Genomic DNA, 139465 nt, shown 5'->3' on the forward strand with positions numbered 1-139465 from the left:
TAACTCTTCATGAGGTAACTTTATGATTTTCCAGGATAAAAGCACCCACAAAATTAAATAGAAACATAGTTATAATAAAGGGAACCAATAGACCGTGTTCCTCTCTAATTTGGATTTTGCTTATATCTTGAATAAACTCAATGATATATTCAAAGAGATTCTAATAGTCAGTAGGGATGATTTATGGATTCCGAATAATTACAATAATTGGATCTAATAAGATACCAATTACAACATAAGAAGTAATAAGTATTCAACCTAAATATTTTTCTTACGCTTAATTATTTTTTTTCTCCTACGTACCGCGACGTATTCAGCTTAAAAGTGTTGGAATGGTTATAACGTGAACCTAGCTAGTGAAGGGCTAATTTTTGGACTGGACGACCTAAGAAGCACTTGGATAACTGGTTTTATCAGCTGGCTATGTTACTTCTACCTCTTTCGGTGAAGATGGGCCCTTGATGTGTGGATGGTCTGCACATCCTAGCTCGTATTGTACTTGTATGGGGCTGCTATAGAGCTATGGATTCTAGCTTATCTATTCTGAAATTTTTACAAGGGAAAATTAATAAATTCAGGGTCATGAGATATATCGTCTTCTAACTTTGCAACTGATATGAAACGAATGAGGACACTGGACATGCCTTTTGTTTTTGGGTGGTGGGCTACCTTAGTTAGTTGTCCTGGTGAGGTTTCAGGTGTTAAAATTGTCTTTGGAAATATAGTTGAGTTTTTTTTTAAAGTGTTTTTAATTTGAAAATATATTAAAATAATTTTTTTTATATTTTAAAAATTATTTTTGATATTAGTGCATTAAAATAATTTAAATTTAAATTTTTTAAAAAATATTTTTAAAATGTAAAAATAAAACTTTAATATTTAGATTTATTTCACATTAGGAAGGATATGAATCTAGAAAAGTGGATGGCTAGCTATCTCTATTCAAGATCAAATAAACCTCCTAGAGAAATAAAATCTTCACAGGACTAATGCACACACATCTATTCTACACCTTCTTGCTCTCTGACCCAGCTAACGTTAAGTTTATTGTTTTTTTTTTATTAATACGAGGTAATTAATTGCTCAAATTCGTGACTGAAACATAGCTTAATTATTAAAAACCAGGCTTCCTGGAAGCTCAAAGCTCAAGAATTTCCTCCTTCGAGAAACTACCAGGGAAAGAAGAGAAAAGGTGTCTCAATTAATGAAAATTTAATAATTGGATATTTGTATGCGTACGGCGTTTTGCAATTTTGAGCCATCACCTCCTGCCAAAAAAATAAATAACATCGATCATTAGAGGTCAAAGCTATATGTTTGAACTAGAGGAGTGGTTGATGTTCTAGTCGATCTAAGAATTCACGAGCAGGTAGCGTTTATGAAAAGAGAATTAGTTCCCATATATTTCCGTGACAAAGCTCTTTTAATCATTCTCTCCAAGGTTTTTGCGTGGACAAACCAAGCATCGAAAAATTATAGGCATACATATTGAGTGACCACAATATTTAAATCATCATCAGAACAACCAAAAACCTTAAATATTATTCATAAGGGAAGAAAATTCTATATATCCAAGAAACAAAGATAAATTCATGTTTTCACACAGTCAATCAATATCTATGCACAAGTGAACAATACTTGTCCTTGACCCAACGTATCCCATTCCTGAAAGAGGTCTTCATTTTCCCTTCAACAGCATAGGCCTTATACTTCATAACTCTCTTTTGTCTCTTGGCTTCAGCCGAGTCGTTGAAACTCCGTTTTGATTTATATATGCTATGATCGCTATGAACATTCCATGAAGATAGTGTACGTCCTGGTGGCATTGGTGAGGATGATAGCATGCAAGATTGAGGTGTGTGTCTCCACCTTTTTTCTAACTTCGAATCACCAACGTTGCCATATATTTGATTTTTAACATTAGATGCCCGAAAGTGATTTTCCATTTCTCTTACACTTTTCCACCAGGAGTACTAGCTAGCTAGAAGGCAAGGAGAGAAAGAGAAACATCGGAATGTTACGCCTCAGGCTGTGAAGGTTCTGGTGCCAAATTATTGGTATTCTTTATATATACGAGGGAGAGGAAGAGGTTTGTTCATCACTAGCTGGATTACGTAACAGGGTACAGCTAGAGAAAATACTGCGGCAATGAATAATTAGACTGTTAGAGAAAAATAATGGGATAATTCAGAGTTCTATTTTGATGTATTTGTGTTTTGTTGTGCGGTGGCAGTATGAGCTTTTTCTCATTTTGAAACTCTAAAAAGAGATAATGAAAGAGTAGGGAAGTGTGGATGGCATTGAACTTCTCCGGTTTGGTGGGCGAAATAGTGGCTTCTTTGACTGCTTTATTTGGACCCCTGCCATTGGGATGAGAATTTTACAATGCAACAGCTTACACGTCCTCAGGAACTGTTTGGTATATTTTCGTTTTTTTATATAGTTTTTAATTTTTTTTCTTAAGCTTATCCCTAGGCTGCTAGACTTGCCTTCCTTGGCCGAGCATAAGTGGGTATTTAATAATACAGTGTATAGTATTTTTATAAAAATATTTTTTTATTTTTTATATTAACACATTAAAATTATCAAAAAATACTTTTACACGCGCCTGTTACTACAGATATTTAACATTTCTATTTTAAATATGTTGTGTGGTTACTAAAAGTTAACTGATGCTCTTAAAACACCTTTTAAACATTATCAAAATATATTTATTACACTTTATTAATTTATATTTAAATTGTGATAAAAAAAAAGAAGAAAGAAAAATCAAATATTTAAATGAAAATAAAAGATATATATTGATTATTGAAGATAAATAAGTGTCATTTTACATATGATAATATCTGAACTGAAAAGAAAAGTGGAGATTGAGTGGAGCATTAAATGACTTTTAATAAAAACTCTAAAAACATCTATTAGTCGAACCCTTCTTAATTAATCAATTCCAAATTGTTTTCTGCACATAATCTTAAGCATCCTCGCAGTACTAAATGCCATCTAGATTCATAGGCGAAGCTTCACCTAACAGTAATATATAGTAATGCTGCCTAAATCACGAAAGCTAATTAGTAATTTAATTTACAGCCATGATCAGTACTTGGAATTAAGAAAAAAAAATAGCAGGAAGACTGCGAGAGAAATGACTATCTTCATCATATATTTGTAGGCGTACTGCGTACTGCATGCTTCTTAACTAAAACAAAAGGCGCTACAATTTATGATCATTTTGCATATGAAAAATGATTTGGAAAGTTCTATTTTCAGTGCAAGAGCTAGGAGATCATATATATACACGTCCTGATGTTGATGACTATTTATCATGATAAAAATCACGCATATGATCAAGGAAAGAATTCTCAACGTCCTCGTAATAATTATCCAAATCATTTTGCTTGCAAACTCCTCAATAATAATAACAACAACAACCTGTCATCATGGCATACATCAAACTAAGATGGGTTTATGATATTCGTGTCCCTCCTCGTCTTCTCTTCTAACAAAGTAAAAGGGACAGATGTGTCAGAAGGATCAACCAATATTTACCCAACAAAAGGCTAAGGATGTATGGGTGCTAGTCGCAAGTGAAGATCAACCCCAGCTCCTTCATCTTCTGCAATCAAAGAAGTTGCTGATATAGCCCCCGCACCTATTGGGCCCACAAGTGGACGAGGATCTATATGATCAAACATTAACAACGATGGTGATTGTGCTGGACACTCAAACCTAGCTACCCCAGCTGCTGCTTTAATACTTCTAGACCCACTCGCGCAAATCAACGGCCCGGATCTAGCTGCATGTGCATTGATAATGGGACCTGCTGGTTTGATCCGTTGATGTTGATGATCTTTGAAGAAGTACAGGGCTCGCTTTGCACGTTGACGTTCTCTCTTGTGTGCATTTTGATGGCCACCTAAAGCTTGAGAATTAGCAAAACCTCGGTGACAGTATTGGCATTCAAATTTTTTGACATATTCAAAATTGAATGGTGTTGTAGCTGGCAATTCCTCTTGATAGCGCTTCATTGAAACACCAAGTAGCTTTAAAGTTGATGATGGTGGTTTCTTTTGGGGATCACCAAGGTTTGTGTTTTTTGATGCACTCATGCTAATTTACCCTAGAAATTAATTTTGCCCTACTTCTGAGTAGGACTGCAGGAGACATGGTGTTATATATATATATATATATGTTAGATTGTACTAACATGCTGTTTAGAATCTTTCAAGAGTTAAATCATTTCATTCATGTATCCATGTGTTTAGAATTTTTGAGCGTGTTGGTTTGAATTTTAAATAAAATTTAAATTATAAAGAGTAGATAAAAACAAATTAGAGGGGTTATCTAATTTGCAAAACAATTTCTCTTAAAATTAACATTAAAAATATTATTTTAAAAATACCCTCTTTAATTTTGAAATTTGATATTTTATTTCAGACATAAAAATTATAATAAATCATTAATTAAATTCAAATCATAAATAAAATTTAATTTAATTTCAAACATGCTTTAAATATGTGTTCAAGTGATATTATACATGTAAAAAGATTATGTTACATTGCCACGTCCCAACTTTGTAATTTTTTTATTTCTTGAAAATTACGTGTGTGATAATATCCGAAACCCAATTATTTAAACCTATTAAAAATTCAAACTTTTTGACATAACAATAATTATATTTTAATATATTTCAAGTAAGTATATAAAAAATATGAACAATATCGATCATAAAATCTTACCTAACAATTTATCATTCTAATGTTTTTAACAAGGAGTAATTTCAAAGTTTGAATCTTCTATATGGCAGCATATATAATCTAATTATTAAATTAAATTTCAGCAATAATAGATTTGTGGAAGTTTTAACTCTAATAATAAGTTTCAAACCAAAAACTTTGTTATATATGGAAGTGATTATACGATACTATTAAATCATGTCCCAACAATTTAAAATTTAAATTGTCTGATTATAATTAAAAAAAATTGCATCTCCACCATGATGTTCTCCCATGCACCCATGTCCAAAAGATGACATCTGCTATGGAAAACGACACAGATACCCTCGAAGGACGCTTACCTAAGCTTATCTGATCCTACAGGAAGTAGAGTTTTGCCTTCTACTGTTATTGACTCGTTGTCTTTTTACCTGCCTTTAATGTCAAGTCATGTGTTCATGCCAAACCTAGACGCAACTTTCTCCGGAGTTGCAGTCCTCTTCCTCTCTTTCTATTAAGTTCTTTCCATAAATCATTGAACTTCCCATGAAAAATATGTTAGTTAAGTGTTACCAAATCGATTTTTATTTTTTATTTTTTCTTGTATTAGTAAACATAGTATAAATTAGTTGATTATAGTCCAGTCCTAATAACTCATATTAATTTATTTGATCAATGTTATTATATAATGGAAGTTAATAATTCAGTTCAAGGCTGAACGAGGCTTTAAATAAATAACAAAAAAATAATTCTTTTTTGCATTATTAAAACTTGTTGATTATACAATATTATAAGATATTGTGTTGACCCTGATAGATCACAGGGAGCGTCTTTATATATTCTGTGAAATCAAGTAATGTTGTTTTTAGAGAATATTGTGATGAAATCTCAAGTTATTAATCAACGATGATGAGTAAATGTTGGTTAATTCTACCATATCACATATATATACAACACTACTTGTCTACATGAATTTAGTCAGTACTGTAATATTTTTCCTCCAATTTATATTTGCAAGTGCAGTACCTCTGATCAAAAAGTATTTGCATCAATGTCAAATCAAAATTTAGGGTTCCTAATAAGTTTATAACTTCTTTAATTATGAAATAGAGGATGTGTCGATCTTATGTGACGATGATCATCAATGATTCCAAGTGAATGTCTGCCACTAAAACTCACAGAGGAATGGTGCTGCATGTCTTCTACACGTACGGGGATGACGACTGTGTCCCCCACAATTTCGATCTTGCTTGTGTCCACATGCTTATGGCTAATTCCATGAGCTAGGTACACCATTGAAGGTGTTCTAGGCATAATTAAATTAGCTTTGTCAACATTTCCCATCAAACTGTAGAATATCACGCTAGATAGTTAATGTCATATATATATATAGTCTTCGTGCTTGCCAGAGTTTCTCAGTAGACAATAATCTGAAGCCAGCATTTTGAGCACTTGTTAATTGTTTCACATGTTTAGACATTTGGATAAGCTTTCATCAATAAGACAAGTGCTACATTCAATTCTCTTTCATTCAAGATAAAGCTAAAACATCTAGAAAAAATATTGTATATATGTATCTATTTACTATGAATTGTAATAGTAAATTGATGGTTTTGTTCTTGAAAACACTCTCAATAAACGATTTTTTTAGGGATAAGACGGTCTTTTTTAGTTAATTTGTTATTTTTCAATTGTTTAGGGGCGTTTAAGTCGTTTATTATTGTTTTACATAATAAAAAGACTTCATTACCCTTAAAAGCAAATAATCATTTAACTACGGTTTAGGGTTTTTTTGGACATTTTATATTTTTTGCTACAATATAATTACTCTAATACCATTGGATTCTAATTTCTGAAAGCTTGACTCGAGTGGCTAATTCATAATCTTAAAATGGTTTTTTTTAATAATGTTTGGGTCTTGAGAGTAGAGTAGTATTTTTCACAAATAAAAAAAAGCAAAAAGCCTGTTGACGCTACATGACTTCAGTGGTCAAAAAAGTTATTCCACCGTGTCATTCAATTTGTCTTGGCCTTCCTTTCCTCCCTCTGCAGCTCGTGTAGTCGTTTGACCTCTGATACATAACTGACATCCTTTTTTTTCTTTCTTGTCTCTTTTCTTCTAGATATTCATGACTAGCCCTCCACATTTTCATATTATCCTTCAAGTTATTTTCCTTTTGATTTTATCCCTGATTTTTTTATTTCTCTTTGTTTTATTTTAATACATTTCTCAAATTTTGTTTTGTTTTCAATTACACCATTCTTTAATTTTTTTTATTTATCATATTTGGTCCTCATTCTTTTAATTTTTTTTCTTTAAGATAGTTTTTTTTCTTTTTCTTTTTCAATTTCACCCCTTCATCTTCTTCTCCTTTCATATTTGATGCTTATTCTTTCCTTCTTTTATTATATTTTTTTTGCTTTGGTTAGTTTTAAATTCAGGATTTGTTTTTTAATTTTAACATTTAGCATTAGATTGATTGACGATTAAAATTTTTAATTGGACCCGGGTTTTTAATTTCATGGGTTGTGAATTTAAAATATTAACCTAGGTTTAGAATATTTGTCCGGATCAATTATTATAAGTTGAAACAATAAATTTACTGGTTTTTCCTACAATGACTTTTATACTTGCCCTCCTTCAGTTATTGTGGATTAGTTTTTTTTTAATTGATTAAAGTTATTGCTATCTTTTTTATTTTATTTTATTTTATTGCAAAGTTAAGTTATTGTAATGCCTATAAATGCAAAGCAACACTTAACTTGGGTCTAAGATTGTTATTTTTTTTAAATCACTTTTAAAACTTGAATTTAGGGGCTTAATCTTCATTTTAAAGGCAATTTGTTGCTTTACTTGATGTTGATAATAATTAAAAAATATTTTTTTCCTAATTTCATCCATCGATGTTAAATTAGTTGAGAAATGGACTTCATGAATACCTTTTCTTTTCTCATTTTTTTAGGGTTATAACGGTCTTGAACGAATATCTATTTTAGGATTGATGCTCGAAATTACGAGCATTTGATTTTATCATATAATTAAGTAAAAATTGATTTAGATAAAGAGTTATTAAACCTGAAAAGGTTTATGAACCGAGTTATGCATGATTGAGGTGATTCAATATGTCATTATCTCAACATTTTAAAAAAAAAATCTTTTTGTCATCTAGATTTCTTTTAAATTTATTAAATCAATCAATTCACATTAGGCAAGAGACGTGAGCTATTAAAAGTTATTAATTTTTTTATACTTTTTTCAAATAAAACACATTTTTAAAACATATAGGATGCAAGATTGAATGAATTATTCATGTCCTTATGAAAAGCAACTCTCTTTGTTTCATTCTTTTATGTGTGTGTGTCATTTTCTTTTTATAATAGTGAGTGTCTAAGTCAGCTTACACATACTTTAACTAAGGTTCTGAAATTCTGAAGTTAACAACTAGATAAGTCTCTAATGATCCAGAAGTTTATGACACTCGAACTAGTAAAATCTTTGGAACAAATCCAAAACTTGACAAGTTAAAAAACACATTCTTTATATTTTTTTTTATTTTGTAAAATGAATCATGTAATATATGTAGACAACATATTAACATCTCCCTTTCGTGCTTGAGCATGATAAAACACCAAAATTCCATTATTGAGGATTGGTGGTCATCAATGTGCTCCTCCGATCGAATATGAGAAGAAAAGACATTCTTGAGACTATTGATTTGCATTTTGTCGACAAAGTCAGACCATTCAATTTTGGTGCCACGTTAAATCAAGTTCGTCTTTTGGCTTTCAAATTCTATCCAAATTTTTTTTTATTTTTTAAGGTGGAAATTTGTCACCTAAACCTGCTGACTTACTGTTTCCCCACGCTTGGTGATCGTGGACCATATATATATATATATATTCCTTTGGAAGGTTGCAATTCTAAATGTCTGTATCACCATCAGATGTCAAGGGTCATTGTCATTGACCCTTCGATTAGATAAATCTCTTCCTTTTCCTCTTTTATTCCTCCCGAGGGAGTGTTGTTTGACTATTGAGGCATTTTTTTAATATCATTTCATACATCAAAACCATGGGGCTGCTTGGAACTCTATTATAAATGGTGTGTTTTTTTTTTAATTTTGATTTTTTAAAATTATTTTTTTATATATTTTTGGATTATTTTGATTTATTGATATTAAAAATATTTTTTAAAAAATAAAAAAATTAATTTTAATATATTTTTAAATAAAAATACTTTAAAAAACAATAATTATCTCATTTCCAAACACACTTTAAATTCATTTATAGTTTTACACCAAGGATTTATTAGAAACTTCTTCTTTTGAGAAGATTCAAATAAATGCTATTTTATAGATTGTAATTGTTTAGTTTAAATTTAATTTGTTAAACTAAGTATTAATTAAAAATATGATAATTAAATTAGATACCATGCATGCTTTTAAATTAAAGTAAAATACTTAAAAATGCTATTGAATTAAGATAATATTTTAACATGCATATTAATATATATTAAAATATTTAAAGTTGTAACTGAATCAAATAATATTGTAATATGTATGTATACTAACATATACAAAATAAAATATTATATTTAAAATGTAAAGTATTAAACTAAAACCAGTATTATATTGTTAATATAATAGACAAAGAACAAAAAAATATTGTGGTTAAGAATTAAATCATTTATTCTAAACTAACCCATTATCTATTTGCTAGGCCATTAAACCATTATTATACGGGCGGCCTGTGGATAGAATTGACTTCAACGTTAGATGCAACTGGGCTCCCAGGGAATTAAAGCCCAAACACTTCCAATTATAGTACAGTCTAACGTACGCCACCTAGGCTAGAGAACCAATCAAAATACAGAGCTGACGTGCAATCCGTTGATTGCTTGACTTCCTGTGCAAATTCTCTTCAGAAGTGGGCCCCGCCGATTGAAAACCCAACTGATCAACGGCCAGAAATTGTGCTGTGGCGTTGGATAATAACATGTATCAGCACGGCGCACAATGGCTCAGCTCCCCCAATGAATAGTTATCGTTCTCCATGGATGCGCTCTGCTCCCCTTCTGTTAAATCACCGCCAGTTTCATTCATGTACTTTTGTCTTTCTTTTAAACTTGAACTTCGTTAGTGACCGTTATATTTATACTATCAAGATCCAAACCCCCCTGGTATGTACATCTACTTTTAATTTATTTGTGTACATTACAATAATTCCGATTCATTAATCACTGAAATTCACCTTGACGTCTGATTATTTATTGTTTTTTTGTAACTAATGAAGGTGGATTGATTGGGATTTTATTAAGGATTTTGGAGATACAATTTGTTGGGATTGAATATGAATTAGTTAATGCTACGAGGTTCATAATCTTGATCTGTAAAATGGGTTTGTTCGTTGATTTAACGGTGTTCTTCTCCATTTTGTCCTCAAGGAATAGCAAAGTCGCATGAAAACTATGTGCCCACATTTGTATTACTGGATGCCAAAAAATTCACTAACATGGATGTATAAACAGCTAAATTTGATGAATGATAGAATGTTAGCTGTCTACCATTACGAATTCTGGTTGGTTAAAATGTAAAATTGGTTGAAATTCCGAGTCTGGGGGGCACAGCATATTATGCTTCATTTTAAGTTCAAAACAGTGCCTTGCGCGCAGGTGTGATCTTTGAAGTCAGAGGGAGCAGATATGGTGATGAAGGTTTCTGAGAATGGAACAGATATATGTCAAGATGACATGGGCTCCATGGAAGAAACACCTGAAGACACGATATTGGTGCGACAGAATTCAGTAAACCTTGTTCCATTTATTGGCCAAAGGTTTATATCTCAAGATTCTTCTTATGAATTTTATTGCAGTTTTGCAAAGCAATGTGGGTTTTCAATTAGATGTCACCGTATTCATGGAAAGGATGGAGTTTGTCTAGGAGTCACGAGAAGATATTTCACCTGCCATCGCGGTGGTTATCCACAGATGAAACTGTCTGAAGATGGAAAGATGAAAAGGAATCGCTATTCATCACGTTGCGGCTGTTAATCGTCCATGCGCATATTGTGAAGCGGGCGGATTTTGATGTCCCTGAATGGCATGTTACAGGCTTTAGCAACATCCACAACCATGAAATGTTAAAATCGAATGAAGTGCACCTCCTTCCTGCCTATTGCACTATTTTTTCAGATGACGAGAGTCGCAATTGCATTTTTGCAAAAGCTGGAATGTCGGTGCGACAGTTGTTACGATTGATGGAGCTAGAGAAAGATGTGAAGCTAGGATGCTTGCCTTCTACAGAAATAGATGCAAGAAACTAACTGCTGTCTTTCAGAATTGTTAATCAAGACAATGATGCGATTGATCTTATTGCGATGTTCAAGAAACTGAAAGATGAAGATCACAGCTTTAAATATAACTTCAAAATTGGTCGCCACAACAGGTTAGAGGATATCGTGTGGTCCTATGCTTCATCTGTTCATTTATACGAGGCATGTAGCGATGCAGTGGTTTTTGACACAACCCACCATCTGGATGCCTGTGATATGCGGTTAGGTATTTGGGTTGGAGTAGATAATCATGGGATGACCTGTTTTTTCAGTTGCGTACTTCTACGTGAAGAAGATACATAATATTTTTCTTGGGCTTTGAAGGTACGTATCTGGTGATTTGAGGATGACCTTTCTTTTTTTGTAGCCCTGTTACTAGCTTGTCATATGAAAGCCAAGTGGATATCTCAAAATAAAGGGACTGAGATGCCAAATAAAGGTTTTTTGAGTGCACAGTCTCAACTAGATTGCTTTGTAGAGGAAGTGCGTACATTATCTTCTGTTTGCTTTCGTTTTATTAATTTCGATAGCCTAACTTGTCTATTTATCCTCTTTGTAGCTGGCTGATATTGTTGATTACAAGTCAGAGATGCCACAAAAGCTGAATAGTGTTTTCCTGAAACAGTTTCACCCATTGAATCACATGCAGCATCTGTTCTTACTCCATATGCCTTTGGCAAACTCCAAGAATAGCTCGTGTTAGCTCCACAGTATGCATCTTTCCCAATAGACGAATATTGTTTCCAAGTCAGACACCATACTCAGATAAATGGGGCTTGCAAAGTCATCTGGGATTCATATCAAGGGCACATCAGCTGTGGCTGCAATTGGTTTGAATTTCCAGGCATCCTCTGTAGACATGTTCTCCTTGTTCTGTCAACCAATTAACTGTTTTCAAATTCCCGATGGCGTGAAGTTAGTTCAATTACCAGTTCAAGGATGCAGTCCGAGAAAATTCAGTTACTAGAATGCATAGCTTGTACAATTATGGCAGAATCGGTTGAAACAGAGGAATGCCTTGATGTTGCTTGTGAGCAAATTTCCATGGTATTATCGCATATTAGAGGCCTTCCTAGACAGATACACGGTGAAAATGCCTTTAACTGCCCGTCAGACTCGATGATTTTACCAGAGGTAGAAGATTCTGGTGGAACAGTCACTCTAGGAAAGCTAAAAGAGCGACGGCCCAGAGGTGGAGTTGATATTTCTAGAAAAAGAAGGCACTACTTGAGTCCTTGCTGTGGGCGTTTTGGACATGATGCATCAGATTGTCCAATGATGAGAAGCGAACATTTGAATGGCTCTGAGCTAGTATACTGGTAGAGTAGGATAGTGGAGATGGTAGTTTTTATCAAAAGAAATCAGATCACAGTTGTTAGTGTCCATTTCTACAAACAGTTCATCGTTTATCCTTCCAAATGTTACTACGCAAGTATTTGAGTGCTCTCAGCCAAAAACACCTGCTCATTTATCAAGGGCTTTTACTTTCATTGAAGCGATAACATGTCCACAGTCACGTCTCATTATAGCCAAGCCTGCAAAAGAATTCCATTCGTTTGTTTTAAAATCACGGCGTTTTTAAGCAAGGTGAGTATGTGCCACAGTGCATTCCTACGAGATTGCAAGATTACAAAATATTCGAATCTCCCCCTTTCTAAAGTTCACCCTATGAAAGAAGGCTCCTATTCTTATCCTCTTTGATTTTTTTTTAGATATCTTTCGATCATTGCTTTCTTCTTTTGCCTTACAACCAAATGAAACTTTATTTGCTGCAAATTAGGAAGTCAAGATGTCTTTGGGTAGATATCTCAATCCATTTAAACTGTTAAGTAAAGTTTTATTTTATAGTATTTGCTTTTTGGATTTGAAACTTATACAGACTCATACTATATTATATTTAATTTTTATCAAATAAATGAAAGTTGTAAGATTCGAACTCGTGACCGTTTTGTTATCAAGGTTTTGACATATTAAAAAATCATTTTAATTTAATAATTTAAGTTATTAGATAAAATTTTAAAATATAATTTATGTTATTCTTTAACATAAAATATTTTAGCACATGAATGCATCAACCACCTCGAACGTTTGAACAGGAGAAACTTGATGTCTCATTTTGCTGAGAATATTTTTCATCGAGAAGAAGCGTTCCTTCAAGCCCATTACCTAATTATTTCCATCCCTGTTTATTGTTCTAATCATTGCAGATACCTTACATGCTGCTTTTATTCTCCTTTTTGATGATTAAATTTCCTGCTTGATTATTGCTATTATTTTCGTTGACAGTGTTAACACCATAAATATGACCTTTTTCCCCTATTTCCTTTGTCGCTCATGCTGGCCAAGTCTTTTGCACACTTCAAGCCATGCTGGGATAATGCACCTGCCGTACAGCTCTTCTTATGGTAAGCCCAAGTTAGATTCTTTCCGAAGTCCTTAAAATTTCATGTAGCATTAGAGTAATTTGATAATGTTCTGTGGGAAAATTTCAGTCTAGTTATTGCTATTGTTATTTATTTTTATTTTTAATGTACACCACATCTTCTTTACACGTGTTTCAGATCTTTAAATCGTTGATTTGTATTGTGCTACTAGTTAAATTATTTTTTTAACATAAAAAAATCCTAATATATTTTTTAATAAAATAATATAATTATCGACTAAAAAATAATACATAATATGGAGAAATATTAGATAATATTTTTTAAAAATATTAAAACGATAACATATTAGATCGACCCGAATTAACCTGTTAAATTTATAACTTGGATCAAGATATCATAATAACTCTATAAAAAAATAAAATGAATTTAATATTAAAAAAATAAAAAATATATATATTAAATCAAAAAAGAAAAAAAAAACATATATACGCTGTTTTGTGAGTGTGGTAATTAATTAATAATATATACGCTGTCCTTTTCTTTTTAACACATCACCATACAATCTAATGCTTCTACATTTCTTTCGACGCTATAATAGACATTTTTACATTCTAAACAGTTCAAGAAATTTACAGATATACCTTAGTCGGATGAATCGTCAGCCAAAGAAACCTTGCTTGGCCTACTTGGCAGCAATCTAGCACCATTGTTCTTGATTTTTCTGCCCTTCGAGCTATGATTCCGTGACCCAAAAAGTGCTCTCTGTGCAAGTGCTTTCTCAAGATTAGAGTTGCTTGCGCTTTTCGTGCTGGGCATTTTTTCTGGAAGAATAGCTTGTTTGCTGCTGGTGGAAGCATTAAGATCACCAACATCGGCATTCTCAGAAGCCATCTCTTCCAGAATGCAGGCATGAAATGGAGGAGGACTATGTGACTGATAAGCTGGTAATCAAGATTGGTGAGTGTTTAAGGTTTTATATATGACTGATAATATAAAAAGTTAAAAACCCATGGGAAACTGCTATAAGGAATATGTTGGAAACAAGTGGGGTGATAGGGAGAAGACATGTTTGTGGGACGCAGAAAGAATCTCCATTTAAAAATTCCTACTCATGGAATAAATCTCCTATTTCTTCCGTGTTAAGCAAATGTAGATGCACCAAGGCAATTATCTAGCCGTTGTTTCTTGGGTCTAAAAGTTCTCCGAGAAGATTGATGAGGAGTCATCATGAGGTGCTCCTTTAACATGCATTCCATAGTTGATTGATTGAAAAGATAATTTGGTGAAGGGCAATTCAATTTCGGCCGTTTGTGAACCAATGAAAACAGCATAAAAGGAAAACACAATGGGAAGTGTATGAGTTGACAAAGTTGAATATGATGAAGCAGCATCTTTTTATGAAATTCTTTTTGATCAGAAGAACCCATGCAGATGCCATTTTAGGTCAACCGTGCCATCTTTTCTGCTCACCGTTTCAGGTGATTTCAGAACCACTATACTCTTCCCCGTTATACTGGCCCATGTGTCTGACCAAATTATAAGGCCAGACCCAGCCATCCAGAATCCTCTAAATATCGATTTCTGTCATTTTGTTCCTTCCTCTTGTTTCACTTTTCCGGATTTTGCCACCCCAGCAAGATACTGTTGATACTTTGGTGTTCATAATAATATACCTTGCGATGTCAACACTCAACAGTTGATCAGGGCTTAATAAAGTGATAATCTACCAAGAATATATACATATTGGCCATCCTTTTCACTTTTCTTTGCTGCGCATAACCGTCCATTCTTAGTTCACATCGCATACTAAAAATCATGCATCCTTTGTTGGACTGAGATTGATCAACAGGTGTGTCTTTAATAATATTAATTAATAAAGTTCTGAGATTAATGAACTTGATGAGACGCCTATCGTTATAGCACTCGTGAACTGTGCAATATGCAAGTACGATTATGAATCTGACATGTCCATTAAGGACTGCTAGTGCTGATTCGAACTATGATAAAAAGCTCACCTGTTCATTTCTATCATTGGATTGCAGTGTGTCGGAAACCTTTTGGTGCTGGAAGGTGTTCACACTGACTCTGGATGAGCTGTAAAAATAACTTAAATGTACACTAAAATTTACTTTGAGATAAAGGTCTAGAAAAGAAGAAAGGACAAAATGCACTTGGAGCTAAGGAAGACTCAGAGAGAATTAGCAAATGCCCTTATTTGATTATCTTCATTGAGCAGAATATTATAATTTTAAATTTCCTGAGAACCGACTATACTTGTGTGAATACTTGACACTAAAGGCCAGAACCTGAGAATCTTTAGCCTTTAAGCAACCTTTTCACCAAGCTATTCTGCAAATTTCTGTCCTTTTTATGAAATGGGTTTTTAAAAAGCAGTCCGTATTAATTTTCTTCTTCATCCTCTTGAACCTGCATGAATTGCAATCATCTTGAAATCAACCATGGGAAAAACAAGAGCAGTCACACACGCAGATCTTGCACCAAGTCATGGAAGTACGGGTTTGGGTAGTAAAACAGCTGCCTTCCTCATGGTCTTGACCATTGTTTGTGGCCTATTTTGTTTCGTTCTTTGCCTTATAGCTGAAGCAGCTCGTTCCCAGGTAACCCTTAAACAAAAACATTTGAATTACACCTTCCACGACAGCCATATGTGACATATAACTTTGTGGGGGTATGATCTTGTAGGTGACACGGGTGAACTCTGATAGTAAAGAAAATGACGAGGATTCCCAATGTATATATACTGGCAGTGGCAAGATACCATTGTTATGCGCTGCTATTGCATTTGTAGGTCTAGCAGTTGCCATGGTTGTGGAGCATATGTACATGTTGATAGCAGTGAGCAAAGCAACGCCTCCGGCTCTAGTTGTTTGGGACCCCAATTCTGCTTATTCCAAGACCTTCACATGGAAGGCAGGATTTTTCTTTGTTACAACTTGGTATGATCATCAATTTTTGCTTCAGGTTTTGCAATTATCAGTCATCTCAACTCTTGCCAATTATCTCAACCATTAATGTATATGATTTTTAACAGGATATGCTTTGCTGTTGGGGAAATCTTGTTGTTAATTGGGGTGAGTGTGGAATCAGGGCATTTGAAGAATTGGTCTAGACCAAGGCCGAATTGCCTCATCGTTAGAGAAGGCTTGTTCTCTGCTGCAGGAATCTTTGCATTGTTAACAGTCTTCTTTGCCGCTGGATTATACTTGACAGTATTATGTGCACAAAGAATGATCCAAGAGCACGAAAACACACGGCGAGAGATACTTGAGGCCTCTGCCCTCTACGCGTCTCCGCCAAGGTCACCTCAACATCAAATGATCACAACTTCCATTGCGAGAGAGAATCCAGTTGTTAGAGAGGATCAGATTGAGCAATCATCATTCACATATCCACCAGCTTTCGCCAAGCAGTTACATTTGGTACTGTAAAGCACGAAAAGGATATTTATGCTGGTGCCCTTAGCTGCTTAGCAAAGCCAGAGGCAGAAGCAAGAGATCTAGGGCAAGTAATCATGTGGAGGGAATTTGTATATTTACATGAAATTCTGATTGGTATAACTTTTCTTAATATTTTCTTCTAAGAATATTAACCTGGTGAGAGTTGTAGGTTGTTTTACGGCAAAAAAAAAATTGAAAAGAAAATTACGGCCATGTATCTATTATAGAATATACTAGATAGGAACTCCATTACGCTGCTAGGCTCTAGATTGTTTTCAATATTAAAAAAAAAATGCTAAAATAACACAGTTTTTTAAAAATAAACTAAATTTTTTTTTGAAATACAAGTTATTGATTCGATTAGATTTAATAAAGATAACTAATTTAAATAATACAAATAAAAAAATATAACAACAATAAACAAACTAGAAAAATAACAGTAAAAAAAATAAAAACAAACTCCATATAAGTCCATCATAGTTAGTAAGTCAAATTTGCAACTTGGTTTTGATACAGGGGTAATTCTATTGAAATCAAATTAAATAATAGTATGAAACTCAGTTATCAAACAACTCAATATTAAAAGGCGAAACTAATAAGAAAAATAATTTAAAAAAAAAATTAAATCAATTAAGGTTAACTCGCTAGCCTCACAAACATGGACACGAGATTGAGATAACTTCATAAAAAAGAAAGTGAAAAGTAAAGCATAAAGTCTAATTCTCAATAAATCAAATGTTGTAGTGTGAAACTGAAAAAAAAAATTAAAAAAAAATTCAAAGTTAACTTGTGTTAACCTTCAAAACTCATGACCTTAATCATGAGACTAAGACTAACCCTATAGAAAGAAAACCCAAAAAAATAATAAAGCAAAATTCTAAGTCAACAAAATACTGAGGGAAAAAATGAAAAAAAAATGCAATAAGAAAAAAAGATCCATAACAAAAGAAATAATAGTAAAAAGAATGATGATTAAATTTAATATAAAATAATTTAAAATCAAATGCTGAAAGATAAATTGAAAATAAGATTCAATTAGAAAAATGATAAAAAATAAATAAACAGTAATCAAAATAATAAAAATCATATTTGATATAAAAATTAAATGAAAACAAATGATGAATGAGAAAATTAAAAAAAATAAATCAAAATGGATAAAAATAAAAAAAATAGCAATTTAATGAATAAGAATCAAATTAGATAAAAAAACAAATGAAAGGACATATTTATATTTTGACAAGGAGAAGAGAGAAAAAATAAAGAGAATAAAAAAATCTATCGAAACTCAACTACTATGCTACAATGTATAAACACCACACCACCAAGAAGATCATGGTTGAACGCTTTTAACGTTGTCACTGAAGAGTGCATACATCATCCATTCGTTAGCGCGTGTAATTTTTGTTTTTAAAATAATATTTATATTTATTAAAAGACTAAATAACCTCTTAGTTAATTTGATAATTACTAAAAAAAACTAAGTTGAAAATACAAAACATTCTTGGGTGTTAGTTAAAAAATTTTTGCTTGTAAAGATAATTTATTATTATATTGTGCTTTTAAAATATAAAAAGATTGAACTGTCCATGAGTCTTATAATAACCAGTGGACTTCGAGACTTATTATCTTTAATAATAAGTTCGTCGACTTTTTGTTGATCTATAAAACAGTAATATGTATATGGAAACACAATAAATCTTCAATGCAAGTCGAATTTTTTTTACTATATCAAACAATATTATACCGAAAAAAAAATAAACAGGCACAAAAAAAAATGATTTTTATTAATTAATTCAAGCAAGTCATCTGATAATATATTAACATATAAAATATATTTTTACAAATTATGTTCAAGACCCGATTGGATAGAAATATTTAGTTTTGACGTGCGAGGATTAGCTTGAAGATTTCTTTACAAATAAAATAAAATAAAAAAGTTATTAGTCGTATAAAAAGCAAAAGGTCAAATAAAGCAATAAAACTACATAAAATATTACACACACACACACATATACACCAAAAAACAAAATATAAATTTAATTTAGAGAGATACAAGAATTTTGGGTTTATGTTTTCATATGCTATATATATACGAATGGAAATATCTCCAGTTCATGAATACTTACTCATACGTGCTCTATCTATTTAAATTAAGATATATATAAATTGACAATCACATTAAATATGATATTGTTTAAGTGATTTAGTGAAATGAGATTAACATATTAAAATGAAATTAAGGAAATGATTGATATTGCGTTTGTACCTGCGTTTCGTCAAAATTTAAATTTTTTTTTTTTTGCTAAAATTGAGTGCGGTTTATACTTTTTGGATCGTTTTGATGTGCTGATGTCAAAAATGATTTTTAAAAAATAAAAAAACATCATTGGCATGCATTTCAGCACGAAAAGCTATTTGAAAAGCACCCGTAACCACACTGCCAAACACGCTCTAAATAAGTGATCATCAATCAGTGCATGGAAATCAATTTAAGTGGATAGAATGGATGGTACTCCCTGTAGTTATTTTTCGATTTAAGAGTAACAAGCAATCACAAGAGATAAGAAGGGGAAAAAAGAAATGAATCAGATTGAGAGTAATTAAGGAGGGAAAAAAGAGAAAAAAAAACTAGGATGGAAGATGGAAATCAGTGGTGAGGCGTTTTCTTCAGCCAAGTTTGTCGTTGTAGAACAATAATCAACCATCCAATTAATTGGTGTATAAAATTACTGTAATAAAATAGTAATTCAAGACTTTATACGGCAATAAAATTCAAAACTTCAATGGAACCAACAGTGCAAGAATCAAATCCATAAAACACTTTACAGGGAAATAAAATTCATAAAAAAAATGAGTCACTAACTCGCCTCTTTACGAACAAATTTAACAAAATAAAATAATGAAATGAACGTCTAGAGTGGGCCTGCCAAGGAAAACCTTCTTATATCCAATGCTCATCTTCAATATCTGGAAGCTTTACTGCGAATTCAACTTGTTTCATCAAATATCATCACCTGTAAGATATACCGTAAGAATATGTATCGGCACGCGTTAAACCAGCCAAAAACAGGGTAAAAAGGGTCCACGTTACCTTGCTACAAACAGGACAGGTTTGGCTTCTCTCCATCCACTCGTATATACAACTAAGGTGGTAATGGTGGTTACATTGCGTGATTATCCTTGGATTTTCAACACTGTACTCTGCCAACAGATATTTCAAATGAGAAAATCAACAGACTCCACCCAAATGATAAGAAAGTTAGATGAAAACGGGACCGATTGATCACCTTCGAGGCACGTGGGACAAACATCCTCCTCGTCTATGGATGCATGAAGGTAACGATGTCCAGGTTCTGCCTTTTCTTTTGAGACGCTAATTGGGGCCTTTGGATTGTTTTCATTTGATTTACCTTCTTCGGGCACAAATTCTAGGGCAATACAGTCTTTACCTTGCACTGCTCGTTCTGTATCTTGGTGTGTTTGGCCTGCGGTATTGGAGGGTCCGGGATTGGCTTCGAATGGCAAGATTCCTGGAGGAATCATGCTAGTTTCGGATTGTGTAATATTAAAAACTGCTGCATTGGATTCCACTGAAGGGGTTGGTGGCCCTCTGTTGTGTGCAGGGAGGGCAGGAGTTTCCTCGTTGCTGAATACTGCTGCGTACTGTGAGAAAAGGACGGTGTAAGATGCATCATGGGAAATGATATAGAAGGAAAGTGCACGTTTTCAATTAGTAGTAACAACAAATTCATTTGAAAATAGCTGCGAATCAGCTCATGAATAGGACAGTTTGGTGTGTGAAATTGGAGCGATAATTCTGGCTTGATTTCTTAAAAATTAGCATGATTACTAATCATATGAGAATATAGCAAGCCAAGCTGTACAGTTTGATTAACTAGAAGATATACCTTGTTGAATAATGTGTACATGAAGCCCCTGTGGGAACTGTTGACATTCCCCCCTGGGTCATCATTATGAAAGCAACAACAAAGAGAAACCATTATCCAGCTCCGAATTTCCTCTGCAGTTAAATAATGCAATTGCTCTCTTTAAATTTAGGCTCTGAATCAATATATGTAACCTAGAATTTGATCAGTCCGGAAAGAAAAGAATACTTAGCTACTTTGCCAATCTGTTAATCGAATCAAAAGAGTAACCCACGAATGTATGGTAATTATATGCTATAAGAAATTAAGAATGACTTGAACCAAAACCAAAGTTCGACATAAAGAATATTATAACCTTCCACATCATAGCAAAGGTATCAAACAATAATAATGGAAATAGCAGAAATCGCTTACTTCTGTTGTGGTTATATAGTTGAAGGGTAGTGATCTGATAATTATTAATCATATGGAGAAGGGGAAAAAAAAGAAGCTTTTGTTCTAAATACAGTTAAAGGTAATGCAGTACTGGCTAGATATCAACAGCATCAACTATATAGAGAGAAGGGGGGGATCGTTAAAATTGTTCATGAAGATGTTTATGGAGGATGATGATGACATACAGTTATTATTATGATCATCGGAAACAGATTGATCACCAAGACTTGTGAAACATGATGTGATTGTGGATTAATTAAGAGAAGACAGACACATACCTAGTGATCAAAACACAGAGAGATCGAAGAAAGAAGAGTGCCGCTGATCAACTAGCTAGGAATTGACACTATTCGTTGACACCGAAAACATCATTAAAAAAAGGAAAAGATTTAGGGAGGAAGAAACCAAAAAGAGAAGGATAAAAAAAAGACTGGGAAAAGACATCCGAGTTGGACTGGGACTAGTACTATCAAGATTCGCAAGTCGAGACGTTTGTGCTGGAAGACGACCCGTAGCGACGGATGATTCTTCGCCGACAAAAACGAGAGAAACGAAAAGGATTTTGTGGGTCCTTCTTGCTACCTTCTTACTACAGGCCATTGTCTCGCTGTCTCTTGTCGACCCAAACTCTTGGACCAGAAGCAGCCCAGAACTTATTTGTCTCGATTATCTGCGAGCAGTGCCTGACCCAGACAAAATGGCCCAACCGAAATATACACAACAATCGAATTATACGACGCCATAATGCAGAAACATCATTTGTAATTTCAAGGGGATGGCCCGGGGTTTAAAGAGGATTGCTTAATACTAGTTCTCAGGTATATGGACTCTATGAGTTTTGTTAAATATTATTATTTCAGTAGCTCTATATTCATGAATTATAGTTAAAATATTAAAAAAATATAACATTCACAGCTTAAAAAAATAGAACATTCATTTCTAATAGTTGATAAAAAAAATGATAGAGGCTTTTTTTTAATTATAAAGGGATTTGCAAGCATTCCTGTAGTCATGTTTTTATTTTTTATTGAATCAAATATAAAAATTGAAAGCCATGATCTATAAATTATGTGAATGAGGGGGGGAAAAGTGTTTTTCATGCTATTTTTATTTTTATGTAAACTTAAAATCAAAGGTTCTTCTATGATGGTGTTAAAAAAAAAGTATATGGTGCTGTAATTAAAAAGAAAGGAAAAACATCAAATATACCACTAAACTATTAGTGTATTATCATTTTTACATTCAAATTATTTTTTATATTAATTTTATCACTAAACTAGCGTGGTTTCTCAAAAAAAAATTATTAAAATACTTAACGGAATGTTAATATTCAATAAAATGATACTGTTTTTTATCCCAAAAAAAAGTACAATTTGAATAAAAATATGGATGGAACGCTTAAAAATAAATAAAAGTCTTTAATTAAAATCTTTTAAGAAATTATGTAAGATTGATATAAAGAATCATTTAGTGGCAATATCGAGATTCGAGACTATCTACATAGTTAGACGGTATTTTTTTAGGTTTACCTAAAAAGAAAAGCTCTAATGGTCTAAAAAGACAAAAAAGTGTATTGAATATTCTATCTAGAAAATACGAAATTAGATATTGAATCGATAAATGAAAAAATATATATATATGAAACATGGAAAATGAAAAAAATATAGGAAACTTATATTAGAAAAAGGCTAGCTAAAGAATTAAATAGAGAACACGTATTTAAGAAATTATATTGGAAATATATATAGAAGATCTACTTGTATTATATATAAGTATATATTAATAGTCATTTAAACAATTTAAGGGTATTATATTATCTCAAAAGAATAAATTTCACCTACTTTCTTGACTATCAGGAGTCCGGGACTAGCACTTTTGCGTTCCACTTTGAAGCAACATATAAATCTTCACTGCCGATTTCACTCTTGAATTTCTACCAATACGTTAGTGTGTGTGTGTGTGTTAATTAATAAATTCTACATTAGCTGATGCATGTGTTTCTGCTGAAAACTAAGCCAATAAAATCACAATTCACATAAATTAAACGGATTTTCTGAAATTAGTTTCAGATATATTCCATTACTTGGATGAACAGCTAGCACCATGATAATTGCAAAGATCGAGTGAAAGGTGGTGAGTGTAACCTAGGATCTGGTATCCAAGAAAACTTTGCTGGGGCTGCTGGCTCTAGCCAGTAAATATATATATCGATCGTGATTAAGGCTCGATCGGAGCATAAATAGAAGGGAAAGTCAGGACCACCAAATTAATCCAATATATATCCATCCATGGAAGAATCTTCATGTTGCTGGATTGCCCCGCGGCGGCCACGACCTAATTCAGAAACTATGCAAGTCCAGAAATCATCTTTACATGCACACACATGCAATGCAATGAAAGGGCTGAAAGGACCTCTTACCCGTTAATTAAATCTACAAAGTTAGTGAGGGTAGTTGAAGCTTACTTTAAAAAATAATGCAAGACTTTTGCCAATTTTGCAAAGGAAAGTCTATGCATGTCCCAGAGCTCCCTTTAATTTATGCTCTGATATTCGATCTAAGCTCAACAGTGTTTTACTTTGCAAGACTACATCATCATGAGCATGGCTCTTTCCAAAAGTATACACAAAATTAATTCAAGAGCTTAGTTTATGAGTTCATAATGTATTAATGTTCTGTGAAATGATGAAGCTCTAGCTAGCGTTTGAAGCAAGTTTGGTATATTGCATAGAACAAAACTTTATATCAGTGTCCCCTACCTAAATACTAATCTTTTATTGATCATTAATTGCCTATGGTTGGTGACGACTGTAAACAGGATTTCTCTGATATCCTTGGCAGAATAATTACCGTGATCTCACCTAATGAATCTCTTGAATTACATATCTCACCTAATCGAATAGATGCTCCGGTGAATTTTTGCTTTTTTTCTTTTTCCAGTGGTAGTATTTATTAATATATTAATTTGCTACTTTAATAATTTTATGATGATCGTATAATTAATGAGTCCCAAGGCTACATATATAAATACTAATTAAACACAAAAATAATCCATCCATTGCAAATTTAGTACTTTTAATTGATTTCTTTCCTCGATTCAATGGAAAGCACCAGAAATAGCAAGGCATGGTGGGTGACATTTTTTTTATCTAGAGGGTGTTTGAGATTTTTTATCTTTAAAAAATTATTTTTAATGTTATTAAATTAAAATAATTTAAAAATATAAAAAATTATTTCTTTATAAAATATCATTCGAACCGTTTCTAAACTTCAAGCTAGTTTTACTATCAGACAACTTTGTCCAATCTTTATCTTTTTCAACGAGCTAGGTTATAATTACATACATTAATTCTCAATTGAATTATGGACAAGTACTCATGTTTTAACCCGTGTAATTAACATTGATTTTTTTTCTCAAATCTCTTGCGGGGTAATTAAGGAACTAATCCGTTGCTATTAGAACATAACTGATCGAGTTTGGAGATAGACTCGGAACAGAGAATGGTGAATAGCTCGACTCATGTACCGTTCAAGAGCCATTCTGCAAGAAGACCGCATTAATCCAACAGCCACCAAGCCAAACCGTGCTGGCCAAAAATGATCATCACTACCAGCTGTTCCATGCTCCCTGTACATATCAGAAAATTCTTTCACTAGATTTGATCAAGACAGTCTATATGATCATGTATGCCTGACAACTAGGTATGAAATTAAGAAATATTAGAGTCGGAAACAAGAGTGGAAAGCACACAACTAGCAAAAACATTCGATTGCCTGCTTTAACAATATACATATGCCACGTATATTGTCAGGTATATAGCTAGCTGGTCAAATTTTAGAGTGATGGGCCTACAGCTTCATGACCAGCACGTTCCTCAATAGCCCCACAGGTAAAAAATAATAAAAGAAACAGAGGACCAACATGATTAAATAACAAAAGAAAGATAAAAAGAAGGAAAAAGCATAGCATAAATAGCCATATGGTCCTTAGCTGCCCAAAGCCAACATCTAGAAATCTGGTTCAGCAACAGGCAGCTGGCCTTTATCATTAGTGAACAATCTCCTCTCTTCTTCTTCGCCTTCTCCTTTCTTATAATTAATAATCGGTGCCTCCTTACACCCCATCTCAGGAGATGGGCAAGATAGGCACAAGACTACCAGGTTTCTGTCTAAACAGGATTAGGCCTCATGTTAGAGTCCGTTCACCACCTATACAAGCCAAGGCTAATTTGAGTTCTACTAAAAATGATCAAAAGACAGAGAATCCCGAGAATGTCGGCCTTCGAGAAGAGAAGTCTGGGAAGTCGGAGCTGGAAAAACCCGTGGAGTTACTTGGTAGGAAAATCATGATTGTGGTTGATTCAAGTATTGAAGCTAAGGGAGCTCTACAATGGGCACTCTCTCACACTGTTCAAAGCCAGGATCTTGTTGTTCTTCTTCATGTAACCAAAGCATCATCTAAACAAGGTTGGTGTGCGTAATGTTATTTTTTTTAACTTCTACATCATGCAACTATATATATTCTTAGGCAATTAAACTGAAGGGTTTTAACATTTGTGACTGCAGCCACAGGGGAAGAGCCCCGAAAGGATAGACCTCCTAGGGCTTGCGAGCTTGTAAATTCTCTGAAAAATATGTGTCAGTTGAAGAGACCTGAGGTGAGTGTGATTAGTTCAGATCAGGTAGGTTGTCTTATCTTATTTATTTCTACAAATTGGGATATAAAACGTGGCTTGCACATGCAGATAAAAATTGAGATTGCAGTGGTGGAAGGAAAAGAGAAAGGTCCATTGATAGTGGAAGAGGCCAAGAAACAAGGGGCGGCACTTCTAGTTCTGGGGCAGAAAAAGAGGTCCATGACATGGCGGCTGATCATGATGTGGGCAAGCAATAAAGTCACTGGTGGTGTGGTGGAATACTGTATTCAGAATGCCGATTGCATGGCAATAGCTGTGAGGAGGAAAGGCAAAAAACATGGAGGATACTTGATCACCACTAAGCGTCACAAAGATTTCTGGCTCTTAGCTTGACTATAATAAACATATGTAGCATATCAATTTGATGTTTTCTTTTTCATGTGGAGTTTTTGTTTTGTAACATTGTTTGTAAATTAATGATAAAGTCTGCTCTGCTGAGAAATTATCAAAAGGGGATGGGGATTGGGGTGTGAATGAAAAGTTAAGGTGTGTAATTATGCAGGGCATCTGCTATTATGGCTAAGGGAGACACAGTGGGGTCCCTTGACTCCTTTAGGGTCTCCTCCGTATGCTACAGTAACTGTCTAAAGCGCATGGTTCCTGAGCGTTTTTCATGACTGCGATGCTCTGTTAGGTGAGGCCATGGTCCATGGCTGGGGTACTCCCCGTGATCCACCTAGAACCGCCATTGTTGTCACTTGAAGATAAGATGCTATTCTTGCATAGTTTAGTACGTACTCTTGAATTTGAGGATGCAACTTTAATGGGACCAACTACGACTATAATTGTTGACATTGTAGGATTAATTTTAGACAAATCAAATTGCTGCACTTCCTCGAAGGGCCCTGTCCTTCTTAAAGAAGTCAAATGAGTTCGAATGCTACAGGTTCAAGCTAGTTAGGTTTGATTTCATCAAAACCAATCAATTACTAGAATCAGTTTGTCAAATCCATCTGAACAGATTCGTAATTGAATCGGAGTAGCGATTGATCGGTCAAAACCCGACTAGTTGACTTTCTTTTTTACTCGAAATGAAAATCAGACCCATGGATCAGCCGAAGGACCCAAAAGGTTGATTCAATAACACGACGACTTAGAGATCTTGATACTCGGCTGGTTCAGGTTAAAACATGGAGGCAACTTAACTGAAACCAGAGCTAATTTTGATGCCTCTGCTCACATGGCTCGGTATTCAATAAACAATGTGTTCATTATGAGTTGGGTCAGGTGTTTGCTTTTTCTTCGGCAATGCGTCGTGTACTGAGTCCTTCTCCACGAGCACTTTTCTTTTCATGCCAGCCCCACTCCTAGCCTCTGAATTCCACACAAATGTTTGGGCGTTGCCGTATGCATTCTGATCAGCGGTTGACAGCCCGGAGGGTGGTCCATTCCATGGCCAGCAACGGCACTAATAATTCAGGCAGTGTCAGCCTACAGGGCAGATAAAGTCAATTCCAGAGAAGAACTGATTTACCCAATTTGTTCCGTGCATCTGATATGAGCGCAGTCATCAATAGTTGATTGTCTGGTAGCTTCTATTTATTTTTTTAAAAAAATTATTTTTTATTTTAATAAATATTTTATTGATGTTTTTATAAGTATTTTTTTATTATTTTTATTTATTGATATCTAAAATAAATAAATAAAATTTCAAGTAAGAAATACTTTTTAAAAACATAATGTTTCATAATATTAAACAAACATAAACAAGTCACGTTATTATTATTTATTTTAATTTATTTTTTATACAGTTATCACGATATTAAAAAAATATATCAGTATTAGATTGATATCAAAAAAATATTTCAGCATCGCGATGTGGTCTAATTTTTAAAAATTTCAGTTAAATAATTTTAAAAAAAATTAAGATATTAAACTTTGTGGAGTTAATGACTTGATTTGCAAGTTTAACAATGTAATCCTGGTTACCCTGGTTTACGAGTTTAGAGGGGTATTTTTTTTTATTTTTTTCTAATTGAACTAGATTAAGTGATCATCCATTTTTTTTATCATATAGCTTAAAAATAGTTTTGAAAAAAAAACATATTATTAAATTTTAGAAAGTCAATGGGTCTATTGACCAGTTTGGGGAGTTTATTTTTTTTAATTTTATTTTATTTTATCATTCGACATTAAACTGATTGAGAATTAAATTTCATAATTTGTTTTTTTTGTTTTCTGTAAGATTGTCGTAATCTTAAAAAAAATCTAAACATTAGTTTGATTCTCAATTTTGTGATTATCTATTTTCATTATCATATAGTTAAAAAAATAATAATTTAAAAAAAAGCAATTTATTAATCTCAATGGAGTCCATTACCTGGTTTGTGGGTTTGACGTGTTAACTTGGGTTACTTAATTCACGAGTTTAACATATTTACCTATTAAACCTGATATGTTTTTTTATATATTTTTTAAGTTTTTTAATTATTTTTTTATTTCACTATTCTTCAATATTAAATTAGTTGGAAAATAAAATTCATTGTTTATTTTTTTCTATTTTCTATAAAATTATTACAATATCATATAATATCTTTCTTATAGATGGTGATTTTAAAAACAAGTTTAGGTTGAAAAAACATGAAAATATATTATTTTACCGTAACCATAAAAAATTACTCCAGAGACTAAAAATCATCAATTTTTATATATAAAAAAATCATAACTATATATATATATATATATATATATATATATATATATATATAAAAGCTCGAATCTCTTTAAAAAAATTATTGTATTGTATGTAAAAATTTTGATGGATTATTATACCACTAATAAAAAACTGATATTATAAATTATATCCAATACTGATATGTAAATCTCACACCATGTCTAGTTAAGGTTTAAACAACATTCAAAGAAAATACTTGACACGGAAGTTATTAAATCCTAAAAAGCAATCCCGATTTCTTACATCGATGCATCCCCCTAATATCAATCACTGATTTACTATTATATTTTGTGAGAGTTTAACATATTACAATTACAAAATATAAGCCTATTTATTTATCTATTTCAACCTTTCGTGTCCAATATTTGTTTAAGAAAGAAAAAAGATTCAATAATAAAGTATCAAATAAAATAAAAAGAAAATCCATGACCAATAAAAAAATCTAGGGGAAAGTTCTTTTTTATCCTTGTACTTTCCTTTTTATTTCTTCATAGTTCCTATGGGTTTTTTTATAGTTTTATTCTTGATCCAAAAATTAATTTTTTTAACATTTAAATCCAAGAGATTGAGGGGTAAAATAAAAAATTGAATAAAAAAAACAAGGAAAGAGAAAGTGTTTAATTTAACCATCGTTTTACAATGAAAATCATTAGTTTTTGTGTTAACGGGTTATATTCGACATGAAAGCTTAATGATGGTGAGTTTATATATAAATATGCATAAAATACAAGTCGAATTCTTATTTTTATTATTAATTTGTTTTTGGTTCGATGATGTTTTTATGGTGTTTATTAAGTATTTTTTATATATGAAAATAGGTTTTAAAATGAATTTCCAACACAAAAACCCTAACTTTAATTTTCGAGCACCAATAGTTAGATTATGGGTTGACACCTAGCAGATTCAATACATTGTCCATTTCCTTTTAAAAAATAAAATAATAAAGAGTGAATGATATGTTGTTTTTTCATCTTACAAAGAAAAAATACTTTTAACGCTCGGACTTGCCTTAGACCCATACGGTTGGACTTTTTTCAAGGCCTAGACGTGCTGGGCCTTAAATGACTTATTATTATTTTTTTATATAATTTTATTTTTTAACATTAAATTTTTATTATTTTTTAATTTTATTTTTTATTATTCATTTAATTTTAATTTGATCTTCAAATTATTTTTATCCTTTTGCAGCCAAGTCAAATTTGATACACTAAACTAAATTTAATGTCATACCAAAAAATTTCCCATTACTTAAAATAATTTTTTTTATAATTAGTTATTTTTACTCGACTTGCAATGTAACACGGTAAATACCCGGAAGGTGTACTGAAAATTTTAGAAACTAAGTATTTATTTATATAGTTCGGTTTAATGGGATTTGCTTGCTTAGAAAATGGAAATATAGGCCCATGTTTATATGTTTGTCTGGAAAATAGGCCCACGTTAATACGTGTTTGGAAAACAGGCCCATGTTTAAGTCAAAGCCGAAGAAACAAACCAAAACCCTAAACCCTCAAATTCACGAGACTTCCTTCCATCTCCACTATCTCTGTCTCTTGCACCAAAAAAAAAAAAAAAACTCAGCAATGGCAAAGACATCAAAAAGAAGCAGAAGCAGCAGCAGCAGCAGCAGCAATACAAAATCCAAGAAGAAGAAGAAGAACAGCAGAACAGCCCCAAATTCCGTTGCCATGAAAGCGAGCGCTGCATCCAAAGACAACAAAAACAGCAGCAACCCTTTTGAGACAATTTGGTCCCGCCGCAAATTCGACATCCTCGGAAAGAAACGCAAAGGCGAAGAGCTCCGTATTGGGCTCTCCCGGTGCCGCGCCATTGAAAAGAGGAAGAAGACTTTGTTAAAAGAGTATGAAGAGAGCGGCAAGTCTTCTGTCTTCTTGGACAAGAGAATTGGAGAACAAAATGAACAGCTTGGAGAGTTTGATAAAGCTATCATCCGCTCCCAGCGCGAGCGTCAGGTCTTAAAAATATATACTATCGATTATTTATTTATTTATTATTAAGTTGTATTTTTTTATTACATGCGATGCTTATTTTGTTAAATTTGATTTTTTTTGTTATAGTTGAAAAACAAGAAGAGCAAGTATAATTTATCAGATGGAGAAGAAGATGATGATTTTGGAATTCCGAATCTTGGTCCACTTTCGGGACAAGATGATTTCGAGGATGAAATCTTGTCTGATGATGATGGAGATGATGCTGACGCAGATAGAACAAGTAGTATGTATTAAAATTTTTGTTAATAAATTTGGGTTATGTTTAGCTTATAATGCTGGAAGCTGTCTGTTTTTGGTATTATTGTCATGTCCAAGTTAAGCTTATGATCGCTCCATCCATGGATATATATATATATATATATATATATATATAAACTTATGAACTTCAAGCAGAAAGTGTTAAACTGGCTGTGGAATAGAAATTCTTAAGCCCAGATATTCTTCAGTATGCTCCCATAGCATCCGGAAAATGTTTTCTTTTTTGATAGATGTTAATTGAACGGGTCATGGAAAAGTGATGTGACTTATTGAAGTTCATCTCTCTTTTTTTGTTTCCAAGGAATTTGACACAGAATAACAAAAAGTGATTCAATTTCCACATTCTATCATATTTTAAAGTGTCTGACCTTATTTTGGTTTTTTTTTCCTTTTCCTTTTTGTACATTCAATTTAGTTTTACCATGGCGCAACATGCCTTAGTTTTTAGTAGACACTTGCAGTTGTAGGAAACCTGTTCATTTAATGCCATTGGTTTGCACCATCTCAATCGAGATTTCTGTTGTTGATTATTATGCTAAGATTGCCAAACCTTCTTATGTTATTCCTTTGATTTATTTGGAATTTTGCTAATGACCACAAGTATTGTCTTTCCTTTTCTTTCCAGAGAAACCAGCCATCTTAAGGCAACTTAATGCTCATGGCTTGCCGCAGGATGCAGTGGACGGGGAGGAAAATGTGAGATCCACTTTGTGACCTCAGTTTTGTGCCATTAGTATATCAAAATATGAGTCCATTATCTATGATTCTCATGGCTAAATTATACGTCCTGAAAAGTAGACAACTGAGATGTTTCTACAAGCTTGTTATATCTAATTTTGCTGTCTTTTGAATTCTTGTATATCTAATATTGCTTAACCCTGATACAAAGCATGACTTTCCCTTTGCAGAAACCCAAAACTAAGAAGGAAGTAATGCAGGAGGTTATTCTGAAGAGCAAGTTTTTCAAGGTGTTTTTTGTTTTCATCTTAAGAAAACAGCTTTAAAATGAGACATCTGTTTTCTGATTTAGTCTCCATTTTAACCCTTTTTTTGCAATTGTGGCCAGGCTCAAAAAGCTAAAGATAAGGAAGAAAATGAACAATTGATGGAAGAATTGGATAAAAGCTTCACATCTTTGGTGCAGTCTCAAGCCTTGTCTTCTTTGACAGAACCAGGCAAGATGAATGCCTTGAAGGCCCTTGTCAATAAGGACATTCCTAATGAGCATGTAAAGAAGGATGAGTTACCAGTTATTCAAAAACCTGAAACTTTCAAGCAGGTATTTTCTTTTATACGGTTCTTGATCTTGAAAGCCTTTTCAAGTTGCTAAATTTAATTGCTTCCTGAGTTTGCTACTTCCTGTTTTGAATGTTTAAAATTTCTATGTCCTTTTTTCTATTATTTTACTCTACACCTTGGCATGCCACATTGTTGTCAATTAGGGAAGCATTATCCTATGAAAGCTTTTATACCTTTTCTGTTGATTAAGATGGATTCCTTTTATACCTTTGTTACCTGAGGCTGTAATTTGTTCACTTTTCCTATGTAATTTGAAGCAGTAAACCAATAGCTGTTAATATTGACTTTGCATAATTCTGAACTCTTGAAGTTGATCCCTCTTTTTTTTTAATATATATATGATTTGCAGCAGGAACAACCTGATTCTTATGACAAACTCGTTTACGAGATGGCGATAGATTCACGTGCACGGCCATCGGACAGGACAAAGACACCAGAAGAAATTGCCCAGAAGGAGAGAGAACGACTAGAGCAACTAGAGGCATGTTTCTTCTCACTTATTTGAAAGCATCTGCATATGCCTGCGCAGAAAAGCACGCATACATGCTTAGCTGCATGGCATTACTACCATCATTACTCTGACCTGGTGGATTCTTGTTGATCTTGGATGTTCAGTGCGAAATGGTACTTCATATTGCCATTAATTTTCTGTCATCTTTCCCAAACCGGAAAACCAAAAGGACTGTCTTTAAAATCATCAAGCACATCAGTAGCTTTTGGGAGGCAACTGTTGAGCTGCTTGACATCTGACAATTAACTATGTTGATTTCCAATGTTCACTTATTTCTAGTAACGGAAGTTTAATTATGTGAAGAGTTGTTGGATGGTGACATTTTCCATGTGCATGCGCTGGCACACTTCTGCTAGAGTTTTGGAATGCATGTTAGTTTTCATGGAGTTGTACTTTTGACAAGCTCTACCATGCCATGTTCTATGGAGTTTGCTTTTAACTAGCTTTATTCATTATAAGTTTTTACTGCATGGGAGCTTGGTAATACGGAAATCTTTCAAGAGAGGCTGAAAAGGGCAGGATTTTTTTATATAGTGGTATAAGTTGTGTTCTAAAAGACACAGTTTCCTTGTTTTACATATACATTACTGATAAAGCTCGCTGAGCAACTTTTGTAGCACTGTAATCTAAATCTCAGCTATTAACTTCATGGTACTTGAAAATTTCAGGAAGATCGTAAGAAACGTATGCTTGTTGTTGATGACTCCAGTGACGAAGAGAATGATGATGATGAGAAGTTGTCAGCTCAGAGGCCAAGGTCAATATCTGGTGATGATCTTGGTGATTCTTTTTCTCTTTATGAAGAGCCTGGGACTACAAAGGGCTGGGTTGATGAGATTCTTGCAAGAAAGGAGGCAGATGACTCTAACAATGAAGATGATGATTCTTCTGAGGAGTCTGCGAGCGCCAATGATGATGGTGATGATGAAGGATCTGATGAAGATGATACTGATGGTGATGATGATGAACATGAGAAGTCTACATCTTTGAAGGATTGGGAGCAGAGTGATGATGACAATCTTGGCACAGATTTGGAAGAGGATGAAGAACATGGTTCTCATGATGGTGATGATGCAGAAATAGAGCCAATAAGCCACAAAAAGTCAAAGAAAACTGAACCTGTTGAGCCTAGGAAAGGAGATGAAAAATCTCTGGATGGAAAGAAAAAAAAAGGAAATCGTGAACAACATTCAACCCAACCAGACATTCCGCATATAATTGAAGCCCCAAAGAGCTTTGAAGAATTTTGTGCAATATTGGAGAATTGTTCCAATGAAAATGTTATTCTGGTAGTTGATCGAATTCGGAAAAGCAATGCAATACAGCTTGCAGCAGAAAATCGGAAGAAAATTCAAGTATGAATTCTTTGCTGTGTTTTCTTTGCTTGTGTGGGTCTGTGCTTGTTTTGGCGGGGAAGGGTGATTGAGGGAGTGAAAAGCAACAAACAGGATTTTTTTTCCAAATGTGTTTGATAATATATAGATCCTCACCAATTATACGTCCCTATATCTGATAGATGCACATGATTTATGCAAACACGAGCTCTAATGTTCATAGATAAAGAGTGAATAGACAAAAACTCATATCAGGTATACATGGCTTGCGCAGAAAGTTGACAATTGAGAAGAAGAAAACAGCACATCCAAAGATTTGAACAATGAAAGAAGTTTTATGGGGGGTGCATTAATGTGGTTTTGCTTTTGCTAGGAACTAGTGCTTTAATAAGCATGATATAAGTTTTGAGTGACAGTTTTGTGTTGACAATGACAGGGAATACAGATTGTGCAACTATAGTATAATGTGCGTGTGTCTTTGTGTGACTCTAAGAGTGAGTGTGTGTGGCTGCCTTTGCTATTGTGTAAATAACCATCTGTTTCCACCCAGGTATTTTATGGTGTGCTATTACAGTATTTTGCTGTCTTAGCAAATAAAAAGCCCTTGAATATTGAGTTATTGAATTTTCTGGTCAAGCCACTGATGGAGATGAGTGTGGAGATTCCATACTTTTCTGCAATATGTGCTCGTCAGCGAATCTTACGAACTCGTGCACAATTTTGTGAGGCTCTAAAGAATACAGGTTGGTTGTAATATGATTTGAGAATTGATGGTCTTTCCACTTTCATTCCGAGTTTCCCAGTGTTTTGCGTATCTCTAACTGAAAGTTATTGTTCCAGCAGAGAATAGTTGCTGGCCTTCTATGAAAACGCTCTCTCTCTTGAGGTTGTGGTCCATGATCTTTCCTTGCTCTGACTTTCGGCATGTTGTCATGACCCCAGTAATACTGTTGATGTCTGAATATCTGATGCGCTGTCCCATCTTGTCGGGGCGTGATATTGCAATTGGTTCTTTCTTATGTACCATGGTTCTCTCTGTATGTCTCTCTTGCCCATCTATTCATTTATACTACAAGTTTATATCAAAGTGCTTGGCAGGAGCAAAGCCTCCTTGATTGTTTTTTGCTTCTGGAAAGGTTTTCAACTTGTAATTGGTGGTTAAAAGTGCCTAAGCACTTACAGGCATACCTGAAATGCGTTTCTTTTCTAGTCAGAACTTTATTACTCCTTCTGTCCCACAAATATTGGCCCTTTTACAAATACATATGTTTTTATGAAACATCAATTAATCCAATAATTAATGTTGACCATAGTGTGTTGTTCCTTTTTTACACATTAATTAATGTATTCCTTTTAAACTTGAGAAGTCAATATTCATCAAATACTAAAGGATATAGTAGGAAACTCAATCCTTATAAAACATTAACTTCAAAGTGGCCAAAAAAATCAGGACAACTAAAATTTGCAAAAGGGCCAGTATTTGGGGGACTGTATTTATTTGAGTAACTTGCATCTTGATTTAATTCTCACCCGACCTCTTTCAAGAGTGCTGCAGTGGCAGCATTACAAACACTCTCATTTAGGCTTTAAGTATTGATTGTAGCATCCTTTGCAGATCACTAAACAATCTCAGAAGTTCTGTCCTGAAGCCATAGTGTTTCTCCGAACTTTGCTGATGGCAACTACAGAAAGAAAACCATCTTCTTATCAGGAATCTCAGGTATAGAACTCCCTGATGCATTGTGGTTTTTACTGCACTTGCCATTCTATCTTTCCTAATTTATGCCACCCCACCCTGATAAGAAAAAATTGCTCTCAACAACGTGTGCTTGCTATTCATGTGTACCTGGAAAAGAGCCACACTATTTTTGGTATTATGAAGAAATTAATGTTAATTGTGTGTACTTGGCAGTTTTATCATCTTATGGAACTAAAAGAAATCAAGCCCTTGCTGCATATTCATCATCACGTAAATGAGATTCGTCCTCTGAATTTCCTCATGGTAATGGACATGCAAGAGGACACTTCATTTTTCAGCTCAGATGATTTCAGGTTTGTAGGGATTTTGTTTCTGCGATGGTGCTTAATGCAGACATGGATTTTTTGCATTGGCACTGTGGCCTTATCCTGTATTCCTGTATTTTAGTTTTTATGAACCTTGCAATTGCCATCATTAGTTAATTTAATTTGTTGCTTACAAATGCATGCCAATCCTAGAATGTTCATGGTATTGCTTAAGATTATTTGATGCAATCCAACATTATTGAGGAGTTCTCTTACTATTCTTCCTCAAATCTGTCTTCATATCCACTGTGTGCTAATCTGTCAAAAATGAATTTTATGCATGCAGGGTTGGTGTGCTGGTTACTATGGTAGAAACTCTTCAAGGGTTTGTTGACATTTATAAAGAGTTGAGTTCCTTTCCTGAAATTTTCTTGCCTATTTCAATGTTGTTGCTTGAGGTAGCACAACAGGAAAACATGCCAGCAACGTTACAAGATAAATTCAAAGATGTTGCCGAACTTATTAATAAGAAGGCCAACAAACATCATATGATGCGGAAACCCCTACAAATGCAGAAAAAGAAGCCAGTTCCCATCAAATTAGTTGCTCCAAAATTTGAGGAGAAGTAATTAATATTTTTCTTTCACCTCTTATTTTCTTGTGTTGGTCATAGCATGGCATGTTGCTAAACATCTTGTGCAATTTTGTGCTGCAGTTTTGTGAAGGGTAGAGATTATGACCCAGACCGTGAACGGGCTGAAAGGAGAAAGTTAAAGAAACTCGTAAAACGAGAAGCTAAAGGGGCAGCTCGTGAACTGCGCAAGGACAATTCTTTCTTATTTGAGGTGAAGGAAAAAGATAAGGCACTGCTGGAGGATGAAAGAGCAGAGAATTATGGAAAGGCGAGGGCTTTCCTCCAAGAACAAGAACACGCTTTCAAATCTGGGCAATTAGGAAAAGGAAAAGGGAGGAAGAGAAGAAGGTGAAGCTGATTCTGCTGTTTGTTTTACTTGTGTGTTTCCCTTTATTATTTTTTGTTTGGGTAACATTCTCTGATATGTAGAAATTACTGCCAATCCAGAAATGAAATTTCGTTAATATTCGGGGATAACAATTCAACTAAACAAGTCACGTTTATTCCATCCTTTTAGACTTGCTATGTCCTATTTCTTTCGCAAATTGCCGTAAAATGCAAAAATCCTGCCCTGGTGCTTTCATTATTTTACAGTTAGTAGTAGGACCAGAGCCTGAAACAAGGCTATAGACCAGAATACCTATCCCAGCCACTGCACCAACCACAACAGCTATTTCAGCCTCTTCGTTTCATCCATGCATTATAGAAAACACTAAAATGCACGGGAAAATTATTACACAGAATTATGGATTGCAGTAATGCTCTGTTTTTTTCATCCCTCAACTCTTTTTTAATAATATCCTTATAGGACCAAAGTTAAAAAGTTAAGAGAATAGATGAAAGTTTTAAATTTGACGTGAAAAAATAATAAATTTCTGATTCCCCAAGAATTTGAAAATTTATTTTTGATACAAAATTTAGAAAAAAGAAAAAAAATACCGAATTCTGGAGTAGAAAGACACGATAAAAGATCGTCTGTTGCAGATATTGCTATATTCATAATAGCTACGTAGCCGCCCATGTTAGAAAACCAGACACTTTTTTTAGCGGAAAAACTTAAAATTTGGTTAGTTCAACATCCGTATCCTGTTATCCATAATTGCCACCTGCAACCGAGTCCAAGTGATACGCTATCCATTTCTCTGGTTTTAAAAAAAAACCCTACTCTTGTACATCAACACCTTGTGCATCAGCAATGGGGGAGGAATGCACATTGTAAGTTGAATAGAACAGAATTATTTTAGGATTTCTTGGCTTCAAATGACGGCGATTTTTGGGAGATTTTATGGATTTTTAACACTTTGTTCCTCAAGTTAAAAATCCTGTGTGAAAATGTCTTACAACAAAGTCCCTCGAAGGGGAGTGGATTAGTCGTTGCGCATCGCCCTTCGAGAGAAGAAGTCCAGAAATGGGGTCTCAAAGCATGATATCGAGGGAAGAGAGAGAAGAAAAGGGAGAGAGAGAGCCAAGAGAGTTTTTCGGGTTTCTAGGATGCAATAAAATGTGTTTTGAGATTCAACAAGGGTAGTTTTTACATGTTTTTAGAATGATTTTAGGTAAAAAACATTGTACAAAATGGTATAATAATAGTAGCCCTCGTTTATTCTGGCAACAAAATGATCACTGGAAGTTGCAGGTAGTGATGTCAGAGTTGCGGCATGCCATGGTGATGGTTGGCGAACGACACATCGCTTATTACAGACAACCTTTTTTTGTTTAATATTTTAAAGTTCCAAAACCAAGTGCCTCCAACCTAGGAGCTCGGGCCTAGTTGTCATTGGGCCCATGAGCACAAGCATGATGCGCTCGACCTAACTTTCTTCTTTCTTCTTTGTTTATATTTTATATTTTTATTTTTATTTTCTTAATAACAATTATCTGTAAATAATTAACAATTAATTTTCATTTTCATACAACCTAAAAAAAAATATTTTTTCATGTCTTTGAATTTTATATTAATTCTTGAAATTAATATAAAAAATCATCATGAAACCTCACAAAAAATAATTGATTAAACGCCATTTTTTGTGTGACAATAATAGAAGTTTTATAATGAATAATTAATAAAAAGTTATATAATAAATGGTTTTTAAATTTCATCACCACACATATATCACCATTTTGAACAAAAAATTATAAATAATAAAGATTTATAGTTTTATATTTTTTATCTTATTATTTATCATTTGCCCAATATATTCTTCATACAACCTCAAAAAAAAAATCATTATTTTTCTGGATTTTGACTTGTTTTTTCAAAATTAGTATAAAAAATAGTCTTTGTTGTACAAAATAATTATTCTTCATGCAACCTAAAAAACGATTAAATGTCAATTTTTTTTTTTATAATGAATGAGGTTTGATAATTCATAATTCATCAATCTAAGATGCATGATTTTTAATAATTTAATGACAATAATACTGAATATAACATCAATTAATTTTTTTCTTAAAAAACATCAGCACTAACCATAAAAAAATATTATCTTTTTTTATATATTATATTTGGCTAATTACGTCTCACTTCAAAATCAATCATGATTATGAGATGTGTTAAAAAAAACTTCTTGTTTAGAATTATGTTGATGTGAAATAATAATAATAATAATAATAATAATAACCATTAAAATTAGGGGTGATCATTTTTGGTTCGATTTGGTTTTTATAAAAAAAATAACTAAATCAAAAATTTATTTTAAAAAAACCAAAACTGGGTCAAATCGACAGGTTTCGGTTCGGTTCGGTTTGATTTTTTAGGGCAAAAACCGGTTCTGTTCGGTTCTAGTTTTTTCGGTTTCGGTTCGGTTTGATTTTTTGATCTTTTATTTATAAAACCAAATCGAACTGGCCGGTTTTTTCAACTATTGATTTAGATAAATATTGATTACGTGTTTAATTTTTTTTATTTACCAAGATAAAATATATTTATGATATACATTTAAATTTAAAAATAAAAAAACATATGAGATTGAATACTATAAAATACACGTTCAATTTATTTATCTTCACAACTAATGTTGATTTATTTTAATTTTATTGACTTAAAGTCCTTAAATCAATTAAAATAAATTCTATAAACTCGCTATAGTTTATAGCAAAAGCATGAGTACTATGGTAGTGACCAAGGCCATGTTTGTTTCCTGGAATTCATTTTCTGGAAAATCATTTTCCAAACTTTCCTGTGTTTTTTTGTCATTAGGAAAGTTAGTCAACGGAAAACATTTTCCAGTCAAAGAAAAATTTGGTTTGGTTTCCAGGAAAGTGTTTTCCCTTTTGGCTATGTTTGTTTTCTGGAAAGTGGTTTACGGGAAACCACTTTCCAAACTTTCTTGTGTTTGTTTGCCATTAGAAAAGTTGTTCAACGGAAAACACTTTCCAGTCAAAGGAAAATTTAGCTTGGTTTTCAGGAAAGTGTTTTCCTGAAAAATTTGAGCGGAAAACACTTTCCGGAAGTTGTGAAAAATTTAGAAATGTCATTATTTGATGATTATATCAAATTTGATCCTCAAACTTTTGATTGTTATATATAATTTGTTTTGAATATTTATTTTTCAATTCTATCTCTTAAAATTTAATTTTTATATTAATTTTGGTCCTTATTTTTATAATTGCTATTTACTTTTTCCTTATCATTTTTTTATTGAAATTTTTTATTTATCAAATTTGATCCTCATTCTTTTGATTGTTACTTATTTTATTTGAAATAATTTATGAGATGTTAATTATTATTATTTTAATTTCTTCACATTTCATTTTTTTTAAATTTTTTAGATTTGATCTCTATTATTTATTTTATTTGAGATAATTTATGAAATTATATTTTTTTTCAATTTCATTCTCATTCAACTTTTTAATTTGTAAGATTTGTTTCTTATTATTTTAATAAACTTGAGAAAAATAAAACATTAATAAATTATTTTCGAGCTCATTTTCTATGACATAACCAAACACTGAAAAGTATTTTCTAACTCATTTTTCATTACACTACCAAACATCAAAAATTATTTTTCTAAAATTTATTTTTTTAAAAAAATTATTTTTCAAAAAAAAACAAATAAATAGGTGAAAGATATCCAAACTCCAAAGTCTGTCTGCTGGCGCCGTCACGTTTACTTCAACAGCATTGACAAAAAGTCAAAAACTGCACAAAGTTTGTCTGATCGTGGAAGACTCGCAGTTTACTGTACCAACCTTTTAGAGTAGTCGTATCATTTTATGGTCATCACTGTCCATTGTCAGCCATAAATGCTACGCGTAAGCAACACAGACTTCTAAGCATCCTCGAAACTGCAGATTCAAGAGTGTTCATGCATGGCCCTAATTTCCACTCCATCTTCATCAATCTCTATCGACGACCTCCATCTATGAAGTCAATATATAAGAACAAGAATCCTTTGCAACCATTTATTGGGCTCTAGCTTCATTGACAGCAACACTCTTGTTTCAAGGAGAGGTTGCAATGCATGCCCAGTCATTGTTTTTCACTTATTGCAGAAGCCATATCATAAAATAAATCTGAGACGAGCTACTAATTATATCTACGAAGAAAACCTCATTTGCCGATACTCTCTCAACTCCCTTAAGTCCTGCGTTGTCGATTGTTGTTGAAGATTATAATACAGAGTTTTTAATCTCACCGGCCCTTTTCTCACAAAAGAATGATAAATTCCCGTTTCACCCACAAGAATTGTTCTTTCATCAATTTAATGCTAAGTACTGATCATCGGCATAATGGCAAGAATTAAACCATATCATCACCTCGTTCTTTCGTGAGGGAACGTTACATCAGATGAAAAATGTATGTTGCAAAGTTAAAGAGCACCTCATCCTTTTCTTGGCTTACATGTGCTCGCAAAGTGTAGCACCCAAACAAACACGAAAAATAAATAAATAGAGTCAAACATTTTACCGAGTCAACAATGCCTAATTGCCTACTATGTTAAATTAAATTAAACCCAATCATTCCCTGTGAACCAAGAGTTGATTTCAACAACAAAATAACCATTTTGTCATTCTAAAAATACTTGAATAATTTTGGATTTCAACAACAAAATACTCTTTTCATGAGGGTTTATTTGTTATTATTAAATTAATTCGGATTTGAACATTCTTTTTATATTTTATAGCATTATAAAATGATTGAATTATCCTTAAAAGTAAAAAAAAATATTAAACTAATATTTATAGCCTTTTTTTTTTAATCCTTTTATCTTTTAGCATAATAAAATTACTAGATTACTTGTAAGAGCAAAAGTTATTAAACTAGCTTTGAGGGAAATTTTTATATTTTAAATATTTTTTTTTATTATAATCAAGTTGGCTTATAAGCAATTTAATATTTTGATAAATATAAAATATTAAAAAAAATGGATTTTCCTAGATGGTAGTGTCTAGTGACAGAACGTCAGCTTCTGCGAAGGTGTTAGAAGAGTCATGACGCCTCATTTCAATTTGGGATGACGAGTGTGTTGTTTTAGGCGATGATGTGTCACTGGTGGTCTTTTGTTTATTATCTCTTATCCCTTTGAAATTGAAATTCATGTTGATTATTGAGAATTTCATAATTGTCCTTTTGTTTACTAATATTTTAACTTTATTCTCATTTGTTTTGATTTTTAATTTTTGTTCTTGGCTCTTTTATCAAATTTTAATTTCTTTTTAATTTCATCATTAGATCTATGATTGTGATTTGTTATTTTTCAAATCTAGTCCTCGTTAATTTTTTGTTTTGGATTCTTTTGTGAATTTGATTTTTCTTTTTAATTTACCCCTTCAATTCAAAATTCTAAGTTGTCATCTCATTTACCTTTTATTTCAAATTAGATCCTCATCCTCTTAACTTCTATTTTTTAAAATTCTTTTGTATAATTAATTTTTTTTTCAATTTTATCATTCAACGTTTAATTTGTTGGGAGTTGTGTTTCATGGTTTTTCAAGATGAGGTACTTTCAGTTTAGTAACTTGGATCACGAGTTTAAAAAGTTCACACAAGTTGACATCAATTTTTTTTGCACCAGTTTTTTTTTCGATTTCATCATTCGATATTGTTTATTTTGAAAAAAGACTTCATGGTTTTCTTCAGTTTCCTTTCAACTAAGTTATCACAATCTTATGATCTGGATAACAAGTTTGACCGAGTAACCCAAGTATTTTTTTGGATCGCTTTTTTTTTTAATTTTTTTTTCAATTTTGTCATTCAAAACTGGTTTCTTTTTAAATTTAAGCTTCATCATTTTTCTTCTTTTTATATGATTCGACTTGCGAGTTTTCGCGGCTTTACCTGGCTTGCAAGTGTTTTATTTTATTAGACCTTTTTTTTTATTGACTACTTTTTTATCCTTATATATTTAGATGGTTAGAGATTAACCATCGTTATTTTTTTTCAATTTGCTTTCTTTAAGATAGATCCGATTTTACAACATAAATTGTGAGATTGTCATTGTAATTTTGATTAACTCGATATGCTTTATTTTGCAGCCTGCAACTTCCAGTGATCATTTTGTTGCCAAAATAAAAGAGGGCTACTATTATTTACCCTCTACATCCATTTTGCACAATATTGTTACCTAAAATCATTCTACAAACATGTAAAAACTCTTGTTGAATCGAAAAACACATTATTGCATCCTAGAAACCCGGAAAACTCTCTCTCAGCTCTCTCTCTCTCCCTACTTGATATCATGTTGTGAGACCCCACTTCTGGACTTTTCCTCCCGAAGGGCGATGCGCAACGACTAATCCGCTCCCCTTTTAGGGAGGGACCTTGTTGCAAAAATATTCAAGCTCAAGGAAATTTTCACACAGGATTTCTAACTTGGAGGATCAAAGTGTAAAAAAGCCATAAAATCTCCCAAAACTCGCAGTGATTTGAAGCCAAGAAATCCTAAAATAATTCTGTTCTATTCAACTTATAAGGTGCATTCCTCCCACACTGCTGTAGAAGAGTAGGGTGTTTTTTTTTAAGCAGAGAAATGGATAGCGTATATCACTTGGTCGCGGTTGCAGGTGGCAACTATGGATAAAAGGATACGGATGTTGGACTAACCAGATTTTAAGTTTTGCCGCTAAAAAAAGTGTCTGGTTTTTTAACACGGGCAGACGTAGCTATTACGAATATCTGCAACCGATGATTTTGTGTGACATCTCTCTATCTCTATAATTATCTCTAGAATTCGATTTTTTTTCTTAAACTATTGGCTAAAAAAAAAAAAAAATGTATTAAATTTTTTTTTTTAAAATAATAAAAGACTGAAAATTTATCATTTGAATAGTAGAAAAAAAAACCTTTTCATGTCAAATTTGAAACTCCCATCTATTTTGATTATCTTGAGATTTAGCTTTTTATCGTTATCACATTTTTTTTAAATTCTGTTTATTTATTATTATTATTATTATTATTATTATTATTATTATTATTATTATTATATCATAAAATTAAATAAATCTATCTTATTAAACCCAATAGCGTGTAGCGTGGGATTTTTATCTAGTATCCACTAAACTGCCGCCACGAGGGTAAGCTACTTTCTCGCTGCAGCTGCAACCCTATCTATATCCTACCGTGTTGACCACTGTTCCATATTGCGATGCTCATTTTTAAGTAGTTTTACCTTTTTCTCAATAAAAAAAAAGAAAAAAAGAATTGCCCCCTTTATTCTAGCACCGATTCCATGCTACTGTTTGAGAGCTCCTGTGAATGGTTATTGGCAATTTCTACTACTTATTGGCTCTGAAGACTCAAGTCATTCTAACTCGAGAAGGTGTTAGATTAGATGAAAAAAGTTAGTTAATATCTTAAGACTAAACTTTATGAACCTATGAATGCGAAAAGGGAATGCTTTTGGAAAAGAAAAGGATAAAAAAGAAATGACTTCTTTGCAAATGACAGAACATGATTCCTCGAAGGGATTTAGTTTATGCCAACCTAAATAATACAAGATGATGACTTTTAGTACAGGAACTACATATAGAGAAAATGCTACCATATACATATAGTGGTCTAGGAGTTGAAAATGAACATAGAAGTGTCAACGTCCGGTCGGAACCATAATATCAGAAAACTCCACCCCTGGGTTTGGATCTGAAATATCGAAGCCACTGCAGCGTTGGTTGTCGATCATTATGTTCAAATCACCATTCATTGTCCCATTAGCCTCTTGCCGGCCAACACCTTCCTGTTGCTGCATTGCGAGCTCCAAGTTCCATAATACGTCGCCCATTGTTGGCCTTTCACTTCCCCTATCTTCCAAACATTTCCTTGCTATCCCTGCGAATGTCTTGAAGCAGTCGGGAGCTATCTCACCTTTTAGATATGGATCAATTATCTGATCAAGGGTCCCCATTTGGCAGCAATGTAATGCCCACTCAGCTAAACTCACTTTCTCGGGCTCATCTTCCCCAATTTCTCCCATGGGGATCACAGCAGGCCTAGCACATAGAACCTCAAACATCACCACCCCGAATGAGTACACATCAGATTTTTCAGTTAGTTTTTGACGTCGATAATACTCTGGATCCAGATAGCCAAAACTACCTTTAACAATGGTTGAAACATGTGACTCAGAGTCCGTCATGTTGTTTGGGCCAAGTTTTGATAATCCGAAATCTGAAACTTTTGGCACCCATTTTTCATCCAACAAGATGTTGGTAGTCTTGATGTCACGGTGGATGATAGTATGTTTTGCACCTGTGTGAAGGTAGTGCAGCCCTCGTGCAGCACCAATGCAAATCTTAAGCCTCTGCTTCCATGGAAGTGGAGGTTTCTGTGTCTTGTAGAGATGATCACGTAGCGTGCCTTGAGCCATGTACTCGTAAACAAGTATCATTTCCTTTTCCTCAGTGCAGTATCCGATCAAAGATACTAGGTGGCCGTGCCTGAGCTTTGAGAGCATGGAGATTTCAGTTTGGAACTCTTTTAAGCCTTGGTGTGAACTTCGATCGGCACGCTTTATAGCAACGTTTGTGATGCCATCATCAATGGCTCCCTTGTAGACCGTCCCAAATCCACCGGTGCCAATGAGTAAGCCATCTGCAAAATTATTGGTTGCTGACTTTGTCTCAGCAATTGTAAAAATTCGGCAATAGCCTAATGATTGATCTTGCTTAGAGGATTTTTTCTGCCGATTTGAACGAGAAGAAAATAAACAACAGTGGCTTAGAAATCCTATTGCACCACAAGCAACCAGAAGACTGCCGGCTACCCGTGCAACTATCACCACATCATAGCTTTCTGCATCATCTCGTGCAGAAAAATGCGGATGAGGTGCAGCCATGACCCCAAATGGATGAGGACCTGCAAGATTGTTAGAAAAGTCAGACAACTTGAAAATTTCTAGCCCATTCAGAATTGGACTACCATATTTTGCAGATGATCCATCAGTACTTCCCAATGCAATTGATAGATCCTTTACGCCTTCTCCGTAGCTCGAAAAGTTCACAACGTTCACAACGTAGTCTCTGTAAATGGGAATTCCAGCCCCATGGCTCCAATTGAAAACATCTGCATGATCCTCAGCAGTTTGATTGTTGATATAAATGCTGAAAACTCTTTGTCCATCTCGATTAATTATTCTAGAAATCTCACAGAAATGGAGCCTAACAAGGTAATAGAAACCATAATCAACTGGGAACCGCCATGTAGCTCGGTATTTGCTTTCTGTTGTATGTAGAATTGTCCTGGCAGAGGTATAAACTTGGAGTGGAGCAGCATATGCAGGCACCAGTAAGCTCGACTTGACTTCAACTTCTGATTCAACAATACTTGTGTTTCCATCATCACTCATGAAATAATCATCATCCCTGGTCCAGCGACGAAACATGCCAGTATCTTCTAGATCAGAGATCACATCTCCTCCTATGTTCATCCGGTGCATCATCTCGAGGGCTGTAGAATTCCCCATGGAATAATGAGAAGGCTTTCCTACAAGTGACAACGGAGCATCTTCTTGTATGTAAAGCTTTGATGGCATTGAGACTATCTCAATCTTGTTGACAAAAGCGTAGGCACCCAAAACCTTTGGCGAGGGTGTGAAAGTTACATTTAATATCTGGCCATCCGTGTTGACACAGAATTCCCTGATAGCATAATCACTATTTGGGAAATATTTAGAATAGGATGACTCTGAAGTAGTTATTAGTGTATACGGACCAACGCTGATGGAGAACAAGGCCTTAGATACGTCTAACCCTGAATATGAGACTGGTTTGAAGTAAAGTCGAAGGAACTTGGGGCCATCAGAGACACTGAATGGCAAGGTGATCTGCTTACTGAAGAAGCAAGCAGAAATTCTCGGTTTTTCACGGTTGCTAGGATCTATGGCATATACTCTGGAAACAGATGAAAAATCAATTTCATATCTTTTGCTATAAGGGAATCCTGCATCGTGTGATGAATCTGACGGAGAACAATCATATGCAGTACTGTATTCAGTGGGAAAGTAATATGGCGGCTTGTCAGCAGAGGAGGGGAGTGTGCAACAGGCTATGAAGAAGAAAGGAAGAAACGTGACTGGAGCAAGCAACGAGTTTTCATTTCGGTTTTCGGTCTTCATGGACACAATACGGAATTCTAGGCAGTGAACAATGGCTGCTGGACGGTAGGACGTTGAGAAACAGGGGCAGAAAGCTTTTTGGTGCTGCTTTGACAAGTTAGTCTTGCACGATTGTTATAGCTGTTTAATCTCGTAAGAGAGAGAGGAGGAAATTCTAGTCGGACCTTCGGACATGGTTCCTTTAGTTGCATGCTTATGATATGTTGGATAACGGTGGCAAATCATGGGCCCTAAATTTCCCTCTTGACTATTTAAGATTTTTTTTTACCTATAACGTATCCATTGGGTGTTTGAGACAAGGCTCTGGAGGAGTCTGTAGGATTTAGGAATTCATATCGTCAAATTGACAATGTCATTGAATAGTTTTGTTCAATTTTCCGTCCTTGTAAAGAAGGGAGTAGATATTTTTTGGATTATTAGAAAATCAATCTCGATTTTTCAGATCTTTAAAATCTAAATATTAACTTATTTTCATTTAAAAACACACAAAAAAACTTATATAAGCATTTCAAGATTAAAAATTCAAAATCAAATCAAATTAAAATATACTTTTTAAATCTTGATATATTTTTTCTAGCATGATTAAAAGGTTAAACTATCTTTATTGGATTTATCTCTTCAACAACAGATTTTTATGATCAGAATAGAGTTGATATAGCCTGTTTGTTTCTGCGTTTCAAAAGTGCTTTTGAAAAAAATTTGAAATTTGTTTATTTTTTTTATTAATTTTAAATTAATTTGTTTTTAGTATTTTCAAATTATTTTGATGTGCTGATGTTAAAAATAATTTTTTTTTTAAAAAATCATTTACATGCATTTTAGCACAAAAAACTATTTGAAAAGAAACCGCAACCACGTTACCAAAAAGTATTTTTCTTTTTTTTTAACAACTTTCTCTCACTTTACTTAATTAATATGAACTTAAATATAAAATAAATAAAATTTCATGATTAAAAGGTGAATTTTGAAAACGACAGGGATCAAAGTATAGAAAGGCGCGTCTCTTGAACAATGTAAATTAAAAAAAAAAGCTAAGTTTTTTCTTAAAAAAATTCAATTCTTGTTTTTTAACCGTAACCTATAATTTTACTTCGTAAAATTGATTTGCAATTAATGTCATGCAAGAATAATTCCCGTCACATCACGGATGCAAGAGCATGCACAAAAAACCACCACAAAGTAAAAAAAATGTAATTCAAGTACCTAAGAGGTTAAAAAACAACAACCATGGATAGTGACGTGAATAATTTAAAGAGTTTTGACGAGCATCACATTTTAGTTGGGTTTTTTTTTTTTAAAAGAAAACTCTAATTCTAATTGATCTAAGTAAACTTTCAGACATTAATACCCCTACAACGATGCTTCCTAAAAATACAGACAGACAAACTGAGAAAAATAAAGAATCCGGATTCAGGGGCGGAATTTGGATCCATGGCTTGTTTTATTTTGAATATAGATGCCCCATGACATTAATGTAGTTTCTTCTTTGAAATCAGCTGCTAGCAGCCACTCAAATAAATAAATAAATAAATAAATAAATGCTTATTCTTATAGTCACCCTCAGAATTAGCTACTTATCTGCACACAGCACTGCTCTCTACATTTACTAAAATTAATTGAATATTTACCATTAGTTACCGATCGAGTAGGATAAAATTTTACTTTCAGCACTCTTTTACACTTTTTATGGGTCTCAAAGTTTCTGAAAATTCAGCGTGAGCTATTGTGATTCTGACCATTTTCAATGGTTGCCAATGAGACTAGCAGTTCTGTGGAAGAGGAGGAAAATTACAGCATATATCTAATTATTTTCAATAAAATATCTTCTTTTGCTTACAGTCATGCCCTTTTCATCTATTTCCATTTCTTATTTGAATAAATCATTATTTGATACTTGTTTTTAGTGAAATAACTAATTAATCTTTTTTGTTTTATTGTGGTAGTGGTTGTTTTTTAAAATATTTTTATTGAAAAATACATCAAAATAATAATTTTTTTTATAATTTATTTTTGACATCAGCATATTAAAACAATTTAAAATCATAAAAAATTAATTTAAAGTAAAAAAATAAAAAAAATTTAATTTTTTTCAAAAACAATTTTGGAACGCAAAAAAAAAAAACTTTATTTATAAAGATTTTCATGATAATTAAATTATTATTTATTCTTCTAAAATATACTTCATTTATAATCAAGTCTATCAATCTCACTTATAATAGGAAAATTAAAAATATACTTCATTTTAAAAAGGATAATTTAGAAATTTCAAATATAATTAGCAATCAGCTCTACCGTCAACGCGCTTTTATTGAGCTGACCATTCTTCTAACGGAAAAATATTCCATATATTTTTTTTCCGATTAACAATTTCCCAAGGTTAATTGGTGATCACTTCCTAGCCGCATCAAAGAGAAAAATAGGGCACGCACTCCTAGTTTGATTATGTTGTTTGGATGATGGAGATTTCACGGCTAATGGCAAGGAGCTGGAAAGAAAAATAAACTAGAAACCCCATTATCTCTTGAAGGGCTCAGTTAAATGGGGGCTCCCAAGCGCCCTTAAGATGCGTTAAACTTATCTAAATGCATTTATTAATCTTAATTTCTTGGATTGAGTTGGAAAAAAAAAGATTAAGAACCTAATATTTCAATAAAACTCAATTACATAATTCAAAAAAAAAAAAATCTTATTTTATATGAATTTTTTAAAAAAGTTGGTAGTAAATTCCATTACAGAATAGGAAAATAGAGATTGAGTAGGGGTTTTATATGATTTTTTACATGTTTCTCTAGCCAGGATTCATTTCCCACTCAATTAGGAAATATTGCCCATTTCCTAATTCTGAAAGATTATTAATTTTCTTCAATTATGTGCTCTCTTTGTAGAACGAATGATGTTCTGTATAAACGAGAATAATTTCACAGCAACTCATAATCAAGGAAGCCATTGATCTTACTTGTAAATGGCCTATGACCTCCACGCGTGAGCGGCAATCATGGACGAGCAATGGCGTTAGTGGAGTTTTTCTGGCATGATTAATTGATTTGGTCCTTTAATCATTGAGACTCGAATAACAACTCTTGACACCAAAAGGAGGAAAATTATTCTAAACAACTCAACAGTTTTGCTCGTTGCTTTCCCCTTTTCTTCTCTGAAAATCTTGTGTGTTCGGATCATGGCTGAATTACCTTATGTGGTATGGTCCTAAAGCACAATTTGTTGTTACGGAGCCGGAGCTAGTCAAAGAGATACTGAATAACAAGGATAGATCTTATCCGAAAGGAGATGGTCCAGCCTATTTCAAATTGCTGTTAGGAAACAATGGAGTCACAACATCAGAAGATGAAAATGGGTAAAGCGTCGAAAATCGTCCATTTATGCTTTCAATGCAGAGAACTTGAAAGTAAGCTCCAACAATTGCTCCTATTTTCATCACCAACAGTTTTCATGGTCATAAATAATCTTTAAATGAAAGTGTTGAGATGACGCTGCAAGGTGGAAACAATACGAAGGTAGAGAGATCGAAGTCTACTAAGAATCCAGGGTGTTAACATCAGAAGTTGATTTCTAGGACCGCCTTTGGTAGCAGTTACTTAGAAGAGAAGAATGTTCTTGACATGTTGATGAAGTTGTCCTTGATAATACAGAGGAATATCTATAAACTTGGGTTTCCTGGTATCAGGAAAGTTCCTCATAGCTGATCTTAGGGTTTAGACATAAATGCTGGTGGGATGAGTGAAGTTTCACAAGCGGAGAACACCATCAACAACTCAGGATAGAAAAACAAAAGTGAATCTCCAGACAAGATAGTAGTAACCGTTGTTTAATATAGATCTTTTAATCCAACACCTCCTCTTTTCAGTTAATCTTCCATTTTCCTTATGCAGTAAACTGTGGAGGACCGAGGATGAGATAGAATCTGAGGAACTTGTGAGAGGAATACGCTACTCTGTGATCGAGATAATAAAGAAAAGAGAAGAAAAGGTCAAGAACGGAGGAGCAAATGGATTTGATGATGATTTTCTTGCAGTTCTCATGAATGCATTCCAAGACACTGATGAGAACAAGAGGATTTCATTAGAAGACCTGGTTGATGAGTGCAAGACATTTTACATTGCTACCCACCAATTCCTTGCTTGCCTGGATTATCCTGCTTTTAGCAATCCATCTAGATTGGCAAGAAGAAGCCAAGGTATTTGGCCAACAAAAACCAAATCCAGATGGCATTGCAAAACCTAAGATTTTAAGGAAATCACAGAATACATCATCAAATTCTTACCATTGTCTGCAAATTATTTTATAAACCGGTATCCATTTCACTTCAACCTCTCACCAGTTTTCCTTTGGTTTTGTTTTTTTCATGTTGGTGAACATGATTATAAATGAAACTCTTAAGACTATATCCACTGGCACTTGGCATTTCAAGAAAAGTTGAGAGAGAAATTCAACTTGGGAAGTTTACCCTGCCGGCTAACATAAACGTGTGCATCAATGTTATGGCACTTCGCCATGCCCCTCAAATATGGGGAGAAGATGTGCATTTTTCAAGCCAGAGAGGTTCTCAAAAGGGGTGGCTCAAGCTACACAGAACGACCCTGCTGCAATTTTTCCATTTGGATCAGGGCCCCTAACTTGTGTCGTATTGAAATTTGCCACAACTGAAATGAAAATTACTCTTTCAATGATTTTGCAGCGGTACTACTTTACCCTTTCCCCAACCTAACCCTACGAGGCAGTTACACTTCGCCCTAAAAAAGGAGTTCAGGCAATCCTTCACTCATCACCGAGTTAGTCTTTTGAAGAATGAACATTCAATGCAACAAAGCCGAAACATGGAAGCATCCAAGTCTGTAGCAGATTGAGAATTCAACCGAAAATGCCTCCGAGAGAGGAATAGTTCTTGGTGGCTTTGGAGTTTGGAATAATTATGTCAATTAGAGTCATGCTGGGACTGTGATTGAGGAAGGTAAGGGGTTTTTTAGACCTTCACTTCTAGTTCGCTTCAAATTATTGGTACCATAACTTTGTAAAGTTTCATCTGTTGGGTTCTGTGCTTAACCATCATTGCTGGCGCAGTTTGTATGTAAGATAGGTGATCATGTACTCTTCATTGAACTTCAATTAAATTTCAGCCAAAAAAATAGCAGAATTAACATGCGAATATGACCATGTAAGCGGTTCATTTAGAGAAAATAGGACTATATCGGAGAAATCCATCGATATTTATGAGCTCAGAGTGCAAAATTCCAAATGGCATCTATTTACAAGGTTTCTCGAGTGAATACGATTTATAGCCTAAAGCAAGACTCCAGGAAAGGATGTTCAAATATGGTTTCTTGCCCGCTGCCTGCACATGGTAGGAATTAGCCTGGGCGGTGAAATCAGCAATGCTAACATATTCTATCCTTTGGGCTAAAACTGCCTGGAAAATAATCACATCTAATCTAATTTACACAGAACTTGTTCAGATTACTGGAGTCCACTATAGTATAGGAGCCACATTACCTGACGATGCCCATCTCGTTGCTCTGTCTGGCTGACTCTCTTACCCATGTTTCCTCCACCTAATCAAGTTCCAGCCTCATGCAGCCGCTTAGCCTGATTTATTACATATTCATTTCAATTTGTTATTGCTGTCTGGTCCCATTTCTTTACTTGGTACAACTGCAAAATCCAAAGTTGCCTCTATGAGGATATTAACAAATTCAGAGCCAACAACAATAATGACAAGTCCTGAAAATGTCTTCCAGGAGGCAAGTTGTCCAGCTATAGACCGCGTGCTGCGAATAATGTTGTAGATGCTCCTTGATTATGGTATGCCATTGGCTTATCAATTTAATGCTCCTTTGACCCTTACATACATTATGCCAAAATTCGTCCCGTGCATAAATTATAGAAAAACTTGCTTTAGTGTTCTAGTTCTGCATTATTGTTGTTGATGTGGAGTGAACTATAACAATATTTACCAAGGGATGCTGTTGCTTTCAGCATCAAACTATTATAAGCCAGATTCAAATAAATTATTCATGTACGTAACTGGCTGATTATACATGGAATCAAAGCTTTTGGGACCATTTATAAATGCTGAGCTAATGAAAGCAATCCTTTGCAGATTATTTAATACTGATACACTATTGTCTCAAACTTAGATTCCTAACCCTTCAAAAACCTTAAAAACCAAAAAATACTGAAGATCGTTTTAGTGCGTTTAATACCTACTCTTTGAAATTCGTTGTAGAAGAAGCAAGAGAATGGTTTTTCTAGGAAATATGATAATCCTTCTCTTTAGCTCCTTGTGCATATATCTTACCTTTACGCTCGTCAAGGTCCTTCACAAACTATGGTGGACTCCCATTCGCATACAAAATTTCATGGCTTCTCAGGGAATCAGAGGCCCTTCTTACAGGTTCATCCATGGGAGCACAAAAGAAGTTCTGATCATGAAGAAAGAAGCCATGGCCAAACCCATGACCTTATCACATAACATATTTCCCAAAGTTCTGCCTCAAATTTACACATGGATCAACACATATGGTAACAACTTGTTCAATATGATTCAAACTTCAAGAAAACAGCTAACGAAGTATATTCTTCTCTTTCTTTGTACTTTTCTTTCTAAAATTCATCTCTGTTTTTTTTGGTGAGTAGGGCGGAATTATCTTAGTTGGTATGGTCCTAAAGCTCATTTTGTTGTTTCGGAGCCGGAGCTAGTCAAAGAGATACTAAATAACAAAGATAGATCTTATCCAAAAGGAGACATTCCAGCCTATTTCAGATTGCTGTTAGGGAAGGGAGTCACAACATCAGAAGGTGAAAAATGGACAAAACATAGAAAACTGTCCACTTATGCTTTCAATGCAGAGAACTTGAAAGTAAGCTCCCATCATTCATGCTATTACAATCCTTGTCTGTAATCATCTAATGATCACATATAAACAATCCTCAACAAAAAACTCCAAAGACACTGGCAGGGTAAAAAATGCTAGCTTATGAAGGGCAAATAAATTGTACGTACAAGCAAACCAGAATCTATCAATTCTCATCACACTAACAACTCAGTAAGAGAATATCTGGTCAATTGCTGATTGTGTGGAGGGATGATTTTCAGGGTATGATTCCAGAAATGATTGCCAGTGTTGAGATGCTGCTAGAAAGGTGGAAACAGAATGAAGGCAGGGAGATCGAGGTCTACCAAGAACTCAGGTTATTGACGTCAGAAATAATTTCCAGGACAGCCTTTGGGAGTAGTTACGTAGAGGGGAAGAACATTTTCGACATGTTGACGAAGTTGTCCCTGATAATACATAGGAATATCTACAAACTTAGGCTTCCTGGCATAAGGTAAGTTCTCATACCTGAAGGTTTTAGGCCTAATTACTAGTAAAATGATAAGCAGAGAACTTCAGAACTTTGGAGGCAATAACTATGTTATTTTGTAGAAGATGATGAATATGGTTATCTTAATCCAAGACTTGTCCTTTTAGTTAGTGTTCTGCTTTTTTATTTATGTTTTCAGCAAGTTCTGGAGGACTCAGGATGAAATAGAATCAGAGAAACTCGTGAAAGGAATACGTAACTCTGTGATGGAGATAATAAAGAAGAGAGAAGAAAAGGTGAAGACTGGAGAAGCAGATGGATTTGGGAATGATTTTCTTGGAGTTCTTTTGAATTCATATCATGATGCGGACGAGAAGAAGAGGATTTCATTAGAAGATTTGGTTGACGAGTGCAAGACATTCTACATTGCTGGACAGGAATCCACTAATTCATTGCTTTCCTGGACTATACTGCTTTTAGGAATCCATACGGATTGGCAAGAGGAAGCCAGAAAGGAGGTGTTCAATATATTTGGCCAACAAAAACCAAATCTAGATGGCATCGCAAAACTTAAGATTGTAAGGAAATTATAAAATCAAATCTCCAGATAAAAACGCATTTGGTTCTTACCAACGTCTGAAAATATTTTCTAAATTACTTGCCAATCATTCCACTTCAAGCTCTAACTAGTTTTTCTTTTCTTTTCGTTTTTCATGTAGTTGACCATGATTATCAATGAAACTCTAAGATTATATCCTCCGGTGCTTGGCCTTATGAGGAAAGTTGAAAGAGAAGTTCAAATTGGGCAGCTTACTCTACCAGCTAACATGAACCTGTACATTGCTAATGCGGCACTTCACCATGACCCTGAAATATGGGGAGAAGACGTGCATCTTTTCAAGCCAGAAAGGTTCTCAGGAGGAGTTGCTAAAGCTACAAACAACATCCCTGCTGCATTTTTTCCCTTTGGGTTAGGACCTCGTACTTGTGTGGGTTTGAACTTTGCCACAACTGAAGCAAAAATTACTCTGTCGATGATTTTGCAGAAATACCTCTTCACCCTTTCCCCAACCTATACCCACTCACCATATGAGGCAGTTACGCTCTGTCCACGAAATGGAGTTCAGGTAATCCTTCACTCATTGTAGAGTGAAAGCTGTTGCTTGTTGGAAAAACATAATGCAAATATGGATGCACTTGAAACTGAAGCTTACAGAGAATTCAACTGAAAAACCTCTTGGTCACGAATTGTTCTATCAGCTTTGTAATAAGATGTCAACGGAGAAATAAGTATTTTGTACAGCTTTACAATCCGATTGGCTGTAAATTGATAGAGACTATAGCTTGTCAAGTGTCATTTGTTGTATTTGCCTATTGGGTTCTGTAATTTAACCAGCTTTGTTATACAATTTGTGCCATCAGCAAGGTGTTTATGTGTTCTTTTGGAGCTTCAGTAAACTTTTAGTAATAACAAACAACAGAAAACAATGAATGTAAAATCTTTTACGGGATAAAAACAGAAGTTTCTTGGTGAAATCCATGGATCATAAATTCAAATTCCTCATTGCTATCTAGAAGACTTCTAATTGGTGTAGTTTATAGACTAAAGATATGTCCAACAAATTCTAATGCATGTCCATGGGCGGACATGCACATTCATATAAACAGGCCAGTATGAATAATCGAAGCATGTCTTCAACCACCAAACGAAAGGGATATATCATGTGGGGATACGACAAGCAACACTAACCTATGCAATCCTGATTAGACAGAAACTTCCAGGCAAACAATCAATCTTATATCAAACTTGTGTGATTTTTTTTTATGTTAATGACATTGTCTATGATGATTATTTTATTAGAAGGCCAGTTTGTCTGATTTGACAAAATTCCGAAGCTTCAAACACTATTCTGTAACTCACTGATATAAAAAATTCTGAAAATACTAAACCTGTACATACTCGATAAATCATGGCAGTGGTGGCCATGCGAACAACGATTATCTTCCTTACAAGCTGTGTATGGCTCTACATTCCTTCGCTTGTCATCAAGTTCATGAACCAAGTATGGTGGACTCCAATCTGCATAAATTCTAGCTTGCATGCGCAAGGAGTAAGAGGCCCTTCTTACAGATTCCTTCAGGTAAATTTTGAAGGGGTCTTCAACTTAAGAGATGGAATTATGCCATCAACCATTCCCTAGAGTTCAACCTCACATTTATTTATGAATAAAGATACATGGTAACTGTTATAACTATTAACCATATATATATGTTTGTTAAAATTTAAAACTCTCTTCTTGATTGAAAGCTTCTTGCATGCAAATAACTAATTTTGTTAACCATGTAAACATGGTTTGTAAAGAGAATTTCATTTGATGGAAAGGTAGTGAAGCACAATTGGTAGTTCCTGAACATGAACAGATTAAAGAGATATTGAACAATAGAGATGGAAATTACCTCAAAGCTGAGCCCAGACCTTGTATAACGAAGCTGTTTGGGGATGGAATTGTGACAACTAGAGGTGAAAAACGGTTTAAGCTGCGCCAATTGGTCAATCAGGTTTTCCATGGAGAGAGCTTGAAAGTAGTTTCTTGAATTTGTTACTGTGGATAGTTGCTTCTCAAGTGTCCATCAAACATATTTACCTAGTTTTATGTCAACATTTATATACTCATGCAAAGGTGTTAATTATTCAACAGTTTAATAGTTTATTTTAACAACTAGAGGTGAAATTTAGGTATGTCGAAGAGCTTCTTCTAATAACTGACAATATTTTTGTTCTTTATAGGAAACGATTCCAAAATTGATTTCGAGTGTGGAGGTGAAGCTTGAAAGACGGAAAAATCATGACGATAGGGAGATTGCGGTATTCCAGGACTTTAAAGTTTTGACATCGGAAATAATTTCCAGGACAGCTTTTGGATGCAGAAACCTTTATGAAATAAGAATTCCAGGAATCAGGTGAAGCTTATTGTCTCTCCAATTATTCTATAGACAAATTGGGCTGCATCTTTCACACGTTTACTTTTTATTGTTTTATGCAGAAAATACTTTAAGACACGATGATATTGAAGCAGAGAAACTTGACCAAAGCATAATAAAAAGCATTATAAAGATGATAAAGAAAAGAGAGGAGGAGGAAATGACGGGTGGAATGGATGGTTATAAAGTGACTTTCATGGACAACAAGTGAGGGGCAAGTGCACTTCTTGTCTCTTGTCCTGCAATGTATAAACTCTTGCACTCATCAATCAAGTCATCTATTGTTAATCAGCTCGGCTTGTCAGAACTGCGATGCAAGCAGACTGCCTGGACTGTTTTACTGTTAGCAATGTGTCACGACCCGAGTCCCGGATCCATGACCGGCACATAGGCAAGGTTCCCCTCCAAGATTCCATACCTATGCGAACCCAAACTTACACACAAAATTATCCTAACTCAATCAGAGTTCAACGCAGCATTAATAACAAAATCAACTTCATAATATAATTGAATTGTCTTAATACAAAAGTTTATAAAAGTTCAGAGTTTTGGAGCACTAACTAGACATAAAGGAAAGGTACAAAGTACAACCAAAAAGCAGGTTCTAAAGGTCCAACAAAATGACCTGCTATCAAGCTATAAGCCTGAAAAGGATAAATAATGAGAGGGTGAGTTCAACAACTCAATGAGTAGATAACGTTCAATATACATACACGGGGTAATAAAACAATGAGAAATATATATACAAGTATGGCTTTAGGTTCTTATAGGAAGGTTTCTCAAATAGGCCATAACAAGAAGATCAAATGGTAAAGTTCGTCAGAAAATCAAAATGCAATGAGCATGAGGCTCCGTACTGTGGGATGATCAGTCCACACAGGTTGGTGACTCCCCCGACCAACTAGGGTTCAGATACGATGTGCACAAAGACTAACACTACCCTGTTAGCATGGGTATTCTGACTGACATACCATAGGTTCATAATCATAATCTAACAAACATATTCATATCTCAAAGCTCAACTCATGACATCAATCAAATGAGGAGCTATCAATTCAGAAGTCAATTCAAAATATATGTTGGTTCATATCAAGAATTCAGATTCAATAATTGATCATGCTTTATCATAACAAGGATAATAATCAACATATATATTATCAAGAAGCATGATTCAATTCATATTAACAAATCAAATATTTATACTATTTCTCATGCATATGAAAAATTATCCACTCACCTGACTCGAAAGCAACAAAACTCAAAGCTGATATCGAAGAAAATCCTACTGACGTCCCGCCGGTAGAATATCAGGATTATCTGAATATAAAGGAGACATATTCAAGAATGACTCAAAAGAATATATAACCTATTTAATACACTTATCTAAGGGTATATTTCATAACCCTAAATGTTTTTGAACTAACTAGTTATCTTTCCTAAAAACCCAACATTTAACGGTTTTCCCGAAATCTAATCCATAATAAAACAATTAATAAAATTGACAATAATTCACTAAATAACCCTCAATTATTCATCAAACCAATCTGAAAAAAGTAATATTACAGCTAGGGACTAATCTGTAATTTATCATATTCTTAAGGGTTAAATTGCAACTTTTGTCAAATTGGAGAACCAAACTAAAATTTATCATAAATCCATGAATATACTGAAATTATGTCCATAATTCATCCTCATTTCTGTCCAGATCATCTCATTATACTCCAGGGACCATTCTGGAATTTTACCAAATTTTTAGGATCAAATTGTAATTTTTGTCAAATTGGAGGACCAAATTGAAAGTGTTAAATTCTCTTATCTATACAGTAATTCTGTCCATAATTCATATGTTATTCTGTTCAGAATCTCGGAATAGGCTCCAGGGACCATTCTGCAAATTTTCCAAAGTTTGGGGACTAAACTGTAATTTTCCAAAATTGAGGGACCAATTTGAATTTTCGTCATCTTCAACCTCCAATCCAGAATTCTCACAGGTTACCTACTGTTCTTGCCAAATTTCTAACTCAACATTCACCATTTACACAATTCATAACTCAAAATCATCATCTTTCAATTCAATCTCTCAAAATCAACCAAATAATCAAATACCCACAACAATTAACTCTATAACATTCAACTTAATTCATCAATTAACCCAAAACATAAATTTTCAAAACCCTAACATTTATCAAAACCAAAATTAAAAGCTCAATAATACAAATTTATACATTTAACAACTTAAATCTTACCTTTAAACTTATTTCCTCCAACTTCTTTTTCTTTTTCCCTTATTTTCCCCTCTTTTCTCTTCTTCTTCTTCTTCCTCCCTTCTCTCTCACGGTTTGTTCTTAAATTTCAGATCTCTTCTTTTGTTTTTTTTTTTTTTTTACTTCCTATTTATATATATCATTTCTTTATATAAATACTACAATACCCTTCATTTATTTATTCCTACATCTTAAGCCTTCAAGGGCTTTATTGTATTTTCCTACTTATTTATTCAAAACATCACACAATGCAAGCACACTGGCCGGAAAAAAGTATGGAACGAGGTCCTTGAATTGTTTGGCCAACAGAATCCAAGTCCACGAGGCATCTCAAGATTGAAGACTGTAAGCGAAAAGCTGAAAACCACTACAGATTCTGATGGAAACAACTATTTAACTTGTATGTTCAATGTACTCAACTATTTTTTTTTTGTTTTTTTTCCTTCCCTTGTAGATGAGCATGGTTATCAACGAATCTCTAAGGCTAAACCCCCCAATTGTCAGTGTTCTACGTGAAGTCAAACAAGGAACAAGAATGGGAATCTAATTATACCAGCAAATATGGAGGTCCATGCTCCATCTCTAGCTCTTCATCGTGACCTTCAAATATAATGAAACAAAGATTGCACACTCAATGGTTCTTCAGCCTATCACCTAAATAAGTCCAGGAACCGGTTCTCCTTCTTGCAATGTCCCCGCAACATGGACTTCGACTCCTGATCCAGGCAGTGTGAAAACAGAACAAAAAAAAAAAAGAGGAGTTGAAGATTAAGATTTTCACAACAATCGTTCATTTCATACACAAGAGTATTACCTGTAATCTCTTCTGAGGATATTGTTATGTTTGTAAATGATGCATTCTAGCCCATAATTTAAAAGTATTATTACCATACATTAAATCTATTAAATTCATTATTTTCATCATTTTATTCAAATTCAACCGTACCGGCATGCTACCTCACCCAAAAGTAAAATAAAGAAAAAGTGTTGTGGTTGATGACGTGATACACATACAAGAAAACAAGTAGTAAATCATGGTCTGTAATGTATCAAAAGATTGTTAGGATAGAGGGCTTTATTTATTTATTTGAAACAGCAGCCAGAAAAATCAATAATTAGATTGCTAAAGAGTGGAAACCAGAGGCCAAATTCACAATTGTTCAACAAGATGCAACTTATACTGACCTTGCACATTAATCTACCCCAGAAGCCCATCCCACTGCTCCGAATCTATTAACCATGTCCGGTCATAAAATAATCCCACCTCATACAGCTTGCTAATGTTGACCCTAATTCATTTCTGAAATTCCGGTGGAGAAGTGGTGACGATGCTTTGCTGTTTAGAAGAAGCATCGAATAACATTGACAAGGATGACAAACAATGGGGCCGAGGTGGTAGTAGAAGTTTCTCTTATGGGCCTAGCATTCAGTAGTGTAGCCCAAGTGGGTTTGAATAAAAGATCTGGAAAAAGCTCCTATGACCCAGGCCCAGTAATCAATTAGAATCAGAGTAACTAAGGCCCCGTTTGTTTGCAGGAAAGTAGTTTCCTTTTGGAAAGTGAATTCCGGGGAAAGTGAATTCCGGGAAAGTATTTTCTGATGTTTGGTAGTGTAATGAAAAATAAGTTGGAAAACACTTTCCAGTGTTTGGTTATGTTATGGAAAATGAGCTGGAAAATAACTTATTAATGTTTTATTTTTTCAAGTTTATTAAAATAATAAGGAACAAATCTTACAAATTAAAAAGTTGAATGAGAATGAAATTGAAAAAAAATATAATTTCATAAATTATCTCAAATAAAATAAATAATAATCAAAATAATAGAGATCAAATCTAAAAAATTAAAAAAAATAAAAGGTGAAGAAATTAAAATAATAATAATTAACATTTCATAAATTATTTCAAATAAAATAAGTAAAAATCAAAAGAATGAGGACCAAATTTGATAGATAAAAAATTTCAATAAAAAAATGATAAGGAAAAAGCAAATAGCAATTATAAAAATAAGGACCAAAATTAATATAAAAATTAAATTTTAAGAGATGAAATTGAAAAATAAATATTCAAAACAAATTATATATAGCAATCAAAAGTTTGAGGATCAAATTTGATATAATCAGCAAATAATGATGAATTTTTTTTTATTATAATATATATTCATACATAGCTTATTTTATAAAATATAACTATATATGTCATATCATATTATATAGAAATAAGCTTGCGAAATATTTTTTAAGTAAAACCTATTACTATATTTTTTTCAATTTTAAAAGCTTAAAATAAGTTTTTTTTTTCAAATTTATCCATATGTAACAAATATAATTAAATACTAATCATGAATTAATCAAAACAAAATAAAACAAGTACATCTACAAATATAGCAAAATAAAATAATAATTGTGGCAAAAAAATATGTACAATGAAAGAAAAGGAAAATGTTTTCCGGTTCTTATCAAAAGGAAAACACTTTCCTTTGTTGAAGTTGTGTTTCCTTTGTTGACCGAAATTAAGTTTCTGTTGACTAGTTTTCCATGTTGTTGCCAAACATGGAAAAACAAGAAAAGTGAATTCACTTTCCTGCAATCAAACACGGCCTAAATCAAGATGAGAGTGTAGCTTACAGGGATTTCAATTGAAAATGCCTGGTGGTCAAGAATTGTTCTAGCAGCTTTGGGAACAAGGATGACAAGCAGAGGATGATAAAATATTCTGTGATTGAAAGAGACGTATAGTTTTGTCTGTGCAGTCTGATTTTATGTAGATTGACAGGAACTATAGCTTGTCAAGTGTCATTCGTTGTATGTTGGTTATTGGATTCCGTGATTTAACCAGTTCTGTAACACTCTGTGCCCTCGTCTAGGTGTTCTTGTCCTCCTTTTGGCGGCAACACAACAAAGAAAATATCGAAACAGACCCGTGTCATGGCCTGGGTAGGATAAAAAAACAAACCATGTTGGTGAAACCCAACGTTCACAAATCCAAATTCTAATGTGTGTCCGTTTCTGTATGTACATGTATTCCTCCTGTGTAAATGTCAGCATGCACGATTCAATTATTGTAGTATATGGCTGAGGGGTATTATTGGAAATTACCAATACCTCTTGAACCGACATTGTTTACTTCGTGTTCTTCCTTGTTTCCTCTCATTTGCAATATTCATCTTTATTGCAACATAAAAACTGAAAGGGATATGCTGTGGTTTATTACAATGCCAGTCTGTCTGAAATCTGAATCGACAGAATTCTCAAGTTTCTACTACTGTAATTCGCTGATCATCGTCGTATAACAAGTTCCTAAAATACACTTTATGCCACCAAGCACAAGCTGAAGATTTTCTAAACATCTACTGATCAATATATAAAACATGGCTGTGGTGGCCGCCATGGGTACCACCATAATCTTCCTTTCAAGTTGCGGATGCCTATACCTTCTTTTGCTTTTCATCAACTTCTTTAACAAAGCGTGGTGGACCCCAATTCGCATACAATCTGCCTTGCATTCACAAGGAGTGAAAGGCCCTTCTTACAGATTCCTTCACGGAAACTTGAAAGAGATCATCAACTTGAGAAAAGAGGCTATGAGCAGTCCCACGGAATTATGCCATCAATCCTTCTCTAGAATTCAACCTCATGTTTATTTATGGAGCAAGCTGCATGGTAACTATTAAACATATGTCAGTTGAAATTTCGAAACTCTCTTCTTGATGGAAATCTTGTTTGATTGAAATCACTAATTATATCGACCATATTGGTGAAGGGAAGAATTTCTTTTGGTGGAAAGGTAGTCAAGCACAATTGGTAGTCTATGAAACAGAACAGATTAAAGTAGTCTTGAATAATAAAGATGGAAATTACCTCAAACCTGAGGTGCAACCTTATTTAAAGAAGCTCTTTGGGGATGGACTTGTGACAACCAGAGGTGAAAAATGGTTTAAGCTGCGCAAAGTGGCCAATCATGCTTTCCATGGAGAGAGTTTGAAAGTAATTCTTGTATTTTTTTTATTTCATTTAGTTGCTTCCGAGTGTCCATCAAACATATTTACGCGGTTGTATATTAAAATGTATATACATATGGATGAAGAGATGATAATTGTCTGAACATTTAAATACTTCATTTGAACAAACAAATGGTGTCATTTAGGCATGTTGAGCTTCTTCGAACAGCTGGTAATATTCTTCATAATAGGATATGATTCCGGAAATGGTTTCGAGCGTGGAGATGATGCTTGGGAGATGGAAAGATCATCGAGGCAAGGAGATTGAAGTATTCCAAGACTTCAAGGTCTTAACATCAGAAATAATTTCCAGGACAGCTTTTGGAAGCAGCTACTTGGAAGGGCAGCAGATATTTGAAATATTGACGAGGATGGTTTTCATTTTCTCCAAAAACCTTTTTAAGATGAGAATTCCTGGAATTGGGTAAGCGAACTTCTCTCCTTGATCTCCAATTATTCAATATACAGATTGGAACAGGCACCCCATAGTCCATACAAGTGTCAGGTTGTAGTATATCATGTAACTGTTTCCACATGCTTATTCTTTTACCCCTACCACTTTCTGTTGTTGCAGAAAACTTGTTAAGACACAAGATGATATTCAATCAGAAAAACTTGGCCAACTCATAAGAAACAGTGTCATAAAGATGATAAAGAAAAGAGAGGCGGCAATGGCAGGTGAGATAGATGGTTATGGAAGTGATTTTCTTGGACAACTAGTGAAGGTTTATCGCAGTGCTGATATGACAAGCCGGATAACAATAGATGACTTGATTGATGAGTGCAAGAACTTTTACATTGCTGGACATGAGACAACAACAAGTGCTCTTACATGGATTGTTCTAATGCTAGCAACTCATGCAGATTGGCAAGAAAAAGTAAGGAATGAGATCCTTGAATTGTTTGGCCAACAGAATCCAAGTCTAGAAGGCATTTCAAGATTGAAGACTGTAAGTGAAATCAATATATATAGTCTGGAGTCTAATGAAATTTATCAACAATTGTTTGCTATTAGGTCATGCTCAAACTATAATCTGATTAATTTTGTTTTTAATTTATTCCCTTGTAGATGAGCATGGTTATCAATGAATCTCTAAGGTTATATCCCCCTGTCGTCGGTCTCCTACGTGAAGTAAGAAAAGGAACAAAATTGGGAAATCTAATCATTCCAGAAAAGATGGAGGTCCATGTTCCCTCTCTAGCTCTCCATCATGACCCTCAAATATGGGGAGATGATGTTCACCTTTTCAAGCCTGATAGATTTGCAGAAGGGGTGGCTAAAGCTACTAAAAATAACATTTCTGCATTCCTGCCATTTGGTATGGGACCTAGAAATTGTTTGGGCATGAACTTTGCATATAATGAAATAAAGATTACACTCTCAATGGTTCTGCAGCGGTACAAGATCACCCTATCACCTAATTATGTCCATTCACCAGTTCTCGTTCTTGCAATATGCCCACGACATGGACTTCAAGTCATGATCAAGGCAGTGTGAAAAACAGAACAAAAGATACCAAGTTGGGCATGTGCTTGTGTGCAAGATTTTAATGCCATGGATGGGTACGCGAAATGCCTCAATAATCATTCATTTCATCGACTTGTGTATTCCCTGTAACCCCTAGAGAGGATACAACTGGTGTGTCTGTAAATGACATGTATAATGACGCATTCTAGCTCTAAAAGAAAGAAAAAGTGTTCCGCTTCTTAGGAAGTGAATGAAAACAGAAAAGCAATAAAGAAGTCATATGAAGAGTTGGGGTTCGTCTTAATTTATGCAGCTTTATAAATATTGTTAGGATAGAGGGTTCTTCGTCGAGAAGTTGATAGGTAGATTACTATAAACTATAAAATTGAGGCCAAATCCACAAGTATTCAAGATGAACATATTTTGACGTAACTTGATCTGATAAATAAATCTTTAACAAAGACAGAGCATTCCCGAAAAGAAAGCTTCCAGTTTAGAGAAGAAGTTACTGGGGGATGGAATTATAGGAGCCAAGGGTGAAAAATGGCTCAAGCCGCGAAAACTATACAACCATGCTTTACATGCGGAGAAAAAGGTCATGATCAGATTTCCTGTAGTTGAGGGGGGTAAATAGTTTTGTGCAGTATTACGGTCTGAAACTGTAAACTGATAGGAAATAAAGCTTTTCATGTGTCATTTGTTGTATTTGACTGAACTTTTACAGAATTTCTTTTTCCAGGACAGCTTTCGGAAGCAGCTACTCGGAAGGGCAGCAGATATTTGAAATGTTGAAGAAGATGGTTCTCCTTTATTCCAAAAACTTTTTTAAGACGAAAGATAAATCTCCTTGATCTCCAACTGGAAAAGCACTCCATACAAGTGTTATGATGGAGTAGCTGTTTTCACTTGTTTAGTGTTTTACATCAACCACTTTCTATTGTTGCAGAATATACTTTAAGACACAAGATGATATTGAAGCAGAGAAACTTGGCCAAAGCATAAGAAACAGCATTATAAAGATGATAAAGAAAAAGAGGAGGAGACAAGGACAGGGAGAATGGGTGGTTATGGAGGTGATTTTCTTGGACAACTAGTGAAGGTCTCTCACAGTGCTGATAAGACGAATTGGATAACAATAGATGACTTGATGACAGCAAGAACTTTTACACTGTAGAACAATAGACGACGACAAGTGCGCTTGCCTGGACTGTCTTGCTGCTAGCAATGCGCGGAGATTGGCAGAAAAAAAGAGTTAGAAACGATGTCCTTGAATTGTTTGGGCAACAGAATCCAAGGCCAGAAGGCATCTCAAGATTGAAGACCGTATGCAAAAACCATTATAGAGTCTAACAGAATTTATCAACTTCTTATTATGTCATGTTCAAAGTACTTTAACTAATTTCTTTTGTTTTATTTCTTGCTTTGTAGATGAGCATGGTCATCAATGAATCTCTAAATTCACGTGAAGTTAAAGAGGGAAAGAGAATGGTAAATTTAATAATTCCAGAAAATATGGACGTCTATGTTTCACATGTAGTTCTTCACCATGACCCTCAGTTATGGGGAGATGATGTTCACATTTTCAAGCCTGAGAGATGAGCAGAAGAGGCGGCAAAAACTACAAAAAAATGACATTTCAGCATTTCTGTCATTTAGTATGGGACCTAGAAGTTTTGTGGGCATCAACTTTGCATATAATGAAACAAAGATTGAACTCTCAATGATTCTGCAGCGGTTCAGGATCACCGTATCACCCAATCATGTCCATTCACCAGTTCTCCTCCTTGGAACGTGCCCACAATGCTGAGTTCAAGTCATGATCCAGGCACTGTGATTAACAGAACGAGAAAAAAGGAAGAGAAAATACTGAAGTACTAAAGTTGGGAATGTGTAGAGTACAGTATTACTATTGTTATGTTTCATAAAACCTCAAAAATAGTCTGTAATTGCTGATGATTCTGATAATAGACAGTGGGTGGAAGGTTGGAAGCATTTTTTGCACTATACATGCGCTGTAGAAAAACACGTGTGAGAGTTGAAAAGGAAAAAATGAATTAAACCAAATTTTGTATTTTGGGTTTACCCATCTCTCCAAACTAAATCTACAATCTATCTATCCATCTCTATATGTAACAGTAACAACTCCGTCGAAACATTTGATTTGGTAAAAAGAAATCCATAATGAAAAAGGGAACTTAATGGCAAGGTATGTGCCAAAAAAAAATACTAGTAAAAGATTATCATAAGAGCATATTACAGCATACAAGAATAATGATACCATGTCATCGCCCTCAGTGTGAAAGCAAGAAATGCCACTTAACTGTGAAAGTGGCATATGTATAAAATTATGGGGCTTAGTTATGTGTCCCTGTCAGGTTTTGGCATGACTAGAATGTTTTCTAGTTAATTAGACTGGTTCTGCCATGGAAGCCGGCAATGCTATCCAATAATTACTACGTCTCTTGCAAGAAATTTAGCTAGCAACCGAGTGCCTTCTTTGTTACTTCCGTCCAGTAAATATATACAACAAATCTAGTTTCCTCATCCTCTGCCAAAATATAACAATCTCCTCTTAGTCCTTCATATAATTTGATCAAGGAGTGTAATCCAATTTCGTATTCCAAGCTAGTTCAAGCCATCGACAATTAATGGGAAACCTGGCATTCTATATCTCATGTTGCATGTGTTTAGCCTTCCTCTCAATTCTTGTCAAGTTCTTGAAAGAAGTATGGTGGAAACCAATTCGCATACAATCCATGATGAGGTCACAAGGAATCAGAGGCCCTTCTTATAAATTCATCCATGGAAACACCAAAGAGATTATCAATATGAGAAAGAGTGTCCAAAGCACTCCCATGGAGTTATCACATCATGAGTTGCTCCCGATAGTACAGCCACACATTCATGCATGGATCAAGCTATATGGTAAATCAATAACAAAGCTTCGTTCTGAGCATTTTTTTTTAATCCAAAACACCAACTTTGTGGAATTTTACAAATTCTCTCTCTTGTATGTAAATCATGTCTAGGGATGACTTTCATGTATTGGCATGGTTCTCAAGCTCAACTGGTTGTGACGGAACCTGATCTGATTAAAGAAATCCTTAACAATAAAAACGGAGCATTTCCGAAAAGAAATCTTCCAGTTTACATGAAGAAGCTATTGGGGGATGGAATTGTAGCAGCCAATGGTGAAAAATGGTTCAAGCTGCGAAAACTATCCAACCATGCTTTCCATGCAGAGTGCTTGAAAGTAGTACTGTTTTCCAGTTTTCTTAATTGTTCTTAAAGTGCATACAGATTAAAACAACTCATATCAATCAAAGAGTTTCTCTTCTTTTCTTTCACAGAGCATGATTCCGGCAATGATTGCCAGTGTCGAGGTGATGCTTAAAAGATGGAGACAACATGATGGCAAGGAGATTGACGTGTTTCAAGAGTTCAAGCTTTTGACATCAGAAATTATTTCCAGGACAGCTTTTGGAAGCAGCTACCTGGAAGGACAACATGTATTTGACATGTTAACCAAAATGGGTGACATTATTGTCAGGAACCATTATAAGATTACAATTCCTGGAATTGGGTATGTTTCCTACATTTCTTCAATTTCATCTATCTATTTGTGCCTAACTAACTTGGTGTTTATATATTTTGTGACTAAAAATAGAAGTTATAAGTAGTTTGTGAACTTGTGGTGGCTAAAAATAGAAGTTATAAATAGTTTGCCATGGGCGAAAAGGCCATGGACTAAACAAACAAAGATTGGATAGCTTGTTATCTGGTCAAAAAGTTAGGCCAAAGGCCTAACTGCCTAATAATTAAAAATAAGCACGAACAAGATCAACATCAAAAAGAAGTTAGCTTAAGGTAGGCTCACGTATAGAGAGGAGAGAGAGAGAAAAAGAATGACAAGTCATGGAGCACTATTGTATCTTTGAATGGAACTTGCATCATACCATGAGAGAGAGCTTAGCTTAAGGTAGGCTCACGTATAGAGAGGAGAGAGAGAGAAAAAGAATGACAAGTCATAGAGCACTATTGTATCTTTGAATGGAACTTGCATCATACCATGAGAGAGAGCTTGTTCATGCAAATTCAACGATATCAAGAAAGGTTTTTATTGGAGCTATAATGATCTCATACATGCTGCCAGAACTCGATGAGGCTTGTTCACACATTGACGAGTGTAATATATGCGCCAACAACTTTTCTTCTTTTTCTCTAATTACGCCCTCAATTTTTCTATGATTCTCAACTTCAATTCCCAAATTTACTTAACCGGACAACATGCAAGGAAGAAAGGGAAAAGAAAGGAAAAAAAAAAAAAGAATGGCATGCATATGCTTTTGCCGCACAAACACATGGCACACCTAATTTGCAAAGTTATGAACGCATGCCTTATTAGTACGACACTTACTACTGCTATGTGGCCCACACCTAATTATTAGGGCACATGCATTGTCGTAAGGCATCGCACAATCACCTTACACTACGCACACCTAATTCTCAATTGTAAAGTTATTGGTACAGGTGTCTACTCTCCTCGCAAATGGATATTATACACCTACCTATCTCGTTAATGGCCAATATGATGTTATCTTCTCCTATTAAAACAAATAACCAATGACTCATTTTACGGGTTACATATGAGGTAAAGGTAATTATTTTTCATGATTACTCTTGCATGAGATATTTGCATCTCCACTATCCACAAAGTAATTTTATGTGACCAAGGTGTATAAATACCCAAGGTCACTAAATAATAGTGTAACATCCCATATCGAAAGAAGAATATCCAGAGTCAGGACATATTAAGGCAGCTGGTACCTAACCTTGTAAGACGTGTTTTGGAGCCTGTGAGCTGTCAGGAATGAAATCGTGAGACGTGGAAGCCGGGTTGGGCTGAGCCATAGCGGACAATATTCTGCAAGGGAGAGTGGTTCATGCCTTACATATGGTATCAAAGCCGAGAACGGCTCGTTCTTCAGGTGGGGGGGATTGTAACATCCCACATCGAAAGAAGAGTGTCCAGAGTCAGGGCATATTAAAGCAGTTGGTACTTAACCTTTTAGGACGTGTTTTGGAGCCTATGGGCTGCCAGGAATAAAACCGTGAGGCGTGGAAGCAGGGTTGGGCTAAGCCATAACAAACAATATTCTGCAAGGGGGAGTAGGTCGGGCCTTACAAATAGGTCACGATACAACATCACATACAACAATCACAACATAAACTCTTTTATGTTCTCGTTCTCTTTGTTATTCATTATCTTTTTTCATATAATTTACTAATTTAAGCATTAAAAGGTCCCTTATCTCCACATGAGACTTATTTTAAAGAAGTTCAAAAACCATATGCCAAACCCAACTTAAACAAATTCCTTCATAATTTATTGTGCCAGTTATGGAAACATCCAATTTAATTTCAAGTTTTTCCAGCTTCGTCAGTAATGTTGTTTATGAAAACTGAACAAAAACTAGTTCATTCTCTTTTCACATATCACTAAAAGTTCTTTTCATGACTAATGACTTAGAAATGCCAAGACATGAGAGAGTAACCAACATCCTTATCACAAGTACATCAATCCCTTCATATCTCTAACAAATTCCCCATCAAATAAAAGTGCTTATTAAAGTTGTTCTAGCCACACAAGAACAACTTTGAACTTTGCCACTAACTCAATAAAATGAGTGACACAATAACTAGTTTCATTATATGTGCCACTAAATACACATAAACCACTCCAGTTTTCTAAAGAAATAAGACAAAATGACATATAAGAAATTAAGCATGAGAATAGTCTTAGTCTAACCCTCCAAAAGAGCCACTCCTGTATTGAAAATTATTTTCAAACTAGGTGTTATGTACGTGAACTCTAAAGATCTAAAAGTAAAGCATTACAAGTCTTAGTCAGAAGAATGGTTATCACCATTGATTCCCTTCTAAATCTCACCAATTAAAAAAAACCCGACATGAGATGAGATTAATAACGATACAAGATTTTGAAAATGAATATCGCCCTCACCAACTAGGAGAGTCTTCACTTTGTAATTGGGTGTTGCATACCTATATCTCCAAAGATTATTTGTCTTCGAAGGTGAACTTAGAAAAATATGATGGGCTTATATACTCGAGGAAACACATGTAGAATGTAAGAATTAAGTAGCTTGGAGTTTGTAACACAATATAATGATGCTACGTGTAAAATATTTTCGATGATAGTTCATGGATCTACTCGGGCATAATACCATAACCTAGAGCCTGGCTCCATCCTTGACTTTTGTATATTGCGTCAATGTAGATATACCAACTAAAAAAAGGCACAATTGATATCTTTCTCATCATACAATAAGAAGACAAAAGCACCAAAGTATATCTCTAAAGGTTTAATAATGAAATGCTTAATATTCATTTTAAGGTCTGCATCTGAACTCATTGTCATTGAAGTCCTGATTAGTAAGGTCTACAACTATACTATGTAAGAATGACCACATATTCTTCATGATTGAATTCTTTTTAAAGTGAAGTAGACAATAAAAATTCATATTGAGTAAAAGAAGCCAACATAATCAAGTCAGGATACCCTCAATTCCAGTATCAAATAATACAATCTTCCAAATGCCATCCATCTCTTAACTGTCATTCCTAAGGCATCCAAGAGGAACACAAAGGGATCTATTTGTGATCGACTAATGTTTTCTAAGCTTATTACCACTCATTTTACCTCAATACACAATGAGGTATTGATTGCCATTAGAAGAAAAAAAAAAGAATTTATGCAATATCCCCCTCCTTTAAATAACTATTTAAATACACTGAACTTCAATAAATCTTGTCTTTTTTATCATGGCTACAAGCACGATACTAAGAACTATTATATCCTAAAAAAAATAGAAAGATTAATCCAATATTTTATAAAGAAGGAAATACAACCTAAATAAAGAGGAAAAGAGGTTGACACATCCCATAATGCGTTGTCTAATATAAGATAATTTCTAGAAATTATACTTCTAATTGCATGAGAAATAAATTTTATAGTTTTCAATAAAAATGTTATTGTCTCTTTGATTAGCCTCCATATATACTTCTAATACAACCTAAACCAATGGCTCATTTTACGGGTTACATGCGCAGTAAAGAAGTAATTATTCGTCATGATTATTCATGCATGAAATATCTACAACTTCACTTTCCACGACGCAATTTCAAGTGAGTGAGGTGTATAAATATCTTATGTCCTTAAATAAACAACAAACATGTCATGACACAATACCACACACAACAATTATAATATATGTCATCTTATCTTCTCGTTCTCTTTGCTATACATAATTTTTCTTCTACATTTTATTAACTTAAACATTAGATATATGTCATAGAAGACTTGTTTTGTAGAAGTTCACGAGCTATAGGCCCAAATCATTTTTTTTTTCAAGAAAAATCCTACAAAACTCATTGTGTTAGTTGTGGAAATGCGAAATTCAATTTGAAGTTTTTCTGACCAATCCATTGATCTACCTTTTGTCAGTGCTAAACCTTTGTGGATTTTGAATTATCATTTTCCACTTGCAGAAAATTTGTGAAAATGAGGGATGATATTGAATCAGACAAGCTCGAGCAAGAGATGAGAAATTGCTTCATAAATATGATTAAGAATAGAGAGAAAGCAGCTACGGAGGGAAAATGGGGCGACTTTGGAAGTGATTTTCTTGGAATACTATTGTTGGCTCATCATGAAACAGATGAGGCAAAAAGAATATCTGTTGAAGACATCATTGATGAATGCAAAACCTTCTATTTTGCTGGACATGAAACAACCAGAACCTCACTCACCTGGACTGTTCTTCTTTTAGCATTTCATACAGATTGGCAGGATAAGGCCAGGAGGGAGGTCCTTGAATTATTTGGCATGCAAAATATTCCAAACCCAGAAGGCATCACAAAACTGAAGACGGTAAGCATGACATAACTAGAATAAGATCGACTTTTAGCAAGAAATTTAAAAAATCTCAGTGATATTTTTGATGAAATGCCATGCATCCTCAATACAACATATCAATAATATTCTAGTTGTTAAGTACTTAATTTATTTTAGCTTTTAACAGCTTTAGAAATTTATATTCTCTCCAACTTTGGAAATTTGAACAAGTATATTATTTTCAGCTAATTTCATCCAAACCTTCTCTCATTTCCTACTGTAGGTGAGCATGATTATCAATGAAACTATACGATTATATTCTCCTGCTATTCACATCCCAAGGATGGTCCGCAAGGAAGTAAGATTGGGGAAACTAATTATTCCAGCAAACACAGATATCTATATTCCACTTGTTGTAGTTCACCATAACCCTGAAATATGGGGAGAAGATGCTCACCTTTTCAAGCCAGAGAGATTTGCAGATGGGGTCGCTAAAGCTACAAACAATAACATGAATGCATTTCTTCCATTTGGCTTGGGACCTCGGAGTTGTGTGGGGTTAAACTTCTCATTTACTGAAACAAAGATTGCGCTTGCAATGATCCTGCAACATTACAGGTTTACTTTATCTCCAACTTATATCCACTCACCAGCTCACCTTCTTACGATGTCCCCACGACATGGAGTCCAAATCATGCTCGAGACCTTGTAAATCTTCACTGTAATTGTATTTCTGTATTTTTGAATGTATGTCATTGTATTTTTCTTACCTCCAAATATCATGAATCGAAAGATTATTGAGCATCCAATATTGATGAGTTAACTTTTTTGTTAAGATTTTATAAATAAAAATCTTCTTAAATTAAATGGGTGTAGCAAACATGTCAATTCCAAGACACTTGGACTTGACAGTCGGCCAAATCCAAAGCTAGACTTAAAAAATTTAGACATTATCAAATTCTAAGACTTTTTATGCCCGATTCTATACAATTATCTACAATATAAGTGTTAAAGACATAGAAATTATCAAATTCTAAGGTTTTTTTATAACTGATCCTAGACAATTCTCTACAATATAAGTGTTAAAAATATAATAAACCGTCATGTCTCTCCATCTAGAATAATTGTTTATATAAAGGTAATGATTTCTCTTTACTTATGGGTAATAAGGTCTTTTAAAAGACCTACCATATTTACTATCTCATTAATAATATGTAAAAGATATTGTCTTAATTAATATCGCCGAAAGCATAGGACTTTACAGCTTTTTTTTTATGAAAACGACAAGGTTTAGAGAGTATAAATACTCTCTGAACCATCCAGATAAATGATTCACAACTTCTTATCTCTTAAGATAAAAATATTTAAATTTCAGAGCATTAATAAATTTAAAACTCAAGAACAAGTATTTTTGTTTCTAGAATTTAAGATTCTTTTAAGTTATTTAATATCTTTCACATAAAAATATTAATTTTATCATTAAATGGTCTTTAAGTCTTTTCTCGATAGAGATTATTTTTACAGGTACTCAAAACTTATATTATAAGCTTAAAATTTCTTAGATTAAGAAGAACAAAAAGTTAACCACTATCTCAAACATTAAATAACATATTATTTATTATTTTAGGACATCATCAAATGTAGATCCATTGAGCTACGCAAGAATGTAATCACGAAATTTCTGCGGTTCAAATGGAAAAGGAAATATTTCTCATCAATTACTACAATTAATTTGCATTCATGCAATTTCTATAGTTCATGGATTTCCTCACGTGTTAAGTTAGACAGGTGTTGATTGAAGAAAAGAGAAGGAAAAAAAAAGGGAAAAAAAGTGCAAAACGTGTAACCATATTTCTTTGGGAAATATGGTGGTAGCACATCTCCTTGTGAGCACTGAGCAGTGATCGGAAACTACTCTAGCAGAACTGATTAAGACAGGATAACTAATACTTTGTAGAATCTTAGGTGGGAGACAGAGGCCTCAGAACAGAACTAGCCGCTTGGTCTAAAACCAAAACAAGAGGGGAACGTGTCGTCTTAGATGTGGTTGAGCTACAAATCTCTTGCTATCACGTCAAAAACATGCACCCAATGGCATTACTGGAAGTCAATGAAACAGAAACATGTTATAGTTGATGTACAGTGGTTTCTCTCTCTCTCTTCTGCCAGTAAAGCCAAAGTCTAGTGCTGAGTTTCTACCTCCGACTACAAGTTTGAGATCCCTAGGAACCTTGCATCATCGAAAGTAACCCGATGTAGATAAAAATCCATGAGCCTGAATTTCAATATGTTAAGAAATAAAATTGATATTTTAGATAGTTGTTTAATTTAATCATTTAAGCAATTTAATTTTTTGTTAAAATACTTGATGGCTTAATATAAAAAAATTTAGATGGAATGAAGTTGATAACAGAATAGGTGATGCCTGGTAAATTAAAGTAAATAATAGATGGTATCATCAAAAAGTCTCTTATGATGAAAATGAAAACTATTTGATGCTTAAGTTATTAACTTTGTAGAGAAATAAAGTGTAATGATATTTTAAAAAAATAAATTTTAAAAGTATATATGTTGAAAATGTTTAGAACAAAAAGATTGTGAATCTCAAGTTTAAAAGAGTCATGGTATATTTAAACTCCATGAGTCTTGTTTTTTATGGAAATGAGAAGCTGAAGTGTAATTTTATTCTTGTTATATTTTAAGATATATTTTACTCAAAATAATACGTATTGAATCAGTATAAAACACTGAAGGATCTGCGAGAAAGGTGTTTGAACCTATTAGAGATGAAAAACAGATTCATACACACTAACTCGAGCTCACGGGGTTATTAGGGTGCACGCCCAATACCAACTAGGCAGCACACCCAACAAGGTTGTGCATGTCACTCTCAACACGCTATAGGGTGTTGGGCAGTGCACCCCGCATCAGCTAGGCAGCATACCCAACAAGGCTGGGCGTTTGTCCACCAATAAACATATGGCTAAATGGTGGGCTTGAGTTTCCATAATCAAGCCCGAGCATGTGCCCAGCATGAGATTGGGCTACCATGCCCGAGGCTAGGGATTTTTTTGGATTTTTTGCGAGTTTTTCCCTATTAAATTTAGTTTATCAAAAAGTAACTTGGCTTTCAGGTTGTCTGTGTTTATACCTCCTCTTTATTCTTGCAAGTCCTTTAGAATCCAATTTTCCTGCGATCAATTATGAGATCACAAGGAATAAAAGGCGCTACTTACATATTCCTCCATGGAAACACAAAATAGATAAACAACAAGGGAAAGGAGAGCTTGAACAATCCCATCGATCATTTGTCTCATCATACACTACCAAAAGCTCAGCCACACATTTATTCATGGGTCAAGCTCTTTGGTAAGAATAATAATTGATTAGGATTCTCAGTGATAGTGTTCTCGGTAGAATTCTTGGAACAACTTGCAATAATACGTCTACAAATTGGTACAGAGACTAGCCCCCTTTATTGGCAAGGTACTCGAGCTCAATTGGTGGTCACAGATCCTCAGATGGTGAAGGAGATTTTCAACAGCAGTGAGGACGCATTTTCCAAATGAGGAGGGTCCCGGAAATACATCAGAAAGTTATTTGTGGATGGACCTGTGTTTTCCAGAGGTTAAAAATGCGTAAACTAGCCAATCACGCTTTCCATGGAGAAAGCTTTGAGATTAGGTGCTTGCTTTTGTTACCATTGTTGCTTTTCTGGTGTTTGTAAAGCATACCAATTGACGTCAAACCACATTATAGTGATAATAGCTAATAAATAAATAAAAAGAGTAAAAATAGCATTCACCGGCTTATATTCAATTCTTCAACCCGGCCGGATTGACTTGGTTTTTATTACTAGATTTGTAAATTTATTATTTTAACTCGGGTCAATTCAAGTGTTTTTTACCTAACTTCATTATTTTACATTTAATTAGCTAGAAATCGAATTATATTATTTGTCTTATTTAAAAAAGAAAACAACAATCCAAGTTATGGTGATCGTTTTTTTTTATTTAGTTAATTTGTTATCCTTTTTAATGCTTTTTTTTAATAATCTAATAACTTATATTTTATGTAGTTGGGTCTATGATTCTATTACAGATTTTTTTTTCGTTCTTAAAAACACGTATGCTGAAAGTCATTTTTGATGAAAAAAATAATAATAATTCAGGCCTGCGTCCACACATAGCGGTAAAGTATTAAACTAAGAGATTTGAACTTATTCTAATAGAAAAGGGAATAAAAAGAAAAGATCGCCATCAATTGTGGTCCTGTGGCAGTGGGATCCTCGGAGGGAGAATGGTACTACCAGCAAGGAAAAGTTACACAGCTAGTGAAGAATAATAAATAAATAAATAAAATCGCTATCAGACAAACTTTTTTCTTTGCCACATCCCTTAGCTGAGAGGTATGTGACAACCGAGTAAGTTAGCTGCCTGGTTAAAAATGGAATCTCTCGTTAATGTTCTGGACAGGTTTATTTTAGAATGTGACTTTGGGCAGAAAAGAACATGTGATTCTCAAAATAAAATATCTTTTTTCCCTCTGACACCAAAACTAAACTAGTACATATTTTATTTCCTCTGCAAACCTCTCACGTTTCCTGAGCCCTTGTTAATGAGTGAATCTCTGGTTTGACAATAACTCTAGTAGTTGAAGGGATTTGGCTGTGGTAGTAATGGAAGCCCTGATAATTTTCATTCTAAGTTGCCTGTGTGTGCTTTTCATTCTACATCTCATAAAGTTCTTCATCAAAGTATGGTGGGATCCAATTCGATTACAATCTGCGATGAGGTCACAAGGCATGAAAGGTCCTCCTTACAGGTTTCTACATGGAAACACCAAAGAGATTTACAATATGAGAAATGAAATCATGAGCAGTCCAATGGAACTATCACACCAGATGCTTGCTAGAATTCAACCTCATGTTTATTCGTGGATCAAGCTGTATGGTAAGATTTATATGTTGCTTAAACCCTCAAGGATTGTATTCTTGATTGGAAGTTTATTTAAATGAAAATTCTAAAATTTGCAAATGCTACCAGGGATGAACTTTCTTAATTGGTATGGTCCCCAAGCTCAATTAGTAATCACTGAACCTAAGCTGATCAAAGAGGTATTGAGCAATAAAGATGGAGCATACCCTAAATTAGTGATCCAAAATTATGCAGAGAAGCTCTTAGGGGATGGACTTGTATTGTCCCAAGGTAAAAAATGGCTTAAGATGCGTAAACTAGCGATCCACGCATTTCATGCAGAGAGCTTGAAAGTAAGTTATTACTTGTGATGTTTACATTGTTGACGAGATTTACAGCAAAGTGTACTGATGCAAGTATTCCAGAAACTAAATTGAACAAACAGATCATTTTTCTTATAGGGGACGATTCCAGCAATGATCGTGAGTGTAGAGACAATGCTTGACAGATGGAGACGGGAGGGAATCAAGGAAATTGAGGTCTTCCAAGAATTCAAGGTCTTAACATCAGAGATAATTTCCAGGGCTGCTTTCAGGAGCAGTTATCTGGAAGGGAAAAACATCTTTGATATGCTGACGAGAATGGCTCTCATAGTTGGCAGAAACAACTATAAAGTTGGAATTTCTGGGATTAAGTGTGCATCATACCTCTCCTTTTCTACTAAAACATGATTTATAGTAGTGTAGTTAGTATCTTTTTGTTTTTCCTGTAAGTTTTATTTTTTTCAATTCATTTTCGAATGCATAGTTATTCTTAGTATTCTGTTTTGGCAGAAGATTTTTCAAGACAAGGGATGATATTGAATCAGAGAAACTTGATCGAGGGATACGGGACTCTATGTTAAAGGTTATAAAGAGAAGAGAAGAGGTGATGATGGGTACTGAACCAGATGGTTATGGAAGTGATTTTCTTGGTCTACTTCTAAAGGCTTATCATGAAAATGATAAGACAAAGAAAATATCAATAGATGATCTGATCGATGAGTGCAAGACTTTTTATGTTGCTGGACATGAAACAACCACAAGCTCACTTACCTGGACGCTTCTCTTTCTAGCAATTCATACAGATTGGCAAAACAGAGCAAGGGAGGAGGTGCTTCAAATATTTGGCCAGCAAAATCCATGTCCTGATAGTATTGGAAGACTGAAAACTGTAAGCATACCGTAGTTCCCTAGTGCCTAATCAAATTCATCAATACGTGCATAAACATGTTCTGATCAGTTAGGTATATAAATTCTCTGCTTTTTCCCTGTAGATGACCATGATTGTTAATGAGTCTTTAAGGCTATATCCTCCAGTTTTCAATCTCACGAGAGAAGTCCAAAGGGAAGTCAAACTGGGGAACCTAATTGTTCCGGCAAAGATGACTCTGAGTTTGTCAGTACTTGCACTTCACAATAATCCACAAATATGGGGGGAAGATGCTCACCTTTTCAAACCAGAAAGATTTGCAGGCGGGGTGGCCGAAGCTTCCAAGAATAATGCCACTGCTTTTCTTCCATTCGGCTTGGGACCTCGAAGTTGTGTGGGCTTGAACTTTGCACTTTCAGAAATTAAGATTGCACTCTCTATGATTCTACAGCATTACAGCTTCACTTTGTCACCCACCTATGTCCACTCGCCAGAGCACATTCTAACAATAAGCCCACGATATGGACTTCAAATCCTATTCGAGGCACTGTAAAATAGGGGGGCTTGCTTGAGATATGCTAGATTACACTTGGTACTGCAAAATGCAGATAGTATTGATGAAAACAAAGACTTTGAAATAAATCTGATGCAGGAAGTTATGGAAATATAATTCATTTATTAGACATAAATGGATCTATACCACATAAAGAAAGTCTCTGCACAATTAAACATGGTTATTAACTTCGAAGAACAGCTGGATCAAATTCCGTCTGAGCAATGTGCTTAGCAAATACTGCTTGAAAGCTTTAATGGAGGAGTAAGGATATATGATCCACAAGGCAAGTTTATGTTATCCTTAATTTCATCATGTTAGTTCCTTGCCTAGAATGAATTATTTCATCTCATTTCGCAACATTTCACCGCATTTCGACTTCCAAATGATATAAATTAAGGCTGAAAATGGCATCTCAGAATGGTTGAAGGAAGTTACTTACAATTCCATATAAAGATTCCATGACAAAACTTCTAGACGTCTAATTTAGGCACTTGCACAATCTCTAAAAGTCTAAATGCCTTTTTTTTTTTTTATCTGTTCTGGTGTAACATACCTGTCAATTGTCACTCTCAGAATTGTCAGTGATGAGAAGGGCATCATCAATAGTTGTGGCCCCCTAATTTCTAATCTTTCCATTGCCGACGATATCTCTCATTGAATAATCAGAAGGGAAGGATAAGCTCACATTATGGCGGTGGTTGATGCTGCAACATGACAGGGAAATATTTTTACCGACAGGAAGACTTGCCTATCAGAAGGAAAAAACAAATTTAGATGGGTTAAAACCAGTATTCTAGTCAAGGATACAGAATGTTTAAACTTGTCAAACACACAGGTGATAGGATTGTATGTCATATTCTCTTTCTGAAAAGTAGGGTTACTAACAGATTTCTCGACAGACATGGTGGCAGTGCATCAGAACAGTTCTTCAATAGCAATTTTTGTTTTACCGAGTCCCTGCATAGTTTATCAAAATAAATTATTCAATCCCTATATCAAACTAGTCACCAGTGCTTCGTTGCGGTACGGATAAAAAAAATTGGTGCAAAAAAATATACAACCATTTTTAACATGATTTTTAGCAACATGAAAAATTCGGATTGTGAATTCAAAATTTGAAGTTGTACGCTTAATAAAATTGACTAAGGTTACCATAATGCTATTTTTTTTCCACCAATTAAAGCATGTCATTTAAATCGTGTGGAAATTAAACTAATATAACTGGTTAATTTGTTAGGTCCAACCGACTTATCCAACTTAATTAAAATTATATTTGACTAAAAAACCTATATACCTCGTTGTTTTATTTTTTTTATAAATATTAACATGATAATGTTTTAGGTGGACTCAAGTCTTATGGTGTGATCCATCTAATCTAAACTTAAATAATAAAAAAATGCAATAAAAAAAAAGAAGATTTGCTAAGAAATTTGAAGAAAAAATAAAAAGAATAAAGAATAAAGAAAAAAAAACAAAGTTAATGCTAGGCCAATGTTTTTTTTTTCCTTAGCCTAGAGATAGACAATCGCCCGCTCATTTATCTTTTTTTATATAAAAAATAATATATTATTTCTGTTGAAGTGAACGACACGTCACTTATAAACCTAGAACCTATCATCAATGTGGTGACTAGAAAATTTAAAGAATTGAGATTTTGGCTAAAAAATTTATTTTTTTCAACTCATTTCCACCATAAAACACCAAATAATCAACACTAGAAAATTTTAGATTGGTCAAACATTTTGCCTCCTTTTATACTTTGATACTATATCTTAAACTATGTTTTTCTATAACAAATTATAATAAATTAATAGCCAATTTCATTAAAAAAAAATTAAATTAAACTAAGAAAATTTAAAATTTTCAAAAATAAAATTGGATGTAACTAATCGGAACATCTTCTATTATTTTGTTCTAAGATCTCATCAACATATTTTTTTTTTTTTACATCAACAGTTTTAAAACCATGAGATTGGTTAATTGAAAATTAAAATAGATAAAAAGAAGTTATAAATTGTTTAAAAAACATAGAGATCAAATATGTAATTTGAAATACCATGGGGACTAGTTAATTGATTTTGCTAAACTACAGAGACAAAGTTATAGTAAACTTTTTAATTATTTGTCTTTGAACGATTACAGCAAGGCTTATAAATCATCCGTAATTGAACTTACAGTCATGTTTGTCGTCTACAAAAAGACGAGAGAAGTTTTCTGGTGTCTCGGCATCTTCGTTTTGTTCAAACAAGAAAAGAGAAGACTTTCCTAAGTTTTCTCAGATCACAGCTACCATAAATGACATCAAGCATGATATTTAACGCCACGTTCATGTAGTTTTCAATGTCTGAAATTTGTCTACAGACTGCCGGCAAAAGGCCGGTGCTTTGGTGATAGTTAAGATAATGAATTGCACCACGTCAGCAACAAGAGACCAAATTGTTGATACAAATTAGATGGATTGTTAATTGTATGTATTAATATTTTTTCATGTAACTTACTGCATATCCATTATGTATATTAGTTAGGTTTAGGTTTGAATCCAGTTTTACAATATTATCGAGTAAAATAATTATTTAAAAAAATCCATCCATTCAAATCTGTTTGTATTTAGTATTCATCCAGTTCATAAAATTTTCATCAACAAAACAAAGAAGAAGAAGACAACTCTAGGAAAATCAGAACTAGCAAAATGCTAAACGAGCAAGTTCTTTAAGGTTGTGATTTTGGACAGGTTGTCTTGGACTGCTTTTTTCGATAGATTCTACAATGCAGTTCACTATCTACAGGTGGTTGTTGTTTTTGCTGCTTTTTTCGATAGATTCTACAATGCAGCTCACTATCTACAGGTGGTTGTTGTTTTTGCTACCTGTCTAGAGGATAGAGCCAGATGGGAATGTAGTTTTCTCTCATGTAAACAACAATTCCAAGGTACCAAAGCCCTCTATATTAAAACCAGGGTTTCTCTGTTTATGTTCAGTCAGTGAAGAACACATTCTTCTAGCAGCAATGGCGACCCCAATATTCTACTTTTCAAGCTGTCTGTTCTTATCCATTGTCATTATTCTCGTCAAGTTCTTTCATAAAGTGTGGTGGACTCCAATTCGCATTCAGTCGTCGATGAAGTCACAAGGAATCAAAGGCCCTTCTTATAGATTCCTGCATGGTAACACCAAAGAGATCATCAACATGATAAGTAAAATTAGGAGCAGTCCCAAGGAAGTATTACATCATACATTCCCTATAATTCAACCTCACATTTATTCGTGGATCAAGCTCTACGGTAACAATCTTCTCATACTTTAGATAAAAAGCAATATCCTTGCTTAAATTTAGATGAATTATAACTTTTGATATCAACAAAATGTCTGCAGAATTATATAATTTAATTTTGACTACAAATTTCTGTACAGGGATGAACTTCCTTCAATGGCACGGTCCACAACCACAATTGATCATCACAGAACCTGAGCTGATCAAAGAGATATTGAACAACAAAGATAGAGCATACCCAAAAGCAAAGGCCCCAAATTACGTAAAGCAGCTCCTAGGGGATGGACTTGTCACATCAGAAGGTGAAAAATGGTTAAGGATGAGAAAACTGGCCAACCATGCTTTCCATGGAGGGAGCTTAAAAGTAAATTCTTGTTTTGGTTTTGAACTGTTCGTGAAGCTAGCAGATATATAATTAAACTACTATTGAGTAGATAAACAGCACAAGTATCTATGAAATTTACCCACCTAGGGTAATTCAACCAACAACTAGTAAGCACCGTTTTTATGTTCTGCAGAATATGATTCCAGCAATGATTGCCAGTTCAGAGATTATGCTTCAAAGATGGAGACATTATGAGAGCAAGGAGATAGACGTGTTTCGAGAGTTCAAGGTTTTAACATCAGAAATTATTTCCAGGACAGCTTTTGGAAGCAGCTACTTGGAAGGGCAGCACATATTTGATATGCTAACGAGGATGGCTCACATTATTTCAGGAAACAATTACAGAATTAGAATTCCTGGAATTGGGTAAACAGCATATATGTGCATGCATCGGCATAATCATGCCTGAAATGAGTTTTTCCTTGTAGAGAATTATCTGGCTGACCAGAATTTTTAAATCTTTTACTTTTCTCATTTTCAGGCTCCCCCTTTTTCATATCTACAAGGTTATAATTTTGTACAAATGAATGGCCTTTCCTGTTGTTGCAGAAATTTTTTTAAGACAAGTGATGACATTGAATCAGAAAATCTGGAAGCGACAATAAGAAGCTCTTTCATGAACATGATGAAGAAAAGAGAGCACGAGGCAATGTTAGGAAATATAAATGGCTATGGACATGATTTCTTTGGATTGCTCCTAGAGGCCTATCACGATTCGGATAAGAACAAGAAAATATCAGTAGATGACCTCATTGATGAGTGCAAGACTTTTTATGTAGGTGGGCAGGAAACGACATCAAGCTTACTTACCTGGAGTGTTCTTCTTCTAGCAATTCACACAGATTGGCAAGATAAAGCAAGGAATGAGGTGCTTGAATTATTTGGCCAACAAAATCCAAGTCAAGATAGCATTGCAAAATTGAAAATTGTAAGCAACCATGCCACCATGGCTTCTAACCAAAATTATGAACTTTGCGACATTTTACCATTTGATTCAGTTCTTTGACTATATTTTCTGTCTTTTCTTCTTTGTAGATGAGTATGGTAATTAATGAATCTCTAAGACTATATTCTCCTGGTGCTGTTGTGATAAGGAGAGTTGAAAGGGAAATTAAAATGGGAAAAATAACTGTTCCAGCTAATATGGAAGTCCTCATTTCAACTTTAGCACTTCATCAAAATCCTGAAATATGGGGAGAAGATGTTCATCTTTTTAAACCAGAGAGATTTGCAGAAGGGTTAGCTAAAGCTACAAAAAATAACATTGCTGCATTCTTTCCATTTGGTTTGGGACCTCGAACTTGCGTGGGGGTGAACTTTGCACTTACAGAAACAAAGGTTGCACTCTCTATGATCCTGCAACGTTACAGGTTTACTCTCTCACCAACTTATGCCCACTGCCCAGTTGAAGTTCTAACAATGTGCCCACAGCATGGAGTTCAAGTCATTCTCCAACCATATGAACCCAAATTGTTCTGATAATTCCTGTATTCCCTAAATGTGAGCGTATCGCTCTCAAATAACAAGAGATTGAAGCCTTCAGTTTGATGTCTAGATCAATCTTTTCTGTGTAGTAAGATTGAGAATTGAATATCTATAAACGCTCCACTCCGTCCCGAAGAACTTAGCTGAAATATAAATGATCGCCAAAGATACAGAAACGATGACGACTGGAAGATTGAGGAAATGTTGTACTAGTATTTAGCCCAAATGTAACTTCAGGATATTTGATTCTACTTTAAAAAGTCTCCTTTATCAGTACTTTTTTTTTTTTCCTAAAAGAAACACATCAGATAACTCGGTAAAGATGTAGGAAGAATAAAAAATCTATCAGTTCAGAGATCTTTTCCAAAAGAAACATATTTTTAACTTCTGTCAATATTTCAAGGCCAAAATATAGAATAACTAGCTAGAGGTGGCAAATTTTGTCTGCCTTGATAAACTCGTGCCTCACTCATCAAATCAGAATGGATTTTTTGAGGTGGAGACGGTATATCCTTGGTCCACACCCAGCAAGTCGGCAACCCTGCCGTATCAGGGTTTGCGGAAAAGATTTGTTCTGCTTGAGAACAAGGGAAAAAGTACAGAGGAGGCGAAATCCCCCATCGCCCATTGCCATCCCGAATAAGAACTAAAAAAAAACCCCTAGTTCACAACTGATTCAAACCACAATATCAAGTCACTTGCTCATCTAACATATTCTAGCATGTGAGAGTAATTTCGAAACTTACCTGTAATTACAATTGTGCATTTAGAAATTCCTTAAGCATAAATGCTTAAAGCTCATTCACCCTTTCAAGCTGCAAAAGAAAACCAAGGTCTAGTTCAAGACTCAAACTTCGAGCTCGATGTGAAACAAGGGTTGGGTTATCCTTAACATCATAGTGTTTGATATTATAATAATTTTTGTGATTTAAAAAAAATTGTAAATTATAAATTTTTTTATAATTTTAATTTTAAATAGGATCTATGCAAAAATTAATTAAATATTTTTAAAACTATAATTAAAACAAAATGCAATTTCACATTCCAAAAGTGGGACACAAAAGCAAGGGAGAATATAGTGGCATCCTTCTAATTTTAAAAATCTCATGTCCTTTATGTTTCCCGATTGTTACAGGCCTCTCCCCTCTGAAATATACACCTCAGTTTTTTTTTATCTTGATCCCTCCGTCCCAGCTGCTCCTTTTTTTCAGTCAAATCCTGCTACCGGACCTTGCTTGCTGCCTTGCTTAGGTGACGCAGGCTACTCCTACTTGTGAAGACATCCGAAAATTCAGTATGATATATATAGAGGTGCGTGGAAATCTCCCCATGTCATAGTTTTTTTTAACAGGATAGAGAAAATTCTCACATCATAGATTAGACAAGTTCACCAGGATCAGTTAAATTTTTTTATTTTATAAAAAAAATATCATTTAAGAAAAATTAAACATGTTTTAAATGGTTTTTTCATATTAACCAGGTTATAGTCGATTTATATTTTTAATTGAATCAGACCGGTTATGAATAACCCGCCAAGTGAAGTCGGCTTAGTGCTCCATGTGTGTGGATGCAAAAGGTATTTGCTACAACGTCTAAGAAGCAGGTTCTTCAAGTTTTCGTGAATAAAAATTATTTATTACAATCTTAAGGAGGTATAAATAACAATTTATCCTTGCTGATATGAAGAGACCAATTTGAATAAAACTCGAATCAACACTGAGGGTGGTTTTTAATACTCTCTTGGACGGCTTTTTTCAGATTGAAGGTATCTATATCATTCGCTGCAACAATCGTTTTCTGTGTCATAAACAAGTGGTCTCCTTTACTAGATATGGATATTGAAGAGTATTTTCCATAGGAATTTTTTTAAGGTAAGATTTATATGAAGAGAGACTCTTCGCATATCTGTCTCTTACACCAAAATATATATTTGGAGGGATCCTCGGACCTTCAGCTTATGATACTTTAAGGAATTAGCAAATCGAGCATAAATGTGTTACTTCTTCAAAGATTAGTGACAAGACTCTGAATCCATATCTAATGAGTTTTCAGAACCTACCTTTGGAGGTTTTGAAACTAAATTTATCAAGAAAATGAAGATTGATATTCTGAAACTTCGATTAAATGTCGGCGTGCATTTGTTGTGTTTTGGTGCCTGTACGGAAGTATGTTGGACTCCAATTCTTCTTCAGTCAAGGATGAAGCCACAGGGAATCAAAGGACATTCTTACAAATTTCTGTCTGGGAATACAATTTGTAAGGGAAGACCAAAGAGATTATCAACATGATAAATGAAACAAAGAACAGCTCTCATGAATTATCACATCATCTGTTTCCTATGATCCAACCTCACATTTATGCACGGATGAAGCTTTACGGTGAGAATCTCCTCCTTTTTTTATATATCGATAATGATTGGAGTTAGTTATAACTTAGTCCCTGTAGTTTTTTGTAACAAATTAATTGGTCCTTGTAGTATCAGAACTAATGATAGTCTCTTGACTAACATTGAACGCCTCAATTTAGTCCCTTTTTTTAAAAAAAAAAAACATTCTTTCCAAATAAATTTTCCTATATTGCCTAATTTTATTTTATCTAATCAATTTTTCAGAAAAGGAAAAAAAACACAAATTTGAAAAGAGCATAGAATTTACGGAAGGACTGGGTTATAAACAGATTGAAAATGTAGGGATTAAACATGTAGCTTCTGAAACTATGGATATTAACTAATTACTTTCATTAAACTATAAAGACTAAGTTATAGTTAACTCTAATGACTTTCTTGCTTAAAATATAGGATTCATAAAAAATGTAAAACAAAGGACTAGCTTACAATCACATAAAAATATATAAACTACCAATAATCCTATCAATTATCTGTGGAACAAATTTCTGTAGGGAAGAACTTCCTTTATTGGCATGGTACACGAGCTCGATCGGTAACCACTGAACCGGGGCTGATCAAAGAGGTATTGAACAACAAAGAAGCAGCATACCCCAAAATAGAAGTCGAAAGCCATGTGCAGAAACACCTAGGGAATGGGCTTGCAACGTCAGAAGGTGAAAAGTGGTTTAGGATGAGGAAACTGGCCGACCATGATTTCCATGCAGAGAGTTTGAGACTAAATTAATTCTTGCTTTAAATTTTCTTTTGCAATGTTCATGAAGCTGATATATAATTAATTTTATATTAAAAAAAATCTCATGTTGTTTTTGTCTATAGAGTATGATTCCAGTAATTTCAGCTGTGAGGGTGCGATGTTTGAAAGATGGAGGCATCAATATGAAGTAAAGGAGATTGATATATTCCAAGAATTAAGGTTTTGACATCCGAAGTAATCTCCAGGACAGCTTTTGGAAGCAGCTACTTGAAGGACAACTTATTTTTTATATGTCAACGAGGGTTATTTTTTATTATTATTATTAACATGGTAGTGTCAACTTATACGTACCTCAACTAATCATACAAGCTCTAAAATTAATGATCATGTAACCTTCCAATAGAGATGAGAAGACTCGAACTCATGATCATCGAAGAGCAAACCCAAAACTTGACCAATTAAATTATTCCTCAAGCTGCATAATCCAATAGTTATCGAATTTTAACATCAAACATGGGGTAGGTACATAATCCAACAGTTCTCGGATTAGACCTAATAGTCTTGAAACAGTTATAGAAAGAAAGAACAGAATTATAAAACAATTGAAACAAAAGTATCCCCTCGCGTTATTTTACATGTACAAAGCTCTGTTCTTTGAACAACTTGTTGGAGTTATCCGCTGTAGCAGAAGATTTATTAAGACAGAGTATCTGGAAGGAAGCATCGAAGACTTCATAAAAACGATGCAAAAAAGGGAGGAAGAGGCAAGTTCAGGAAAACTGGATGGTTACGGACATGATTTCTACGGCCAACTTCTAAAGGCATATCAAGATGAAGATAAGAGCAAGAAGATATCGATAAATGATCTGATTGATGAGTGCAATACTTTTTACGTTGCGGGGCAGGAAACAACCGCGAGCTAGCTTACTAGGACTGTTCTTCTTGCAAGAGAGCTAGAACGGAAGTGCTCGAATATCTTCAGGGTGGCTTATGCTATGTCACCGACCAAGTTATATTTTTCATAACAAAAAATAAATAAACAATGATAATATTTTAAACAAGCAGAAAAAATTTAGAATTTCACCTATTAATTTGAGTATTTTTAATAAACTTGATTAATTTAATAATATAATTATATATAAAAAAAACAACGATAAAAAAATAACAATGATTAAAAAAAATATTTTCTAATATAAAAAAAAATACCCTTAGAAGATATCTATTTAATAACAAAAGAAAAAATGAATATGGGATAACTAAATACATATAAAAAAAAATAATTTAAAGTTCAAATACCAAATCAAATTAAATACTGAAGAATAAATTAAAAAAATATCAATTTTAAAAGAGAGCAAAAAACCTAACTCAAGTCAACATGCTAAATTCACGATCTAGATACGAAATCAAGATAACTCCGTACAAAAAAAATTAAAGAAAACAATGAAATGTAAAACTGAAAATAAAAAATTGATTAAAAAAAATTAAAAAAAAAAACCAAGTTAACTCGATTGATACAACATTTATCCTACATGTGCAACTCCCGATACCAATACATAAGTTTACTTTTATTATCTTACTAGATGGTAACACTTCCAACTGTTTGTTTAATTTCCTTGCACAACAGTGTAAACTGTTAGGTGCTGCAGCAAGTATAATATTTTCTACACAAATTGAATCATAAACACATTTAGTTTAACAAGCTGATCTTTTATTTTACATTGTAAAAAATGAATCAAAGACCTACCTCAGTCCCGATGGCATCACTTAAACACTTCATCTCAAGTCCAAATCATTCCATCAAAGCTAAACACCAGGTCCATCTTGCTAACATACATGCACCAAGCTTTGGATGTAAAAAAGCTGCAGAAGTAGAGCAGCATTCGCAATTTTTTTATATAATTATTATACAAAATTTTAATCAGGAGCATCAATGAATTGAAACTATGCTGACTGCACAATGAAAAATTACTACCACTGGGTATAGACACAAGTAATCTCCTCGAAAAACTGACACAGTGCTCCAAACTCTATTCTTAACAGACCCATAAGATGTGGAAAGAACACTCTAAGACAATTTCTCTGATCACATAATATTATAACTGCTTCACAAATATGATTTCCCTCTTCGCCAGACTGGCAACAGAATGATGAAAACCATAAAAAGGATTCTGCACGTTTCAAGTGAGAAGCAATTCAAATGAACAAAATTAGTGGTGTTTTAACCTTTTATTGCAACTCAGTGATATGAAGTGGACAAAAATTTCTCCTTCATTCGAGAAATAAGCTTAAATTTTTCCTCAGCCTCAACCTGCTGACGAATGTCAGTTTTTGATGCACGGTCAGGATGTAATTTTAGCAAGGCTCGCTTATAAGCTGCATGCACCTGAAATGACCACTAAACACAGTTAAAAGGGATTAAAAGATATAGACATGCACGGAATCAAACAATTTATGGTGTCTTGGTGGCCACTTCTCTAAGGCTGCTTGCATGAGAATGAGATCTAATACACATGGGTTCTATTCTTAAAATACATATATATATATATATATAAAGGCATTGCCAGAGGATCATTATAGGCCAATTAGTTTAAGGTAATATATAAAAGCTCAATATGGAACGCCATCGATTCAGGTTTCTGTATCATAACCTTCAGTAAAAGCAAAGTTGGAAGATGCAAGGACCATTGGAAACATGGATCAATTCAACAAGTAACCAAGACTTCACTCACATCATGTGCATTGATATGATTCAGAAACAGATGGTATAATCAGAGTGCATGGGAATTTGACTTGCCTGGTTTGGCAAGGGTTTTAAGCCACCTTCTACATGGATTCCCAAGCCACGAAGTAATGATGCCATGTTAAAGCATGTAACCTCCAATCTATAAAGCTCCTTCCTTACTTCAACACGAAATCTCTCTTTCATGTTCAAATTCTCCTCGTCCTAAATTTGGCATCAGAGAACAGGTAAGGACTTATAAAAACTGATGTCAGCGCGTGCAATGCTGAATAGATAAATGCAAGTGGAGAATATGTGGAATCAAACCTTCTTTTGTGTCTCTCTCACTTCTTCCAAGCGCTGTTTTTGCCTTCTCTCCATGTCCAGAATACGTAAAGTTTCAGCTTTTCTTCTCTTCCGCAATCTTCGAACCTCTTCTGCCTGAGAAGGAACGCACAAATTGCAAATGAGATGAAATATTCATTTACTTATGAGCATTCTAAAGTCATTTAATATCAGATGTTTATCTTTTATATTAAAAATCAACTTGAATCTCTTCCAAAGCAAGTCGGAGATCATGGTTTGCACCAAAAGCATGGCTTAAAGTTTCCGGAGGTTTCCAAGATGTGGTCTTCAAAAGATTTTACAAAAAAAAAGCGGGGGGAGAAACTAGCTATTCAACCCAACCTGATTTTTTCCAACTCAACCACAACTCCACTCACATAGACAAAGAAATAATCACAAAAGGTGCATTAAGAAAACATATAAATGTAATAGAAGTTAATTGACAATGATTGTGATAAGACCAACCTCAACCTTACATGCGTGTATAATTATTAATAAAATAATGTTTTGTTTGCACAGCACAATGATCAGCAACAAATCAAAGTACTAATTTATGGATAAACCTGAATCTGTAGCTGTCGATGTCTAGCAGCCCATTCTTCTTCTATTGCTTGCTTGTATTCATCAGTCTCCTTGAGCTTTTCTCGCTCATTGATTATATCTCTTTCAGCAGAAAGCAAAAGATCACCATGTGAAGCACATAATGGATCCCTTTCATAACAAAGTTGACTGCTGGATGCAAAATCAGTAAACGCCTCCTTTCCTTCTGCAGAATTTGATATCCCTCGCTTACTTAGTGTGTCATGACATTGTGAAGACTTTTCCCTAGGAGCTCTTTCATAGTGATCAGATTTCTCATCCCTGACTTCTTGTGTAGTCCATGAGGGAGCTACAACATTTTCAACCACTTTATCCTCAGATGATTGAGTGCAAGACACAAACTTCTCTCTGCATCTTCCATCATTAGAACAAGTCTTGCAACTAGATGGCACCTGAGTAAATTCTTTATCTTCCTCCTTTGAACCAATTTGACTGTTATTAACATTATGTATCTCATCAAAATGGTGACCATCAGGCAAAGAGTCATTGTCATTCAAATCACTTGCTTTCCCATCATCTGAGTACAAGCTAGGCCCTCTTTGGGTATTTGGAAAAGAATGCTCTGTCGTGGTGTTTTGTTCCATATCATGAAAACATGTTCTATCATGATATTGTTTATCATCCTTAACTTGATTGGACTGTGAAGAAGGTCCTGGAGGAAACTTACTGCCAGGGCCATTTACAGTTTGAAACTTGTTACAGGAAATATCACCATCACCTGTGAATGTCTCTCCTCCAAAAAGATCATCACCAGTCCAATGAAAATGAATATTCTCATCTGCTCTCGATTTCCATGACCCTGAAAAGCTTTTGCCTTTCTGATTACATTTTGCAAAAGGGTTTCCCATCTTGGCACTGGCAGGAAAACCACCTAAAACTCCATCTCCAGCATCATTGGAGGCACAAGAGTTTACTTTCCCAAAATTTACATTTTTTGAACTAGAGCAAACAGCAGGTTCTGAATTTTGTTTGGTCTTCTTTTCTACTTCAACATTTGGATGAACATCACTGTGAGAACTGCATGGACTAGCCTGATCATCCAGACCTTTACAGCGCATGGATTTTCTCTTTAGGGAAGCCTTTTCCCACTGTTCACGAACCTCTCCAAAAGAACCTTCCATAACTTCACAATCAGAGGTATTATCTTCAGACGAATCACTCTCAGCATCTGAATCTAAACCATAACGATTTCTAGAGGTAGCTTTCTCAGCATCTGAATCTAAACCATAACGATTTCTAGAGGTAGCTTTCTCAGCATAAGTTCTATTGCACTTTCTCAGCTTGAACACAGGTCTATTCTCCTCAGCAACTCGACAACCATCAGCATCCCTGTGAACAGATTTCTCGTTATGATCAGAGGCAGGACTGCTTGGACTAGAAGTGCCATCACTATCCAAGTTACCATCAACTTGTTCATTAATTTCATGATCATCCACTGTATAACATTCATCTTCTTCTTCTTCATCGTCGTCGTCGTCGTCGTCAACGCTTATTATGCATGGAGAACTTCTTCCTTCTCTAGCAGCACTAGAACCTCTTAGCTTCTGTTGTGAAGACTCTGGAACATCAACGATAATAACGTTTTCAAACTCATCACTATCAACGTCAATCACAACAATATTATCAAGACTCCCTTGACCTTCGCGGCCCCCTATCGTTTTCTTCCCTGATCGAGTTCTACGGCAAGAACAATCTCTCGACACTCCCTTTCCCCTCATTTAATCCACTGCTCTGTTAAAAACAAATAAACAAATTCTAAGCTTAGGTCTTTCTAATTCAAGTCGTAAATTAAAAACCCTAGACCTAAACAAATTTCAATAAACCAACAAGTACACTGAGTGAACAACCAAAAAAAATGGAAATAAACCTTAATTAAACAAAATCCAAACACAATTCCATTAATAAAACCACAAAAAAGAAGAAGAAAATAAAATCAAAATAGCAAATTGCATACCAAACTTAACTTACCTTTCACGCGAAATCTTCTTCTATTTCCTAAAAAACGAACCAACGCGCTATGCTAGGGGCAGAGAGGGGGGGTTCAAGCTAGGAATTTATTTTTATATATATATTTAATATTTGGGTAGATGAAAGTAAGCAAGAGTTTCCAAAATTAATCAATTTTTCTCAGTGGAGATTCCAACGCTTTATTTATTTTTGCTACCCCTTCGATTTCAGCTTGCCAGGCACGAACGATTCTCGTTGCTTCCTTTACGTGAGTGTGTCCTTTACGAGTATAACGGACGTCTGCTGATGTGATTTTCTTTGATCTGATTTGTTCTTTCCCCGGTGCTGCTGACAGTCAGTATGTTTAGTATCCTTATAACTGTTATGATTGAGATTTAAAAAAATATTTTTAATTGAAATTAATTTAAAAAGATAGATATTTAATTAAAAATATGGTTGAAATTGAGATTGAAAAAAAAATTGTTTAATGTGTTTGGTTAAGAATATTTTTGAAATTAAGGTTATAAAATAATTTAAAAAAATATATATTAATATTGATGGTTTTAAATTTAAATATTGTGAATTTAACTATTGTTATTACATCATGAAATAAATCATATTTTATATAAAATAATTTTTTATTATTCCATTAAACTATCTACAATTCCATCACGTTTCAATTACATCCGACAATTTTCTTTGTTTCTTTAACACGCAACAACATAACTTGTAAAATATAATCAGGAACAAATTAGAATTGTGATCAAATTCTGCAAATATTAAGTTATCAAGCGAATAAAACACAATTAAAAATAAAATTTTTATTTATTTATTTTACTGGGTCGAACCCGATTCAATATATTTTACATATTGGACTGGACCCGATCCAGCTGGAATAGTAGAACATACCTTCACTGTTCACTGAACAATGTAGGATGGTTGAATTTTTTAGCCACGCAAGAAAACAGCAGTTTTCTGCTTTTTATCTCCCTGCATTTCACACGTAATTTATTATGGGATCCATACATTGTAAGTAGTTTTTTTTTCTTAACCAAACGTTTACTTATTGTGTTTTTAAAGAAACGCAAACGTGTAACTAAACAGATTCGTCGGTGCTGGTAAGAGTACAGTCATTGTGCGTTTTAACTTAAACCGAATATATTTAATTAAAAATATACTACATGTTTTCATTTTATTTGACGGATTATGCTATGTGTACAAGAAATTGCTATTCGGTGCTTGAATCTAAATAAATATCATAAAAAAATGTATTTGTAAATAAATATTTTATCATGATTAAAAAAAAACATATATAATTCAATGTACGAGATCTAATCATAGAAGTTAACGAAAAATAAAGGAGTTTCCTAGAAAACAATTGTACCAGTAAAAAATTAACTCTAGTTGTTGGAGATGTTGTCTTGTCTTCATTAATTTATTATATGGTTGCAGAATTTGGGTTTTGCCATTCTTTGTATCGTAAGAAGAATGAAATCGATCGCCAGGTTTTCAATAATATTTTTTTACTCGAGCATGATGTCCATGATGGATGGACAGGATTGTTTCACGAGATGATTGGAAGATCGTCAAATAATTCATCCGTTCGCCACGGGTCATATTTCTTTTTTCAAATAAAAAAACTATATACATGGGCTTTTCCAACATGTTTTTATAATTAAAAAAATTAGTGAAAATAAAAAATTTTATGCATATATATAATTAAATAAATAAATAAATTACTTATGTCAATAAATAAATAAATAAAATCATAGATGATAACTAAAAATAAAACTTGAAAAATTAAAAGACATGTAAAGATTAAAATATTTAATCTTGCTAGACGTAATATTTACCTGATTATGTTTGCTAAATTTTTTTATTAAAATAATTTTTTTATTCAAACAAATGATAATAAAAATAAAGACACAAATTAAATTGATTGAACAAAATAAAAGAAAAAAAAAACAGTATTCAATGCTGCACATATTATAAATATTATCTAATAATATTTTTTATTTTCAAAAATAAAATTCATTTATAAAGAAGATTAAAAAAAAATAAATTTAAGATGAATAAAAAAAACTTTTTAAATTTTAAAAGCATAGGCAAAAAAATTCATCATTTAAAATAGACTATTTAAACAAAATGAAATATATAATGGGTATTAATCTACATGTAAAAAATATAAAAAATATAAAAAAATTTAATTTAAAAAAAATAAAAAAAGGTAAAGATCAGAAATTGTTAGGCCTAAAAAATCAGGTCACCCACCTAGCCTATTTTGTTAGAACCCTACATGATTAGACCTTTATTTTTTTTAGATTGTATTAGATGTCCCATTAAAAAAAAACAGGCAACAAGTTGTATGATTTATCCAAATATAATGGTTGGAAAATTAGGGCTCGAGTTTTTTTTGATATAGAAACTTGTTTTCTAACCATTTTTTTAATAAAAAAACACTTTAGAAATCATGATAAATTTATCAATGGCTAAAAAAAATCACTATAAAAACCAAAATCAACTGAAAATAAAAAATATACTCGAGTTCAGATATATTTTTTCATGAACTTTCAAAGTACAAAAAACACATAAGATGAACTTTATATCAAATTGAACCATTTGACACAAATATCAACTATTTTGATGATTTAAATTGATGTCAACAATATTTTTTTCTCGCTAGAATTTATCAACTTTTCTCTATTCTCTCTCCAACAAAAACTATAAAAAAAAATCTTTTTTTAATAAAATTGAATAGGAAAAAAATTGAGAGTCTAAAATTTAAAAATTTACATAATTTTTAAAGTTAGAAAATCAAAGTGTAAATGCATGTTTCCTGAAACTTTTTAACATATATTTATGGTTAGTAACTTTTTCATTATGGTTTTTTATTTTATTTTATTATTAACAAAGAAATCAGAAGTAATTGGTGTTTAATTACAATCAAATTGTATAAAATAAAATTTTAAAAATCAAAATAAAATTGAAAAAAATTCATGGCATTGTACACAATGTTTTGTGTTTAGGTGAATAGTTGCGCATTCTATTACAAAATGCCCTCGTGTTTTATATATATTTTTAATATAACTTTAGTGTTTTGGAAATAGCAACCATGAGGTTAATAAAAATCGCGAATCAAAAAGTCACTTGTCCTAACATGTACTCTTGTGTGGTACTGTGCTTCTTAGAGTGATCAAGCTACATGTTTTATTCAAAGTTCGGATTCGAAGAGATTATTTTTTAAAATATATGAATCTAAAAGTATTTGAAAACATGATGCAAATCATGTTTTTAAAATATTTAAAATTTTTTTTATTAAAATTTAATATAATTTTTACATTTTAGATCGTTTTATTATATTAATATAAAATATAATTTTTAAAAAATAACACGCTGCAAAAGCAAGGCCAGAAAAAAATAATAATAATATGAGTAGCTTATTCTAGACGAAGTGAGCAGGGTGGTAAACTGAGACTACTTGCCAGGCTGTCAGAAAATCCAAAATTTTCAAGGACATGGCTAGTATAACATGCTTCTTTTACAAGTCAATTCATGATTCTAACTTTTAAAAAGTATTAAAAAACAGACGCATCGAAGGGGCAAATGGCCAGACCATGGTTAATTGTAGCTTTGTCGTTGACATCTGAGATTTCTGCTTCATTCACCCGAACTTCAGGAACAGAATGACGGTAACGGAGCCGGTAAGGGTACAAACTTTGGTGACAATATACTGACTTTTGTGACTTTCTCTCCATTGAACCGATCATGATCTCCTTTTTATTCAATAAATCATGCTATTAATAAGAAAGTCGTTTTTTGGTTTAGAAAAAACTACTCAAATAAAAAGGATGATTTAAAAAAAAATATTTTTCATCCATAATTTAATTTGTTCTTACTTTGCAGATATCTATTAATCAAACATAAAATAGATTTTAAAAAGTGGATGGCAACCGTGCTCGGGCTAATTGTTACCTAGGATAGCTTGGGCCGAGCCTACGCAGCGCTCATTCGGAGCGTCCAAGAACATGCTCTCCGTGCTTGAATCGTTGCTGGCATGGAATATTTCTTTGAGTTGAGCTATCTTGGAACTCCAAAACGGCAATGTTGAGGCGATGGATTGTGGCAGAGATGACCTTACGAGGCATTTTATCGCTGATGTCTGGGATTGGCTTCACACCCCCCTCCTTCTTCAGCATGGACTCAGGAAAGAACTTACCTGGTTTAACCCACTTGTTTACCAGACGGAGACTGACTTTCTTTGACTTTGTTTTTACATCAGCACTGCTTTCTCCCATAGTATTGTACCTAGCAAAAAGTGACACCCTTTTTGGCATAGCCTTCTAACGTGAACGTATATGAAAATATCTATAAAAAAAATAAAGGTGATGGTATTTATATTTGACTTACAATTATTATGAATAAATTTGGATGTCTTAAATTATGCCGCCTTGAAAAAGATTGTGATGACGATGAGAGATTCAGTCTCAATTTCCTCTCTTTCTCAAATTTAACCAGTGATACTCATCTTCCTTTATCACAAAAATAGATGATTTTTAATCTAAATGTAATAATATCATGTTTCTTCGTATAAAAATTATAAATTTAAGGCTCATGTAGGACGTGTATATGGTTTGGAATCTGCTCTACCAAACCTATAAACTTTAACATAACATGCAGTCTGATCCTAGAAAAATACGAATTGAAGTGCATTGAGTTTATATTAAACGAATTAAAAAAAAATATCGAACAAAACCATTTTTCAAAGACAAGTTCTCAACTTCCTATTGGATGGATCTCTCAGTGTTGCTCGACACGATGCATAAAGCTGAAACATATATAATACCATCTCATCTTGAAATATCGACCGTGCAGAAATTCTTCAATAATTCCAGAATGTTGAAAAATAGCTTAGAATCTTTTGATGAAAAAAGGGTTGGAGTAAAAATTGCACAGGCTATAGTCTTTACAGGTGTATTAGAGGAGATTGTCAAGTTCTGCTTGCAGGTTCTGTATGGATGTCATATTGATGATGCTTTGTTCTTCAGGTGAATACTCAGCTTTTACCAGGGATTGTATTTGAACATGCGCCTCCACAATATTTGTCCTGCATGGATATAGTTTCAGGTTTAGAATCAGCTTTTTATAACCAAGATAACGCATTTGAAGCTTTTGATGAACGGGCAAGCAATTGTAGGGGCAACAGATTCAGTCCTGTCATTGGCAGATGTCTAACTTACATAGGTTTAAGACGTGGAAATTTAGTTCATGAACACGAGTCAAAATCAACTTACTTTATTGGTTTGAATAGAATTGTTCGTGTAGATGGGTTCTGCAGATAAAGCTTCATCTTTGTCATCACCACCGGCAGTTCTTGCTGAATTGCAGCATTTACCTATTCATGAAATGTAGAAAATGAAATCAGCTTGAGCTACATCATAATAGTTTCACTGCATGGTTTCCAGACAAGATAATTCTGTCAACCAGGCCTGCTCATGGAGGTCTTACTACATCCCAGATTTGTTCTCTCTGTCTTGCTTTTCCCTTTCTTAATTTTGCATGTTATTTTTTGATGCAGAATAAGAGAATCAATAATTTACTTCAGGATACTTGACTGGCAGAAAAAATATATTTAAATGGGCATGCAGAGACTGAATCTGGAGTACATAATAATAAATAACCTTACCTTCTGAACAAGTTCAGCCACCTTATCTGGAGTAGCAAAGGCTTGATCTTTAAGTGGTTTGGCCATAACAGAGTCCACTTTTTGATTCTGACTACCAGAGGACAGAGCAAGTTTCACAGCTGTCACCTACAAACAGATTGAAAATGTCATGCTTGTGGATGGTAGTGCAGGAAATTATACTAAAGATTCTGACAAAATATAAATAGATGAAGCTCAATTTCTTAAAATCATACTGTTTGGCAGGTTAGACTAAATTGCCTATGCTCCCCACCACCCTTTTCTTGGGGATACAGAATACAGCAGCTGATTAGTTCAACTTACACCCGGAACTGAGTATAATATGAGAGACTGCAGTCTGTCCATTTAGAACTATAGGAAGTCGAGAAAGAAAGAACATAAGCATCCTATCATTATAGAATGTGATGAGCTTCTATCTCTTCTGCAAGAGTAGCCGGGGCATATGGCCCATAAAGTTGGTCTGGCCTTGTTTGTTCTACTTTCATTCATTAATCACCAGGACACCCATAGGTCCTGGGGCTTTTTTATCTCCTATTGACAGGAGTACATCTATGCATATAGATGCTAAAAAGATGTGTTCTTTGTTTGAGAGCAGTGAACCTTGGTAACAAAGGAAAGCATGGGGTCCACAACCAGCTTGGTGACTGACATGATGAATTCCTCACAAGTAGCTTTTAGGCTTTTCTCCAGGTCCTGAAAAATACAAATGGCCCTTTGTCAAAATGGTATTCTGTGGGGAGGGATCCAACAATAAAAGAATATACATGAGTGGTTTAGGTACAATTATCACCATTTGAAAGCAAAACTAGTTTATGAGCACCGAAAGTGAAGTTATGTGCTGAAAACTTTTCTATTATAGTATTTGCAGTAGTTGGAATGTGTGGTCTAAAAGAAAAATCCAGTCACCACCAGCTCCTATAGTTCGCTTACAAGCTCCCACTAATAACTAATTTAAAAATGAGGAAACATAAAATAATAGTTCCTACAAGGTTCACCAGTCAATGCAATCGACATGTGCCAAGGGGAAACATCAGTAGCTTAATATACCAGGTTTCACAAATCCACTTGACCAAGTGTTACAGGTTCTCAAAGCGATTTCAGTTGTTCAGAAAATCAGAACGCATAAGTGTCCACAGTACTTTACAAATAACATATATTGGTGTCACATGGTGACCAAACCTATTATGGACAGAAGTGATTTTGCGAACAACAGCAAATCCAAAAAAATGAAAGCGAAAATAAATAAATGAACATCAAATAGAAGAACAAACCAATTGGTTCTTTAAAGTATCTAGAATTTATTGTGTTGTGCTGTGAAACTGAAACATGTACTTCTGCAGACACAAAGTGTGGCACGTCAACCATGTCTTTAGTTTCAGCAGAAAATTCACAAGTAAAGAGGTTCAATATTATATGTGAGCTTCCTCTAAAAAATAACAAAAGTAAAACCAGGGATTGTTATTGTTACACAAACAGCATAAACACCCCCTTGTTATGGAGTGAAATACATTTACTGATTCATTTCATTTATGTTCAACAAATTATTGATTTTCAGGCAGCCCAAACATGATAATAGGGGTAGATGTCTCCAAATATTTCTGGTGACAGAAGCAGCCAAAGAAATATTCAGGATATCTGTGTTTTAATAAAGACAAACCTTCTTGGCATCTACTTGACTTTCTAAAACTCGGGGAGACAAGGTCCTTGCCAGCGAAGTTGATCTTGACCAATCAAATAGCGAGGCCTGACCTCTAAGTATCCGTCTCAAGTGTTCCTGGGGCATGGAATTTAAAGTAAATAAGACTTCGCTACAATCAAATATAGTGATAAAAGAGGAACTGCTACATGCAAAATAAAATAGAATATTAACATTGAGTTATAAAAGTTTACTTAAATTGCATATTATTAGTTACATCAACCAGTCAGAATATGTAGCACAAGTTTTTATTAGTACTGTTGTGCTATCCATGAAAGTGATGCTGAAGTGAAGTAGAACTTCAGTTAAGAGTATTAAATTTGGGTATCAAAATATTAAGACATCAAATAGTGCAGATAACTAAGCTTTAGCTTCAGTGAGACTTACCAGCAGATGAGAGAAGTCGAGTTCCTTGTATGTGACTGAAAATTCTATATCAAATGGTGCAATCTGAAAGGACAAAACTTGAAAGTTGTAAACCATATTGCATGGATTAGTAAATAACCACCAAATAAACAAATTGGAGGAATAAGGGAGATAACCTGCTCCCTTAAGATTAAAATATGCTTGATAAGAAATAGCTGCCCATCCATTGCTGTAGATCTCTTTGTAATGAGTTTGCTAGCTTTCTGTGGATAATATATTTTAATAACCATAAAGGGAGATGGTACTAAAGCATAATGAGATTCCAATCATCACCACATAGTACAATATTGGCTATTGATGTTTAAATTACTCACCTGGACAGAATCAGAGCAAACTTCCACCGCTTCCTGATAAAAATAGCAACCAACAAAAAAAGGTTCAATAAAACATGTAAAGAACAACCGATATTCTTTCTAAATATAAAAAAAAAACCTCAGTAAAAGTAATTTTCCAAGGATTCAAGCACCTGTGCTAAACCAGTGAAGACAGATGGTTCTAGACAACGATATAACTTTGAAAGGCATGATAGAGTTCTCTCCACAGGCGGGTACCAAGTTTTAAATACATCTGGGTTTTCATCAACCTGACAAAAAGATTAAAATTGAGCAAAAGAGCAATGCTGGTAAATAAAAATTCACTTATTACTGGAAACAGAAAAATTAGTGAAAGCCACCAGCAGACAACCACACAATGCCAGTATGCAAGTCAAACCAAAATGTGACAATGGCTACCTTATATTTCAATAACAATAAAAATTATGCTTGATACCCGTGTCAGACATAACACAGAGATATGGACATATGATGTGTCTCCTGCCAACTGGATCAAATTAAACCATGCCAGATAGATGTGCCAATACAAAAGAACTCATGACCAGCCAAGCCTATCCCCTATAAGGTCCTCAAATACTCTGTTTCAAAGGGTAAAATCCTGACATGGGATGTCCCCACCTTGTGGATTAGAAGAACCTAAGGAACTGGGATGGAAGAATCAGAAATGCCAATAATCTCTCCAACTTTGTGTCATTTCTGATAAGATTTAAACCCAAGATCCCACTTAATATCAGCTGTGAGTTGCAGGCATTTGACATTCTCAACCCTCTGATTATCCACATAAGTTAATCATGACAAAATAAAAATGGAAGTGTAAGAAACTTTACAGAATTAGTTTCTGATTTCATCTCAGTAGATTGCTCCAACTTTGCAGGGTAATCCATGTCCTCATTAGAAGGTATATAATTGGCTATCTGTAAAATAAACAAGAGAAAGCATCAATAAAACCAACATTTAGAAGAAACAAAAAAACTCCCTCACATACAGTGATGATGGTGATAGAAAAACTTGAGAAGATACTCCAACAAGGAGATTCACATGGAAAAAAATCTCTAAGACTACTCTGTGTCCTAAAATTCTGTTTGTACTAGATTAAATGAGATATTTGTTTCCATCTTAAAGCATTGTTGTTTGTGCAAACTCTTTTGACTTTAACAGCGCATTGGAGTTAATTCTTAGTTCTCAAACATTTATGCAATCCACTAGAATTGGGAGGTAAACACTGGAGCATATCACTTTATAATATCTGCATCCAGACAAAGGGGTAAACTTGATGCTAAACTAATCGAAAAAATCCATCATCAGCAAGTGCTCCAAATATCGTAGACTAAAGCCTAAGTTAAAATGCTTCCCTAAACATTCATGCAATGGCACTGCTTTCTAATACAGGCATACAGCCCAACAAGGATAACAGAAACCAAGTATGAATTCGTACGAGAACTATGTAGTACAGGATAGTTTTACATGCAATTATATATGGAATTTGAATATGCCATCACCAGATAAATACGGATTGATACAGAAAATGAACAAACTTTTCAACAACTGCCCTCTGAAATTACTATGCAAACAAACAACCAGGGTAGGCTTCTATATTAAAATTCTCAATATAAAAACATACTTCATCACGAATATATGTCCGAGCACGGAAAGTCAATCGCTCATGAACATCTGCTAAAATTCGCTGCAATGTAGGTCGTAGCCCAGCTAATGACTCGCTCCGTCTGCTAAGTTGTTCTCCCAAAACTTCAACTTTAAGTATATCAACAAGTTCACATAGAAGATCGACATTTGTTTCGTGAATAAGTTTTGGGCGCAGTGTATCATACAAGTAAGTAGATCTGGGAGTAACAAAAGAATAAAATCTATTAGGAAAAACTATTACAGTGGGGATATGAAAATGACAAATCCCACAACTCCCTCCACCCCAAATAATAATAATTTTGATAAAAATAAAAAGAAGAGGACCCTAAACATAAAACACTAGAGAAGAACTTACAAAGGATCAATAAGTGGAGCCAAACTAGAAATATCCTCGGAAGAAGATGGGAAGAAATGATCAAAGAGTTGGTGCTCAAGTTGACAAACCTGCAGTTATTGTGGGACAAGTAAATTGTCTATAAAATGAAAAGATTCATGGAACTTCAGTTGGAATTATGGTCAAATTAAGGTGAGCTGAGTTGAGTCAACAAAATGGCTCAAATCTATCGTTCATTGCAAAAAATAAATGTTAAGACTTCACAAAACACAAGGAAAAAAAGTTTTAAATGACATGACCTAGAAGTATTTACATTACATGCTATTGGAGGGCAATCACCTAAGAGCTTAGGTTGTTAAATGATATTAACATCTTGAGAAGCCCCCTTATGTGCAAACCTGTTTGGGCTTCACATATGCACTCCCGGTTGCAGGCCATTAGTTTTGCATGGGAATTGGTCAATACTTGAACACTTGACCACATGATCATAAAAGCTACTCTTACCTTATTTCAGAACTAATAGAACTAAAACTTAAATTGTCATGGAGAGACTACTAAACAATATTAATATCTAACACCTGTATTGACAAAAAAAAATTATATATACCAAAAAATAAGTAGCTCAACGTGCAACCTAGAACTAAGCATTGAACAAGTGTAACCTTGCTTCAATCAACATTGAGAAGTTGCAATTAATTTGAAAAAAGAAAGGAAGCTAAAGCCTATTTGCATCCACTCCCCTGCAGAAGCCTCCTGTGTTTTGGCTGCAAACTTTTCCTTTCATGTGTAACAAATTAATGGTGCTATATCAGCACAAAAATTTAACATGATCACTGACTTCAACACTCACAAACCACTGAATGAATCCAACCCAACTAATATATGCCAAGATGCGTTTTAAACGCTATTCAATCAACCAGATGATCAAGGACCCACAACTATCTCTGTTTACTGATAGCAATATTCGTTAAGTGCACTACCAGCATCAAATATGCACAACCAGATCTAGTTAATGATGGCAAAGCCTCTTTCTTGGCAAATTCAGATATCCTCTGATGTACAATCCCTTTTACCTAGATACCAGAAAACAAAGAGAAAGTACCATCACAACCAGCAGGTGAATAAGAGTAAGAAAATCAATGTGTGAGAAACAACTGAAAATTAACTCACCAAGGAAAGCCGCTGTTCACAGTACAACTTGTGGCAATCAGCAAGGATCTGGGCATATTCCTTTCTTGATGATCTGCTTTCGAGCTCCTCCAATATGGGCTTAAGCTACAGAAACTTAGAATTGTCAGCTGCTTGTGCAAAACAATAGATCAAATCAAAGAATGTAAAATCCTATTCCACATGTAGAATATAATTTTTTCACAAGTTATTTAACAATCAGCCTACTGCTTGGATAAGTTATCAGTAGTCAAACATTCCACATGCATCACATCTTCGTGTCAAGATAAAAGAACAAAGAGAAAGATGCTACTACCTCAGTTGAGGCTGCTTTGAATCTGACATAGATTACAGATGCCTCTACACCCTCGGAAATAGATGTTTTACTGCCTCCAGTGCTCCGGATTGCATGCTGAACCTGATGAAGTCCACAAATAAACAACAAAGTCACAGAGATTCATGTTTACGGAAAAACATGTGTGCGCTTGTGCACACACACATGAAGATCTTTTGATGTAAATACGGATACTTCACCTGAGATGAAGCATTTTTCAGGACAGAAAGCACATGAGTTCGAATCATGCCCAGGGCTCGAGACTGTTAAAAGCACGAAAACTTTGTCATCATTTGGAGCAGGTAACAAACCTTACACACTTACATTTTCCATTCACAAAATCAATCTTTTTACATTGCTGGCATCAATCACTTACCTGGAGCTGTCGAAATTTAAGCAGATAAACACTGGATTCTGCGTATTGTGGATTGCTTTCGACATATCTAAAGGCGTGCAAAAAACAAGTGATAAGTAGATAAAACAGAGTACAATACTGTCCCCACCCAAAAAAATTCAATACTGCTCATGAACTTACAGAGTTTAGCTAAGTAATGTTAGAGGTGTTAATTTATACAGTAATAAAAATATTTGTTCACTTACGATATGCACTCATCAAGCCTTTTGAGCAGTGGAAGAAATTTCTCATTTCCAACATTCGTATTTGAAGCATAAAAATTGTTATTAAGCTGCACACAAATGCAAATTACACTCCATCAATACTATTGATATAAATTGCAATAGTTCATGAAACCTTCTCAAACATGGACAAACAAAAATTGCAAGCTATTAAGAGAACTCTTAAAATGGAAGTAGAGTAAAATACTAACACGCGAAGCATTATAGACAAACTAGATAGCCAGTGCTCTATTATATTGATTTTCAAGTCCTTTTGTTTTTTTAAATAGACAATACTTATTCTCTTCACCTACCTAAAATAATTATGATTTAATTGAAAATAATGAAAAAACATAACATTTTAAGCAACTGAAACTCTAAGTGAGGTAGCATTCAAACCTTACATTCTCCAATTCATCAAAGTAGTGGAGCTTACTGTGAACTGCTTCTGCAAATTCAATCAGTCTTTGCTTCTCTACTACCTGCAATGGAAACAATACATGAGACAACCAACTCAACCAATTTAAACTAACATATGCATTACTATCTAAAATATTGAGGCACAGTTTTCAGATTTAAGTTTATGAAACAACCTACCTAAAATTTGAGATTCCAAAACATACAATGTTGACATAAAATAAATTGGATATAAACTACAGCTTAACTTGATTGTTCCTTCCATGAAACTCAAAATATAACAACAGGGCTATAGAATAATCATATGACATTAGAGCATATTCATCTGAAATTCCAGTTCAAGTAAAGCAGTGTATTAATTCTACAAGGTTGATGGTTACCAAGCTCATCCAGTCAAAACTGACCTAAATTAAAATTCTGATATTTGAGCAACTGTATTCTGTGATTTACAGAACCAAACCAAAGCTCATTCTAGAATAAGTATTAGGTGGTGAATAGAAGAAAGAGAAATCACACCAGTCTGTCACAAGCATCATGAAGAGTCTTAGTCTTTGTAGCAACAGCTTGGTGCTGCAGCTGTAACTCATTAAAGAAGTCAAGAGTTTCATCCACCTGCATTCAGATAAGCTCGGTATGTTAAATAAAAATTGACTTCATCCAAAGAATTCAAGAATTTATCAACAACATAAATCATCAAGAAATGAACAATAAAACAAACAAATACCTGGAGAAGAATATCATCACATGTCTCCATGTGCTCCGTTAGATTGTTGACATAGTGCTGGTACTTCTCCTCCGCCTAATAACAGAAAGCACCAAGATAAAAAAGAAAAAAAAATCCATGACCGAACACATTTGCACAAGAACAATCACCACGACAACTAACCTCTGATTTCATTGCCGATTCAAGATCAGTAAACCATTTATAAAACTGCACCATATAAAATTCAAATCATTATCAAGCTACACTATAAGCACTGACTTATACCATTATCCCAAGTAACTTGTCACGTAAATATAAGCAAAAGTGGGTGTGCTTTACCTGGTTTGTATTGACTAAAACTGCATCAATGCCTTGAGATTCACCAAAACTGCTGTCCCTTGTAGAAACTGTCAAGCCACCATTCTCCTTCACAGAGGCATGATCTTGCGCCTTAAAAACCACAAAACTTATAATGTCACATAACCTACATTTTTATTTTTTTCTTTAAAAAAATTGAAATCTCACCAAATTGTTAGGGTAGGGTCGCTCGGAAACTGCATGAGAGAGCGACACAATTGCTTCGTGCTGTTGCTCAGTTAAAGGCGCATTCTGTTTATCACAAAAATCAAGCCGCAATTGACAAGTAACAGAATAGATTACAACAAGCTAGCTAGCTAGCGGTCGAATGTGAATCGAATCAAAGAATGAGTTGTGGATGTGAGAGAGAGTCAGTTGGCGAGATTGGTAAAACCAGATCTAATGATTTAAGAGTGCATAAAAAAAAACATTGAAAGAAAGAAAGAAACCTGTTCCCAAGTAGAAGCGAAGTTGTATCCTTTAGAGATGGCAACTGATTTGTGGAGATTTGGAGGACTCGCTCTGTTTGCCATGTCTTTCAACCTGGTTTTCGAAAACTGAGAGAGAGAGAGGTCTGTCTCGTCAGTATAACCGAGTTCACTCACCGACGGTATAATGGGCCTAACGGAGAGACAAACTAAAACGACGCCGCTTTTATACGAAGCAGGGAGCCATTTTCGGTTTAAACCGAAAATCAAACCGATTCGGTGCTGTCGGTTCGGTAAGAAACCAGACTCGCCAGTTGGTTTATTTTTATTGTTATAATAACAATTTACAAAGCCCAATTTTTTAAATAAAAAAATTAACAGTCATGGACATAACACACCAAAAAAGAAAGAAATATTTTTTAGGGATATAGAACTTTTTCAATGATTTTTTAAAAAAAAATTGCGATGCTAAAATAAATAATAAAGAAAGCGAAGTCTAATTAGTAAGGAAAAAAATGTTCCTTGTATACTCAGAACTTCATAGGTGAGTATGTTTGGTATTGTGGTAGCTATTATAGTTGTAATTTGAAAAAAGTTGTTTTATAAAAAGTACTTTTAGTTGAGATTGGTTTGAAAAAATAGATATTTGATTAAAACTGTGGTTAGAATTAACGTTGAACAAAAAATAGTTTAATGTGTTTGGTTAAGAATACTTTTGAAATTAAAGTTATAAAATAATTTTAAAAAATATATATTAATATTAATAATTTTTAATTTAAATATTGTAGATTTAACTACTGCTACTACTTCATTAAATAAATAATACTTAATATAAAATATTTTTTATTGTTTAATTAAATTATTTATAATTTCATCACGTATGAAATTCATCCGACAAGGACTACAGTTTCAATAGTTTTTTGAGCGTACAACAAAATCAGGTAAAATATCATTATGAACAAAATTGAAATTATGATTAAATTCTGCAAAGGTTATGTTATCATGCGATCTCCTTTTAATTTATACAGTGTCATTGAATAATATTAAATACTAATTTTTTTTTAAAATAGATTTTTTACTGTTCACGTGAACAATGTATGAAAGTGAATAAATTCACTTTACTGTTCACATAAACAGTGCAGTGAAAATCACTGCACTGTCAACGTATAACACAAACAAATGTGCAGAGCACACTGTTCACTTTTGTTAAGTGAACAGTGCCGGCAAATCAGGTTTAACTTGCTTCTCCCCTACCTGCGTTTTTATGCGATTTTCAGTGGGTTCCATCAACTAAAAACACTGCTTTTCACTTTAACCAAACAGCATAAAATTATGGTTTTAAAACGCAACTGATGTCGCGTAAACAAACACAGTCTAAGTGTATGTTTTGCAATGCATAGTATTCTTGGAAAAATATTTTTAAGTAATTTTTTTGTATGTTTTTTATTTTTAATATCAAAATATTAAAATTATAAAAAATAACTTCAAAATATTAATTTAATATTTTATAATATAAAAAACAATTTAAAAAAATAACTGAAAAAATATTAATATAAAAAACAATTTAAACACACAGAAATAAAAACATCCTAGCTCTCTTGCAAAAAGGTTTTTATAGATCCATTTCTTAGTAGTAATCAAACCTTTTCTAGAGAAACATTAGCTATTTAACATGTATTTTATTGTGGGTCGAGTGAAAAGAAATTCTCATAAAAAAATGAATTTAATAGCTTTATGTTTTTTTTTACATAAAAAATATCAATTATAAATTAAAAAATTTATACATATATTTAATTAAATAAATTAATAATTATTTTTATAACCAAAACAAATATAAAAGTTCAATTTCTAACTAGACACATGTATAATCTTAATCATGAACTCCATCAGATTTAATAATTTTTTATTATAATTTTTTATTTGATTATATAATAAAAAAATAAATAATTGTAAAATTAAAAAATAATTAAATATCAAATTTTTTGATATCACAGTAAGCAATTTCACAATTAAAAATCAATAAAATATTTAAAAATATATAAATTGTTTTGCCTTTTCTCCCAGTAAAGAGCCGATTAAAGGAATCAGTGGAGCTAAAGTTGACAAAATCATTGAAGCAGGCATGTCATTGCTTAGCCTGTTTTTGTTTCTTCAAGATTTTTTGTCTGATATTTTTCATAGTTTAGATAAAGACTCATAACTTTACTTCGGCTCATATCTACAGCTTCCAAACTGGTGCCTCTGGGTTTTGCTAGTCCGAGCCAACTCCATGCTCGGAGGCAAGAGATAATTCAGATAACATCTGGATCAAAAGAACTTGACAAAATTTTAGAAGGCAAGTATCAAAGATTTCTTTCAACTCTTAACAACGATCCTTTCACATTAGACTGTGTTTTTGTAGCAATGCTGCTTAAGAACATTAGCACTTGCCATGTCCTGTAGTGTTGTAACCTCAAACAGCTAGCTTTTGACAGGAGGGGTTGAGGCAGGATCTATTACTGAGATACATGGTGAGTTCCGCTCTGGAAAAACTCAGCTGTGCCACACACTTTGCGTCCCTTGCTAAGTAAGAACATTTTTTTCTTCGTGAATAGCTTTGAAATAAGAGAGACGAGTTTAATTCCATTATTTAGTTTTGCATCTTCTGTTGCTTTAAAAGTTGAAGCAAATATTTATGGACTGAATAAGAATAACCATACAAATCAGCGCATAGCAAAATGCCTTTTCAAGGTGCCTTGTCTACTTGTTTGGTTTCACACCAAATGAATCGAGTCTCTTATCTTGTCGTGTACGCCAGCTTACCATCTATGGAATGCTTTCAATGTCTATGTTAGCTAAAATCATCAACCTAGTGATGTGATCTATTGGCGTTATCACAAGTTGCACAAGTTGATGGTTCTGCTATTTTCGCTGGACCTCAAATCAAGCCTATTGGCGTTAACATCATGGCTCATGCTTCTTCAACAATTAAGGTCGGTAATTCTCTCCAATTCTCCTCTCAAGTGTGAAGGTTTCGTACTTGAAAATTCTTAGCTAGTTATTGTATAATTGCCACAGGCTTGCTCTTTGGAAGGAAGAGAGGAGGAGAGCATCTGTAAAGCAACAAGTTCTCCTTGTTTAGCCGAAGTTGTTCCAGATCTCTGCTAAAGGCGTAATTGATGTTAAGGATTGATCTATTTTAGCTATCATCTCCCGGAAACTTTTTGAGGGGCGTTTTTTACTTTACGTATTAGTAGATCTGCAAGCAAGGGATGCGATATCACATCTATGTAACTTTTTGGTTTCCAATAGGAACGTTCAAGTTTTTAAGAGCTGTAACGAAGACTTGCAGGTCTTTTGATGTTTGGTGACCGTTCTCTGTCGCTTCTCTAATGTTTTCTGTAATTTTAGTGTATCTTAAGCACTTGAGCACTTAAAACTAAACGTCAATCTTAAGCACTTACTTGAGCAAACACTCCATACTTCTACTCAGACTAACTTGGCTCGTGAAATCGAGAGGGTGATGATGTGTGTGTGTACAACAAAGAAAATGAAGTAGCAAATGCTTTTGTGTAGAGTGCATAATGCAGAATTGCCAATGCTAGCAATCTTTCCCACCTTCGCAAATGTGCTTCCTAAAATTGTTGCATCCTGGGACCAAGGTTCGATATTAAAACCAGGGGTATTGATACAAGTTTTTCTCAGGATGGATTAATGGATGGCATGATGGCAGATAGCTATTTGAAGAAGATATTGGTCAGAAAGGGAGATTAAACACTGATTTCCTCATATTGATTGATTGTCGTTCCTAAAATCTATTGAATATCTTTAAATCTACAACCTGTAATTCGATCAACTACTGTTCTGTAAATGGAATATTGGCATCAGCACCAGTACTCGTCAAAACTGAGAATGAGATCTGAATCATTTGATTGTGAAGCCATTGAACTCTTGCACCCTTGTAAACTAATTCCCGGATCACAAACCTAGGTATTGACTGCACCAAATTGCACTGGTAATACCAGGTATATATCTGCTTAGCTTTTCAGGGGATTTCTCACTTGTTCACTCCAAAGCGATCACCTTCCAATTGAAATTTAATCCCACTTTAGGAACACTCTGAAATTGTTCATCGTCCTTGTAGCTACTTGAGGAACTTTTCTTCAAGTCTATTGTGAGAATACATGGTACAAGATATTTTCCACAAAACAACAGTGTCCTGCCAGAGTACTAAAGAGACTTAAACATCTCATTGAAAAATTACCGTGGATTAAAGCAGCAATATCCCACCAGTTCCATCTTTCTGTAACTATCTTTCTACTGTACGGAGTAGAATTTACAAGAACCAGGTTGTTGAAACAAATATTATGGAACTAAAATTTATGTAATTGAATAAATTAATTTGGAGCAAGAGGGCAGATTGGCCCTCAAATGCAGGAACAATAAAATGAAAAACAAGCACGAATCTAGTACACTGTTGCTAGAATTCAAATTGTCATTTATTTATGTTGCTAGAATTCATATTCTGTCATTTATTTCTTGTGATTACTCTTTGAGTAAGATCAACTAGTGCCCTCCGTGATTTTCTTACTTCTTCATCATCAGTTTCAGGTAAAGAATCAATTGCTGCTGCAGCCAGGTTCGCATGCTTTGCAGCTAGCTCCCTTGTTCTCTGTATTCCACGGCTCTTCCCAAGGTACTCAAGGGCCTGAATCCATAGACAGGACATCTCGGATAAATTAACATTAATTTCTATGGGAAAGAAAAAAAAACAGATGACCAATACACAAAAAGTAGAAACAATCAGAGCATCAAACTCCAGACCAAGAAGAAAGCTTATTCACATTATCACTTGCCTATGGATTGGAATCAAAAGTCTATGTAAAACATGAACAAAGGAGTGAAAGGAATGGGGATTAGATGGTAGCAAGTTCCTCAGTCCAACGTAAAGAAAACATCAGAAAGCAATGTAGTTTGCATAAATAGAAATGGCGGGATGAACATATCATGCTCCATGGAAAATGGGAATGCCCAATAGCAAACACCTCCCAAAGGGCCAAATTACACGTTTCACCTCATGCGTATAGAAAACTAATGTCCATTTTGATCAATTTTTTTTATTCAAAAAGGAGTTCCAAATCAATAAAAATATTTTGAATAAGTAAAAATACGAAGCATTCTCCAAAATTCCATATTGGAATGCCAAAGCTAAAGTCTCCACACCAGAATCATGAGTTTCAGAGTCATCTGATTGACGACAGAAAGGCATGCAATGTAGGCTTTTTTGTTGCCCAGTGATATTAAGCAAGAATGTTAGGCACATCACAGAATTGATGCACATAAAAACCATGAAAAAAATGTAGACTTTCACAATTCTCTGCAGTAGCTTCAGCTTTATCAAAATATTTCCAAGGTCGTGTTAAAAAAAAATGAAGATGAACTTACAACATCAATGTTTTCAGGCTTATCAAAGCCCCAGTCAATAACTGAACGCAACTGAGGGAACTCCTCCATAGCAAATAACATTGGAGCTGTTACAATTCCCTACAATAAAATGTCATATTGTTAAACATGAGATTATGAAAATTAGCTCTGATGAGCAACTCAAAATGTAACAGAATCAGAAAGAATTTTGGAAGTTGTCTTCAAGTCACAAATGAAATGACACTGACAAATGTAGGGACTTTAAAATGTAAAAGCGGTTCATTGAGATCAAATGCTATATACTATTCTACATCATGCTAGTACAAATAGCTCATATCAATCCAGTGCAAGATACAACTAAGCATGGCTTTAGTGTCAAAGCTAATAAAGATAGCTATGGATTTCTGAACCAAGTGACAACCAGAAATTTTAGCCGCCATTATGTCATTTGGTCCCAGGGACAGTGCCATAAGCCCAAGAAGTTTTCAGGTGGAAAATCTACAGCACTGATTATGCATAACCTTTCCGGAATAGTTAACTTTTATCCAACTTCGTGATAATAAAAGACTGAATGGTATCAAACAAAATGCTTCGGCTTTGTTTGAAATAGTTAACGTTTAACCTTTCCTGTCGTTGTACAATGAGTGTCACAATAAAAAAAAAAGAACCAGTCATTTCTTGTTTGCATTCACATAAGAAGATAATTGAATCAAGATTGCCTGTTCTCAATCTTATTTGAGAACAAAGTCTCAAACTAATTCAAAATTTGGTCTAAACTATAAAACAATGTTGCAAAGGGAAAAAATATACCATGATTGATTAAGAAGAAAAGTGCCCATAAGATATTTGGCAATATATATATATATATATTTCTTTCAAGGAAAATAATGCAAACTTGTTAACCATCTAATGAGGTTGTTCAATCACAACCAGTTCAAGCTAACAACAATTATCATCTCCAGCCATTAGATATCATATTAGGGATAGAATAATTACATGGCGAATGTCAGATAATGAACCCTTTCCCAGGGAAGCAGAAGTGCCTGTGAAATCGAGAACATCATCAATCAATTGATATGCCAATCCCTGGAAAAGAAAACAGTCAGAATATAGGAAAAGGAACAACCATAGACAGGTTGGGTATCCATCAATTTGTCCACACCAAGTCACCAACTAAAGCACAACCTAGAACAAATAAAAGAGCCCCTCTCCCCACAACAGGAAAAAAAATTCACATACCAGATTTTTGCCGTACTCAAAAGCCAACATTGCAACTTCTGTTGTTTGCCCTGCAAGAAGGGCAATTGCCTTGCAGCTATTTGAAATCAAAGATGCTGTCTTGTAGTACGTCTTTTGCATATAATACTCCATGCTGCAATAGCAACACCTTTTAAGTCAAATAAGCCAAAAAAAACAGAAGAGCATTGAGGTGTAATTGCAAATCAAGGTATCATCAATACGATAAATAGCATGTCATTGCCTAGACAGGTGTGATCATATACAGACAAGTAAAAAGAAGTGCCGCAGCCTACCAATCATCCTGCCAATTCACATGCAAGTGCATCTTTTTAGAACCCTTCATGCAAAGTAAATTAAAGCATTCATGGTCATTAGACTACATGGGACCAGGGGGGGACACTACAAGATGCCAAGTGAGAAACAAAATGGAGCAACAATGGCTATCAGAAGACAGGTATTCAGCAATGAAAACCTTTATAGGGAGTTCATGATGTCATACAAATTTAATTCTCCATCCCAATCAAATAAATGCAAATTATTTATGAAAAGTGAAAGCAAAGCAGCATACCTACAACGTTGCTCAGATGTTGAAGTCATCTGCATAGTTTCACCAGTAACAAGATGCTCTACAACTGTCGCTAGTAATGTAACAACCTACAGGCAGGTAACAGTAGTGCTGAGCAAATATGATGTAAATCTCTCTCCAATATCAATTTGTCCTTATCATGGCTCTTTAGTAATACTAACTCGTCTCATTAATCATGGGACATGGAGATGCATGGACCAATGAACTGACAAATGATGAATTTTGACACCAAAATAATGTTATTCAGTTAAATCCAAAATGAAAAGGTAGTAAAAGGGAGTGGAAGACAAAGGCTAAAACTTGACAATCCATTATGCTACTCATCCCCAAGGATTTTTCACCACCATTTTTACCATTAGGAACAAGTTTGAAGAAAAAGGATTACTTTTGAGGAGCTTATGAGCTTGCAACTAAAGTCGAAAGAAACCAAGTGGGGTGGAAAGACTCGATATCATTGCTTAAATAGAGAAAAGATTATGGTTAAATTTTAGGTTTGCATGCTTAGATGTACAACATTAACGTATTCTTACTTCTGTGTTTTTCAAAGAAGCAAGGGCTACACAAGCTCGTGAAAGTAGAAAATCTCCAGCTAGTACTGCCACCTGCAAAACAAATGAAAAGGAGAAAATTAAAAACAAGAAGACCTTAGGCTACAATCCTCTGCAATTTTATTATTCTAAGCAATGCATAAAAGTGACATAGAACTCAATAGCAAAATACTAATTGAAAAGAAAAAAAAAACTGCCTGATAATAGATGGGAGAGTTCTGTGATGCTATTGTTCATTAGCAGATTCATTACCAGTATATTGCCACATGCAGAGGGAATTGCATAACATATGATTTGCTATGAAAACCAATGAAAAGATCTTGTCAGGGAAAGTCAATGTTATCACCATAATCAGTACCTTGGAAAAGGTATTGAATATAAAGACAAATATAAATAAAGGGCCAGAGCAAGCAAACAGTTCATCATAAGAAAAACCACTTGAGCATCCCCAAAAAATATAGCTATGGGATGTCATAAGCACAAAATTTTATAATCCCTCCAAAAACATATAGCTACCGGAGATTTATTAGTGTTTTCCTCGATACAATTTACCTTAACAATTCAAGAAATTACTAGTTCTCCATATTTACCAGTAATGTCCTACATTATTAATACCTAACTTCTTCACCTGTGGTAATGTCCCGTCAATATCTCTATACTATCGGAACTCGATGCGATGCTCAACATCAACCTCTTGAATCAAATTCCATCAACATCCAAACCTGCAACCTCTTAAGCTCCTAAAATTGCACAAGAAAATGGCCTCTAAAGACTTGAGAACATACAAATCTAAATGCAAACTCCTCTAAATGAAAGAGGCAGCAACATGATCATCACAGTGGATAGAAGAGATCTACTATGGATGTGTTTATTATGAGGGTAAAGGGAATGAAACTCACACGGGTAATTTTTCACCACCCTGTGTTTGGTACAGTTTTGGGGAGGAGTGAAATATCAAGGAGGTTAAAAATATAGCTATAAAAAAAAGGAGGTGAAGAATATAAAAGGGGTTAATGGTTTTTGGTAAGAATGTTAAAGATCGTGGGTAATTGTAGTCCCCCTACTAGTCAAATCAAATTCGAAGTTGAATGCAAGTATAAAAATATGAAATAATATATATTTGTATCTCCAAATGAGTGGTAGAAGGTAAAGAGAGAAGAAAAAATCGGATACAAAATTCAAGAAAAAGAGAGGATGCATAAAAGACAACCCCCCTAAGAATTTGTTACTTTCCTCCTTTTTTTATATGGAGCCTGAAGCCTGCCAGTGTTGGAAGGTCAGATGGAATTAACAGTTTGGATAATATATCAAAATTCTTCCTACAATGATGGATACAAGAGCAATTGAAATTCCACATACAACAATAATTTGAAACTCATAACTCCCAAGAAACCTAGCTTGAGAAAGCACAGTTTGAAAAGCAATATGTGAAAAGGATTTACACGCTAACCAAATGTACTTTGCAACTCCACATTTCAAAAAAAAGGATGAATTCAGAATTGTATAATAGAGAGACCCAATACCAGTATAATAAAATAAAATAGTGCAGAAATTATAGAAAATAAAAATGACGAGTGGAACTTAAATAGAAAAGAAAAATCACAGTACCTTATTGCCCATAACAAAATTTAACGAACCAATACCACGTCTCGTATCTGCATCATCCAACACATCATCATGCAGAAGACTCGCCACCTAACACGTGGAACAGCTGCATCAGTACTGAAGCAATAACAAACATGTTTCTTCACTTGATACAAAAGCATGAATGAATGAAGTTATAGCAAAAGGACATTTGGTAAACGAAAAATACTGAATTATGAAAAACTGACATGGATCATCTCGGTAATTTCAGCTATAGATTGCTGTCTTTTTCGTAGTTCTGTTGTCAAAGCATCTCCTACACCCCTAGCTGTTGTTTCTACACCGCTAGTTGTTGTTTCGAGTATACGCACATTCAAAGCTGTTGCCATCAGCAACAAAACCTATACAGAACTTAAGAGTTATATAATGTATTTGAAAAGGGAAAAAAAACACAACTTTAGTTGATAACTGTTAAAAAAAAAAAGAGTTTAGAGAGCTTCAACAAGAAATAATCAATTGCTTGTAGCTTCAGACTAAAGTTCAAAGGACTTAAGCTAGGCATGTTACCTTACAAAACGTTTCATAAGCAATGTTATCATGGTTTCTTCCTATGCATTTTTTAGATTATTTATTCATATATTTACATAATTGCAGATTTTCAAAGCCAGAAATCAGTAAAAAAGTAGTAACATAGGATATTGGATTGAAATTGACTAGCTAATGGGCAGATTTTCCGAATGTGAGACGAGTTTCAAGTACAGCAAGGAGAATCAATAATAAACTTGGGGTCTCAGACTTTACTGTGAGCTTAAGTCACAAAGCCTCAAGTTTGAACTTTGAGACACTTTCCTAGTCTGAAAGCGACAAGCTAAATGTCTTTGGTCACTGCTGCAACAATATTATCGCATACTTATTACAACCAAAAAGTAAAATATGCACAACACAGTTAAACGTTTGAAACAGGCAACGAAGTATATGGACAACTTCCTTTTAGGAAAGTAGCCACCAAAATACACTTAACATAGATTAGATTAACTCATAAGACACTACCAGAGCACAATTTTGAACCAAACCCAAATAATGAGCGCATAGGAATTATTGCAGTTACCGTGGGACGGAACCTCTTTCCTTCTACTCCCAATTTGAAAAAGTACTCAGCGGCTGAGGCAAGCTTAGGTACCTGTGAATGAAATTTGAATCCAAATTTTATCAAATCATATCAAATTGGTATGATTAAATCAGAACAGAAAGTCATATCTATTACTGCCACCAAGCATATATGACGTGCAAAAAAACAGAACAAATACCTCAGCAATTACCATTGACCGCAATCTATTAGCAAGAACTGATAGCTCATCAGCAACAAGTGAAAACGGGTCAAGTTGTTCCTGGAAAATAAAGCATCCATTCATAGGAGTAAGCAACAAAGCACACAAGAAAATATGTAACGGATCAGAAGCAGTATCAAGTAACAGAAAAACAAGTGTTTGACAATCAAGGCCCCAAGAACACTACCTCTCATACACTTGAAATATACCAAGGAAGTCAAGAACAATCAAGGTACCTAATTCAACGTATCGAGTACCTCACTACCCCGTGAAGCCTTTGTTATTTGATGAATAAATAGATAAAAGGGAATGGACCAAATGTTAAATCTACCCTAATTCCCAACACCATAAAACTTAAAAGATCTCAAAATTCGAAACTTGTGGCCTCAACTTTCAGGAGGAAAGGATTTAAAATCTGTAATTCAAATTGGAATAGGAATATATCAAGGCACAACCTAACTCAACTACCCAAATGCTAATCCATTCCAAGCAAAAGGTCCACAATCAAATTTATCGCTAAGCTTACAATACTGTATAACACCTTTTTTTTAATGAAACTCCTCACCAAGTCCACAACACATCATTAAAGAGTATTGGATAATAATTGAAGTGTGTTCTTTTTGCTTCTTTAGATACAGAACACACACTAAAAGGTGCCTACAGGAGAAGGGAAAGAAGGTGCAACCCTAATATCCTTCAAGAAAAGCAAATATCCCACAATCATGAACCCCCGCATTCCAATGCCTCATGTACATGTTATTAGTGAAAAGATTATTACAGACCCAGAATATATAGTAGAATGCATATGCATAAACACATTAAAAAAAAAAAGAACACAGAGAGAAATGAAAAGAGAGTGCTACATCTAACCTCCACTAAGGAGCTGCTCTGGTGATGAATTTGATGTTTGAAAACATGCAAGGAAGGTACAGTCCATGAATAAGTTTCTCTGCAACTAAAAACCTACTAATCACCAGAAACAAAAACGAGTAAAATATAATTGGTCACAACATATGTGAGACAATTGTAAGTCTCAATCAACTGTAGAAAATTGAAATATAGAAAAAAGATTGAGCTCCTAAAACATCACGTATAAAGCTTAATGCAAACATGAAATTATAATCCCAAAATAAAACTTTATAATTAAGACAGGAGTCTAAACCTTATTGATCCTTTAAAGAAATTGATAGCTACCAAAATTCAAATAACATCCAATCTTCTCAAGTCTAACAATGTATAATGAGACTAAAACTTTTGAAAAAATTCAAATTCTCATCACAGACGTTTAGTTTTAGTGCTAAATCCCAACCATTTCATTCCAAATCATAAAGAAGGCTAACGCAACACTAGCAAATGATAATTTATACACGCTTTGCAGTAGAATCACTCTATCACAATTTTGAAGCTTTTCAGATCTAAACTACAGTTATTTATGTCATTTTCTCAGTCATCTTTTACATATGATTGGGTTAGCACACCCTGATCGTCATCAAGAAAGCTCTATTTGGCACAAATTACTAGGAAAATCTTGTACTCAAAACATACCGACAGTTCAAACAAAGACAAAAAACTTGAGTATTTTATTTAAGTTCATTCCAAGGCCCTCTAAACACTGGCTTTGATTGCCACAACAACAACACATCACTACATTAGCAGTATATTAGTAAAACACAGCTTTGACAATGATCTAAACTAACCCTGTCATTTCATTTCCGCATTTTTAAAGCTCACCTGACAGCTCCAAAAAAGAAAGCAATGTTCTCATTTTTTCCCTTCCAATTCCACACACACACACTTGAAAAACCAATGAAACAAGCCAAGATGAAAAGGAAAAAAAGAATGAAGAACCCCATTTGGGAATGAGCTTGCTAATGTCACAGAAAATAAGAAAATCAATAAAGAAAGAGATTTGTTAGTATTACCTTTGGAGTAGAAGAGTGAGAATTGTTGGAGAGCAAGAATCCATATGATGAGGGTTGATGAGAGAGAAACCAACGGCTGCCATTTCTGGTGATCCTCGAAATTCGAGACAATGACATCTTTCTTAGTGTCTGTCTTGCTGCCAGTTAAAGGGAAGCAACACTTTGAGAAACAGCTTGGGGTGTTTTCTTTTTTCTTTCATAATTAAGGGTGCTGGCCAGAGGCATCTGATCCAGGTGCACGAGGACCTGGCAAGCCAGGCCCAAGCAACGGCTAGCCTAGGCTTGCCTTCTCCTTTTTTCAAAGAAAATGATTTCTTTATTTACTCATATATTTCTACAACTTTGTTTTTCAAATTAATTTTGTCTCTTCTTTTGCTGATAAAGCATATAAAATCATGTTTCACATTTCAGCCATTTGACTGATGCATATATCATAAAACTTATGAAAAGAATAAAAAGAATGATCAACATTGCAACCTAAAGTTATGGAGAGGACATCGGAAAAGATTAACACCAACAAAGAACGAAAACAAAAGTAAAAGCTCGGTAGGTTTAAGTTCACAACTCTACTGGAACAGTCTGGTCAAAAACATGTATATGATACTGTTTATCATCCTTATCTTGACTGGACCATGAAGATGATCCTGGAGGAAATCTACTGCCAAGGCCATTTACAGGTTACAAGAAATATACCATTACCCATGAATGTCTCTCCTCCAAAAAGACCATCACCAGTTCAATGACAATGAATATTCTCATCTGCTCTCAATTTCCACAACCCTGAAAAGCTTTCACCTTTCTGATTACATTTTGCAAAAGGGTTTCCCATCTTGGCACTGGGAGAAAAACCACCTAGAACTCCATCTCCAGTGGCAATAGAGTCATAAGAGTTCACTTTCTCAAAATTTACATTATTTGAACTAGAGCAAACAGCAGGTTCTGATTTTTGTTTGGTCCTGTTTTCTACTTCAACATTTGGATGAACATCACTGTCATCATCGTTGTCATCATCATCAATGCTTATTATGCATGGAAATCATCTTCTCTAACAACACTAGAACCTCTTGATTTCAGCTGTAAAGACTCTGGAACATCAATGATGATAGCGTTTTCAAACTCATCATTATCAAAATCAATCACAACTATATTATCAAGACTCCCTTGACCTCTGCCGCCCCTTATCGTTTTCTTCCCAGATCAAGTTCTATGCCAAGAATAATCTCTCAACTCTCCCTTTCCTTTCATTTAATCCAGATCAAGTTCTATGACAAGAATAATCTCTCAACTGTGTCATCACATTAACTGTATAATTCTCGTTAATCCCATTATCTAATCCAATATCAGAAAACACAATCAACATTGCCATGCCACAATGACATAAATCCTTTCTAAACATGCATGATGTGTCACAACAATGCAAAGATATTGGAAACCACCCAGTAACTACCAGTACAAAAATTCAGCCTTATCATGTGCTTGATTAGTTCCCAATTTAAAGATACAAAACACCGCACAAAAAAATAAAATTTAGGCAACTTTAGGCACAAAAAAATTGAACTTGGTTTACTAAAATAATTAGGCAACTTTAATTGACCTTTCAATCCATTCTAGTTTTTCAAAAGACAAAACACATCACAGTTCAAATTGTCCTCAAATTTGAGCAAGTGTAGCAACCTCGTGATCCTGTTTTTACTTATATCCACCGCTCATTACAAGAAAACAAAAAAAGAATCACCATAAACACGCTCAAAATCGAAATATAACCATTCCCCTCCTCGATTAATCAGTCAATAAACCATACAAAACTACTGTAAAACAAAAGTTGAAGGCCAAATTCAACATTTCTACAAAAGTTGAATTTTAAACAAAACCCAGAAGTTAGTTTTAGATTTTGAACAAAACCCAGAAGCCTGGATAGAAAAAAGAAAGCAAAGTTGAAGTACCTGGAGAATAAACGGAATGGCTGCACAGAGTTGCGGTATAAAACAGAAAAGAAAACCTCAGTTCTCCCTCTTTTAGGCTCTAAAAATTGCAGCTTTTTTGGGTCACGGTCACGGCAGTGATTAGTAAAGGCGGTGAATGTTAAGACAGTGAGATCGAGCAGCAAAGACTCTCTCTCTCTCTCTCTCTCTCTGACCCTCTTTACGTGACTTCTCGAACTAATCTTCAGCTCCCAAAACTGAAACTATCTCTGCCCTCTCTCCGTGAAATAAATGATGCCGGTGGCTGTCATTGAAGAGTTGCTTGTGGCTGTGACTGGAGAGTTGGGGATTTTGCTATTCTCTTGGATTCTGGATGAGAATGGCTGCAGAGGATGAATAAAACAAATGGATTAAACTCAGCGTTTTGTTCATTTTATCAATAGTTTTTTTTTATGACCCAATCAAACTTTGTTCAAACCCAATTGGATCAATTGGGAAGTTGATCCAAACTCTTTTTAGATCATTTCCTGAAGCAGTTTGAATATCAAGAAAATTCTAATCTGGTCCCTAACCTATATAATTATTTGTAATGAGATTCCAAACCTGCAAGGTTTGTCAATCAAGTCCTAAATGTTTCTCAGACTTTTCAGTTTGGTGCTTTTCTCAACTTCTGTTAATAATATCCATCTAATTTGCTTTTTTTTATGTAATCTAAAAACGTGTTTTTGAATAAAAATTGGTAGAAAAGTGAGTGAAGATCATCAAGAGAACCTAATTGAACAATTGGACCTAATTGAAAATAAATATATATTAGAGACTAGAATTGAGGTTTCCACTTGAATATCCGTGCTCAGTTTCTAGAAAATACGAATCGAATGAAAGAAGATACTCCAGCAATGGGCTGTGACTTGTCAACGTGAGAATTTCCAGGAAGCTAGATAGCGCAATCATTCGCCAGGCAAGGTTACAAAACACTGTTGCTTGAAATAATGGGTGTCCCTGGGAAGTACAACTTTATTACATGTGAAGGGTAACAGGCAACGCAATTTCATTGCATACTTATATTACCCGCGCATACTGCAGGTTAATCTTTTTACGTAAAAAATATAAAAAAAAGTTGAGATATAAAAATATTACATATTTTTATAAAGCTATAACTAAAAGTTTTAGGTTCACTGCAATATCTGACCTAAAAATAATATTTATAATATTAATAATAACATTAAACTTGCATGATCCAAGTTTAAGTGGGTCTGATTGCAACACCGAACAAAATAGCCTTTGATGTATATCTGTTTGAAAGGTCGTGTCATAAAAATGTGATAATTAAATAGATCAATTAAAAAAAAATCAACATAAAAAAAAACTAACAAAAAAAAAATCTGAATTGACTAGGCTGACCTATCAAACCAGGTTAACCTGTCAAACCCGGGATTCGCGTCATGAAAGTTTGATAACTAAATAGAAAAAAATTGAATATTAACAAACTAAATTAAATAAAAATAATAATTAAAAATAAAAAACAAAAACAAACAAAAGACATCAGCTTTTTTAATGTGGACTGCACAGTGCAGTCCACGGTCAAATGTATAAAAACGGCAAAAAAAAAAAAAAACTAAAGGTATCAGCCGATAATTAAATAAAAAAAAATTAATATTAATGAACTAATTAAATAAAAAAATATTAATTAAAAAGAAAAAACACTTATAAGAAGAAGAAAACAAATGAAGAAAAAGAAAAGGGAAATCTAAATTAACTGGCTTAACCCGTCAAACCTAAAATCCATATCATGAAAGTTTGATAGCTAAATAGAAAAAATTTAAAATAAATAAACTAACTATAAAAATTAATTAAAAAAAAGAAGGCATCATCCTTTTCACCGTGGACTGCACTGTGCAATCCACAATGAAAGATATAAAACGAAAAAAAGATTATGATGAAATAGAGCCTCTAATATCAAAACTATTGTTAATTTAAGCCTACATCAATTGTTCCCTACAATTCACGTCATGAATGTTTAATAACTAAATAGAAAAAAAAATTGACGGGTTTACCTAGAATTAACTGGGTTAAGCCGTCAAACGAAGTTAACCCGTTGAGCCTGGGACACATGTCATGAAAGTCTGATAATTAAATAAAAATAAATTTAACACTAACAAACTAAACTAAACGAAAAAAATTAATTAAAAAGAAAAAAAATTTCAGGTTAATTCGTCAAATCACATTAACCCGTCAAACCCGGGATCTATGTCATGAAAGTCTAATAACTAAATAAAAAGAAATTTAATATTAACAAACTAAATCAAATAAAAAAAAATTATTAAAATAAAATCACAAAAAAAAAGTTTAATGTTTTTATTTTTATTTTTTAGTATATGTTATAATAATTATAATATAATATAATAATTATAATAATGTAATATATTAATAATGGGGAAAGTGAAAGGCTTGGGGAAAGCTACAGTACTTTTCTTACGCTTTTTAGAGTATTGCTTAATAATTTTTAGATTTTACATGTTTTAAAAATATTTTAAAAAATAAAAAATTATTATTTTGATATATTTTCGAGTAAAAAATACTTTAAAAAATAATCACAACTATATTTTCAAATATTTCGTGATAGAAAAAAATAAATATAAATTATTATTTTTAAAATGTTTTATTTAAAAAATAAAATATGAAAAAAAAACAGAAAAATAGATTAAGAGGGGAAAAAAGGGGGGGGGGGGGAATAATACAAGGGGTGAATCATTTACCAATTTATTTTTAAAAAATAACTAGACACAAAATAGAAAAGAAAATGTAACATGAAAAAGAAATCAGGCCCAGGCGGAACTGACCCCTTCGAGCCAGTAGTCAATGATTCTGGGCCGCATGAGCAGCCCATGGAGGCCCAAACCTAATTCGAATGATGGTGAGCCCAGAGCTTGCAAGGTAACGGTAAGTAACAGATGCTATAATCTCCGGACTTGTCTAGTTTGCAGCTTATGGTGGCAAGAAACCATGGTGCATATATGTTAAATCATTCATGACCAACATTTGCACCTGTGTGTTCAAGTTATAATAGGAAAAAAAAAAAAAGGCCTTGGGATGCATTTGTTTCTCATCGAGCAAGTGTAAATCTGTTGCATGTTATAAGTCTGCATCATATGTGTCTCTTGTAGATAATATTTGCATGATTGCTGGTGTATATATGATCGCTTCGTCATCCATATTTTCATTTTTTTTTCCGGTTGAAATTGCTAGCTAGCTAGATTGAACTTTAGCATGATTTAAATTTGTGGGACTAGTAGTTGATGGCCTTGTTCCATTGCAGATATGGGGAAAAAATAGTGCTGCATCAATTGTATAGCCTAAGTTGATGTCCTGCAACATTCTGAAGTCACAGCTCCTTGTTGAATATGACGTGATATCAGAAAAGAAAGAAGAAGAAAAACAAAGAAAGAAGAAGACGCCTTAGAAAGAGGAGGAAGAGGGAAAATGTAACACCCTTGTTATCCTTCAAGTAGAGCTTTAAGTACGTACACACCATAAAATCTGTCAAGTTTTCAGTGATGAACGAAAGAAGAAACTAATCTATTCAATATACAAAGCCAATGGCAATACAAAAACAGAAATTAATAAAACTAATCACATTTACTAGAGATATATGGATATAGATAAATAGAGGTTATAAGAATTCAACGAGGTTTTGGAGGATTTCCTTGTTGAATGTAGGAAGACTCGAGCAAGGAAGGCAGGACAAGAGGAGAAAGAAGAGGAATAGGGTCTTTACTGTGGTAGAAGGAATTGAATGAAGAAGTCGCTGCTGATGCTGAAGAAATTTTAGGAGCACTCTTGCATTCAAGAGGAGCTTTATTATTAGCCTTAATCTGTAGTTGACAAGGAGCTCTCCTTTGTAGCCTGCTTAATGGCCTCCTGTATTCCAGCTCTTCTTTGTGAACACAGGTTTGGAATCCAGGAAACTCCTCACCGTGATCCTCCATTTTCTATATTTAGCTGCCGCACTTTTTATCTCTCCGATCACACTTCTCTCCTTCTTGAAGTTTTATAATTCGGTGTACATTTGACTGGTTACATTTATTTATTTAAGCAATTGATCGGAACAAGAGAATTAATCATATACCATGTGTCCTGCCAATAGCTAGCTGATGATGGGGACTTGTCAGCTAGCTAATCAGACATACAGGGAGCCCATACCTAAAGGGGATCGTAGATTGAATGATCCCTTGGTTTTTTTAGATTTCAATCTTAAAATGATTATTCAAAGCGATTTATTTTTTAAAAATGCATTAAACCCATGCGGGAATGTATCTGAAGAGGAGGTTTAATTTTGATTGGTACGTAAATTAGTTTGAAAATACTCTCTCGGAAGTAAAAAAAAGAGAAGATCAATACAGGGAAGTGAATCAAGTGATGATTGGCTAGAGATTGGCAAACTGCCACGTCTTGCGTGCATCATGCCCTCGAATTACCATATAAAATCACTCGACAATAGAATATATATTGTGGTTGGCTCTCAGCAAACCTTTCATGTGATAAGAAGAGGTCGCCTCTGTCTCTGTTGATGTAAGAATCTTTGCATTTTTCTTTATTATCTTTCATGTGTGGGAGGAATCCTTGCACGCATTTTAAAGCTCAAGATTTTCAGTGACAAGAACCTGGAAGCACATGACACTATTGGTTTCCCTATGCATTTTATTTTCCTTTTTTTTGCATTTTACCATTCAGTTTCAGACAAGTATGTAGACAGTTTTTTTTTTTTTCCTGTCAACTGAATCATGGTCAGCAGTTATAAAATAATGAACGGGATAACCATTCAATCAGAGCTCGTGCACTCAACTAAAAGATTCATTGTCATGATTTTGCCATGCCAGTCTAGCTAGCTAGCTAAGCTGATCATCTTGAATAACTAGCCCCAGTGGCACGTAGATCCTTCATTATCTTACTTATATAGCTGGCACTTTATAGCTCCCACGTATGTCTCAGAGGGTTGACTGTTGACTAGTCCAGGCAGGAAAAAAAAACAGCAAGTAACAGGGTTTATCAGTATTAAGTTCTTTGCACGTCTTTCTATTTTTTCTATTTTTTTGTGGGGGGTGGCGGGTTCTTGTCTTCTGGGGATTCACACAAGTGAAATCTCAATTTGTTACACCATCAAACTGGCGTGGCAGTGTGTAGATATAGGCGGTAGTCAAACTGTGGAGCTTGTTAGTCAAGTATTGGAGCTCGACAAATCACATGAAGTTGACGAAGAGACTACTTGTAAAGAGGATTCAAGTCTCAAAAACTATATAAAAAAAAAACAAAAAAGGTAGGTGGGTGGTTGCCATTGATTGAGGCATGTGCTTTCTATATGTTTTCGGTGACGTTAACATGCTTTGAAATCAAAATGTTTCATTTATTATAGAAAGAAAATTCAAGGCTTAAATTTTAGGATTCCATCACGATCATAGGAACTAGGGAGGGTTCGTTTCATGTGTTCCATCCCTGAATTTCCTTGTGTTTTCGCACGGTATCCCAGGCACTGATGCAAAGCGACGCAGACAGCCCGTGTAAAAAACTGGATTCAATATTTCAGGGATATGTTTATGATCGTTAAGTTTCAAATCTCATACATGCAGAAGCTAAAATTCTAATAAATCTTTATTTTCAGCATGGATTATTTATTTTTAACCCGACTTTGAGGATAAATTTAACCTCGAAATGCTATAGGTCCTCCCCCTCTACAATGGGAGTTATATATCTATCATAACTTCTCCAGGTGTTTGAAAATATCCGTGACTGCTAGCCAAGAACAATAGTCCTTGAATTTGTTTATTTTATAATTATAACTGTGATGGTATCTTCTGAAAACTTTTTAAATTGTTTGAAATTATAGTATATATTATTTTTTAAAGTATTTTTTATTTGAAAATATATTAAAATAATATTTTTTTATTTTTTAAATTTATTTTTGATATTAACGTATTAAAATGATTAAAAAACCATAAAAATTAATTTAAAATCAAAACAATTCAAAAAATTTCAAAAACACGTAGTGATGGTATCTTCTGAAAACTTTTAAAATTGTTTGAAATTATAGTATATATTATTTTTTAAAGTATTTTTTATTTAAAAATATATTAAAATAATATTTTTTTATTTTTTAAAATTTATTTTTGATATTAACATATTAAAATGATTAAAAAAACCATAAAAAATAATTTAAAGTTAAAACAATTCAAAACATTTCAAAAACACGTCGAAATGCAATTTCAAATACTTGTTAGATTCTCTTTAGCATTGCGATCTAATTATATTTTTGAAAAAATTTACATGCTGGTATAAAAATATATTATTTTAATTTATTTTTAAATAAAAAATAATTTAAAATTTCCAAGCAGAAATTTAATATCAAGTAAAAGTCAGCTACACCTTAATTATTCACTGTTCCAATCATCGACGAGCCACAGTAAAAAAGAAGAAGAAGAAAAAGTGGTGATGCTGAGGCGATGCTGACGTTGCATCATCTAAGAACGGTAAGAGAAGCCACGTGGCCACGCCCGGGAAAACCTCGACGACACCCCAGGCAATAACGTTAGTCAACAGACAGAATGGGGCCATCTATTACATAATGGAAACGCGTTTTCCCATGTTCATGTGAGTGTTTCAGATTACTGTAGATATCAGTAAATAAAAATAAAAATAAATAATTTTTTTCAATGTAAATTTCAAATAACTTTTGTTGGGTATTTTTATATTATTTTAATGGATTAATATTAAAAATAATTTTTTAATATATTTATAAATAAAAAACATTAAAAAAGAAATTGCTACACCGCACCGAACAGGGTCTTCATCCTTTTCACGTATTTTTGCTGGCTTGAAGCTTTCACACACTGTTTTGGGCAGAATAATCGTGAAAACGGGGGTTCACATCACTTTGGATTTGACTAGAAAGATTCAGAAATGGACGGCTCCAACTTGCATTGATGAATACGATAGCATGCTCTTTTCTGAATATTTTTATTTATTAGAATTCTACCTTCAAATCAAATCAAATCAAATCAGGTAAAATTACAATTTTAAATATAGGGGTCGCTTTTAACCAAACTCGAGAGATTAATTTAATCTTGGTCCAATTTTTAACCAAACTCGAGAGATTAATTTAATCTTGGTCCATCATAATAATTGGTCCAGGGAGACTCTTTGATTGTAGAACTAAAACCAATAAAAACACAGCTCCACACAGTTGTAATGTTGCTTGCCCCTGAATTCCTGGGTAGTTTATTTGTTGTTCCAATGAGACCAGAGCAAATAATATATGTATATATATAGATTCACTAAAGTTGGTCCAAGGAAGGATACAGATTGCAGTAGACAGAAAGTACTATTCAACTATAATGTGAAGTTTGAATTATTTTTTAAAGTATTTTTTATTTAAAAATATATTAAAATAATTTTTTTAAAATTTATTTTTGATATTAACACTTTAAAATAATATAAAAATAACTGGAAAATATTTAAAAAAATAATTATTTTTTTAATATTTAAAAGACACCAAAAAAAACCAGATATTTATACGGCAAAGATATTCAATGTAAAGATGCAGACTCATCAAAATCATAGAACCATGGTTTGAACCATAGCCGAAGTCATGGTCGTCAGTACAACAAAATTGAATCCCTGGGTGGTGTTCTGAAAAATGAATTATTCAACGTGCGAACGACTACATTATCTATTTATTTAGAGGTATTTATCACAATTTTTATTTTTGTTTTTAGATGTTTTTCTAAAATATTTTTTAACTTCAAAAAACACTTATATCAATATTTTTTAGTATTTTATTTATGGCTTTGATACATTGATATTAAAAAATAAAACTAAAAAATTATTTTTAAATATTTTTAAATAAAAAAACTATTTTTTTAAAAAAATTCTTATTTCAACAACTCTTTAAAACTACAATAATATTCAGATAGAGCATTGAGCTTTCACATACCAAACTGAAGATCTTATCTAATTGCTTTTGTCTGTATCGGACAGCGACCTTAAAAGATTTGTAATCCAAATCTTGGTGGGGATTGAAGACACCATTACCAATACATTAGCCGCCACCAAACAGCGGTGTCTAATTACCATAATGGAGGGGGTGCTTGGTCAAGTTTGAGCCACCATCATCAACCAATGAAGAGCTGCAAGTATATCAATGAACCACATGATCCTTTTCCAAACAGAGATTGAATTTTGACCCTTTTTTTATGCTACAGATCGGACACCAATCCAAAATTAGAGTCAAACAGAGTCCCTATTCTCGCAAATAATACTAAACAATCCATACTTCAGCAGAACATTGTTATTAAATAAGCCAAGGAAAACACGAGAAAAGGCTACAACATAGTCAAGTGGAAACAAATACTAAAATTGAAAATTATGCACACAGGTTAGAACTGAGATTTCCGCGGTAATTTTTTGTTTTCCTAGCTCCAACATCTGAATGGATCTAAAGTTACAAATGAAGCTCAGTGAAGGGGGTAATAGGCGTATTTACAAGCATTTCATCTGTCTCTTAGCTCTCTCTAGTCTCTACCTCCTACGACAAATGACTTTGTTCCTAAACTTAAGTCACACAGTAAGCTAAAAGGACTGGAGATCTTTCTATAGTGAATGTTTCTGGCTGAAGGCTTTTTATGTACAGGGGGAGCGAGCTAAGAGTTTATTCAAGAATAGGATCTAACCAACCCAAAGTTGACAAAAGATCTGGATTTGAAGAGACCTCCAAAGAGAAACCTAGTGGGTGATTCCTGAGACACCGGTTTTAGCTCTTCAGGACTGCCTTTCACCTTCAGTATGGTCTGGCCAATTGCTTGCCGGATGGAATCTATGGTTTTAGCATCAACAGGATACCCTGATGCATCACTAACATAAAATGTATTAACTGCTTTGCCTGCTCTGGTTGTTACTTCTGCTCTGGTGACAGTAAGGCTATTTTCTCGAAAGATACGAGTAACATCGGATAGCAGCCCCACTCTGTCCGTAGTGCATAACTCTAGCTTCAAGCCCTGAATTAGGAAGAAATAAATCAATCATCTAAAATAGGGAAACACCCTCTTCAAGAACAGCTAAAAAACAAAAGATATCTAATAAGCCTTTGCTATCATGCTATCAGTTGTTCCCAACAAGTTGTTTATTAGTACACCAAGAAAACCAATAGCAAGCTGTCCTTTGAATGGAGCATTCTGCACAAGCATGCGAGTGAATTCCTAACAGAATCGATGCATCATCATCTACCACCAAACAAGAAGAAACTAAACATAATATGACAATGGCATGGAATAAAAAATAGCAAGGGTGTTTTGACTGGTGAGTGACACCAGTCATAGCTTAACATGCCAATTCAGAGTCATTATCATAGCAATAAAATCACCTCTTCGGTAAATAAGCTTCACCCAACTCACCATTGCCCAAGTAACAACGTAATCAATACAATTATATGATAGATCTACATTTAGATAGCAAGGAAAGGAGCACAGAACAGCTTGAATCCATAGTGGCTGGAAGCATGATTTGGTAAAAACAAGGAGAGTTTTATGAGTAAACCTTAAGAACGGTCTCAGATTTGAATGTACCATAGTTCACTCACCTCGGATACTCTTCTTTCAATAGCTGCTTCAAGACATTGTATAATCCTTTGTCTCTCAGCCTCTGATTTTACAGGGGACCCATCAATATGCTTGATATAATATTCCTACAAAAAAATCCATAAATCCATGAGCCAAAAAATCAATCGCAAATGCGGTCATCCCTAAACACATTTTTTGGGGGAATAGAAAAGATTAAAACACAAATGATTTATACCTGATGAGCTTCTGGGCCCTCAGCATCAATATTAGCATGAAAAACCACATACTCCATGTCTGTCAATGTACAAACTGTATCAAAGAGAAGCTTTGGCCTATCTTTACTTGTTATAGTTACAACTGAGTAGTCCTTCTCGCACCAATTAACCACACTCACATTAGGCCTTTGCTTCTCATCTAATTCATCATTGTTAGCTCGTTCATAATCCCTATCAGCGAACATCATTTGGTGAAGCCTTCTCTCGGTATGGGTGACCCCATGAGATACAACAGTTTTAGCTCCCCTAGATTTGTTACTGCCCTTCAGTACATTACAAAGAAGTTCCTTGATCCTAGATAGCTTCTCTGGATCAATAATTGCCGACCCAGTTTCCTCATCAGTTACTTGCATCACGGCTGCTGCCCGCATATTGTGTGTCCAGACCTCTGCATTCACTACGTTGCATTTTAGGTGGGTGAGTACAGCACTCACTTCAGATAGCAGCCCTGGTCTGTCACTTCCTGTTAACTCAATTGCAGTGTGGTCCATGGATTGTTTAACCCCAACAGATCTCATAGAAGATGTAAAGCAGGATTCCGGCCCTAGAGACTGGAGATAAAACCAAATAATCAGATCTGTTTGCACCTCAACGAAATAAAGAAGAAGAAGAAGAAAGGTAAAAGGATAATATCAATCAAAAACTCACAACTCACCTTTGTAATATAATCTAGAATTGCTTCATCAGTAACCTTGTTTCCATCAGGATCCGTAACATTAAAAACTGGTGGGGAAAAAAAAACTCTAAATAATCAACTTTTCATACTTCAATAGAAGAGTTAAATTGGAAAAGAAGGGTCGAAAAAAGGAAAAGAAGTATCACCATCCATAAACCAACCACCATCAGAAGATATGTAAGCTTTGGTTATGATGAGGTTCAGATCAGTAAGGACTTGTACAACTTCAAGAAGTATTCCATGTTTGTTAGCACTATCAACCTGTAACACAATGAAATATTTAGCACCCAAAAAACAACAAGAATGGTGGTCAAGACTGAAGAGCACACACCCACCAAAAAAGGACACCAAATCTCTTACCCTTATGACTGTAGCATTCTTGCAAGCTTCATTATCAATCACAACCCTGACATCAAAAAAAAGGGAGAAAAAGAAGTGAACAAAATTGATGTAAATCTGTTTCACTTCAAAATTTAAGGTCACTTTCACTTAGAAAATTAAAAAAAAAAAAGATGACGAATCTGCATAATACACACCTGGGTGGATTCAATCTCCTAAAGAGTTTCTCATATTCATCATCCATGTCATTTGAAAAGCTCATGTTGACCTCTGTAGAAATTAAAAATTTTGAAGAGGAAAAGGCAAAAAAACTATGAGAACAAAACCAGCCAATAAAACCAAAAGCTGGTTTCGTGAAGAAGAACCATGACCAATGAGAAAACAGGTAATCCTAATAACCCCAACAGTACGGAAAACTATAAAAAGTAATCCTAAATTATTAAAGAATCCTTAAAAATCATCTTATTTTCACAGTTTTTGTAATAAAAAGAGAAATTTATGAAAACCAAGAGAGAATATGTAAAATATACAGAGTAGACAGAATTTTAGGGGCAAAAAAAAAAGTTGTAGTTAAGATCACAAAGACAAGGTAAATAAGAAACACACATACCCCACATCAAAAATCCTTGAAAACTGAAATAAAACACGACTAATCACCTCATCAACAAAAACCCATCACCCAAAAACAGAAGGAAAGGAGAGGAAATTGATGCCTACCCATTGATGCTTCTGTGATGTACTCGTACTGAACGAGAAAACTTGTCTGAGTTCTCTCAAGAAATAAAGGCTAGCCTCTTGCATATACACATAAATATATATATAGACACGGACCACAAGAAAGAGGAAGCATCCCTGGAGAGAGATCTCCGGATTCTTAACAAAATGAAAACCTTAATATAATATTATTAAATTTGATTGCTCCATATATTTTTCTTATATATATATATATATATATATATATATATATATAGACACCAACCCGACAAAATACTCCAAATATCTGCAACTTCTGGAGAAAATAATAATAATAATAATAAAAGCCCCCCCAAAGCACTGTGCGTGTGCGTCTTTCTCTGTCTACGATGGTAATGAGTTTGGGGTATTTTACCATTCTAGCAGCAGATACGGGTGAGTTGATTGAGTGTTTGTTGCTTTAGCTTTTATATATATATTTTTAAATGTATTTCAAATTATTTTTTATTTGAAAAGATGTTAAATTATTTTTTAAAAAAATAGATGATTTTAGTATACTAATATTAAAAATAAAATAAATAAATATTATTTTAATATATTTTTAATTAAAAAATATTTTTTAAAAAAACCCAATACCAAACACAATATTCAGAAAAGAAAGAAAAAGATTTGAATTCTGATTCTAATTAATTTCTCATGTGATAAGCTGACACCAACATCAATCAGGCAGGAAAAAAAAGAAGTATTTGGGTACACATTGTTCACGTATGATTCCAAAATTGTAAAGATGTACGATTTTTGGATCAGTATTTCTTGTTGTCGTTGTGGGTACGATCTAGTAAGTAGATGATGTACAATATAATTATTGTTATCGGGAAAAGCAGAGGGAAAAATATATTTATGATAAAAATAAATACATATTTATATCTATTTATTCCTTTTCATTTATTTGTACTCCAAAGAGGATACTCAAGAGTCAAAACCTCGTAATAAAAAGAAATGCTAATACTAGTTGAGTTATATCACATCGTTAAGAATATTTTTACGTGTTTGTTGTTGTTGTTTTTCTATTACAGAACATGTATCAATATATAATATAAAAAATTAAGGATAAACTAATCACAAGATTTGGATTTTCTATGTAGAATTTATTTTTAATTGTCAGAATTAATATAGTATTGAAGTCTCAAAGAGACTCGATAACATAAGCTCAAACTTCTTGATAAACTAAAAAAAAAAAAATGTATTGCAAATTAAGAGAAGCATTATAAAACATATCTCACATCTTATAAGTATAAAAAAACTAATTAATGTGAAGATTGAGAACTGATCTTCAGCTATATTGTTTGAGTTTTTTTTGGATGAAATTTATTCTTAACCATATAATTCACTGTTCATCAATTAACTCAGGACATTTGCTCTCCCTACCCTCTATTATAGTTTACTCTCCTTTTGCTTTTTAAGTATATCCCCGAGCTCTTTTTCCCATGATGTGTAATTTTTCTTGCTCTCCACGTCCTTTCTTCCCTCCTAACTCTTTTTGTCCGATTCACAAAGTTCATCTTGGCGTATTTATTTAGGATTTTTTGCTTGTTTGTAGAGTTTTATTAAGACGCCATAAAAAAAAAAGGAACAATTAGAACGAAAAAAAACAGAGAGAAGAAGATGAAGATGAAAGCTGGCAATGAAATAGGAAGCTATGGGATACTCGTGTTAAAAGGCCTCGTATCCTTACTATTTCTGTTGCAATGGGGCCTGGTGGCAAGAAGAGAGACAGAATACAAGACAAGACTTGCTAACGCTGTTGTGTTTTTTATGCCTAGCTGTTACACGTACAGATCACCACCATTGTTGTCTGGTTCAAGTCTCATTTTCATGTTATCCCCGATGGTTTCAGGTCCATAACCATGGGTTGAAGCTGGGATTTCTATCAAACCCTTTTAATTTGCTAATACAGAAGGGAATTTTGTTCGATCTAATTTGATATTATCAGTACTATTCAAACGATAATTAAAGGGTCATGCTTGCAGTCATTGCTAATAGAGAAGGAGAATGAGATGAAGTTATAAGTTATAACAAGAAGTTTATGAAAACTAACCTGATTGATGCCAAAACAGAGATGAGAGATCACAGAAGAAGGAAAGAGGCAGATCGTAGAAGAAGTAAAGAAAAAAAATAGGTGTTTTGAGAGAGAGAGGAACTGTGGAACACTGAGATCATGTGTTGTGAGGCAGACCACAGAAGAAGTAAAAGCTAATTTTATACTTCTCTCCAACTGTGGAACAGTGATTTTACAAGTTTATCTGAATTGGACCGAGTTTGATTAATTTTACTAGTTTTTGATCCAATTTTATATGTTAACTCGCAATTTTAACAATGAAATAGGAAGGTTTTTTTTAAATAATTGAAAAAATGAAAATGCAATTAACAGAGAGCACGTGACTGAATAGGGGGGTGTTTATTGTGTAAAAATTAAATCATGATACTTGTTAGGAGTCATTTAATAATCTAAATCAATTTTACTTTTTTTAGGTGTAAAATCCATTCTCAATTAAAATTATTTCCGTAGACACGCCATAAAAAAAAAAAAAGGAACAATTAGAACGTTCATTTTCCAAGAAGAAAGCAAATGGACACCCCAGCTCAGAGCACTTGTTAAGCGATTGGGTGGTCGGTGGCATTTAAATATTGTAGTAGTTTTAGACACACTCTAATTCCACGCTTCTTTTATCTAATTACCTTTACTTACACGTGAATAAGCGACCGTTTGATTAAAGCTCCAATGAACAGAAACATACTATCTTTTTGGGATTAAGATGTGATTTGGATGATTAAATGTTGTGTAATTATTTACCATTTAACCATCTTCAACTTAAAAATTCAAAATGCCCACCAGATCCCTTCTTGAATGGAAAAAAAAAGATTAAAAAAAGAAATATGACCAGTGCTGGCGCGTAAATTCCCGGAATTCTTATACCTAGAATAAATCTGGAACCAAAGGGTAATGAGGTAAATATGGTAGATTAGTGATCGTATGGTTAATCACAGTGTATTTGACAGAACGGCAAGTCGGCAACCCAAAGTGAAGTCAAGGCGAACCACGCGCCAGAGTAGACTACACTCAAGAGTCAATCCAGAGCAGACTGCTTCGCATGGAAGACTCTAGACTCCAGAGCAGGTTACTTTTCCAAGTTGGTTTTTAGCGGGACATTTTCCATTGTTGGGTTTGGAGTGTATTGCACTTCATGATCTTGACTACTAAACGACTTTTAAATCATAAGATGACGTGTCAATAAGAACATGGCCTGAAGGATGCTGCAGTCTACTCAAGAGCAGTCACCGGAGAAAGGGATATTCAAGGAAGAGATAGCAACGACAAGGGCGCCCGCCCAAATCATCGCCGCCAGCAAGAATTGTTCAAAGAACTCGATTAGAGTACTTGAACCAATCTTGTAGACGAAACATTTAGGTTTTTAAGTAGGCATGCTTCAGGATTTGCACGCGATCAAGATTTTTGTAGGCAATCTGTATTTTTTTATTTACTGATCGAAGTTTGGAAAACCAATCGTTTCTTCACGGACATAAATGACTACTTAATTAATTTGCACTTGAAACTTGGAGCTTAGTTAGTAATAATTTCGCGTTCTTGTGATGATAATAATATTCTTATTTAATTTATTCTTCTCAATATTAAAATCCTTTTATATATTGAGGTGTATACACACAACATAACCCAACAACTCGGCTTTGAATGATAGACGTTGAATCAAAAAAAAAGAAAAAGAAAATCGACACCCTGGCCAGGTAGACAAGGTGGTTGTGTACAGCCCTTGTCTAACCACCTTTCAAGCCTAGAGGCATCCTTGGCATGAAAGGGAAGATGAAAAGCTAGGGACACAAATTGCCCGAGTTAATTAAATATATATTTGCTGCTCCTAAACTTGGGCAATGAGTACTTTCAACAACCAATGCACGAAACATTCAAAAGAAGATGGACCAAATGCGGTTGTTGGGACTCGTCGCCTCCCTTTGGTGGACGATCGCCTGTTCTTTTCCTCGAAAAAACACGAGCGGGAAACCGGTGCAATTACATTAATTTTACCGGCGCGGGAACCGGTCACCTCGACCATGCAGCTTCAAGCATCTGTCCATGGAAGACATGAAGAGGAATATTGAAGACAATCCAATGAGCTTGCTTATTAATTAAGAAATAAATACGTGTATATGTTAGTTGGATATGGAAATGAAAGGAGGGCGCATGTCATGCCTTTCTGTATTGTGACTTTATGGGACATTACGACACAAATATGAACAGGCGGCCGCGAAGTCATTCCAAACGGGGGCCGGAGGGTCCCCGCTCTTGCTTGATCATCCAATAGTAGACATCATGCGAGGAAACGGGTCCAAGGTTACATTGAGTAGTAATATTCAACCCTAGCCTGGCTCATGGGTCATGACTATGCAGCACCCATGTCTCGTGTCTTTTCCTCGCAATGTCCCCACTCCAGCTCCAATTCCACGACCCCCTTTCAATCCCCTCTGAAATAGAAGGGATTGAAAAAAAAAATGATAAAAAAACAATAAAAAACAATACGAAGAAAATTTCAAGGAAATTGTTATCTATTAAATCCTCATTCTAATGTCAAATCCAATTGTGATTTCACTGATTTAACAGCTAATATATATTCCTTTTTTTTTAATGTTTAGCATCGTTCTTGAAAAAAGTCGCACGTTTGTTTAGATATTCCATGTTTTTTTTTAACCTGTCATTTTGTCTTTATATTTGTCTCGATTATTTAAATTAATTTTGTATCAATAATTTTTTTTAATGTGTTTGCAAAATTGGCTCGGTTGAACTTAACAATTAATTGTTGTCTAATTGTTTGATTAGTTGGATATGATGCAGGAGTAGTATTTGCTTTCCCATTTTAACCTACTTTTCAAAAAAAAATTATTTTAAAAAGAATTAAATTTATTTATTTATGAGTACAAATACAGTGATTTTAATATATTAATAAAAATAATATTATTTTAATTTATTTTTAACTGAAAAACAATGTAATAATATCATACATTCACTTGCTTAGATTAGGTGTTACTCTAGTGAGCAACTTAAGGCTTAGGTGAGAGGTTTTTTTTTTTTTTTTTACATCAGCGTATCATATGAAATCATTCATGATCTAGCATGTAGGTCCGGTTTTCATCCCATGTAGAGTTATTTTGGTTTATGACATATCTATTTAATTGAGCAATTCGATAGAAGTTAGCTTTCGAGACAAAGTAAGATAATTTTTAAAATATAAATACTGAGACAAATTGAGATAATTTTTAAAATATATAATATAATTTAACAAATTAACTCATGCTCTGTTTTGAATAATTGAGACACGTGGGTGTAAAATGGTAGATTAAATCAAAATTTTCGCTTTAATTAACAAGTATTAATTTATATTTTCTTATTTACCAAACCACCCAAGTATACAGAGCAAAACTTCATGGATTAAGATCAAGTGCGTGGGCTAAAAAAAGTGCTTATGTTTAGGTCATCATAATT

General features: G+C 34.0%; 16 protein-coding genes and 4 long non-coding RNA genes across 34 annotated transcripts; 11 read left to right on the forward strand and 9 right to left on the reverse strand.

Annotated features, from left to right (window-relative positions):
* Window positions 1-3557: 3557 nt before the first annotated feature.
* Window positions 3558-4106, reverse strand: LOC133696674 (zinc finger protein KNUCKLES-like). Its single transcript, XM_062118920.1, has one exon. The coding sequence runs from the start codon at window positions 4104-4106 to the stop codon at window positions 3558-3560; it is 549 nt and encodes a 182-aa protein (XP_061974904.1).
* Window positions 4107-9655: 5549 nt separating this feature from the next.
* Window positions 9656-14580, forward strand: LOC133697715 (uncharacterized). 4 transcript variants are annotated; one of them, XR_009842917.1, is made up of 6 exons: window positions 9667-9891; window positions 10005-10500; window positions 10584-11366; window positions 11602-12629; window positions 13329-13447; window positions 14062-14579. It is a non-coding gene; the product is annotated as an uncharacterized LOC133697715 (long non-coding RNA). The 4 variants fall into 4 exon arrangements; XR_009842915.1 differs by having other exon boundaries at window positions 9666-9891; window positions 10005-11366; window positions 14062-14580; XR_009842914.1 differs by having other exon boundaries at window positions 9670-9891; window positions 10384-11366; window positions 14062-14561.
* Window positions 14581-15716: 1136 nt separating this feature from the next.
* Window positions 15717-17004, forward strand: LOC133697714 (uncharacterized). The gene is made up of 3 exons (XM_062120460.1): window positions 15717-16044; window positions 16130-16383; window positions 16479-17004. The coding sequence occupies exons 1-3, from the start codon at window positions 15886-15888 to the stop codon at window positions 16873-16875; spliced, it is 810 nt and encodes a 269-aa protein (XP_061976444.1). The 5' UTR covers window positions 15717-15885; the 3' UTR covers window positions 16876-17004.
* Window positions 17005-19583: 2579 nt separating this feature from the next.
* On the reverse strand, window positions 19584-21717 carry LOC133695724 (E3 ubiquitin-protein ligase At3g02290-like). Its single transcript, XM_062117657.1, has 5 exons — window positions 21485-21717; window positions 20793-20905; window positions 20172-20547; window positions 19976-20085; window positions 19584-19898 (listed from the first exon to the last, which is right to left on the reverse strand). Exons 2-5 carry the CDS (start codon window positions 20883-20885, stop codon window positions 19872-19874), a joined length of 606 nt encoding a protein of 201 aa, XP_061973641.1. The 5' UTR covers window positions 20886-20905; window positions 21485-21717; the 3' UTR covers window positions 19584-19871.
* Window positions 21718-25190: 3473 nt separating this feature from the next.
* Window positions 25191-26353, forward strand: LOC133696807 (universal stress protein PHOS32-like). The gene is made up of 3 exons (XM_062119086.1): window positions 25191-25672; window positions 25772-25863; window positions 25951-26353. Exons 1-3 carry the CDS (start codon window positions 25339-25341, stop codon window positions 26233-26235), a joined length of 711 nt encoding a protein of 236 aa, XP_061975070.1. The 5' UTR covers window positions 25191-25338; the 3' UTR covers window positions 26236-26353.
* A 3735-nt stretch (window positions 26354-30088) lies between these two features.
* On the forward strand, window positions 30089-37108 carry LOC133697447 (uncharacterized). Of its 3 annotated transcripts, none has more exons than XM_062119995.1 (13): window positions 30089-30549; window positions 30655-30811; window positions 31472-31542; window positions 31755-31814; window positions 31913-32125; window positions 32495-32630; window positions 33329-34011; window positions 34541-34733; window positions 34831-35027; window positions 35606-35710; window positions 35903-36042; window positions 36341-36619; window positions 36710-37108. In XM_062119995.1, the coding sequence occupies exons 1-13, from the start codon at window positions 30160-30162 to the stop codon at window positions 36978-36980; spliced, it is 2895 nt and encodes a 964-aa protein (XP_061975979.1). In that variant the 5' UTR covers window positions 30089-30159; the 3' UTR covers window positions 36981-37108. The 3 variants fall into 3 exon arrangements, with proteins under 3 accessions (XP_061975979.1, XP_061975980.1, XP_061975981.1); XM_062119996.1 differs by having other exon boundaries at window positions 34834-35027; XM_062119997.1 differs by having other exon boundaries at window positions 32498-32630.
* A 7376-nt stretch (window positions 37109-44484) lies between these two features.
* On the reverse strand, window positions 44485-47381 carry LOC133697051 (receptor-like protein kinase FERONIA). The gene has a single exon (XM_062119384.1). It carries the CDS (start codon window positions 47176-47178, stop codon window positions 44656-44658), a length of 2523 nt encoding a protein of 840 aa, XP_061975368.1. The 5' UTR covers window positions 47179-47381; the 3' UTR covers window positions 44485-44655.
* A 2988-nt stretch (window positions 47382-50369) lies between these two features.
* On the forward strand, window positions 50370-51417 carry LOC133696678 (cytochrome P450 CYP749A22-like). Its single transcript, XM_062118926.1, has 2 exons — window positions 50370-50530; window positions 51066-51417. The coding sequence occupies exons 1-2, from the start codon at window positions 50370-50372 to the stop codon at window positions 51415-51417; spliced, it is 513 nt and encodes a 170-aa protein (XP_061974910.1).
* Window positions 51418-53307: 1890 nt separating this feature from the next.
* On the forward strand, window positions 53308-55953 carry LOC133697984 (cytochrome P450 CYP749A22-like). Its single transcript, XM_062120829.1, has 5 exons — window positions 53308-53712; window positions 53827-54050; window positions 54287-54519; window positions 54695-55073; window positions 55215-55953. The coding sequence occupies exons 1-5, from the start codon at window positions 53430-53432 to the stop codon at window positions 55641-55643; spliced, it is 1548 nt and encodes a 515-aa protein (XP_061976813.1). The 5' UTR covers window positions 53308-53429; the 3' UTR covers window positions 55644-55953.
* A 260-nt stretch (window positions 55954-56213) lies between these two features.
* LOC133697015 (uncharacterized) lies at window positions 56214-59847 on the reverse strand. 2 transcript variants are annotated; one of them, XR_009842795.1, is made up of 3 exons: window positions 59724-59847; window positions 58715-58794; window positions 56214-57910 (listed from the first exon to the last, which is right to left on the reverse strand). It is a non-coding gene; the product is annotated as an uncharacterized LOC133697015 (long non-coding RNA). The 2 variants fall into 2 exon arrangements; XR_009842794.1 differs by lacking the exon at window positions 56214-57910 and adding an exon at window positions 57956-58121.
* A 3163-nt stretch (window positions 59848-63010) lies between these two features.
* LOC133695903 (cytochrome P450 CYP749A22-like) lies at window positions 63011-65473 on the forward strand. The gene is made up of 5 exons (XM_062117877.1): window positions 63011-63401; window positions 63502-63725; window positions 63931-64163; window positions 64314-64689; window positions 64809-65473. Exons 1-5 carry the CDS (start codon window positions 63110-63112, stop codon window positions 65235-65237), a joined length of 1554 nt encoding a protein of 517 aa, XP_061973861.1. The 5' UTR covers window positions 63011-63109; the 3' UTR covers window positions 65238-65473.
* A 2174-nt stretch (window positions 65474-67647) lies between these two features.
* Window positions 67648-73931, forward strand: LOC133695969 (cytochrome P450 CYP749A22-like). The gene is made up of 5 exons (XM_062117962.1): window positions 67648-68132; window positions 68237-68460; window positions 68558-68790; window positions 72777-73158; window positions 73406-73931. Exons 1-5 carry the CDS (start codon window positions 67856-67858, stop codon window positions 73832-73834), a joined length of 1545 nt encoding a protein of 514 aa, XP_061973946.1. The 5' UTR covers window positions 67648-67855; the 3' UTR covers window positions 73835-73931.
* A 3673-nt stretch (window positions 73932-77604) lies between these two features.
* On the forward strand, window positions 77605-79918 carry LOC133696246 (cytochrome P450 CYP749A22-like). Of its 3 annotated transcripts, none has more exons than XM_062118376.1 (5): window positions 77605-78074; window positions 78168-78391; window positions 78500-78732; window positions 78875-79250; window positions 79354-79918. In XM_062118376.1, exons 1-5 carry the CDS (start codon window positions 77801-77803, stop codon window positions 79780-79782), a joined length of 1536 nt encoding a protein of 511 aa, XP_061974360.1. In that variant the 5' UTR covers window positions 77605-77800; the 3' UTR covers window positions 79783-79918. The 3 variants fall into 3 exon arrangements, with proteins under 3 accessions (XP_061974360.1, XP_061974359.1, XP_061974361.1); XM_062118375.1 differs by having other exon boundaries at window positions 77607-78074; window positions 78872-79250; XM_062118377.1 differs by having other exon boundaries at window positions 77607-78074; window positions 78294-78391; window positions 78872-79250.
* Window positions 79919-82467: 2549 nt separating this feature from the next.
* LOC133696946 (uncharacterized) lies at window positions 82468-85842 on the reverse strand. The gene is made up of 2 exons (XR_009842773.1): window positions 85672-85842; window positions 82468-82941 (listed from the first exon to the last, which is right to left on the reverse strand). It is a non-coding gene; the product is annotated as an uncharacterized LOC133696946 (long non-coding RNA).
* LOC133696945 (cytochrome P450 CYP749A22-like) lies at window positions 82792-85196 on the forward strand. Its single transcript, XM_062119244.1, has 5 exons — window positions 82792-83065; window positions 83196-83419; window positions 83574-83806; window positions 83990-84368; window positions 84476-85196. The coding sequence occupies exons 1-5, from the start codon at window positions 82792-82794 to the stop codon at window positions 84917-84919; spliced, it is 1554 nt and encodes a 517-aa protein (XP_061975228.1). The 3' UTR covers window positions 84920-85196.
* Window positions 85843-88466: 2624 nt separating the features above from the next.
* LOC133697721 (uncharacterized) lies at window positions 88467-93971 on the reverse strand. Of its 4 annotated transcripts, none has more exons than XR_009842919.1 (7): window positions 93659-93971; window positions 91654-93421; window positions 91073-91186; window positions 90821-90970; window positions 90250-90409; window positions 89771-89886; window positions 88467-88736 (listed from the first exon to the last, which is right to left on the reverse strand). XR_009842919.1 is itself a non-coding variant. In XM_062120469.1 (6 exons), exons 2-5 carry the CDS (start codon window positions 93406-93408, stop codon window positions 90263-90265), a joined length of 2166 nt encoding a protein of 721 aa, XP_061976453.1. In that variant the 5' UTR covers window positions 93409-93421; window positions 93659-93971; the 3' UTR covers window positions 88467-89886; window positions 90250-90262. The 4 variants fall into 4 exon arrangements, 2 of the variants coding, with proteins under 2 accessions (XP_061976453.1, XP_061976451.1); XR_009842918.1 differs by having other exon boundaries at window positions 88467-89687; XM_062120469.1 differs by having other exon boundaries at window positions 88467-89886.
* Window positions 93972-98336: 4365 nt separating this feature from the next.
* On the reverse strand, window positions 98337-107995 carry LOC133697261 (conserved oligomeric Golgi complex subunit 3). Its single transcript, XM_062119722.1, has 25 exons — window positions 107813-107995; window positions 107532-107615; window positions 107346-107456; window positions 107190-107234; window positions 107028-107102; window positions 106820-106915; window positions 106291-106368; window positions 105872-105957; window positions 105648-105714; window positions 105472-105534; window positions 105254-105355; window positions 104941-105045; window positions 104751-104843; window positions 103792-103880; window positions 103414-103633; window positions 102620-102706; window positions 101927-102043; window positions 101775-101807; window positions 101577-101663; window positions 101422-101484; window positions 100996-101112; window positions 99939-100031; window positions 99321-99446; window positions 98929-99029; window positions 98337-98741 (listed from the first exon to the last, which is right to left on the reverse strand). The coding sequence occupies exons 1-25, from the start codon at window positions 107894-107896 to the stop codon at window positions 98612-98614; spliced, it is 2352 nt and encodes a 783-aa protein (XP_061975706.1). The 5' UTR covers window positions 107897-107995; the 3' UTR covers window positions 98337-98611.
* Window positions 107996-110515: 2520 nt separating this feature from the next.
* LOC133695990 (uncharacterized) lies at window positions 110516-111243 on the forward strand. Its single transcript, XR_009842584.1, has 2 exons — window positions 110516-110763; window positions 110849-111243. It is a non-coding gene; the product is annotated as an uncharacterized LOC133695990 (long non-coding RNA).
* Window positions 111244-112135: 892 nt separating this feature from the next.
* Window positions 112136-122842, reverse strand: LOC133697560 (solanesyl diphosphate synthase 3, chloroplastic/mitochondrial-like). Of its 3 annotated transcripts, XM_062120197.1 has the most exons (13): window positions 122345-122841; window positions 120402-120538; window positions 119350-119442; window positions 118459-118539; window positions 118260-118331; window positions 117400-117552; window positions 117176-117262; window positions 115550-115621; window positions 115002-115087; window positions 114434-114566; window positions 114191-114280; window positions 113216-113314; window positions 112136-112478 (listed from the first exon to the last, which is right to left on the reverse strand). In XM_062120197.1, exons 2-13 carry the CDS (start codon window positions 120516-120518, stop codon window positions 112299-112301), a joined length of 1263 nt encoding a protein of 420 aa, XP_061976181.1. In that variant the 5' UTR covers window positions 120519-120538; window positions 122345-122841; the 3' UTR covers window positions 112136-112298. The 3 variants fall into 3 exon arrangements, with proteins under 3 accessions (XP_061976181.1, XP_061976182.1, XP_061976184.1); XM_062120198.1 differs by lacking the exon at window positions 119350-119442 and having other exon boundaries at window positions 122345-122842; XM_062120200.1 differs by lacking the exon at window positions 122345-122841 and having other exon boundaries at window positions 119350-119445; window positions 120402-120541.
* A 7804-nt stretch (window positions 122843-130646) lies between these two features.
* Window positions 130647-136162, reverse strand: LOC133697208 (ACT domain-containing protein ACR4-like). 2 transcript variants are annotated; one of them, XM_062119624.1, is made up of 8 exons: window positions 136010-136162; window positions 133416-133488; window positions 133240-133285; window positions 133026-133140; window positions 132859-132926; window positions 132164-132754; window positions 131949-132053; window positions 130647-131367 (listed from the first exon to the last, which is right to left on the reverse strand). In XM_062119624.1, exons 2-8 carry the CDS (start codon window positions 133478-133480, stop codon window positions 131026-131028), a joined length of 1332 nt encoding a protein of 443 aa, XP_061975608.1. In that variant the 5' UTR covers window positions 133481-133488; window positions 136010-136162; the 3' UTR covers window positions 130647-131025. The 2 variants fall into 2 exon arrangements, with proteins under 2 accessions (XP_061975608.1, XP_061975607.1); XM_062119623.1 differs by lacking the exon at window positions 136010-136162 and adding an exon at window positions 133936-135985.
* Between the last annotated feature and the right edge of the window lie 3303 nt (window positions 136163-139465).

Source organism: Populus nigra, chromosome 6 (genome assembly GCF_951802175.1).
Source record: "Populus nigra chromosome 6, ddPopNigr1.1, whole genome shotgun sequence".
In the NCBI taxonomy this organism is placed as follows: domain Eukaryota; kingdom Viridiplantae; phylum Streptophyta; class Magnoliopsida; order Malpighiales; family Salicaceae; genus Populus; species Populus nigra.

What these genes read in the sequence shown, in the direction of transcription:
- LOC133696674 (XM_062118920.1), bottom strand. Translation starts at nt 4,106, where the DNA reads ATGAGTGCATCAAAAAACACAAACCTTGGTGATCCCCAAAAGAAACCA.
- LOC133697714 (XM_062120460.1), top strand. Translation starts at nt 15,886, where the DNA reads ATGGGAAAAACAAGAGCAGTCACACACGCAGATCTTGCACCAAGTCAT. An exon ending in CTGAAGCAGCTCGTTCCCAG is followed by an intron (nt 16,045 to 16,129) that starts GTAACCCTTAAA and finishes ATGATCTTGTAG; the next exon opens with GTGACACGGGTGAACTCTGA. An exon ending in TTTTTCTTTGTTACAACTTG is followed by an intron (nt 16,384 to 16,478) that starts GTATGATCATCA and finishes GATTTTTAACAG; the next exon opens with GATATGCTTTGCTGTTGGGG.
- LOC133695724 (XM_062117657.1), bottom strand. Translation starts at nt 20,885, where the DNA reads ATGGTTTCTCTTTGTTGTTGCTTTCATAATGATGACCCAGGGGGGAAT. An exon ending in TTGTCCCACGTGCCTCGAAG is followed by an intron (nt 20,086 to 20,171) that starts GTGATCAATCGG and finishes ATCTGTTGGCAG; the next exon opens with AGTACAGTGTTGAAAATCCA. An exon ending in CCTGTCCTGTTTGTAGCAAG is followed by an intron (nt 19,899 to 19,975) that starts GTAACGTGGACC and finishes TATATCTTACAG; the next exon opens with GTGATGATATTTGATGAAAC.
- LOC133696807 (XM_062119086.1), top strand. Translation starts at nt 25,339, where the DNA reads ATGGGCAAGATAGGCACAAGACTACCAGGTTTCTGTCTAAACAGGATT. An exon ending in CAAAGCATCATCTAAACAAG is followed by an intron (nt 25,673 to 25,771) that starts GTTGGTGTGCGT and finishes TTGTGACTGCAG; the next exon opens with CCACAGGGGAAGAGCCCCGA. An exon ending in GTCAGTTGAAGAGACCTGAG is followed by an intron (nt 25,864 to 25,950) that starts GTGAGTGTGATT and finishes TTGCACATGCAG; the next exon opens with ATAAAAATTGAGATTGCAGT.
- LOC133697447 (XM_062119995.1), top strand. Translation starts at nt 30,160, where the DNA reads ATGGCAAAGACATCAAAAAGAAGCAGAAGCAGCAGCAGCAGCAGCAGC. An exon ending in GCTCCCAGCGCGAGCGTCAG is followed by an intron (nt 30,550 to 30,654) that starts GTCTTAAAAATA and finishes TTTTTGTTATAG; the next exon opens with TTGAAAAACAAGAAGAGCAA. An exon ending in TGACGCAGATAGAACAAGTA is followed by an intron (nt 30,812 to 31,471) that starts GTATGTATTAAA and finishes TTTTCTTTCCAG; the next exon opens with AGAAACCAGCCATCTTAAGG.
- LOC133697051 (XM_062119384.1), bottom strand. Translation starts at nt 47,178, where the DNA reads ATGAAGACCGAAAACCGAAATGAAAACTCGTTGCTTGCTCCAGTCACG.
- LOC133696678 (XM_062118926.1), top strand. Translation starts at nt 50,370, where the DNA reads ATGTGGTATGGTCCTAAAGCACAATTTGTTGTTACGGAGCCGGAGCTA. An exon ending in ACATCAGAAGATGAAAATGG is followed by an intron (nt 50,531 to 51,065) that starts GTAAAGCGTCGA and finishes TTCCTTATGCAG; the next exon opens with TAAACTGTGGAGGACCGAGG.
- LOC133697984 (XM_062120829.1), top strand. Translation starts at nt 53,430, where the DNA reads ATGGTTTTTCTAGGAAATATGATAATCCTTCTCTTTAGCTCCTTGTGC. An exon ending in TCAATGCAGAGAACTTGAAA is followed by an intron (nt 54,051 to 54,286) that starts GTAAGCTCCCAT and finishes GATGATTTTCAG; the next exon opens with GGTATGATTCCAGAAATGAT. An exon ending in CTTAGGCTTCCTGGCATAAG is followed by an intron (nt 54,520 to 54,694) that starts GTAAGTTCTCAT and finishes TTATGTTTTCAG; the next exon opens with CAAGTTCTGGAGGACTCAGG.
- LOC133695903 (XM_062117877.1), top strand. Translation starts at nt 63,110, where the DNA reads ATGGCTGTGGTGGCCGCCATGGGTACCACCATAATCTTCCTTTCAAGT. An exon ending in TTTATGGAGCAAGCTGCATG is followed by an intron (nt 63,402 to 63,501) that starts GTAACTATTAAA and finishes ATATTGGTGAAG; the next exon opens with GGAAGAATTTCTTTTGGTGG. An exon ending in TCCATGGAGAGAGTTTGAAA is followed by an intron (nt 63,726 to 63,930) that starts GTAATTCTTGTA and finishes TCTTCATAATAG; the next exon opens with GATATGATTCCGGAAATGGT.
- LOC133695969 (XM_062117962.1), top strand. Translation starts at nt 67,856, where the DNA reads ATGGGAAACCTGGCATTCTATATCTCATGTTGCATGTGTTTAGCCTTC. An exon ending in TCCATGCAGAGTGCTTGAAA is followed by an intron (nt 68,461 to 68,557) that starts GTAGTACTGTTT and finishes TTTCTTTCACAG; the next exon opens with AGCATGATTCCGGCAATGAT. An exon ending in ATTACAATTCCTGGAATTGG is followed by an intron (nt 68,791 to 72,776) that starts GTATGTTTCCTA and finishes TTCCACTTGCAG; the next exon opens with AAAATTTGTGAAAATGAGGG.
- LOC133696246 (XM_062118375.1), top strand. Translation starts at nt 77,801, where the DNA reads ATGGAAGCCCTGATAATTTTCATTCTAAGTTGCCTGTGTGTGCTTTTC. An exon ending in TTCGTGGATCAAGCTGTATG is followed by an intron (nt 78,075 to 78,167) that starts GTAAGATTTATA and finishes AAATGCTACCAG; the next exon opens with GGATGAACTTTCTTAATTGG. An exon ending in GTATTGGAAGACTGAAAACT is followed by an intron (nt 79,251 to 79,353) that starts GTAAGCATACCG and finishes TTTTCCCTGTAG; the next exon opens with ATGACCATGATTGTTAATGA.
- LOC133696945 (XM_062119244.1), top strand. Translation starts at nt 82,792, where the DNA reads ATGGCGACCCCAATATTCTACTTTTCAAGCTGTCTGTTCTTATCCATT. An exon ending in TTCGTGGATCAAGCTCTACG is followed by an intron (nt 83,066 to 83,195) that starts GTAACAATCTTC and finishes ATTTCTGTACAG; the next exon opens with GGATGAACTTCCTTCAATGG. An exon ending in ATTAGAATTCCTGGAATTGG is followed by an intron (nt 83,807 to 83,989) that starts GTAAACAGCATA and finishes CTGTTGTTGCAG; the next exon opens with AAATTTTTTTAAGACAAGTG.
- LOC133697721 (XM_062120469.1), bottom strand. Translation starts at nt 93,408, where the DNA reads ATGAGGGGAAAGGGAGTGTCGAGAGATTGTTCTTGCCGTAGAACTCGA. An exon ending in ATCGACAGCTACAGATTCAG is followed by an intron (nt 91,187 to 91,653) that starts GTTTATCCATAA and finishes GTTCCTTCTCAG; the next exon opens with GCAGAAGAGGTTCGAAGATT. An exon ending in TAAAACCCTTGCCAAACCAG is followed by an intron (nt 90,410 to 90,820) that starts GCAAGTCAAATT and finishes TGGTCATTTCAG; the next exon opens with GTGCATGCAGCTTATAAGCG.
- LOC133697261 (XM_062119722.1), bottom strand. Translation starts at nt 107,896, where the DNA reads ATGGCAAACAGAGCGAGTCCTCCAAATCTCCACAAATCAGTTGCCATC. An exon ending in TTAAATTTCGACAGCTCCAG is followed by an intron (nt 105,535 to 105,647) that starts GTAAGTGATTGA and finishes TGCTTTTAACAG; the next exon opens with TCTCGAGCCCTGGGCATGAT. An exon ending in TTTGCTCTGATTCTGTCCAG is followed by an intron (nt 101,664 to 101,774) that starts GTGAGTAATTTA and finishes TATTATCCACAG; the next exon opens with AAAGCTAGCAAACTCATTAC.
- LOC133697560 (XM_062120197.1), bottom strand. Translation starts at nt 120,518, where the DNA reads ATGTCATTGTCTCGAATTTCGAGGATCACCAGAAATGGCAGCCGTTGG. An exon ending in GAAAGAGGTTCCGTCCCACG is followed by an intron (nt 117,553 to 118,259) that starts GTAACTGCAATA and finishes AGTTCTGTATAG; the next exon opens with GTTTTGTTGCTGATGGCAAC. An exon ending in AAATTACCGAGATGATCCAT is followed by an intron (nt 117,263 to 117,399) that starts GTCAGTTTTTCA and finishes TCCACGTGTTAG; the next exon opens with GTGGCGAGTCTTCTGCATGA.
- LOC133697208 (XM_062119623.1), bottom strand. An exon ending in AGGAGATTGAATCCACCCAG is followed by an intron (nt 133,286 to 133,415) that starts GTGTGTATTATG and finishes TTTTGATGTCAG; the next exon opens with GGTTGTGATTGATAATGAAG. An exon ending in TGGTGGTTGGTTTATGGATG is followed by an intron (nt 132,927 to 133,025) that starts GTGATACTTCTT and finishes TTTCCCCACCAG; the next exon opens with TTTTTAATGTTACGGATCCT.